The 143,369-nt window shown below is 46.3% G+C and overlaps 1 protein-coding gene across 2 annotated transcripts; it reads left to right on the top strand.

Annotated features, from left to right (window-relative positions):
- The first annotated feature begins 60,620 nt into the window (after positions 1-60,620).
- On the top strand, positions 60,621-132,778 carry AMOTL1 (angiomotin like 1). Of its 2 annotated transcripts, XM_054269873.1 has the most exons (14): positions 60,621-60,668; positions 67,874-68,009; positions 91,104-91,247; positions 93,251-94,136; positions 104,969-105,245; positions 109,264-109,408; positions 110,508-110,597; positions 117,156-117,301; positions 123,102-123,251; positions 126,741-126,931; positions 128,223-128,348; positions 129,599-129,825; positions 130,525-130,791; positions 131,714-132,778. In XM_054269873.1, the coding sequence occupies exons 2-14, from the start codon at positions 67,925-67,927 to the stop codon at positions 131,815-131,817; spliced, it is 2,838 nt and encodes a 945-aa protein (XP_054125848.1). In that variant the 5' UTR covers positions 60,621-60,668; positions 67,874-67,924; the 3' UTR covers positions 131,818-132,778. The 2 variants fall into 2 exon arrangements, with proteins under 2 accessions (XP_054125848.1, XP_054125849.1); XM_054269874.1 differs by lacking the exons at positions 60,621-60,668; positions 67,874-68,009 and adding an exon at positions 80,124-80,188.
- Positions 132,779-143,369: the final 10,591 nt, after the last annotated feature.

Below are 143,369 nucleotides of genomic sequence, written 5' to 3'. Positions count from 1 at the left end.
GCGCGCCGCCGGCTGCCATAGCCGCCTGCTTGGGGCCGGAGACCAACCTGGAGAGACCTGCTGCCAGAAGAAGGGCTGCCCCAGCAGGATGGCATGGTCGTCCTCGAAGGGGAGTCTCCCGCAGACCATGACGTACAGCAGCACGCCCAGGGACCAAACGGTGCCTTCACGGCCGTCGTAGCAGCCAAGGCAGACCCACTCGGGCGGGCTGTAGGCGTGCGTTCCTAGGGGAGACGGGCGGCGCTGTCCAGGCACGGGCCGCTGCCTTCCAGAGCCCAGCGCCAGGCTCCTGGCTGAGGCAGGGGCTGCACCCGCGGCCACAGCTTCCCCCCCGAGGCCACCCCGCGTCCCCCAGCCAGCTGGCCAAAGCCAAGGAACCATTCTGCCAGGCAAAGAAGGCCCGTGGAGCGTCTCGAGCCCTTGCGGGCCTGCCGAGCCGGGAGGCCCGGAGCTGGCTTTTGCCGCCCCCCCCCCACGCTGCCGGCAGGGGCGGCAGCCGGGTCCCGGGGCACGGCGTCTGCCCCGGGCCAAAGGGCAGCTGGCTGAAGGCCGCAGCCCACAGCCCAGGAGGGAGTGGGGCCCTGCAGTGCCTGGCCCCGGGAGCGGGGCCCGGGCCATGGGCTCACCGGCAAACCGCGTGTAGGCCCGCTCCTGGAGGAAGGTGCCGCAACCGAAGTCGATGAGCTTCAGGTCGCCGCTCTCCGGGTCCACGAGGAGGTTCTCCGGCTTGATGTCCCGGTGCAGGACGCCGCAGGCGGTGCAGTGCCGCACGGCCTCCAGCACCTGGACGAAAAGCCAGCGCGCCATCTCCTCGCACAGGAACTCCTGCTCCAGCAGGAGCTGCAGGAGATCCTGCCATGCCTCCGGACGCTCCAGCACCAGCACGAAGCTGTCAGGCAGCTCGAACCAGTCGAGGAGCTGGATGATGTTGTAGCAGCTGGAGCCCACCTTCTCCATCAGCACCACCTCCATGGGCACGCGGGTGCCGTTGGGCTGCGAGGAAGAGAAAATCAGTGCCTTTGGCAGGCCTGATGCTGCCCCGGGGCTGCTGCGCTGCGCCCTGCCTGGGATGCCCCCGTGCCCCCTTGCGCAGCCTTCCCGGTGCTGGGGCTTCCTCCCGCCCAGGGGATGCTTGGGGGGTGCCCCTGCCCGTCCCCGCCGCCGCTGTTTGGCACGGGCGGGCCCGCCATGCTGCGGCTTGCACGCTGAGCCCGCGCCCGCTGCCCCCGCCTCCCGCTGCCAGTCGGCGCCCCGGGATTCTCCCTGCCCTCCCCGGCCCGCTCTGTCCCGCCGGCCCCGCTCCCTCACCAGCTCGTCCCACTGCAGGACGCTCTCCCGGGACACGCGTTTGATGGCCACCTGCAAGGCATGGAGAGAGGAGGGCTGAGCTCCGGCCCTGCCCCTCCCCAGCGCTGCCCCTCGTCCCACGCCCGGCCGTCGCGGCCACTCACCGGGCTCCCGTCGGAGAGGCGGATGCCCGAGAAAACGGTGCTGAAGCCACCGCTGCCCAGCTGCGGGCCCAGCTGGTACAGCTCCCGCAGCTCCTTCCTTTGCCCTGCAAAAGGCCGAGAGCAGCCATCAGCCCTGCGCCCAGGAACGCCCCAGTGCCCGCGAGCGCAGCGGGCCGGGTCCCCGCGGGCCGCGCCGCTCTCACCTGCTCCCTGCTGCGCGCCGGGCAGCGGCCCCTGCTCCGCAGCCGCCGGGCTGGCGAGCGGCAGAGCCGGGCCTGGGCAGCGCGCACAGGCGGCTGCAGGAGCCCCGGGGCAGCGGGGCACGGCGGCACCGTCGCTGGCCCCGGCCTCGTGGGCTGGACTCTGCCATTGACCATGGCCGGGGCTGCAGCCCGAGGCTTCTTCACCCAGGGGGGTGCCAGGAGCAGCTGCAAAGCAAGCAGGGCTTTCTGAAGCCGTGCCATCAGAGACACTGGAAAGAGCCAGCGACCAGGCTGCTCCCAGGGGCCCTGGCCTGGCCTGGCCGTGCCCCTCAAGAGCCCCGGGAGAGCCTCAGACAGCTCTTCAGGAGATCTCACCTGCTATTGTAGAGCCCTTAGTGGCAGTCCTGGAGATGGAGGAGCCTCCTGGTGTATCCAGGCTGGTCTCCACCACCAGGCTCGGGCTTTCTCCAGCTGCCACAAGCGGCACAGCGTCCTGGCAGCTGTGGGATGACCACTGCTGGCTCCAGGACGCTTGCTGCTTGGCCAGCTTCTCCCAAGAAGGCTCCCCTGGATCGGGCTGGGCTCCCATTTGGACTTCTGGGCTTTCCCTGGCCACGTCAGTGGTCAGGAGTGCGCCCGCGTTGTTGAAGCCCGTGCGTCCAAGGGAGCTGGGAGACCTGTCCATGGGCCCTGCATCTTCTGCAGGCTGACAGGTCTCAGCGAGCCTCTGCGAGGGATGGAGGCTGTCAGAGATTGCAGAGGCTCCTGGCAGGATGCAGGGTCTCTGACAGCCTGATGTTCCTGCACGGATGGCTCTCCCCTGCTGTGCCATCCTTGCAGGCCTTGAGGCTCTCCCAGCGATGGAGAATCTTGCTGGGAGCAGCCTCTTGAAGGGATGGAGGCTTCGGGAGGAGCTGGAGGGGCCACAGCAGGGCAGGTGGCCTCGCTTCACCAGCTCCTCCAGTTGTTTCCACAGCGCCTGCCACATCCCCGAGTAGAGCGGCGCACGTGTCCCGCTGGGATCCCAGAGCAGCCGCATCAGCTCCTGCAGCTCCTGGGCCAGAGCCACACAGGGGCCGCAGCTGCAGGGCCTGCCCAGGGGGCTGGCGGGAGCACGTGGCCGCTTGCGCCGAGTCGCCCGAGGCCTGGGGGCCCTGGGAGCCACAGGGGCTCCTCGGTTCCTCCGTGAGCCTCGGGGCCGGACCCCGGGGCGCTCGCTCCTCTTTGCCGTCCGTGCCCTCTGGCTCGGTGGGTGCCGGTGGCCAAGGGCCCACCAGACAGCTCCAGCGGCCAGCAGCAGGACAAGCACAGTCCCCAGGACGACGCCGTCACTCGTGGCTCCAGCACGTCCCATTGCGACTGCACTGGCAGCCGTGGGCGCTGGCCCGGCTTATGCAGAGGCAGCGCGGTGATGTCACAGTGCTGTGGCCGGCACAGCCCGGGGACATCACAGCTCGGGGACATCACAACCCGGGGACATCACAGGCCGGGGACATCACAGCCGGGGGACATCACAGCCCTGCCTCAGAGCAGCGCTCAGCCCCTCTGTGCCCTCAGAGCCCAGCCCGCTCCCAAGGGCAGCAGAACCAGCTCGTGGCTGGAGATGGATGTGGCCAGAGAAAGCTGCTGGCAGGGAGAACGGGAGCTCAGCCTGTGGCAAGGCATCGTTCCCTGGAGCCAGGGGCGCACCTGGAAGGGCACTGGTGCCAGCAGCATCCAGCCCACGGCTCCCGGGACGTTTGTTCCCAGCTGGAAGCCCCCACTACTGCGTGCCTGAGAAGAGAGATCCTCCAGAGACAAAGGGAGTTGACGTTCTTCTGTCTCTGGGGAGCTCTCCTGAACTGACTGTGGAGGGCAGGAAGAGTCTCTTGTTAGCAGTTCACTGACTTCTGCTGTGCCTCTGCTCTAAATAAATCGGGATTTGCAAGGAACGCTCGTTGTGCTCCCACTGCTCTAGCTTGGACTGGCATTCAGTTCCTTTCTTCACAGTAGCTGGCACGTGTTGGGTTTGGATGGAAAGGAATGCTGTGCTCCAAACCGAGGTGCTTTGCTTTCTGCTGAGCAGGGCTTGCCCTCTTCAAGGACTTTGCAGTGTCCCTTGGTACACCAGTGCAATGTTTTCCACTGGGAAGGGAGGGATGAGCTCAAAGACAGAGGCAACAAACGCACCCTAAATTCCTTTGCCATGTCTGTGTCCTTGTTTGGGAGGTGACCATCCATATTCTGGAAGGGAACATTTATTTCAAGGTTATTTCTACAATGGGGTTTTTTCTCCATTGATGTATTTAAAACCACTCTTTTTATCGTGCCCTGCATTTCCGGCCACCCTCATGTCCCGCTGAGCTTTCACAACACCAAATTTCTCCCTGCACTGGTTAGAGGCATCTAACCAGGCATTCTTCTCCTCACCTGGATTCCACAGGGCACAAAGCTTCCTTTTCCATCCCCTTTCCCAGGGAAGATGCCTGTCCAGTCAAGCCAGTCTCATGCCTCACCTGCTTGGCTTCTGACATTTGGGCATCACCTGCTCTGTGCCCTTAGGAGGTGATGTTACCAAAGCGACCAGCACTGATGGACCCCAGCGCCTTCAAAACCATTTTCCCCAGGGACCTTGCTTAGCAGTTCCCTGAGCAGCCTGAAGTCTGCTCTCTTCATGCTTCGAGCTGAGGCTTTGCTGGCCCTTTTCCTCTTGTCAGAGGTTTGAGCCTCCATTCATTTGTGGCAGCTGTGGCCAAGAGGGCCCCCAATCCCCGCTTGGCCCAGGGCACCTGGGGCTCAGACGGCGGCCTGGCTCAAGGGGGGCTGAGCTGGAGAGTCCTGGGCTGTGGGGGCTCCTCCCTTACTGGGAGGAGGCTTCCTGGGGAGGAAGAAGGCTCTGGCATGAGCCACGAGGCCTGGTGCGCATTTGCCTGCTGCCGCCGATGAGAGGGAAAGAAAGAGGAAGAGTTCATCAGGGCTCAACCTGAAATGACATTCTGCTGCTTCTAGTTCTTCACAGAGCTCTGGAGAGGAGACGTCTCTGTCCCTGACACCCGCCGGCCCTTGCAATGCACGCAGAGACAGTGTGTCACTTCAGGAGACACACCAAGAAGCCCGTGTCACTTTCAAAGGGCAGCTGTTGTTTCACTGTTGCATTTCATGGCTGTGTCAAGCCCCTCCTACCCGCACTACAGCCTGTGCTGGCAGACACAAAAGGAGCATGCTGGAGGAAAGGCATGGAAAGCTTGACAAAGGCTGAGGGGAGCACTCAGATCTCCCCTTTTCCCAAGAGGTTTCTTTAGCTGAAGTTGCTGACAAGAACCAGACTTGACTTGCTGCAATGGGTTTGTTGTTGTTGCTTTATTTCTCGGGTCCTCAGTCCTGCGCGGGATTCTGTAAGTGGGTGCAGCAGGGGCTCCAGCAAGGTGTCAAAAGCGCCTGCCCTGCACCCAAGGGTGGCGCAAGATCTCCTCCAGCTGTGGCCTGTAAGCGGGGTGCTTGGTCAAGCACCAGCGGATCAGATGCTGGCATTCTGCGGAGAGAAGGCAGACAGCGCCGGTCACTGGCAGAAGGCTCCTGCCCAGCTGCCCCCGGCGCCCGCTGGGCCCCGGCCGCACTGCGTGTGCTCGGGGCTGCGCCGGCCTCCCGAGCGACCGTGCCCCGCGGGCAGAGAGCGGCACGGCGGGACACGGCGGCCTCCTTCGGCCACGCGGGCCACGCTGACCCCGTGGGCACGGGCCACCTCCTGCGGCCGGCCCTGGGGGCAGATGGACGGCGCGCGGAGCTGGGTGAGGGCCGCGCCGGGCTGCGCGCCGCCGGCTGCCATAGCCGCCTGCTTGGGGCCGGAGACCAACCTGGAGAGACCTGCTGCCAGAAGAAGGGCTGCCCCAGCAGGATAGCATGGTCGTCCTCGAAGGGGAGTCTCCCGCAGACCATGACGTACAGCAGCACGCCCAGGGACCAAACGGTGCCTTCACGGCCGTCGTAGCAGCCAAGGCAGACCCACTCGGGCGGGCTGTAGGCGTGCGTTCCTAGGGGAGACGGGCGGCGCTGTCCAGGCACGGGCCGCTGCCTTCCAGAGCCCAGCGCCAGGCTCCTGGCTGAGGCAGGGGCTGCACCCGCGGCCACAGCTTCCCCCCCGAGGCCACCCCGCGTCCCCCAGCCAGCTGGCCAAAGCCAAGGAACCATTCTGCCAGGCAAAGAAGGCCCGTGGAGCGTCTCGAGCCCTTGCGGGCCTGCCGAGCCGGGAGGCCCGGAGCTGGCTTTTGCCGCCCCCCCCCCCACGCTGCCGGCAGGGGCGGCAGCCGGGTCCCGGGGCACGGCGTCTGCCCCGGGCCAAAGGGCAGCTGGCTGAAGGCCGCAGCCCACAGCCCAGGAGGGAGTGGGGCCCTGCAGTGCCTGGCCCCGGGAGCGGGGCCCGGGCCATGGGCTCACCGGCAAACCGCGTGTAGGCCCGCTCCTGGAGGAAGGTGCCGCAACCGAAGTCGATGAGCTTCAGGTCGCCGCTCTCCGGGTCCACGAGGAGGTTCTCCGGCTTGATGTCCCGGTGCAGGACGCCGCAGGCGGTGCAGTGCCGCACGGCCTCCAGCACCTGGACGAAAAGCCAGCGCGCCATCTCCTCGCACAGGAACTCCTGCTCCAGCAGGAGCTGCAGGAGATCCTGCCATGCCTCCGGACGCTCCAGCACCAGCACGAAGCTGTCAGGCAGCTCGAACCAGTCGAGGAGCTGGATGATGTTGTAGCAGCTGGAGCCCACCTTCTCCATCAGCACCACCTCCATGGGCACGCGGGTGCCGTTGGGCTGCGAGGAAGAGAAAATCAGTGCCTTTGGCAGGCCTGATGCTGCCCCGGGGCTGCTGCGCTGCGCCCTGCCTGGGATGCCCCCGTGCCCCCTTGCGCAGCCTTCCCGGTGCTGGGGCTTCCTCCCGCCCAGGGGATGCTTGGGGGGTGCCCCTGCCCGTCCCCGCCGCCGCTGTTTGGCACGGGCGGGCCCGCCATGCTGCGGCTTGCACGCTGAGCCCGCGCCCGCTGCCCCCGCCTCCCGCTGCCAGTCGGCGCCCCGGGATTCTCCCTGCCCTCCCCGGCCCGCTCTGTCCCGCCGGCCCCGCTCCCTCACCAGCTCGTCCCACTGCAGGACGCTCTCCCGGGACACGCGTTTGATGGCCACCTGCAAGGCATGGAGAGAGGAGGGCTGAGCTCCGGCCCTGCCCCTCCCCAGCGCTGCCCCTCGTCCCACGCCCGGCCGTCGCGGCCACTCACCGGGCTCCCGTCGGAGAGGCGGATGCCCGAGAAAACGGTGCTGAAGCCACCGCTGCCCAGCTGCGGGCCCAGCTGGTACAGCTCCCGCAGCTCCTTCCTTTGCCCTGCAAAAGGCCGAGAGCAGCCATCAGCCCTGCGCCCAGGAACGCCCCAGTGCCCGCGAGCGCAGCGGGCCGGGCCCCCGCGGGCCGCGCCGCTCTCACCTGCTCCCTGCTGCGCGCCGGGCAGCGGCCCCTGCTCCGCAGCCGCCGGGCTGGCGAGCGGCAGAGCCGGGCCTGGGCAGCGCGCACAGGCGGCTGCAGGAGCCCCGGGGCAGCGGGGCACGGCGGCACCGTCGCTGGCCCCGGCCTCGTGGGCTGGACTCTGCCATTGACCATGGCCGGGGCTGCAGCCCGAGGCTTCTTCACCCAGGGGGGTGCCAGGAGCAGCTGCAAAGCAAGCAGGGCTTTCTGAAGCCGTGCCATCAGAGACACTGGAAAGAGCCAGCGACCAGGCTGCTCCCAGGGGCCCTGGCCTGGCCTGGCCGTGCCCCTCAAGAGCCCCGGGAGAGCCTCAGACAGCTCTTCAGGAGATCTCACCTGCTATTGTAGAGCCCTTAGTGGCAGTCCTGGAGATGGAGGAGCCTCCTGGTGTATCCAGGCTGGTCTCCACCACCAGGCTCGGGCTTTCTCCAGCTGCCACAAGCGGCACAGCGTCCTGGCAGCTGTGGGATGACCACTGCTGGCTCCAGGACGCTTGCTGCTTGGCCAGCTTCTCCCAAGAAGGCTCCCCTGGATCGGGCTGGGCTCCCATTTGGACTTCTGGGCTTTCCCTGGCCACGTCAGTGGTCAGGGGTGCGCCCGCGTTGTTGAAGCCCGTGCGTCCAAGGGAGCTGGGAGACCTGTCCATGGGCCCTGCATCTTCTGCAGGCTGACAGGTCTCAGCGAGCCTCTGCGAGGGATGGAGGCTGTCAGAGATTGCAGAGGCTCCTGGCAGGATGCAGGGTCTCTGACAGCCTGATGTTCCTGCACGGATGGCTCTCCCCTGCTGTGCCATCCTTGCAGGCCTTGAGGCTCTCCCAGCGATGGAGAATCTTGCTGGGAGCAGCCTCTTGAAGGGATGGAGGCTTCGGGAGGAGCTGGAGGGGCCACAGCAGGGCAGGTGGCCTCGCTTCACCAGCTCCTCCAGTTGTTTCCACAGCGCCTGCCACATCCCCGAGTAGAGCGGCGCACGTGTCCCGCTGGGATCCCAGAGCAGCCGCATCAGCTCCTGCAGCTCCTGGGCCAGAGCCACGCAGGGGCCGCAGCTGCAGGGCCTGCCCAGGGGGCTGGCGGGAGCACGTGGCCGCTTGCGCCGAGTCGCCCGAGGCCTGGGGGCCCTGGGAGCCACAGGGGCTCCTCGGTTCCTCCGTGAGCCTCGGGGCCGGACCCCGGGGCGCTCGCTCCTCTTTGCCGTCCGTGCCCTCTGGCTCGGTGGGTGCCGGTGGCCAAGGGCCCACCAGACAGCTCCAGCGGCCAGCAGCAGGACAAGCACAGTCCCCAGGACGACGCCGTCACTCGTGGCTCCAGCACGTCCCATCGCGACTGCACTGGCGGCCGCGGGCGCTGGCCCGGCTTATGCAGAGGCAGCGCGGTGATGTCACAGTGCTGTGGCCGGCACAGCCCGGGGACATCACAGCTCGGGGACATCACAACCCGGGGACATCACAGCCGGGGAACATCACAGCCCTGTCTCAGAGCAGCGCTCAGCCCCTCTGTGCCCTCAGAGCCCAGCCCGCTCCCGAGGGCTGCAGAACCGGCTCGTGGCTGTAGCCATGATATTTTGTGAAAAATCCTTCCCTTGGGATTTTTTTATCCTGCGAAACTGAGAGGCGTCAGGAACAAAATGTGAACAATGATTATCTGCTTCTGTGGGATGCAACTGGGGCATCTGTCATTGGTCTCATGTGGCTCTTTCTAATTAATGGCCAATCACAGCCAGCTGGCTCAGACTCTCTGTCCAAGACATAAGCCTTTGTTATTCTTTCTTTTTCTATTCTTAGTTAGCCTTCTGATGAGATCCTTTCTTCTGTTCTTTTAGTTTAGTTTTAATATAATATATACCATAAAATAATAAATCATGCCTTCTCAAAGAGGGAGTCAGATCCTCATCTCTTCCCTCATCCGAAGACCCCTGTGAACGCCGTCACACATGGCCAGAGAAAGCTGCTGGCAGGGAGAACGGGAGCTCAGCCTGTGGCAAGGCATCGTTCCCTGGAGCCAGGGGTGCACCTGGAAGGGCACTGGTGCCAGCAGCATCCAGCCCACGGCTCCCGCGACATTTGTTCCCAGCTGGAAGCCCCCACTACTGCGTGCCTGAGAAGAGAGATCCTCCAGAGACAAAGGGAGTTGACGTTCTTCTGTCTCTGGGGAGCTCTCCTGAACTGGCTGTGGAGGGCAGGAAGAGTCTCTTGTTAGCAGTTCACTGACTTCTGCTGTGCCTCTGCTCTAAATAAATCGGGATTTCCGAGGAGCACTCATCGTGCTCCCACTGCTCTAGCTTGGACTGGGATTCAGTTTCTTTCTTCCCAGTAGCTGGCATGTGTTGGGTTTGGTCTAGGAGAGATCCTGCACCATTCATAATTTTAGGAGGCAGAAGGCCACTCAGGGTCACAGCCCCTGGGTGGGATGCAAGTCCCTGGATACGAACACTGGCCCTTTTCCATTGGAAACAAGACTCACCCCCAGTTTCTTGATGTCAGTTTGCAGGAGCCATTTGGCACTCCCAGGTCTGCCTGAGTTGTACATGTTGGCAGGTTCAGTCTTGGAGAAATCCTGCACCGTTGGGAATTTAAGGATGTGACAGCCCACTCAGGGCCACATGCTCCTGGACATGAATGCCGGCCCTTTTCCCTGTCAAACAAATCTCACCCCCCCAGTGTTTTTATGTCATATCGGAGAAGACCTTTTGCACTCCAAGGACAGCTTGAGTTCTTGGTTGTGGCAGCTTTGGTCTGGGAGAAATCTTGCCCCATGCAACTTTAGGAGGCAAGCACATAGGTAAAAAAAGAGTTCAAGGTCATCTTTAATTGCTTTAATATTTTAAATCCTGACTTAATTTTGACAAGGTTTTAATCTTTCTGAAATTCCCTCAAGGAAGACTTGTATGTGTGTAGTGCTGTTTACAGGAAAGCTGCCAGAGCCATTTGTTTTGTGTGTTAGAAAGAATGTGGTAGGACACATGGTAGGAGAGGAAAGCTCAAAACCCTGGCAGCATGCTGTTGTTGATATTCTTTGATGTATGTTAAACCCAAAACCTGTTTTGTCCCTGTCGCTGTTTGTGGCCAGATTAAAATTACAGGGCTGGGCTCAGAGAGAGAGAAAAAAATATAAGAGTGCACACAGCTGAAAGTAAAAAGCATAGCAACAATGTGTGTTGTGAAGTTTAAGACTGTAGGGGAAAAAGTGATGCCCAGCACTCTTTTTTGTTCTAGGACTTTTTTAATGGTGGCAGCAGTTACTGAACTGAGAGGGAATTTGCATAAACTTCACTGTCCATTTGAAATGCTTAATTGGCACAATAATCAAGGGGCAGTATGAATTCCTCTCCAGTTGTATGTAACATCAACTTATTTCACTTTTGAAGACGCTAGCTACAAAATTTAAAATATCACACAAAAGCCTTGTACACAAAATGGGCAAGAGGAGAAAGCTGTTGCTGGCTTCACCTTTCCCTCACTCCCCTTGAACTGCACCACGCACATTGGTGTTATGTGCTTTTCTTCTCAGTAGCATATTCTATCTTGTAGAAATGATATTTAAAATTTAAACCATGCAGCAAGTGCTCCCACAAACAAGATCCTGGAACAAAATGACATATGTAGGCATCTCCTTCCTTTCCCAGTCCTTAATGTGCTCACATAACACGGCATTATTCACTTTCCTCTCAGGTTTATGTACACCCACATTTCTTCTCTCTCACCAATGCAGGATCTGAAAAGCAACCACCCCCTTTACTGATCCCACTCTAAGGGTGCCAGGACTTGTTGGCTTTTACCTTCCTGATGCCACTGTCCTGGAGTGACTGGTCACAGAGTGAGCCAAGCTACGGCCCACAAGAGGGAGCTTGTCACCTCTTCAGACCTGCAGGAGGGTTTATTGATTAATATTGTTCAATATTCATGCTGGTGAATGCTTTGCCTGTTAAATAAACAGGTTTTTTCCACTCTTCTCCAAGGAAATCTTTTCCCAAATCAGCTGGGGGAAGGGCCACTTGGATTTGCTTTCTAGAGGGACCCCAATTCAGAGGTCTCCTCCAAAATGTGCCCCAAACCAGGACAGCTGCCTTTCAATAGCTCTGCTATATGGCAGGGTGCACTTACCAAAGAAGTAAATGTATCATGGTATTTTTAAACCCCAAAATATTCAGATCCAACGTGGAAAAAGTCTTGTCACTGTTCTCCAACAATGTTCGAGGACGGAAAGATTTCACTGACATTACTTTTATTTTCAAACATGTATTCGAATATGAAGTGGCACACACCTTTACTTCTGTCCTTCTCTCTCTTGTGTGAGAGCAATCCTTGAATATACTGTTGTAAGCCAAAACCTAATTTTCGGCAGGCCTTTGAAAAATTCAGGAAGTTTTTTTCCATGGGATGGAAAGCATGCAATGCCAGTGTTTCAGGTGGAGCTTATAGGCTGCCCAGGGAGCTGATATCAGGAGACTTTCTGTCCTACCACCTTTCATGTGGGGTCTATTTATTTGTGAGATCTTTATTGCTAGCAGTATCTAAATGTTGGTGGTGAGCTCTTGCCAGAGAACATAATTTCCACTCTTTGGGAAGGAAAGCACTTCTCTTTGGTGTTTTTGGTGCAAGGTGCAGTCTGCCAAACAGAGAAAAGCAAAACAGGGCAAGGTAAGGGTAGGCAAGGCAGTGAGAGTCATGGAAGAAAGCAATGCAAGGCAAAGACAGGAAAAAAGAGGCAGGAAAGCCAAGGTGAAGTGTGACTGACTATGGCAAAGCAAGAAGATGGAGTGGTGGGAAGGGCAAGGGAAGGACATGGAGGTGTAAGGAAGGAAATGCAAGGTTCAGATGGGAAAGGCAAGGCAAAGGAAGGGCAGACAAAGCTGAGCAAGGCCAGGGACAAAAGTTGTAAGCAAGTCAAGGCAGGAGATGGGCATGCAAGGCAATGAAGTGCAAGGGAGAGGTAAGAGGCCAAGGCAATTCTAGGGCTGGCTTTGTCAGGAAAGGAAAGATAATAAAAGCTGACAGGGAAAACACCATAAAATTATGTCAAAGGAGGAAAAGGGGTGTTCCTCTGGGAGGGTGACATGGCTGACAGGCAGGCTGAGGTGCCTTCAAATCAACACACGCAGCATGGGCAACAAACAGGAGGAGCTGGAAGCCACTCTGCTGCAAGAAAGCTATCACCTTGCTGCATTGCTGGAACTTGGTGGGATGAACCCCATGACTGGAGTGTCACCACTGATAGCCACAGCCTGCTCAGCAGAAAAGGAGAGGAAGGAGAGGTGGAGGATTGCCCTCTACATCAAGAAGTGGATTCCATGTGAGGAGCTGTCTTTGAAGAACAGCCATGAGCAAGGCAAAGGCCTGCAGGTAACAATCAGTGCCCAAGGCAGCAAAGGAACCTTGTGGTTGGTATCTACTACAGGCTGCCTGATGAAGGGGATCCCATTGACAAATGTTTCTTTCTAAAGCCACAGGAAGCTTTGTGCTCTCAGGCTTTTGTCCTGCTGGAGAGCTTCAACCACTGTGCAGTGGAGATCCTTTCTTGACAGATGACTAGAACAGAGTTTCAGTGACCTTTTCAGTTAAGGCGTGTCATATGCAAAGAAATGTTGCTTTTGGCACCACTGGAAATTAATGTCAGCTGTAGATATGAGAAGCTCACAAGTCTCTTGCTCACTGAATATTCTGAAAGACATCAAGCTGTCTTCAGCAAGATTTAGGACGAGATGTAAAGAGCCACATCTCTTTTCTGGTTCATTTTGTGGCCACAATTTCACTTCTTTTGATTCTTAACATGGATATTCTTAAACCCTACGTTGTCATCATTTGGTCAGCTCATGAGGTTTTTTCTTTTTTAAATTGTATTTTCTCAAGGCAGAGAAATTGCAACTATTTACCTTTGAATAGAGGAGCATACACAGAGTGCCAGGGCGAAAGATTATTCATACCAGCAAGGAAAAGGCAGGCATTGGAGGAGACTGTTGAAGGAGAGGTAAAATCTTCAATGCTAAAACTGAAGACAGAGCACCACTAAGTCAAATAAAAGATTTGTCTATTTGCTTTTAAACTGATACAAGGCAAGAAAAAGTAAATTATTATAACTACTTTAAATCTAGTAAAAAATGTGCCGAGATGTGCATTAAGACAAAGGTGGAAGTTTACAAGTTACAAATGCTTCAAACACTTCTTGCTAGGGATAGCATGGCGTTGCATCAGGCAGTTTACTAGTCCAACTGTTCTTGAAAGATTTGCATCTCAAAAAGATATGGCATATGAATTCTTAAATTTGGCCTATAATGACATACACACAAACAAGCAAAACATTCTCTCTTCTCCTCCCTTTCTCTCTGCTTTCTTGTCATGGAGTGTGTGACTAAGGAGAAACTGAAAGAATCCATGAGTGATAGAGCTTACTCCCATCAATTCTCCCTGATGGAGTGATCAAACTGTAGTGGAAAAAACAGGGCTTTACCCTTTAAAGTGTATTTTATCCTGCTGAGATCAGCACAAATATAGGGGATGAAACTGACTTCCCATAGCTGCCATCCAAGCTAGGAAACTGTAACTCAGTACTACCTGCAAATTTTTTGCCTTGAATCCCCAAAGTAATGATGCTCTCTATCTCCATCCCTTAAACTCCAATTCTGTCAGCTTTTCAGTGCTCAGAAATGGACTCGTTAAGACAGCAATGAGGAAAAAAAGAACAAAATAAACACATTTCATTGTGTAAGTAAGTAGATTTGAGATGGAAATACTAAAAGTTAAGTATATATGGACCCCCACGCACACAGTTCTCTTTTTACAGTTGCACTTAAGGATTGTACTTCAAATATGGTTACACAGCTATCTTCCCCCCCCACACACTGACTGGCCCTTAATATTAGAATCTAATCTGCCACAAAATTACATGAAATAAAACCATCTGAGAAATATAGTTGAGAATGACTGTTGTTTACAAAGAAGGTAATTTATAGTATACAATTACTGATAAGGTAGAACAAGAATTCAAAAACTGGACTGCATTATAAAGCATTTCTTCAAACATCCATTTTGGATTATTGCTGTAAGGTACTAATTGATCTGTTCTAGACTAATTTACAGACATTCATAAAATTGTGAAAAATCCATGCTTTAGAAACCTGGGACATTTCATACCTTTGTGCTAACAGAACATGAAGATGGAAGTGATTGGCAGTTTTCAATGTAGATTAGTAGCATTTACAGTTTTTTTTTCTGGTTTACTAACTGATTCTTCGTATTTTTTCTCCTCCTTTTCAGGTGATTTTTTATCTTCAGGTGTAGTCCATGGAGGGCTATGAAACTTTTGTAGAGGTAAAAAACATGGTGTATAGAATACATATTTGCATAAGCAGAAATAAAAAAAAAGTATGTTAAAATTCCATGGCAATGTCCCTAGAAAAGGGTCCTGGTCTTTATTAAATAAAGCATAATTAACAGCCTTCACAGTGCAAAACCATACAAGTCTGATGCTGCATACAGCTTCATATCACTGCATATTATATACATATATATATATATATATACCAATTATATATGTATTTAATATTTAATTATTTTGGAAATCTCTCCTATTCCTGCTTCCAGGGCTATAGACATCACACTATCAAATTAAGTAATTTGACTACTAATTCATTTGACTACTACTAATACATTTGACTAGCTCTTAAAATATTTAACAGTTTGCAAATTGTTATCAGCCAGAAGACATTTGGAACAGATGAACTGCAATCAGATGCAGTCAAAGTCTGAACTAAGTAGTCTTCTCTTTTGAGACAGAACTTGGTGAAGAATGTGTAAGTATACTTCAAGTAACTGCATTTCACAAGACCTTTTGGTAAAACCCAGCAATTGCTCTGAAAGGGGATACCTGAAAGCTTGTCCCTGTTTCTGCTGGCTTCAAACGAGATGTTGAATCATCACGATTCCCCAAACATATCTTGGCAACCTGTCAACAGAAATGGCAGAGATAACTACTTCATATTTTTTCCAAAAATATTCAGTTTTCCAAAAAAAACTCCAAAATCACCAGGTCTTCTTTTAAGCCTAGTTGATGCAATGGAACAAAGCTTTCATAGCTAAGCTTCTCCCAGCCTCCCATCATCCCTGTCATAGTCTTCAACAATATTGCTGAAGTCTTGTAACAGCCAGTTTAACAGCTTGAAACTAGATACTCATCCAGCTTTTTTACTTCATGCTTAAATCTCATCACCATAGTGAAGTTTACTTCTACAAGTGGTCCTAGGGAACAGAAAATTAACTACAAGTGTGTTTTATGGGTGAAGAAATAGTAACAAACAGTAGAAAATCAGCATTGCAGTTAGAACTTCTCTATTACTATTCTCTTGTCTAAATTCTGGATCTCTAAGGTATAATAATCCCTGAATAGAAATATAAAGTCACTGAGTGGGGAAATTAGATGAGTCTCAAGGTGAAAAATCTTGGTGTTTTAATTGCAGTCATTTTATTCATGGAATAATGTTATATTCTTTGCAAATATGCCTTTTAATATCTGGGAAAAGGGAGTTGCACAGCATAAATAAAATTAATTAAAAAGTAGATTTTTGAACCAGGGAGATCTCCAGATATGAAACCAGAGATTAAGGAGGAAGACAAAACTTGGAGGGGAAGATATGGAGGGACATGGCATGGATACTTAAAAAAACCCAAAAAACAATCTTTCCCTAATTCAAAGTCATCAAAAGACATGGCATACCATCACGGGCAGGGACATGCACCAAAGATTCCTCTATTGGCCTCCATTGAAATTGCAAGATTCCTTTTCATTTCATTTCTTTTCAGGAAGGGAAAGGAATCTAGCGAACCCAAAAAGAAAGGCTTACTAACACTCAGGATAGGAGATAGGATCAAATGAAATGCAATTGAAAAAACCTCAAAAAAACCAGAAAATCTGGATTTTTATTGTCTTCAAAAAATAGGCTGTGAGGAAATGAGCTGCATTGCAAAGGACCAAAACATGCCAAAAGTAAGCTCACAGATGTTGCAAAAGCAGGGGAAAAAGTCAAGGAGGAAGACAAAACTTGGAGGGGAAGATATGAGGCACATGTCATGGAGGCTTAAAAAAAAAAAAAGAAAAAAACCCAAAAAAATCTTTCCCTAAGTCCAAGTCATCAAATGGCATGGCATGCCATCAAGGGCAGGGACATGCATCAAAGATTCCTTGATTGGTCCCCATTGAAATCGCAAGATTCCTTTTCCCTTCCCGAAACAAAAGTAAAAGTAATCTTGCGAATCTGAAAAGAAAGGCTTACAAACACTCTGGAAAGGAGATAGGATCCAATGAAATGCAATTGAAGAAACCAGGAAATCGGGAGTTTTAGTGTCTTCAAAAAATAGGCTGTGAGGAAATGAGCTGCATTGCAAAGGACCAAAACATGCCAAAACAAAGCTCACAGATGTTGCAAAAGCAGGGGAAACAGTCAAGGAGGAAGACAAAACTTGGAGGGGAAGATATGAGGGACATGGCATGGATACTTATTAAAAAAAAAAAAAAAAAGAAAAAATCTTTCCCTTAGTCAAAGCCATCAAATGGCATGGCATGCCATCAAGGCCAGGGACATGCACCAAAGATTCCTCTATTGGTCCCGATTGAAATTGCAAGGTTCCTTTTCCCTTCCCGAAAAGAAATGAAATTTCCTTTCGGGAAGGGCAAAGAAATCTTGCGAATCCGTAAAGCAAGTCTTACAAAGATATGAGGCTTCCCCGAGGGGTTCTCGAGGTGGAGGCAGAAGTGGAGCTGCTACCAGGGATCGCGGTGGTGCCGAGCATCATCCCCTCCGATGCTGAGGGACTGAGGGGTGGAATAGGGGGTTGTGTCAGAAAGGTGAAAGCTTGCTCAGTTTGAGGTGGTTGTTTGGGAAAGTACTGAAGTGTTAAAGTCAAGTATTTTCTGCACCCCACGGAGGTTCTGGAGTGAAATCCTGCCTTCACTCATATGAGTAGTTTTCTTGCCTTTATTTCCATCTGGATAAAAATGTCCTCTTGGCCATCTCCCTGTGGTGTTGTTGCCCTGATTAGCATCTGTGTGTGCCTTTTCCAGATCAATTAACTTTGCTTTCTGATCGTACAGAGATCAAGTGCAAAGACACCAGGTTTTCTTTAAAGCCTCGTTAATATCAGTCTGAGAGCCTTCAGGGATTGGAGCTGGTCTTTTGCCTTCCACCTTGACTAGCCCACTTCACATCAAAGTTCTGTTTTACGTGACTTCCCCATCTCCTGGAAGTTTCATGTGACTTCCCCATCTGGCAACAGAGTCATCCAGCCACAGTGATTGCTGTTTAGCTGCCTGAAACTTACTATGTTTTTCCTGTTTCACCAACAAGTTTGTGTTCGTAGGCAATAGTCTCAATGACTGCACATAAAGACTCTCTGCAGTTCTCATTGTACTTTTGCATACGTTGAAAAAAAATTGCAGATAAAGCTTGGATTTTTTCTGCATAAATGTTTGAGCGTTGAAATTTGCATGTCTTCAGAGTTTTCCAGCTGGCAAGCATGTTAGTGTCTGTGTCTGGTAGGAGTATAATCATATATGGCAGTGTGAATGAATCTCTGGCAGAGACTTTTCTGTCAGCAGTGCTGCTAATTAGTAGCAGCTTTCGGTTTTGTGGATCTTTGTAAATGAAGCTGGAATTACTCATGTTTTAGTGAAGGTATAGTAGACACGTCACAGGGAGTGATGTAAGGGCTGTTTGCAGCTCTTGGGAAGGTAAAACAGCGACTGACATTTGCAGCAATTAAAACTTCATTGCTGGTGCCTGAAGAGCTTTACTTGTACACATTGATGCACATGTTGCGCTGATGTGGTGCTACCTAGATAGTCTAAATGGCTTCAGGTGATCTGGGCACCCACTGCTGTTGTGCGGCTGGCAAGGTGGCAGCAGGGAGGCTCAGTGCTGGCAAATCCTTTCCTGCTCACCAGATACTTCAGCAGTGGGTGGAATAATCTCTAACACTGCTGCACAGTTAATACAACAGGAGACCAGGACCTCAAATAAGGTGTATTGGGAGGGCCAGTCACACTCAGGGCAAAAACTGTAGAATCCGGTTGGTATTTTTAACTGATTCACACTGCTGATATGTACATCAAATTCTTCCCTTGAGCAAAGACTGTAATCTTTGCTTCCTCTTGTGGGGAGAAAGATCACAATAGGGTCTTTCTGAAGACCTTCCGTAAGTGTCTCTGGACAGCTGCAGCAGCCACTATCACCCAGACTTTGGGATGGAAAGAAAGAATTCTTGTGATGAGGGAAACAGTGCAGACTTTGGTCTTAGGTACTTACAAGGGCCTTGCAATTTGGTCATGCAGTCCTACTCCTGCTTGTCACCTGTGGTATGTTATTGTGGCAGCCACATATGGTGGCTGTGAGTGTGCACAGACTCTGACCTGCAAAAAAGGCCCCTAACATCAAATTTTCCTATTACACAGTGACAAAGGTGCTCCTAATTCCTTGCTTAAGCACACCCAAGGGGTTAAAAGAAGGTCTCGACCAAGGGACGGTGACCTCATTGTGTGCTGACAGTCTTCAGCTGTGACTGGCATCAGTGGGGTAAAGTGACCCCACAGTTGTTCTGCCATGCTGAAGCTTCCTATGGTGAAGCCACTGTTTCACCAAGTATCTCACAGGCACTGAGATGCTGTTGAGGTTGGATAATTTCTGAGCCAGCTAACCTGGGTGTATCAACATTGTTGGCATGACCAAGCAATCAATGTGGATCTGTTTTGCTGCAGGTTTATCCACTTTTAACATTGCTCAGACATCCTGACTCAGTTGTCTCTACTGGCACTTGAAGGATGCCTTAGTAGCTGTACTAATCCTAAGGGAGCTGTCTGGACTTGAAACTATCCTTAATGGAATCAGCATGCACTGTGCCGGTATGAAAATACTCGTGCAAGTGAGACTGGCTATACCCCACTTTGTATCTTTAATAAAATCATGCATGGTTTTAGTTTTTTAATAGTTTTTTAACTATTTTGTAACCCTTGTTCCCAGAGATGAAGTCATAAGATCTGTCCATGTGACCCAGGATCTGTTTGGTAGAAACTTGTTCTTCTTTTTATGCTTTGGTTAATTTATAGCTGTTTGTGCTTTAGACTGTAAGGTAAATCTGGGTTTTCCTACAAGCCTGAGTAACTTATGCTTGGACTGATGCTCACTTGATTTTTTATTTTAATTGGATTTTGCTGAGTATTTTATTGCATAACAGCTGTGAGACCAAGTCTGATAGTAGTTCTTATCTCTGACTCTGTTCAAAAACCATTTTTCTTTAACCCTGAACCCTGTTATGTAATTGCAAGTAGTAATTTAGAAAGATCTAGTCTTAATGGATATGATTACCCCTATTTAGAAAAAGAACAAAAACCACCCCTAAAACCTCCAAAACTTTACCACCAACTTTAAGGTGGTACCCAGTTCTGAGAAAGCATATGGGAACATAGCAAGTTCTGTCATGGAGTGATTGGGAACCAAATGGAAGGCCTCACCTTTCCTTTTTTTTCTGTAGTTACTGAGAAGTCTGGTTTTTTAGACTTGGTTCTATTTGCGCTTTTCTTGAAACAATTAAAACTGCAGAAAATGTTAATTCAAAATGTATGGGCACGTGTTAAAATCTTTGGTTTAATATACAGCCTGTTTTCAGCAAGTACAGGCATCAGCACATCAGGTCAAGAGGCTGTTTTGCCACATTCTTGGGAATAGGCTAGTCACTTGTAAGGTACAAAACAAAGTGTGACCTCATGAAGCAAATATCTGAGCCCCAAAGCTGCTTTTCTTTCTCCCAGCTGTACCAGGCAAATATCTTGCTTGCATTGTAGTGACAAGAGGACTGCTTTTGAATTGTTTTGGCTTTATGGTTTGGTGAATTGTTCTTAGAATAAATATATGTTTTACCATCCAGACAGTCCTTTCACATGACCTTTTTTCTCTGAACTTCAGATAAAAGTCCAAAAATCATTACAGCTGATGCTTGCCATGCAAAGCTCAATTAAATTATTCTTTTGTTTGAAGATTCTAAGAGAAGGTGAACTTCACTATTTTTTACCATTTTTTTCCCTTATGAACGCAGTTCCGCAAGTAGTCAAGAAATGGTCTGGAAGATCATGTTACTTGGTGTTGAACAAGGTTGTGATGCAGCAGCTTTGCTTCCACATAAATATGGGTTGCACAGCCTGCTGAAGGCAGCGTCCAGTTGTTGCAGAAATAATCTCTCCAACAGAATTCAAAATTATGTTAATGTTTTATTGACATATTTCCCGTTATTTCAGGGAAAGAATGCACCCAGGATGAAAGCACAGCTGCAGCTATCTTTGCTGTTCAAATGGATGACTATCTAGGAGGAAAGCCTGTGCAGAGTAGAGAAATTCAAGGATTTGAGTCTACGGAGTTTGTGGGTTACTTCAAAGGAGGAATTAAATACAAGGTAAAGAGTCTGTCAAAATACATTCTGAAATTGTATGTAACATTTTTCCCTACATAAAAATAAAGTTTTTCTTTGTAAATGGAGATTTTAAAACTAGTTTATTATTTATTAAAAATAGTTTTGTGGATTTAGATCTGAACCACCCATCTTAAACTGTCGGAATCCAGTGTTTATACAGAATGCAGCAGCTTGTTTGTTAGTGCCTCTTCTGGTATATGAAAACCTTTCCCAATTGTTTTTTCCCAAAATAAAGCTGTCCTAAAATTTCATACCTATGTGTCTAAAAGAGTTCACAGTAGGGACTCTGTGTCTGGGTGGTGTTAAATCTCACAGAAATAATTTGTCTTGCAGGCTAAGTATTTTTGTTCAAATGCAGAACCCAGTTTGCTCAAGAGGTTAGAAATATTAATAGAATGGAAAAGACCAGAACTTCATTTGTTTGAATCTAAAAATGATGCTTTTGTGGCCCTACTGCAGTTTTTTTCTGAAGTAGATAAAACAATCTCCCAATTTTTTTTTTTTTAATTTTAGCTTTTGGAAAGGTGTAGTATCAGTGTCCTTGTGTCACTTCCAGAAGCTGAATAGCTGAAAAGTAACTTTTTTTTTTTTTTTTTTTGCATCAACATCTGTGGAGTTTTTTTAAGAATAAAGTAATATATCTCCTATTTTTAACAATAAAGTAATATACCTCCTGAGACTATCTCCATAGTAGAAGCTCTGGGAGCTGTGGCTCATTCAGCCTTTTCCCCTCCATTGTAAAGGTTTGTGAGTTAACACAGTCAAGCTTTTAACTCTGTATAAGTAAGGTTGGCAGTGATGCACCCTGACTTTTACATTTTAATTTATTTTTTTGTAATTTCAAGAGCCACTCTCTGTTTCAACACAAGGTGTGGGTCTCCCAGAGGAGTGGAGAATGCTGTCTCGCAGAGGCAGACATCCAAGCCAGTTTACAGGATTATGCTTATGTTTACACTCACAGATTGTAAATCAACAGTTTGCTCTCACTTCCCTAGTTTGCTACTCATTGCCAGGTTGACTCTTAAGCTGCAAATATTCCTTTCATAAAATTGCAAGCTGCTGTGGAATTATCCATTCATATACATGTAACCAGGGACTAAAACCACCTGGACCTCTGAGATTCAAGTTTGAAAAACTTCAAAAGGAGCTGCATATATTATCTGCTTTTCCTTAGTCCTTGACTTTTGTCCTAACAATGGGGTTCAATATTATCTCATCTTCTGAAGGAGGCTGGAGAGTGCTGTAAATTCTATGCTTTCACTTTTGCTATTTATCTGAAAACCCTTTGAAGAAGGGTGATATCTGCTCCCTTGGCCAAAGGTTCACGCCTCAGAGTTCAGCAGCAGTGGTGTCTGTCTGATCTGTGGTCAGCGCTCTTAAACAGTACATTACTTTGGCTTGCTTCTCACTACGTAAGCTATTTTTTCCCTCTGCTAGCTCCTCAAGTGTAGCAAAGAAAAAAGTAACTTTGCAGAAATGAAGCTGAAGTAAAGCTGACTGCTTTGTTTTGTTTCATTCAGGCAGGTGGTGTTGCCTCTGGATTTAATAATGTTGTTACTAATGATCTAAGTGCCCAGAGACTGCTGCATATCAAGGGCAGGAGAGTTGTAAGAGCCACAGAAGTCCCCCTGGCTTGGACCAGCTTCAACAAAGGAGATTGTTTCATTATTGACCTGGGAAATGTAAGCATTTTGTAGAGCAAAACACTGAAAGGCAAGAGCTGTATCCCTTCCAAGGTCTGAATCATCTCCTAAAATGCAAAACTGACCTTGGTCACTCATGTGAACTAGCAGAAAGAATCTGCTTTAGAAAATTAGTTTCAGTATCACATCACTTTAAAGGTTTCAAGCTGCCCTAAATGTTTCCTGTAGTGTGCACAGATTATCTGTCAAGAAACAGTTCTCTTTCCTAGAGAGGAAAGGCATTGAGGTGATTCTGCTGGTGTTTGAGCAGCTCAAACCGTTCACTGCTGGTGTTTGAGCAGCTCAAACCATTCACTGTAAGTCCAGTCTGACTTTGGCATTCTTTACCAGATGAATGGGATCAGTGCTAGTTCAGAGCAGAGCACAGATTCAACCATTCTCTTAAGAGCATTTTTTCATAGTCATCAAACTTTGATAGTGACAGTAGACCCTAGAGAAATGGCTGCAAAAGTGATTATAAAACTACTTGAATATTTCAAGAGATCACTTGAGAAGCAATCCGGTGCTTCAAGGCTTTCTGCTGAAAACAAGTAGAGACAGCACAGAATATCGACACATAAGAGAAGATAATTCTGCTTGCTTCAAATGCCTTAAAGTGTAGTGCTGTCACCTCAAAATACATGAGACTTTCTGATTCTACGAGTAGCAGCTGGGATGTAGTCCCACACTAATTGGGTGCAAGTTACCAATTTGAAATTATACTCACGTGTATAAAATGGAAAGCATAGTTTAACTGCAGTTGATTTTATCTGTAGTGTTTCACAAAGAAGTGATCAGCTGCTTCAAGACCTGAGTTCCCCTGACCTATTGAAAAATGGACTCCTCTGAATTCATGATGTGCATTTTCTCTGAAATAAGAAAATTCATGGTTCCTTTTTTCTCTGTCTAGTGTGACAATTGAAGATAATCAACGTAGCTACTTGATACCAATATATCTTTGATTTTTATTATGCTTCACAGCCTTCAGATGGTGATCAGTATCCAAAGTAATCTTTCAATGTCACTTTGCATAGAAGACCCAAATCATCTATTCCCTTTGAGAGTTAACCCATGGGAGATGGAAGGTCTGGAACTAAATTGCTATTGCTAGATAATGCTGCTCTTGCAGTAAGGCTGTAATTGGGCTTGAGTTTTCTGGAGTCAACCTTCCATGGACATGGTGTAGAGCTGGGTGTACTCCATGAATTCAACTTGTTCTGACTCTTATTGTGCTGCAGTTACCCAGATGACCTTGAGTAATTAGTCAGGCCACACTGCAGACATGGCAGTGACACTGATGAAATGCACTATGGATGTGTTTCAATGTTACATGTTTAGCTTGGGGCCCATCCCTTTTGGTGAGAGGAGAATGCTCTCACTAAGCAATTTAAATGTAATATAGAGTTAGAGTCTTTGCCTGATACTGAATGTACATTGGGAGCCTTTTACTTTTTTACAGTGTAACATCACTGGTTTCTGATTCACTGTTTGACAAGACAGAGGTCAAGCAGCAATACAACACTGCAGGAAGAAAGATTAGATGTGAACAATATCTGGATCCTTTTTTTTTTTGCCATTCAGTGGGAAATGTTAGTCAAATCACATGTCTAATACAGTTCTTGGTCTTGTCATGTCAGTTGAGAAAGAGAGATGGGTTTTTCTGGATGTACTGACAAGTTAAGGAAAAGAGTGTTTTAGCATCAAGATATTCATAGTCACATGTTATTACATAGTTATTGCATAAACCAGAGCACGCTTGTGGGAGATGAAAACAGCTGACATAGTTCAGGATGATGATATACAAGTCTAGTGAAGTACCTCTAAATAAAGGAGTGTGGTAGAAAATACAATGTCACAGGAGAAACTTTGCTCAAGTTTTACGTGAGCCCACTGTAAATGAGGGAGGCTTTATGAGTCCTTACAGGAGCTCTTAATTGAATTTAAGGTTCCTTTGAAAAAAGAAAAGTATTTTCACTAAAGTAGATTCCATTACTTAACAATTGAAACAAGTAGGGTTGCTTCTGAGTTTGGGTATTTATTGCAGACCACTTGCAGACTCATTGTCTAATGGGCAGTAATTGCATAAAATAATGAGCTTATGGTCAGTGCTTTTAATATCAAATTATTGTAGTGTGCTAAATGAGATGAATTTCCAAGATGTACTTTCCCCAGTCTCTTAGCTAACCATAACCTGCTGCTCTGCCCATCATGTGCTATGTTTTGTTTGCCCCCCTGGGGAGACACACAAGCAATGGGGGATGTGTTTGTGTCTGCACACAGCAAAGTGTGTACAATCTCGGGGAAGAGGAGGTGCTGTATCAGAGCAATGGGCATTGCCTCTTGGAGCAAACAGCAACAGCGATGGTGGCAGGCACCAACATCCATCCTGGCCAGGCTGCTATGTATTTTGGGTAAAATGAGGTGATTTTCCTTATCTCTGAAGGTGGCATTCCCTATTCTCTTCAAAGGCTAATAGAGAATTAGTTTGCTCTTTCTTGGTATCCAGGGCAGAACCTCTAAACAATGGGCTAAATTGAACAGAAGAAACGTGACCTACCGAGTAAAGAACAACTTTCCTTAAACTTCAGCCCAGCTTCGGAGATAAAAGTGCCCTGAAGGGTAATACACATACCAGCTAATGGAGTTCATTGCAGGCAATGTCCTTTTATAGTGAAGGTGGGCTTCTGGTTAAAAAGCTGCTGCCAATTTTAAATTAAACTGTACTGAGCAAAAAAAAATCACAGGTTCTTTGGTAGCCTACCAGGCTCCAAAGACCATTCCACATGTTTTGAATAAAAATTAGTGTCTTGGATTTTATCTGAGACTTGGAGTGTGTCCTACGACAGAGGGGTGAAAGGAACAGCTAGAATTTAATTCTAGAAGTGGAATTCAGGTCCATGGGGTCACCTTGGGAAAAGTTTGGAGGCCAGCCTGGATTGCAGTTGAGCAGGTTCTCATACCACAGCCTGAGAGCAATTTTCTAGCCTTCTGCTGTTGGGATCCAGTCCTAAAGTAAGATAAGCACTTGTAATTGAGACAAAGCCCACATAGAAAGAGGCCTGGTTGGAAAAATGCCCAGGTACACAGAGAACTCCTGCTTCTCCAGAAGCAGGTCAGGCTACCATAGTGCTTCTGTTTTGTTCTGTACTTGTATTACAAGTGGCAGCTGATTCCCATCACTCAGGTACATGGATATAATTGTCACTTTTGCTTCTGGTTTCTTTCCAGAAAAGAGTTAGGCTGTCTCAGTCCTTGCAGAGGCATTGCCAGGTGACTCTCACCTGAGGCCAGGATTCACCTGAACACTGAGTCCTTTGTTCCACTGCCTTTCCTAGGTCAGACAAGAAGCAAACAATCAGATCACTGTTTACTGGCAACTTGTTTTCCTTAGAACATAGGCAAAGAGAATGAGATCAAAAGGTTTATCACCTGGGACCTTTACTTTGTCAAATTTTCATCTAGTAACAAACATTTTGATATAATTAAAGTGCTACATGGAGATAACCGTACATACATGAGTGCTTGAATAGAATGCGAGTACATGGAGAAATTATCAGAAATATAAATTTTCTTTGGTTCTCTTCTCATTGTTACCAGTGAGGATAGCTGGAGTGTGCATGCTCTTGCAAAAAGAATGGTCTCTGTTAAAAGATACAGCTTCCCTCTGCTGTGTCATTGATAAATGCACTTCACTTGCTTATCAGTTTTCCAGCAGTGCAGTTGTGCAGGGATTTGACTGGGCAGGCAGATAACACTTCCCAGCCTTTTGGAAAAAAGGTAAATCTAGTGGATTGAGACAAAGATAATTTAATAGGACAGAAAAGGAATATAAAATGATGATGATGATGATGATAATAATAATAATAATAATAAAGAATATGCAAAACAAGTGATGCTCACTACAGTTACCCATCACTCATCACTCACTGAATGCTGCCCAGCCAGTCCCTGAGCAGAGACTGGTCTCTCCTGGCCAACTTCCCCAGTTTTATTAGTCAGCACGATGCCATATGGTATGGAATGTCCCACTGGCCAGCTGGGGTCAGCTGTCCTGGCTGTATCCTCTCCCATTTTCTTGTACACCCCCAGCCTCCTCCCACTGGCAGGGCAGAGTGAGCAGCTGGAAAGTCCTTGGCACAGAGTAAGAACTACTTAGCAACAACTAAAGCATCAGTGTGTTATCACCATTATTCTCAACATTATTCTCATCCTAGAACATAGCACTGTACCAGCTACCAGGAAGAAAATTAATTCTATCCCAGCTGAAACCAGGACAAGCTTTGTACTTCTTTAGCTTTGAAGCCCTCTGCTACCTGTGTGCATTAAGACTTATAAAAAGAGTGAAGGATTCCTCTAGGACTGTCTCTGTTTGACCCCTGTTAACAACATAAGGATTGCATGTGTTAAACAAGAAAACATACAGACTTCCTGAAACTTAAAATAAGAAAACAGAAATCATAATTTTACAGCAGCCTTTCATTTATGAGCTCAGCTTGTTCAGTTGTCTTTAAAGCCCAGTAACTGAGATAAGCATGACAGCAGGCTCTGGACGCTACAAGATTCGAGTCAAGATTTTGAGAGGTGAGGAACTGGCTTCCAATGTTAGATTGCAAAATCCACTCCACTAGCACCTGCCAGAGCTGCTCCAGGAGCATGTTCTCTGCTGTAACTCTTCCAAGATGGCTCAGAGATCTCAGATTTCACATATTTCAGATTCAGTAGAAAGCAGCTCAAACTTCATCTCCTGATCTGCATGCCATCAGTACAGGGTGTGGAATCTGGGGTTTCCTGCAGCACAATGATGCTACAAATTCCTTGATCCACCCTGGTGTCCTGTGTGCCTACAGCTGTATCTATAGAACCCTGTAGAGTCACAGGCTGCAGGTAGCAGAGTGCTAAAATTGCCTCTCATAAAGAAGTAAGTGTTCTTCTGGGCACAAGGAGTGGGTGGGATTGGATAAGGGCATTGGGTTCAACAGGTTTTGCAAGTGCAGGAGGTAGAGTGCGACAGGTTGGCATCCTGCAAGTAGTAATTCATGTCTGCATGCAGCTGAGGACAGGCGGAGGGGAGTTTTAAACCACTTTCTTCTTGCTATTGATTTCTCCTCTTTGGGCTTGCTGGTTTGGCTGAAGTGTTGTGTATTGAACTTCTGCTTTTTTGTGCCTCTGTCACGATGCTGCTTTTACACTGTCTTGCTTTTGGAGCCTTAAAGCTTTCAGTGAAGAGTCAGGTAACGCTGGGGTTTGATGGTTTCTCTGCTCATTGCTTCTTTAGTGTCCCATATCTCCAGCTAGAGTGTGGGAGTCTGGGTGGGAGCTGGAATCCATTGCTCACGTGTATTGGCAGGAGGTGACAGCAGAACCAGCTCTGCTCCCCCACTTCTCCCTTCTAAGCAGAAGTCAGATCCAGATAGATAAAGCAAGAATGATATGAATTAGGATGGTGTAAATACATAGAACTGACAGTCCTAATTAATTCTGTCTTTTTACACTGACATTATGAAAATGTCCACTATATATTCCTCTAACTGGGGGGAAAAAATGGGGAAGATTTGTTTTTCTTGTAACTCTTGAAAAACATTACTGTACTGAATATACAATGAGCACTGTGTTTTTTCTGCGCTGCACAAAAATGTGTAAGAAGAATGGTTATTTTTCATCTTTTAGCATCATTTATCCATGCCTCTCTAGCCAGTTATATTTAGAATGAGATGATTCATGGACTGTTGCTGCCCAGTGACTATAAAAGGAGTCTTAAATGACCATCTCAGATGCAGATGTCTTTTGTAACAATTTTTGTTATACTACTCTTCCTTAATTTAGTTTCACAGCTTGGATAGAAAAATCTGTTCATAAACCAGACATTAGGTCTCTTATGCCAAAGCTAAATGCAAAATTAATTGATTTTATATAATAAAATCTGATCTAGAGGTTGTAAAAAAATCGTAGGCAATGAAGTAACCCCCACAAATATCTCCAGAGCAGTGGCTTGCTGAGGGGGGTGCTTTGGCATCTCTTGTGTGCAGTGGGTGGTGTGACTACCATGGCTCTCCCTGCCCATCACCTTTTCAGCAGCAAGCCTTCCCATCCCCAGCAGAAGACACAGTGTTTTCCAAATTCTCTTCTTCTGGTCTGTTTTAGACATGTGTGCTGAGGTAAGCTGGAGTTTCTTGAAGGGTTTGTTTCCCTGCCTGGGCAGGGGTGAGGTGGGCTGGCCAGGGTGCTGTGAGGCAGGGAAGGAGCTCAAAGGGGAACCACGAGGAGCAGGCTCTGGGGTGGTGCTGTGGGCATGGTACAGCATGGATGTGGCCAGTTGTTGTTTGTGGTTTCACAGATGGATTACCAGTGTCTGCAGACGTGCTGAACCAGCGACTGCTCGGGTCCTGCAGTCTGAGGAAGGAGCTTCCACCTGGTCTGGCCACAGGGGAGCATCAAACCTGCCTCCAGAATGGGAATGTGCAACCAGCTGCCCTGCTGTACCTAAGCAAATGAATGGGAAACAAAATAAGAAGCTCATTAGGGCAGGTGTGGTGGTTGGACCGGAAATGAGATTTCTGGGATGCTGTAGTCACTACCATCAGGCCACCAATGGATGCTCAGATTTTAAGACTGGCATTTGATACGACCACTGAGGATTAGATCCGCCTCTGAGAAAACACAGGGGTTAAAAACCAGAGCTGCGCCCCTGCCAAGCTCTCTTGGGACTTTGAGGGAAAGAGGTCGGGTCTCCCTCCCCCATCCAGTTGCTGCTGCTGGGCGGGGGAGGGGCAGCCATGTGGTAGGCCTGGGCCTGCACAGAGATGGGAGGTGAGGAGGCCCTTGAGGATGGAAGGGTGGAGGAGAGCACCAAGAGACATCGGGCAGCCAGCCCCCCACCCAGAGAAGAGAGAGAGCCAGTGTCTGAATTTGATAGCGGCCGGCCCAGGAGGAGAAGGGGGGAGTGCGAGGGCAGAGTGGGAGTTCCAGAGGTCTGGGACAGGCTGAGACTGAAATTTTTAACCCTTTTCCTGCTTGAGTGATACCTTGCAAATGCTGATCCTCCTGAAGCTGAATGAGAAGAGAGATAAGAGATGAGATAAGAAGGAATAGACCACGAGGGAAGTGGAGAAGACTCTTGAGTGGGGGGAGAGATGATGGAGTGGCCTTTTGGCTGGACTTTTCTTGTGTGGCCATAGACTGAACCATTTTTTTTTCCTGTGACACAGAGACTGCATTTAGGGGAAGGCAGTGCCTCAGAACCGGGAGGGTTCAGTGTGGGTACCCCTCGGCCCCAGGGGGTGCAAAAATTAGGGGGGACAGATGTCCCAAAGCAGAGACTATGCCTTTTTGGAAGGAGACAAGGCATCCTTGAAAGACAACCCTAGAAGCAGCTCTGGTCCATGCACAGTGGTGAGAGCACTGGTCATGGGAGGAAGGTGTCACGATGGCAAAGGACTTTCTGGGCGGTGCTGAGTGACATGGAAGCACACGAGGTTTCAGCGTGTTTCCAGGGGAAGCCTATGGTGCAAGAAGGACTCCTCTCCTCTTAATGAACTGAAGATTGAGTATTCTAAAGGGTGGTGCCAGACTGAGAGTTGGTGATTTGGAGGAATGTATTGCATTGGGAAATTTGGTGGGGGAGGAGGAGGAAAATGCTTTCGTAAGGTTTTCATTTTTTTTTCCCTTATAGTTTTTTTTTCCTCTTTTCTTGTAGTTTAGTTAATAAAGTTTTCTTTATTTCTAAACAGGAGCCTGCTTTGCTTATTCCTCGTCACATCTCACAGCAAACACCAGGGAGAGGGTATTCTCATGGGGGCACTGGCATTGTGCCAGGCCTAAACCATGACAGCAGGGAACATCTCTCTTTTTCTTTCATTCTCAGCCTTATTTCCTCTATTGTCATAGTAGATATAATAATGCTGTTGTTAAATATCTAACTAGATTGCTGAAACATAGCATTTTTTGACCAAAGGTATTGGTATCTATGAGCTTTAGGCAAAGAGTACCATAAATAAATTAATTTCAATGTTTTTGAAATTTTGCTTTTTGTTTTGTAAAATAATTTACCTTTGTTTATAAAATAGTTTCTTTTTGTTTATTATGCCAAAAAACTTTGCAGTGTTTTGCAAAGTAATCTGTCTTTTGCATTTTTGAAAAGAGAATGACTATATTTTAATGCCATACTAGTCATTAAACTCATTTGGACAAGTTTAGTAGAATTAATTTTGCATTCTGTTGCTGAGTACTTTGCTGGGCAAATAAAAAACAATTAACTACAACAAGCCTTCAAACTTGCTATTCATTTTGCAAACCTAGGAGAAACAGAAGACAGCAATGCTAGCTGTATCTAAACATCATCAGTCCTACTGGACCCATTAAAAGGAATAGTTTCAGGTTTTTCTCCATATTTCCATTTCCCCCATGCACTTTTTCCATGCTGCAAGAGGGAGGAGTTTCCCAATGGTAGAGAGAGGGGGAGGAAGGCTCACTGTAAGGTTCAGGTTTGAGCAATAAGTACTGGGAAGACAGTGTCAGATGGCAGAGGTCATAAACCAGGTAAAATAAAGATTTTTTTATTACCCTTCCCTGCATTTGTGGGATGGGGTTTGGATAGTGGCTGAGCACTGGAAGGAGGTAACTTTGCTGCTTTTGCTGTCAGTTACTCATAAGTGACTCAATCAGCTCTTGAAAACAAAAGCACTCTTGTGCAGAGTTCTCATCTCAGGTTATGGGTAGTCATTACCTCTGAGAGGGTGCTCAGAACATGTGTAGGAGTTTCTCTCTGCCAAGAGAGTATTTTGAAGTGTCTGGTTTTTGACAACCCAATTTTCTTTCCACGCTTCAACTCCTTCCTGACAAGACAGTTGTATGGAACATTTGTAATTTTTCTGGTTCAAGGATTTTAGTAAGTCTAGCGAGAGCAAAATCTTGTTTAATAAGTAGCAGAGAAAGCTTTCTATTTTTTTCTGAGCAAACAGTATTTGTATTTTTAAAATACAGATATTAAATACAAATTTAAATATATATATTTTAATTTACATTTACAGCTGCTTGTCATCTTGGCTGTCTGCTAGCCCTGCTCAGAATCAGAGTGAAACACCAGGATTCCTCAGACACACAGCATCAAGGTGATGGATCCCCTGTGTGTTACCCACCTTTCCCTGGCAAGCGCCAAGCACATCCCAAGTTTATCAGGCACCCTGATATGTTTGCCCATTAGCAGCCTCTCTGCTCCTCAAAAGCAGATGCTCGCTGTGCTTTCTTCACTATGGACATCCTTCTGTTTGTCTCTTGTAATGGGATTTAAATCTGCTCAAATTATATGGTAATCTTTAGAAAGGCTCTTGGTTGGCTTTTTTCGCACTGGCATGGTGCAGTCACCTGAAGGACATTTTGGGTTAGACCTTTGCAGGGAGATACTGCTCCAGATCACAGTGGGGTGCAATGGGATGCTGTAAGGGAGCTAGGCAGGCTGTGCTCTGTGCTGACTTTCCAGCAGGAGCTGTTTGGATGGGGTGGCCCCTCTGCGCCTCTCCTAATCCCTCCTGAAGGGATTAGGGCGTTGTGCTTCCTGAGGGCCATCAGTAGATGTAATCTGCTGCTAGTGAGAGTTTTGGGGATGCTGCTGCAATGCAAAGCAGGATTTTTACTCGAGGACGCTGCTCTGCTGCAGCAAACCCATTGTGCTGGAAGCTGCGAGAGTTCCATAGTGGTGTGTGCTTGTTACAATGCCTGTCAGTGGGAATCTGGGCTCTGTGCTGAGCTCTTCAGCTCAGCCTCATTTCTCTGTTATATTCTCACAACATTGAAAATAAGTGTTTTACAGACATCTGCCTTCTCTGAGTTTGCTTTCTTGTTTCCACAGTCCTTCAGAAGACCCCTGAATGTTAACTCAGTGTCAATTTACATATTTAATTGTGGGTTTACAGTTAATTTTTTATTCTTTTCTCTTATTTTTACTGTCTTCATAATTTCCATAAAGTAGTACAAATTGATAGTGGAAAAATAATTTTTTTATTCTCATCTCAAGCTTCTTACATTTTCTTGTGTTTCATAGGGAAGATACTGTTATCATGAACCAACAAGAGCTAAGGTATTTCTACCAACAATGTCCTAAAACAATTTTTTTTCATTTAAAACTGATTTCTGTAATGGAACTGAAGGGAAAGCAGACACAAGCCTCTATAGAGTAAGATTTGCCAAGGAGGCTGCAATTGTATTAATACTACATAATGATAGACTCAAAACTGCCTTCAGAGTGCCTGCTACTTGCTTGGTTTTACAGCCTGAAAGGATTTCATAGGAAAGCAGGAACACCTGGTGGTGCTGTCACAAAACCTAGAAGCTTTTAATCCTGCTGAGGCAGATAAATAGGCATGAAATTTTGCATGTGTGTATGACAAGAGAAAAAAAAATAATTATTACTTACTTGCTTTCTGAGCACCTTAAATGTTACACTTTCTGGGCCTGAGTGCCCCTTCCAACAAAAACCATTTTATAATCGTACCTTTTTCAGAAAAAGTAGGACCCACAGTGCCCATGCATCTAAAACTGAGGACTTTGCCTGCAAGAGCACTCAATAATGTCTGGGATGAATGGAAAGAACAGGGAGATGCACTGTACTCCTTGCTGCTAATTTTGATGTGAACAGAAGCTGAATGTTTTATTTTCAAAGTCACATTTGATTTGGCTTTTTCTTATTGTAGCAAATTCATGGGTTTACTGGCTTTTTAAAAATAATGTTTGTTTCAATCATGTTTAGCCAGTTTAATCCCTCATAAAGCATTTGATTTTGAAAAGCACATACTTAGGTTTATATATAACCAGTACTTATTGGAGGCAACAAGCAGGGAAAATAAAGGCTAGAGTAGCACAACAGGTGGTGAAACGAAATGAAAACTGACAACAAAGAATGTGACATCGTGCAGGTATAATGGGGTTTAAGAGCTGTGTGACAAATGAGGTCTATGGAAAATACCGCCAGCTGGGGGTGTATGTACAAACCACAAATGGGATGGGGCTGCTGGGGAATGTGCCTTGAGCTGTTTTATTTTTCAGCATCAGTCTCATTACATGGTTATGACAATGGGAAGACGCCACCAGCTCACATCCCAGGCAGCAGACTAAGAACTTAATGTTATAACTTACTTTATAAGTTTTTTGACCAATCACACAAAGCAAAAGCACATTGACAGTAGTTCTATCCAATCACCATAAGCACACGTACCTTTGGTTAAAACAATACTTGCTTATTTAGAATACAATACCTGCTTGTAAGCCTTAAAACACAATGCACAGAGCTCCATTATTAGGCTTCAAACTTCCTAATATCTTGCTAGATAAACTTTTCTGTAGCTTAGAGAGTTATTCTAGACAAGCATTAATACACAGACCATTGTTTTATTTGTCCTTGCTTTTCTACCTTTTAAATGATTTTTCTGCTGACCTGTCTTATGGCTGCTGCTTAGCTCGAATCACAGTTCTGCTGCCTCTGAGGCCTGCTTTTTGCAGCTTTCCCAAAACCCTCTGATTTTGCAGATTCCCACAGAAAAGGCAGGGAAAGTGGGGCTTTGGGGCTGGAACAGTGCTTTTTTATTCAAAAGCAGTGCCCTTCTCAGCTCGCCCTAGGCAGGCAGCTGCCTCTGCAGGAGCTGAGCTGAGGCTCAGTCCCTAGATGGGGTTAGAGCGCTATGATTCTCAGCCACCTCCTGCTGCTCCATCTGCATCCCGAAGGGACCAGCTGACAAAACAGGCAGTGTGCTAAGAGGGTCTTCGGAGAGGTCACGTCATGTTGGCAGCTGCCACCCAATATAATCAGCCAATATTGGGTTGCTGTTCTCAAGCAATTGTGTGAAATACAACCAGATCCTTTGAAAACTAAAGCTTGCTTATTTGATAGCTGTTTCTCAATTATGTTAACGTGCCCTTAAGTTCCTGTCTTTTATATCAAATAAAATGCTTCTGCAGAAACAGAGGCTTGTCTGATGCTGCAGATTGTGTGCCAGTTTTGTTTGAGTGAACAAGCTTTCACAGATGACAAATCTTAGAAGAGCAGGGAGTAAGTTCACAAACTTAATTTGCACCATAAATATTCTATTTCTGTGCGCCTCCACAGTCTGGAACTGCCCATCAAGTGTTCCTTATAATAACACACCTGGGCTTTCAAAACATGGGGAGAAAAGCCTGCTACTGGAGAAAGGACAGCTATGTGCTTGTACCAGTGATAAAGAACAATAAAGATGATCTTTGATTTAATGTAGGGGGTTTCTATTCAGTGTTACACAGTTTGTATCTGAGGTGTATGCTTCCAGAATAGAAGTTCCTTGGCTGCAGGGACTGCTTGAGCTGCTGCTCTGTGGGGAATGACACTGGATTGCCTCTTTATTGAGGTGCAGGAGCTCTCAGGAATGACAGCTCCTTGTCTGCTGCTGGAGGAGGCTGTGAAGAGACCCTGTGCTCATTGTGGAAGTGTGGAGAGGCAAATGGGTGGCATCAGTAGGTGCTGTGCTGGCATCTCTCTGCTTTGCTGGTGCTCATTTCCCAGCACGTTTCACAGGTTCAGCTCCTGCTAGAGCCAGCCTTACTTGGGGTAACTGCTTGGGACCACAGAATTGCCAAGTGGTATGGATTGGTTGAAGATCATCTAGTTCTAACCTCCCCCTATGATGGGGAGGGACACCTTCCACTGGACCAGATTGCTCAAATCCCCATCCAGTCTGGCCTTGAAGACTTCCAGGAATGGGACATCCACAACTTCTCTGAGCAGCCTGTGCCAGTGCCTCACTCCCCTCATGGTAAAGAAATTCTTTCTATTATGTGATCCAAACATGCACTGTCAGTTTAAAGCCATTCTGCCCTGTCCTATCATTTCACAACCTTGCAAAAAGTCTCTCTGCAGCTCTTCTGTAAGCCCCCTTATGGTACTGAGAGGTGCTGTAATGTCTCATCAGAGCCTTCTCTTCTCCCCAGTGAGAAGTTGGAGTGAACAACCCCAGCTCTTCCAGCCTGTACTTATAGCAGAGGTGTGTCACTGTCATATTTTCTGAAAAATCTCTTCGCCAGGATCTTTTTCCCTGGGAAGCTGAGAAGCTTCAGAGAATTATCTGCTTGCTTCTCCTGTGTTTTGCTGCTTTGGAATGTGGTATGGAGATTGTTTATCCGACATGTGAATTGTTTTTACCTAATGACCAATCACTGTCCAGCTGTGTTGGGATGCTGGCTGCAGTCACAAGTTTTCGCTATCATTCTTTGTAACCTTCTGTCTGTATCCTTTCTCTATTTTTTAGTATAGTTTTAGTATAGCATTCTTACATGGAATCTAAGTACATAAAATAATAAATTAGCCTTCTAAGAACATGGAGTCAGATTCTCAATTCCTCCTTCATCCTGGAGACCCCAGGAATACCACAGAGGTGTTCTCTCCTCTGCACTCACTTTGGCACATACATGTTTGAACAAGGCATGTATGTCTGCAAACAAACATTTTCTAGGGTCACAGTGGCCAATGTGTCTGCTGCCACCTGACGAAGCTGCTGTTGAGCATGCTACAGCATGCAGGTATTATTGCAGCATCCTTTATTTTTCCTTAATTACTTCTTTTTGGAAGTAATTGAACTAGTTATCCCAAAAATCCAGATTTTACAAAAAAAAACCAAAAACAAACAAACCTAAAAACAAAAAAAACCACCCCAAACAACCCAATCACAAACCAGGTTTTCTGAGAATTGTATTTGGTAGATGTGGTATCACACTGGTCACTGGTCCTCATCTTGGAAGATGAGCAGCAGACTGGTATGTGCAAATTTAGGGCTCACTGGATGTGTTCACTGCACATGGTTTTGTTCAGATGAGAAGTGCCTGAGTGTAGGGTGGCATTCCTGGGGCAAGGCAGCAACACTCAAATTTGAGGCACAGCTGGGACTACTGCCTTTTGTTTACTCAGGCACCAGTTTGTTTTGCACTTGAAGAAAATGCAGCCTGACTTCTCGCCCTTAGGGAGGAGAGTCAGAGGAGGAAGGGAGTGTTAAGAGTGCAGAGATCAGAAAACTTAGAGCAGTTATTTTGGATACTGGTAACAGCATGACTGCAAGGGAGAGGGCCTACGTGCTGCCCTGCAATCTGCTCTGAAGGCTTGCTGGGCTGTGATTGGTTTTAGAGTGGCTGATTGAAAGCTGTATAAGGCACATTTGTGCACAGGACAGTCATTTCTCTGTTTTTTAGGACAGATGTGAAGACGCTGAGGAGGGAGCAGGATGGAAGGTGGTAGGTGCAGGGTCAGCAGCTACAGGGACACTCTGTCTTGCTGCACCCTTAATGAAGTGCATTTCCTTTTTTCCCCCCCAGAAAAGGGCAAGAGTGAGCATGCTGCATTTTCTCCCTGGTCTGGAAGCATTGTCACCACAGAGGTCTCCCCTCCAGTGCTTTCAGCTTGTTTGGTCCTGACAGGATTCGGTCTGGAGCTGTCACCAGTTTGTTCAGCAGAGTCCATTAGGGCAGATATCTTCAGCTCTGCTACATGGATCTTATTTTCCAGCTGTCATCTTGTATGAAAATGAAATTTCTGTGGTAACCAGATCAGTCAGAATTGATAAATTCTTCCCACTTCATGAGAAAACCTGTGGAAAAACAGTGGAAAAACCTTTCCATAGAGAGGTGTGTGGAAGCAGAGCCCTGCCTCACCTCCTCCATGTCTCCTGGGAAGGGGACCCATGTCTCCATGGGTTCTGTGAAATTTACATCAAGACTTAATTATAATAAATAATAAATACAAAGGCATCTGTGTGTGTGGGGTCTTTCAGCCAGATTATGTAGCTGACACAAGGGAATACTGTAAAACTAATTAGTTCTTTCTGTTCACCAATAGATCATAAGTTAATTCCATCTCATTTTCTAATTGTTCATTTGAGGGAAAATTAGGCCCACATTAAAATGTTTTTTGATCTTCAAAAGTAAGTAGGTGGTTTAGATATACAATTAGACAATTATTTAGACAATATTGTACTTTTTATCAGTGTATTAGTAGCAGAAAAAGTTTGCCCCTATGTTGTTGACACATCAGGAGGAAAACTGTCTTTCTTTTACTGTTTTTCTCCCCCATATTAATTATTTCAAAAAGGTTTGTCAGCACTGTAGAAGTCAACCACCAGTATAATTGGGTCCCACACTTTGATTTGAAGTGACCCCTCACTATGAGTATTGGCCTCATTATTGAAATCTGCCCATTTGGTTTGACTTCTGTGCATGACATGTCAGGGGCCAACTCCAGTACTGGCAAGATTCCTGCCTCAGTTACAGACGTAAACCAAATAATTTCCTTCAGAGCCTGTATCAGGAGTTCTACAGGGTGCAGGAAGTAGCATGAGGCATTATAACAATTGTAATGTAGAAAATGTAATAATACATTAGCAGCCCATCAAAATCAGTTTATCACTAAGTTGCTCCAAATTTGAATATGTTATTTCACAGTTCACATCACTCCTAGTGATGGATGCTGGTGAAGACCCCACCAGTGCAGAAGGCTGGGTAATGGGCTTGGTGACCCACCCTAATTCCAGCATTGTGAGGTAAGGTTTTGATAACACTGCTGCTATTATTGCTGTGTCTGCTTTCCTTATTAGGGAAGGCTGAGGTTTAATTTCTCCTTGGACTGCCTCACACAGATCAGATCATCACTGAACTCGAAGATGGCAAAATAACCATAACACTTGCAGCTAACCATAACAACCTGATGACTTGCAAACTTCCATAACACTTGCAGCTGACCCGAACTTCAGGAAACAAGTAAAAGAAGAGGGAGTATAACCTGCAGATGCCAAAATTACCTCCAGGCACAGCTGAATTCTTGCAGAACAGCAGGAGGTAGTGACTCATCTGGTCAGCCTGATTATACAGCATGGGGCTTTGGTCCTGCCCAAAGGTGGGATGGAGCCAAGGGTTTTGGGATGGAGCCAAGAGCACCTCCAGAGCTGGCAGGGAGGACATAGAGAATCTTAATTCAGCCTCTGCATGGTGGTGAAAGGCAAGAGGATGAGAGGCAATGGGCAAAAGATAAAATATGAGAGGTTTGGATGGGCATAAAGAGAAATCATTTCTCTATGAGCACACCCACCCCACCAACCAGAAAGGCTCTGCAGCCTCCTTTCTTGGAGGCTGTCAAGACCCACATGAAGTACTGAGCCTCTGAGGCAAATCTTGGAGTTGACCTCCCAAGGTCCCTGATTTTTTCTCTCAAATTATGGAAAAGCCCAGTGCTACCAAGGGAGATGTGGGCAGACATTTATATGTGCAGGAAAACATCCAGTAGATGAGCTAATGCACCTTCTCATTTGGCAGTCTTGTGGTGTCATCTAGCACTGGGACAGTTTAGGGGTGAGTCACAGATTTAATGAAGCATTGGGAAAAGTGCCTTTGTTGTGAGACTCTTAATGAGCTCATCTACTTAGCTTAATGAAGTGAGGATTGAGAGTCAGTTTTGATCCCTGTAACTGTTTATTTGAGGGACAAATTGGATTGTGGAGTTTGCAATGCATCAGATAAAGTCACAGCAAAAGCCAATGGCTGAAATCAAATTTAGATGCATTCAGGAGAGAGGTCACTAATAGTCACTAATAAATCTTTTTAATAAGATTTCTAATTTCTGGAAAAAAATGTTGCCGTGGATTATGATCAGTCCTCTGCTGTATTTAAATCAAATACATTTATTTGACAGATATGATCCACCTTAAAGGAGGGTGCATTCAGGTGAGTCCCTTGCCCACCCTGGTGCCAGCTGTTGTAGCTGAATGGGTGACCCTGAGCAGTGGTGCTGCCCTCATTCCCTGGTCTAGTACAGCCCAGGGAAGGCACACCGAGCTGCATTCAAGAGCCTGGCACAAAACCACAGCTTTGTTTCCAATGATCTATTTCATTACTTGGACAGGTATTCAGCAAAATACTTAGTCTTGTTGTAAATACTTCCATCCTCAAGAAGCAGCTTAAATTACACTTAGTTCCTATGTCTTGGTCATATGGACAGTCTACTACACTTTTTGCAACTGTCAGATACAGACAATGATTCACTAAAATGCAGCATTTCATTACTCATTTCTCTGCAATTCACAAAATGTGAAGCACTTTTGATGAAAGCCACATACAAACATTATGGTGTTGCAACTAATTGACAGTCAGGGGCTTAACCTTTATTTCAAATAATGCAAAATTTGTGTAAGCTCACAAAGTAGAAAATACACATCCTTTGTCCCCAGCATGTTTAGCTAGCACTTGAGATGTACTCCACTCTAGAGCAGTTTTCATCAAGAGGTTTAAATACATTTAAGTGCTAAATCACTGACTGTCCAGCATTTTTATGAGGAAAAAAGGATGAAGTAATGGTTTGATTATAAGAGTATATGTTGAGGACCAACAGTGCGTTGAGCATAATTCCTCATGGTAACACTGGTCTTTTCAGCTCTAGGCACGATTTTTCAGGGGTTGTTTTTAGAAAAATGTATTTGTGTTTTAATCTGCCTAGTGAGATGGTCCTCTTGCAATCCACCAATTCTTACAATCCAGCTATTGGAATGAATCTTGCATTGGTGCAGAATTTATTGCCCCACCATGGCCTGCATCAACTACTAGAACACATTCCTGTGTAAATCATTCTAGATTGATTCTAAACTGATTATTCTTTGTGTGCTTCACCTGTACAGTAAGTAATACAGTGGATTTTGCCCCTGAACTTTGTTTCACTTTCACAAATTTATATTAAAATTCTTGTGCTGATACCTTTGGCAGTGACTGAGTGGTTGTAAATCTTTGTTACTTTGGTCAGAGCATGGTGCTAGTAATGCCAAGGTCGTGGGTTAAATCCCTGTATGGCCCATTCTCTTCAGAGTGGGACTTGAGGGCCCTTGTGGGTCCCTTTCAACTCAGAGTGTTCTGTGGTTCTGTGAATATAGTCAGTTGTCTGTCAGAGTGCTGCCAGCTGAGGTGTGAATGGGTACTGAGAAGCACAGATGGATAAGCAGAATCACAAGAAATGACTCATCGGGAAGTGATGGGATGCAGAGATACAGCCCTAACCAGGAATCAGACATCCCAGGCCACCCAGGACATCTAATGAACTGAGAGCATGCCATCATCTTCAATGATGAGAATGTCTTAAATAGCATGTGTAAGAGTGGATAAATTCACATACCTTACACACCCATTCTGTTTTTTATCCTGACAGTAAAATAAGCCAGAGATGGCCATAGGCGTTGAAGTTGCCCTGCTGCTAAACATCACCATGGGATACGTGAGATTTCTTGGGGTTTTTTTCACACCCTAGGACCCTGAGCAGGTTCAACACTTACCTGCTCTGTGAGAGTTTGGGGTTTTTTCCCAAAAAACATGTGTACAAATATTTTAAAATCTTAATGTTTCTTATCTCTCTAAGGAAATCAGATGTAGAGAGACACTGCCTGGTTTTATATCACCACATGTCTTTCCTCTTCCATGCCCAGCAAATATCTGCATTTACAGTGAAGATGTGTGGTTGCTGTAGGGTACACTGCTCGACAGTGAAGAAGGCCAGGCAGCTCCTGGAAGGAAACCAGACCTTACAAGGACTGAGCCCATCCTCAGTGGTGATCAGCACATCAGGGAGCTTAGGCCAGGGCAGGATCCTGGAACTCAGCTGCTTCAAGTGCATTTGAGATTAACTTGAGCTTAAATTCACTTATAATTAGAAAATATATATATGTGAGTGCCTGGATATGTGGCCTTTGATTTCTCTGTTGTTTCAAGACCCAAATTTTCACAGCTGTAGTCTAGGACAAATGCATACCTTGGTTCCTTGCATGCACCCTGAATGCAAAGGACACATTTACCCTGCTGAGCAAATGTTTGGCATCTGCATAGGGTCCAGAGTATAGAGAGCCAGGCTAAGGGGCAATACGTGGCTCAGAGGGTATCTGCCTTCACTCCTTCTGAGAAAATATTAAATTCCAAACCAGACCATGAACCTGAACTGAATGAAGCTGTATATGGCTATTTGGCTATTTTTAGCATTTCTTCATCTAATAAAACTTGCCTTCCCTATATTATTTTACAGAAATTCTCATATTTTTAAAACTACAGATATAAATTAAAGTTCCAGTCTGAACTTGCTGACAGTTGTTAGTTGCATTGTAAAGGGTGCATAACAATCCATATTAACTTTTTTTTATTGCTTTAGGATATCACAGCTCATTAAAAATAGAACAAATTGCATATAGAACAATTTTACACATGTAATCTTAGGTTTTAAAGGTAATTCCTAATACATGTTCCTCCTGGAAGAGAAAAATAAAACTGCAGAATTTCTCTTTAACTGATTCACATAAATCTAATTCCACAGTTTCTCACAGCAGTTCTGCATTGCTGCCAGTGCAATTTTAGAGTGAAGTGTAATAATAACCTTAATGGCCAAGAAACTGTATTAAATAGGTATTGTAACAGGCAATATATTGTGAAATCATGCAAGGAAGAAACATGCATTTGAGTATTTCATAATACCCAAATGCTCCTCCACCTCCTGCAGCACAGGTTCTGTGGGCACAAGCAGTGCTGAAAGCTGCTGAAGCTCCTTGCAGGTGTCCAAGGGTGTGGCATTTGCTGGGTCCCCAGGACGAAGAAGGAATTGAGAATCTGACTCCATGTTCTTAGAAAGCTAATTTATTATGATATGATATGATATATGATATGATATGATATGATATGATATGATATACTAAAACTATACTAAAGAATAGAAAAAGGATACAGACAGAAGGTTACAAAGAGTGATAATGAAAACTTGTGACTGCTTCCAGAGCCCTGACACAGCTGGGCCATGATTGGTCATTAAGTCAAAACAATTCACATGAAACCAATCAAACAACCACCAGTTGGATAAACAATCTCCAACCACATTCTAAAGCAGCAAAACACAGGAGAAGCAAGCAGATAATTATTATTCTCATTTTCCTCTGAGGCTTCTCAGCTTCCCAGGAGAAGGAACCTGGGCAAAGGGATTTTTCCAGAAAATATGACAGTGACACAGGTGTCCAACGGGACCCTTGGGAGAGCTGAGCAAGACACAGCTTTCTCCATGAGGTTCCTGGTGAATCACCTGGGGTATGGGACAGGCTGCCCTGTCCAGGCTGGCAGTGGGCATGGGGAAGGGAGACATTGCCAGGCACTGCAAAGTCTTCCCAGAAAGTCTGCAACTGCTGAAAAACTGTGGAATGTGCCTCTGCTCTGAGCCTGTTCTTAGTGTCCCTGTGAAGGGCTGCTGGCTGTGAAGAGCATCACTGGTAGTTGCAGGAAAGAATCTAAAATATCTAATCTAATCTAAGAAAATCTAAGTAGTTTCTCTTTCTCTGCTAATGTTCAGGGGAGAGGGCCTTGGAGAGGGCTGGCTGGGAGCATGGCTGTGGAGCCTGGGCCATTTGGGACCATTCCTTCCAGAACAAGACAGAGCCTGTAAACACAAAAAATTTAAATGCTTTTGCTTATCTACACAGAGCACACACTCTGTGTACTGTGGTGAAGGAAAAAAACCCCACAAATATTTAGAAGTTTGGTCTCACTTGTCTTGAAAGATGGCTAAATGTAGAAGGCATCCCAGCAGGCATCCCACCGTGGTGCCTCAGTGTGCATCAGAGCTGACATCCCACCAGGCACCACCCCAGTGGCACTGCAGGCATCACTGCAGGCATCCCACTGGTCCATGCCAGCAGGAGGAGAGCAGGCAGACCAGCAGACATCTCTGCACAGCATCTCATCAACACATTGCAGCAGGAACCACACACAGGGTGGTGCTTTGCTGCCAGCCCTGCTTTTCAGCCCAATGGATGAGGAAGGCAGGGGTGTTCTGTGGGCAGACAGAGGCACTGCAGGTGACTGACCACCACAGGCTAGCCCAGGTTGGGTTAGGAAGGGCTCAGGAATGCAGAAACAGCAGCCTCAGAGAGCATTCAGCAATTGCTGGTGGAAAGAGGAATCCTGAAGGTGTCATGCCGACTCCTCAGCTGAATTTTAAGGAGCTTTTAGACATGTTTAGTCCAAAAATAGTACAAACCAGCCTTCCTTCCACCAGCTATATCTATATCATGTCCAAAAATACAGTTTTCAATGTGAAATTGAGCCTCTGGCTGAACATGCAGAATGTGACCTTGGGTGGTCTATGGCACCAGTGACGGGGAGAGCAATTCCATAGCAGCCCTGTGTACAGGGAAAAAATAAAAGGAAGAAGCACTGGTGCAGATAAGAAATGATCATTTACTTTCTCAAACACTTTTTTCACAGGCTCTGGTTGGCCTGTGAGCACCCCATGCCCACGAACAGGGAGACAGAGCAGCCACGGGGAGCCAAGCCTGGAGCTGCCTGACTGGCTTCTCTGCCCAGTGAAGTGAATAACATCATACTGTAAAAATGATTTTCTGAAATCTCATTGGAATCTCAAGGCTGCTAGTAAAGTCTTGTTCCACATCTCTCACTTCCCTTCTCATTAGTGAGGGAAAAACCTCTGGGTTTACATTTAAAATGAGGAATAATATGTTCTCTAAATTACGACAGCTGAGGACTTTGTGTGCCCAGGGTAGCAGAGCATCAGGAATGATGACATTTAAATACACATTCTTGTGTCCAGGGGCAAACCCCCCACTAGTGCCCTGAGAAGTGGGGCATAAATAGACCACATCTTACTCTGCAGGCACATACATTTGACTTCTGGGTTTCTTTTCAAGGTCACTTTTCCATTTACAGCATTTATTTACGGTCTGCTTACATGAAGTTTCAAACAGTTCTTAAGAAATAAAGTTTCATTGCATCATAGGAATGTTTTTGATGCATAAGAACATTGGATTACAAAAATATATTATGTTGAAGCTTTTGCTGAACTCATTCTGTTTTTAATCTGAATACCAACATAAGGAAACAGGCCCTGGCACAGGTACTTTGGAAAATGAGCCCTGATTCAATATGCAGTGTAGGAACAGATGAACACATAAAACCCACTGACACGTGGGCTGGAAATGGAGGAGGTGCTCCAGGTCTTGCTCTGGTCTCAGTCTGTGAAACTCAAATGTTTTTTCTATTCTTGCTGTGCCCCCACCAGTGACTTGAAGGAGGGCTGTGCTCAGCAGGCCTGCCGTGCAGTTTTGGCTCCCAAAACACATGGCTAGCAAAGACAAACTCAGACTAAGCCTTCTCTGAAAGGAGTTTGCATATTTTCCATCCAGCCTTGATGGGCACAACTGTCTGTCCAAACTGTTTCCCCATCTGAAGCACGGCCTTTGGCCATACAAATGTGGCACTGAAGAATGCTCCTACTGTGGTTTAGATTTTCTGTACTATCAGCATTGATGTTCAGGTGATGAATCCAAGGGGATGAAAAGATGATGTCACACATTTCAAATGGAAGTATTTTGTGTATTTCCTGCTTACATTTCAAATATTAGGAAGGTAACAAGTTAGTAATTTAATTTAGAGGTGGTTTGGCAATACTGGCATCCACATTTGCCCACCTCTGCTGTTCCCTGTGTTTGTCAATCTCTCTGTGTTTTGTCCACATGCTGGTCCAAGGTCTTTCCCCAGTTACTTTCCTTCCACAAGGTGGAAGGTTATAGAATACCTGAGCCATATATGACTATGAGTTTAAATACTGGCACAAGAACAGCTGATACACTCTTAAACAGTAAGAAAACTTTCTGGAAATTATTTTCAAGGAGAGAAGGGGAAGGGATTGCATGAGTTTACTGAGAACTGTCAAGGCCAAGGGTTACCTGTCCTTAGTGATACATCAGTAAAAGATCTCTCAAAATCCAAATTTAATTAAGTCCTTGCTATCTTGCCATACGCAGTTTGATCAGACTTTCTTTAAATCAGTGGTGCTATTTAACACGTACAAGTATATTACGCTTCCTGCCAAGGCAGTACGTGCACTTGTGTGCTTCCTTTTAAGATTCTTTTCAAGTAAGTCCAATAATTTCAAAATAGGAGTGGGAGTTTCAACACCATAAAAGTGGTTTTGACTCAATGTTTTTATTCCTTGATAACATTGCAGCCAAGTAATTTGTGGGTCAAGGAAAACTATGGGAACTTCATGCAGCAGTATCCAATACTTTACATTTTTATTGAAATAGCTTAATTTTTCAGCAAACAGCTAACTAGCAGAGGTGGTGAGGACCAGGAAATGAACATCACCTTGCAATATCTCACCTTGCATTTTATCCATGACCTGATCCAGACTTTGTCCTGGCAGTCCCAGGACAAGAGCTGGGTCTAGAAGGATCTGATTCTGGGGAACCCTATTCCTGCCTGGATCAAGCCCTTGAGCCCTTTGGCTATTGAAGCTGCTTATGGGCATGGGAACAGCAGCCACTCTGCTTCTCACATCAGGTTTACGCCTGCACTAAACTGGCTAATAACAGAAAAATTTCAGAAGTCTTTTAGTTAACCATAGGCAATAAAAAAAGCCAAAAAAAGAATGTGAGAATGGTTTTATTCAGGACAGGTTTGAATCCAGCATCTAATTTAGCTGATATGCTTTGAATTATATATAGGTTTAGCATTTACTTTTCAGAAGTTTAAGGGTTCTTAAAAGGTCATATTTCATTTTGTATTAGAACACAGTGTGTTGGCTTTCTGCACATATGAGCGCTTAGGGTAAAATGCTTTTTATTTCCAAAAGCAGCAAGTGTGCAGACACTTAATAAAAATATAATTTCTTCATGCCCATATCTAGTCAGTAGGAATTTTTCCTCTATCACACAGCAAAATAGAGAAATTCAGGGTGATTTCTTCAGGTTTCTATCTCAGATCTTCCAGAAAGTGATGAATATTATAGTAATACAAAATTGCTCTTCACATTCAGCATCATTCCCAGATGATTTGTCTTTCAAACTCATCATAGAATCACAGAATCACTAGGTTGGAAGAGACCTTCAAGATCATTGAGTTCAACCCATGCCCTAGCACCTCAATTAAACCATGGCACTGAGTGCCACATCCAATCTTCTTTTAAACACATCCAGAGATGGTGAGTCCACCACCTCCCTGGGCAAACTATTTCAATATTTTATCCCTCTTTCAATAAAAAACTTTTTCCTAATATCCAATCCATATTTCTCTTGACGCAGCTTGAGGCTGTGTCCTCTCATTCTGTCAGTTGCTGCCTGGAGAAAGAGACCAACCCCACCAGGCTACAGCCCCTTTCAGGGAGTTGTAGAGAGTGATAAGGTCACCCCTGAGTCTCCTTTTCTCCAGGCTAAACACCCCCAGCTCCCTCAGTTGTTCCTCACAGGGTTTGTGTTCCCAGCCCCTCTCCAGCCTCGTTGCCTCCTCTGGATGTGCTCGGGTGTCTCAAGGTCCTTCCCAAACTGAGGGCCCAGAGCTGGACACAGCACTCAAGGTGTGCCCTCACCAGTGCCGAGTACAGGGGAAGGATGAAGGGATGACCTCCCTGCTCCTGCTGGCCACACTGTTCCTGACACAGGCCAGGATGCCCTTGGCCTTCTTGGCCCCCAGGGCACACTGCTGGCTCATGTTCAGCTGGCTGTCACCAGTGCCCCCAGGTCCCTTTCTGCCTGGGCACTGTCCAGCCACACCATCCCCAGCCTATAACACTGGAGGGGGTTATTGTGGTCAAAATGCAGGACTCGGCACTTGGATTTATTAAACTTCTTCCCGTTGGACTCTGCCCATCCATTCAGCCATTCCAGGTCTGCAGAGCCCTCCTACCTTCCAAAAGATTGACACACGCTCCCAGCTTAGTGTTGTCTGCAAATTTACTGATGAGAGACTCAATACCTTCATCTATGTCATCAACAAAAATATTGAACAGAACTGGGCCCAGCACAGACCCCTGAGGGACACCACTGGTGAGTGAATCATGCCAATCTCAGCTGCCTGCTTTGTTTTTATGTGTTCTGGGAAATCAAAGCAGAAACCAATTTTGCTTTAGCAATTGTAACTTCAACCAGACAAGATACAAAGCATGTGTGAGCCTTCCTCCCTCCCTTCTCTTAGAAGCACGTCTGAAGTTAATGGTGTAACTGCTGTGATATAAATAACAGAATAAAACAGAAGAGAACAAGGCCCATGGTATTTACTCTAAACATTACAAGAGTTTGGTCTTTGGAGGCCTGTTTTTGACTCTGTTAAACTGAGCGTGGACCCAGCTATGTCATGCCAAATGTCCAGTGCTAAACTGAAAGGTGTATTTGCTTAAACATGCAGCATTACACTGGTTTAATTAAAGTAGCACCACCCTAGGTGTGCACACCACTGACAAAAGTGGCTGTCATAGAATTTGTGAGTCAAAAATAAAACTTTGCCAATCTGACCTGTTTTGGTTCAAGTGGCCAAGGACATCTGCCTTCTGGTTGCAGATGCAGAGGGCTGAGGTCAAACCAGGGAATTCACCCATGTTGTTCCTCCAGAGGAGGTAATCTTTTACAGATGAGCTACAGAACTACAGCTCCAGTGTTTGAAGCAACCCTCTATGAAGCTCCACAGTGAAGTAATGTGTCAGGGAAAACTGGTATGGTCCCTGCAGTCACAGAGCTATAAAGCAAAAATAACTTTGAAGCAGAGAAAGTGTGAATTGTCTTTGAACTGAAGCCACTGGCATAGTGCAAAAACAAGAATTGGAGAACAGAGAAAGATAAGAAAATGCATGTGTGTGAGAGACACAGAAACAGAGACACATCCATGCTATGGAAAGAAATTGCGTTTTCAACCTAATCCATCACCATGAGCTCACTTCTTACGTGGGCAGATACCGATAGGAGAAAGGGGAATGGCTTTAAACTGACTGAGAGCAGGTTTAGATTAAATGTAAGGAAGAAATTTTTTATGCTGTGTTTGGTGGGGCACTGGCACAGGTTGCCCAGAGAAACTGAGGATTGCTCATCTCTGGAAGTGTTCAAGGCCAGGTTGGATGGGGACCTGAGAAGAAATCTGGTCTAGTGGAAGGTGTCCCTGCCCATGGTTGGTAGGTTGTAACTAGATGGTATTTAAAGTTTCTTTAAATCCAAAATATTCTGTCATTCTATGCTTTGGTGACTTTGGGTTTGTTAAAATTATCTGCCAATTGCAGCCCAGAGAATAGTCACAATGTCCTGCTTGTTTCCCTAGAGTTTTGTGGATGACTCACTGTGATATTTTTGTTTAACAGCAGGCAGAGGAACATTTTTCTATCACACCAATCTGTAGGGAAGCGTTTCTCTCTGGAGCTGGCTGTTGCTTTGTGCAGATGCAGCTCCATGTGCGGCATCCCTCTGCCATGCTCACTGACGCTTCAGTCTGCCTGAGCATGCCAGCAGCAAAAACAGATGAGAAAGTGCCCAAAGGGAAACCACAGAGCATCTAAAAATGCCAGGAGAAAGCACAGTTTGCAGAACACCATCTCTTCCTGAGCAAACCTTCCTAGCCCATCAGCCTCACCTGGCAGGCACAGCAGGGAGGTGTACCTGCCTAATTTAGCTTTGCAGCTCTGCCACTGGGCACTGCCATGCAAATCTGCCTGAAGTTTAAGACATCATAAGACTTTAAAAGATCGCAGACTTTAAACACAAGAAACACAAGCCAAGGTGCCCCAGCTCCAGCTTTCTTTGGGTACAGGGACTGCAGGTAGCGGCCTCCTTCTCCCAGCTCTGGCTCATCTGCTGGTGTCAGTGAGTTGAGAGAGGGATGCAGCTTTTGAGGGTGAATCAAACCATGCCAAGTCAGGAATTTTGTGTCATTCACTTTATCCTGAAAGTAGGGTCCTCCATTCTTCTGGGATGAATTTTAGAGCTTTAAACAGGTAAACCTAATGCCATCTGTGTACCCTTTCCAGGTTACAAAATTTTTTCCTGGTTAGAAAAATTTGAAAGTAGTCTGCTGTTGTAAATCCTTTTTTGGGGGGAAGAAATCATTTTGGTCCCTGCTTTAGGACATTCAGAAATAATATATTCAAGTCTAAAGTACTTGCTTTAGGCTCTGTTTTTAATCAGTGGAGGAGAATGGGCACCTCTGGTGGGATAGTCATCTGTTTTGGGAGAGCTGGTGGGCTGTTGGCTGAATCATCCTTAGGAAATGCTCATGCCTTCTGATCAGGCAGGTCACTGTTCACAAAAACTGCTTGAAAATAAGAAAAAAAGTCTTTTTGGGAATATGAAGACTGTTTTATGAGCTAGAAATGCAGGGGATTGCTAGCAGGGGGAGTCTGGGGCTTGGTAGTTGCACTGCTGAAAGCACTGGACACAAGAGCAGGGGAAGTGAGCCCTAAGCTGACTTACACACGTGCCAGACACATAAAATCCCATAAGCTCTCTGATCTGGGATAAAATAAGGAGTGTGACTCCCAGAGAAGTCCCTGAGGATGGGACTTCAAACACTGTTTGATCAGGGTATTCATGCAGCAGTGGACATTGGATCACAGGGCTGACACCTGAGCCAAGGTGTTTATTATGAGCCAGCAGTCTAACCCTGGACCAGGGGAAAGAGAGAATGAGACAATGAGAAAGGTTCTGTCTATCCCTACACACAGAGAGAAATCAAATGAACTGACATGGAAGGAGCTGCTGAAGCTCACTTTATGCTCCAGCACACAGGTTAGAAGGAGAAAGAGCTCGATACGGTTGCACAAGACAAACAAATTTTCTTCACTGAAACATCATATTGCCAGTTACTACAGGCTGAGGTTGTGCTTGTGCACTCAGAGTTAGGAATTCATCTTGGTAAAAACAACAAAGCAGTTTTATCTGAAATAGGTATTTCTGTCTCAGAAGTTCATTATAATCCAGAATAATAATTCAGTTTTGTGCCCAGGTACTGTGTAGGTGAAGCTGGTGGGAGATTTTTGTTGCTCTATCAATCAATAAGTACATTTTTGTTAGCTACAGGCTAGCCCATGTGTAGGTAAAACCAGCACATATTCTACTTTTATGGGTCATGTGGTGTTGACTTGGCCACAGTTTTCTTAGCTTTTCATTATTAAATTGCATAAAAAAATCCATATTTAGCAATTGGAAATGACAGAGTGCTGCACACTGAGCAACAGGAACTGTTATCATTAAAGATGTAGATTCTTTGATGTCTTGGCTTCTTGCTGGATGAAGGGTTTTTCTGGATGAAGGATTTTGGTTTTGCTTTTGTATCACTTCACACAATATTAGTGCAAAAGCACTTCAGCTTCAGATATTCTTGTGACATCTCTTAAACATTAGTAATTGTAATAATTTGTCATAATGCTCTGTAATTTCATAATGAAAGAAGTAAAATCAAAGGATATTCATTTCTCTTAACAGAAAAAACATGTTATTACACTTTTGAAAGGAAGAACATACTTTTTAGATGCAGAATACACATAGATGCAGCTAATTACACAACCAATTTTCTTGCAAAGTTATGTTTCATTGGTTTCCAAGTAGTCTCTTTAATTTTGATAGACCTACATGCTAGAATAGAATTAAGCAGATGAATGTTTACATGTCAGAGCCTTAGGGCATACCAGCCAAAATGTATAAAACAGCTTAGTGCTGTATATACTGGTTGCAATTGCTCTTTCAAAAATAGATTCCTGGGTTAGAAAAGGGAATGGGACCAAACTATTTAAACTAGAAGAGAACATAGGTTTTAGAACAAATGGATATAAACTGCCCATGAATGTATTTAGACTGGAAATGAGAAGAATGTCCTTAACCATCAGAAGATGAAAACATCCTTCTGAGAGTAAAAATGGATATAGAAGATAAAACTAGCTGTGAGATCTACCTCAGCTGGTTCAGCACAATCTCCTGATGTGATTCCTTGTGGCAGACAGCTGTGGACTATGATGGCACAGCAGCTCTGCTCTGGCATTATCTGGTTCTAGTATAATGTAATGAGTACCTTTTATGTTAATAACCACCATGGCTCTTCACAAGGTGTGCTTGGATCTACACTAACCACCATCGAGTTCATTATGTTCAAAGGTTTGGACATGAAAGCTGTGAGGTAGAATCAGGTGTCCTTTGGCAGAGGTAATTGCCCTGGTGGAAATGGCTGGTGAGCTCAGGGGCTGCAGGGGGAGGCGGGAAGATGAAGGTGCTTGTAACATGTCCCTGAGCAGCATCAAAGAGAGCACATTAATCAAAGTGGGAACAACAAAGGGCAGAGGGATGACTGATCTGAGAACAACGCCGTGTCTTTCTTGTTAGCTGGAGAGTCAAATTGCAGCAGATGTCCTCAGTGGTCACAGACTTTGAAGGCCTAATGATGCGCAATGAAAGTGGTTGTGAAACCCATAAATTAATGTCTGGATGCACAAGAGCAATGTTGGAAAGAAAATGAAAGTGATGGGACCTGATCCTTGAAGATGTCAGGTGTTTGTATCCCAAGAGTGAAACTTCTGGACTTTTCTCTGAAAAGTATTTGAATTTTGCAACTATTTGAGAAGAATTAGTAGAAACACATAACCTCTGATGCATTGGGCCTAGTATTCCAGTGTACAGTGCTGATAGGGGCCTGTTTGCTCTCTGCTGTGGAGGAAATACCCTGGACTTGAACCTTCCACCTCCCATAAGCAGGGCACAGTTTTACAGGCTGAAGCTATGGGGATGATTTTCCTTGAGACAGAGAAATTTGGAAATACTCTCAGCAGCCCTCCCACATATCCAATAAATCTGATTAAGATCTGAAAAAGGTTTCACTACAGTAACAGTAAACCCTGCAGATTATATTGGCATATTCTTAGGCAGCATTAATGCCAAAACCAGGAGGCTGGATTTGAGGGCCATCAGCCTGCTTGGCTCCACTGCCTTTTGCAATTAGCACAGGCTAGTGATAAGTACTGAGAAAGCTGTTAAGGGTTCTCTTGTTTCTCACAGGCTGCCTTGGAATCAGGTGCTTCCTTGGCTGCAGTTTCACTGTCTGCTGGGTGGCTGCAGAGCTTCTCCTTCAGGAAAACAAACAGACGTTCTTTCCTCACACCCAAAATAGTACCATCTCCATTGCTCAGGTGCCACAAGAGTGCAAGCAAAGCAGGGCAGCTGCTGGTGCAAGATGGTACGCTCAGAAACAGAGAGCTGCTGCTTCTGGTCATGCTGAATTGGGTGTCTCACAACGTCCACGCAGAAGGATGTGAAAATTCAGAGCTATTATTGCAATAGTTTTCTGGGATGTGCTTCACACAGAGGTTAGAGAGGCCTTTGCAAGAATCAAGAGAAAAGTAGAGTGTCTATGGAAGACACCACAAACTGCAGAAGCCATCTTCTGGCAGGACTGAGGTTGCCAAAACCAACCTGAATTGTAATTATGCAGCTACAGCTTCTATCCAGCCCTACAAACATCAGACAGACTTGGCGTTCAGAAACTCCTCTTGGGTTTTAGAGTTTCCTCTGCATCTTTTGGGAGAGGCTGCCCCTCTTTTGACTTTTCCCCATTCCTTTTCTTTGGAGGTCCTCTTCTCTTGTGGCTGCTCTAGTTAGTGAGAGCTGCAGAATCCTCTGGGGCAAGGATTCCCAGCTGCACGAGGTGTTGGGGGAGTCCACGGGCTGGGACTTGCCCAACTTTACCTCCCCTGCCATATCCCCACCATGTGAGGACACCTCTGTCACTCCACAACCTTCCACCCTGACCAGCAGAGCAAGGAGCAGCAGCTCCATGAGGTTGTGGCATTTCAGGAGGGATCCCTTTGTCCATGTCCTGGGCAAGCCTGAGGAGGATGGCTGCTTTTGTGCTGCAGCAGAGCTGAGTGCACATTGGTGGGGGGTTATTTTTGAATGGATGATTCAGTGAGGCTGGCATGGAAACTCCTGGCTCCATCCCCTGCCCTGTGCATGGGTGGCAGGTGGCTGCAGGATGCAACCTTGTCAGCCTGGCTGTAACTTCCCTCCAGAGCATTTTAGGACTGTGCTAATTCCCTAAATTTAACCAGTGATGTCAAAGGATCATGTTAGCTCCCTGCAGGGAGTCCTGTGCCCACACACACTGATGTAAACCAGGAATACTCCACCACCACATAGATTTGAATCCTGTCCCAAGCAGTGGCACCCAATGCCCAGTTCTGTAACAGAGACCCCTAAACCTTCTCTGTGCAGGTGGGTCAGCCACACAGCTGGGGGGAAGGAGACTCTGCAGCTGGGAAAACTCACAACAGGAAAGCTGGATATAGCTGGCACTGCAAGGAGAGACCTCTCAAGGTAAGCTGGAAATGGAGCACTGTTATTTCTTGGTGCAGGCAGAGGGATGGCTGTGTTTGGTTTGGCTGCCGACCTGACAAATTGGAAGAGGAAAGGAAACACACTCGGGTGTGGATCCAAATCAATATTACTTTCTGTTGTTGGTTTTGTCAGTAAAACGGCAAAGTAAAGAAGATAAGGTTCTGTTCAAAACAAAATGTTGGATGGTGCTGGAGATACCTGTCTGACTTTGGGTGGTGGCTAAAGGAAAACAGGGGAAACAAAGGGCTCGTTTCACAAAAATCCTGGATAGGTGGCAGCTCCCCACCACCTTCCCATCCACTTCACTCCTTCCCTTCCTGAACCCAAGAGGCAGTGGAGCAGCACTCCACCAGTGTTCAGGATATGGACAAGCTCCCACTCAGCTCCTCCCTGAGAAGTGAAGCCCAGAAAGATTTTGTTAGGAAAAAGTGTCTGTTTTCAGTCAGAATTAGGCAGCCACAGAATTCCTCATCCCATGGCCTGGTGCAAATCTCTCTCTCCATTTGTCTACTTTTTTCAGAGGAGTGCAATGCTTGCAGCTGGGCAGATGTTTAGCACAAGGCCTTTCCCCCACCAGTTCAGAAGAACTGGTGATCAGGATGAGATGTGAGGAACGGGAGTTTTGCCATGCAGATGTTTTGGTGGGGCATGGTTGTTTGTGAGGATGGACTCATTCAGTGCTAGCAGGGAAAAGCAGTCCCAGCCATATGTGATGTTTTGCTGCCCGGACAGGACACAGGCAGCCAAGTTAGCACAGAACATTCATCACCTCTGCATTTCAGTCTGGCTGCAGGCTGTTAAATGCCCCCTGGGTTCCGGAGCCCTTCTCATCCCCCAGAGCTGAGCTGCAGAGGGTGCAGATAGTGGGATCTTGGCTTGGGACAGGCAGCATCACAGGAAACGTGTGGAGAACTTACCCTGGGAGTTAAACAGGCTGAGCTAAGGCTGGGAGGAAACACTTCTTGAGCTTTATATAGCTTCCCTCCCGCCCCTCCCCTCCCCCCAGATTAACAGGAGGATCAAATCTCATCTATATATTGTTTGATTTATTAGTTTTGTTGGAAGAAGACTCAGAGCCCAAGACCATAACCAAGGGGCTAAGGATGTAGGAAGCTCAGGTCAGAGACCTGCATTGAAAGAGGCCAGCTGAGGTCCCACCACTGTCCTGCCCTGACCGCTGATTGCTGCTGCCTCCCAGGTGGTTTTTCCACACAAGGACTGAAAGTTCCAACCTAAGAAACTTTTCCTGGCAGAAGTTTTGTTGAAAGTGATACGTTCCTCAAATGAGGGGAGAAAAAGAAAAAAAAAGGATTAGTTTATATTTTCCAGGGAAATATTGATTTCTCTGGCAATTGGGAGGCAGAGGAGTGAGCACAGGGGCCACAGAAGCTGCTGCTGATCCTCAAGAGTCCAAGTGTTGAGGGGACAAGAAACTTCCACAGGTAGGGAGCACCCCTGAGGGCTCTGTGCATCCTGGCCACTGCAGACACAAATGACAGCCCTTTGGAAAACTGCAGAGACTGGTGGGCAAGCTCCAGTGCCTGGGGAAAAAAACAGCAATGGAAAACCCACTGGCACAGCCCAAGGCACAGACAGCCAAGAACGGGCTGTTACAGCTTGCTCATGGGGGAAAAGAGGGAGATTTGGTCTCCTTTGGGCCCCATCCATGGAACACATGCAATGTTTCATCCGTCATGAAAAAATCTTGAAGGAAAAGCCTAAATCTTGGTGTCGCAGGTGATCCATTCTTACATTCAATGTGGTTCAGTGTCCCCACAGGGGAGGAGAAGATGGGTTTGCAAGGGACTGTGTCTGTTTTTGTGGAGAGACACGACTGAGATATGGAGGCACTCAAAGACTGCCACAATTTTTTGGGGGAAGCCTAAATGTAGTGGCTTACTGGGAGGAAAGAAAAGGGAAAGTGCAGCCTCTGTCATACCATCTTTTTGGGAAGAGACATGGAATTGCTCCATACCATAGAAGAAGGTGCCCACAATTTGCTCAGACCTACAACAAATGCTTTCAGCATAAGAACAGAAAAAGGCCTGAGAGCAGTTGCTTTCTTTGGGGGAAAGGGAGTCAGGCAAAAATTAATGTATTTAATGGACTTGAAAGCTTATTCTTTGTTTATTCACGGTAGGAAAAAAACTCCTAAGCAACCCTTAAAAGAGTTCATGGCCACAATACTTCTGATTAGAGAATCATAATGGCCAATGTGCATAGGACTGACTGTTACAATGAAGTGCGTGGTAAAGCCACAGGAAGGTTTTTTAGCTCATTTGCACCATCACAAACGCATCAGTATTAGTGGAGGTATCTTCTTGGCTATTAGGAAGTGTAGGGCAGTTGTTTGGTACCATATAGTAAAAAAAAGAGCTATCACCATCCATTTACTTTGCTGCAAATGGGAGGTCTGCTCCATCATTTCTTGAAGTCAGGGAAAATATTACTGATTGGATTGGGTTTCTCTTTACCCCACACCTGGAGCTGTTTCCATTTGAGAAGTGCTACCACCAATGTTGGATTGCTGATGAATTTTTCAGTAATGTGCATATGAAAGTAATACCACCTCAAGGGATGATTAAATCACCAGGTGTCTCAGTCTGCAGGATGCAGCTGGACACATCCTGTCAGACGCTGCTCTTCCATAATTGACCTGAGCAGACACTTTTTTAATGGCTGTTCCTCACCGATAGCTCATGCTGGCTGCATGGCATCAGCGTTCGTCAGAGTCTCTCGTGAATCAGCAAACCAGGGGGTGGATAATTGTTACTTTGGTTCCTTGCTGAGAGTTTAAATAACATGCACAAATTGAAACCCCCTTATTGATACAAAATAAAAATCTAACAAATACTTAGGAGCATTAAAAGGAGTTACTGAGAGGAAAGGAGATGATGTGCTTCAAATTTCAGCTGGAACAAATGCCGCTGCAATGCTGATGTTTTTCTAGTGGAATCAGATTTTTTTTCTTAAGTAGCAAATAGACCTGGCTGGAAAACAGCATTTCTCTTTACTGAGATATTAAGAAGTTTCAGCTTTTGGGTTTGCTCTGATGCAGAACATCGGGTCCTCTCTAGTTTTTCATGAGAACTAAAAAGAATGAAGCAGGGGCTTGGTGACAGGGACTCATTGGAAAGTCTGCAGAAAGCAACTGTTGGCTGCACTTCTGTGGTCCCAGTGGCAAGACTTTAGGTGTCTGTGTTATGGCTGACCCCAGAGATCATCACACCTTCATAAATTGGCACCAGACTGTTGGGTGTAAGGAGACATTCTAACACGCAACAGGAATTTGCTATTGATTCCTCCCGTAGTCACTGACATCACCACCACCTTACTCTTTTCTGCTCTTGTCTGATCCTGAGGAAAGTAATTCAGTGAGAGGCTGGTTGGATTCCCTCTGTGTTTTTCTTTTCAGAGTTCTGATTTTGTTCAGCACAGAAAGATTGTCCCAAAAGCAAGTTTCTCTAAAGAGGGAGCTGTAAATATTTTGTGTCTAAGTCAGTCCTCTGGAAAATATTACTAAAAAAGTGTTTCCTACCTGCCAGTAGAGATCCTGCCTGAGCCTCAATTGCATTGAAGGATGTATGTGAATACTTGAGCAAAGAAGTTTCCTCAGCCTGTCCCATCCTTCACCAGGGAGAAAATGATGGTGATTATGGCTGTGCTGTCTGTCAAGGTCTCAGTGCAACAGAACTCATCCTCTCTGAATCACTGAATAGCCCAGGCACTGCTGCCCATGTCTGCCATGCACCACAAGTAACCGGAGACTCCCCACTGCCTGCACCTGCCCTGGGACTTATCTCCTTCCTACCACCAGTCCCACTTTCCTCCTCTCCCTGGAAAAGGCAACCCAGCATGTCTGTGAATAAGACAGCATTACAGGCATGGCATGATCTAGGTGTGGGGACTGAGACAAACCAGCCCTCAGCCAGGAAACTCCACTGCTTCTCATGAGTGGCTGTGCAGGACTCCACCAGTGTTCATGATGTGGACAATCTCCCGCCAACCTCACTCATGCCTGAGCTGCCCTGCGAGGTGAGGGCCAGAAAGGCGTTCCTAGGAAAGAATGTCTGTCTTCAGACAATTTTCCAACAACAGTGGGATGACATCTCTCATCCTGTTGACTGGTATGATCTTCTGTCTCTATTTCCTCCACTCTTTTGGGGGAATGCAGTGTTTACAACTGGGCAGATGTGTAGCAGACGACAGGCCCCATTGTGAAGACTTCCAGCAGTTCAGAAGAACTGGTGAGCAGGACAAGGAGCAAGGGAGGGAGTTTTTAATGGGCACACAGGGTCATGGCTCAGGTGATGTGGTTGGAGAAAGGGCAGGAAGCTGGTGATATCCAGCACCTTCCTGTGTCCTCAGTACAGGGCAGGAAGAGAGGAAAGAGTGGGTTCACCCAAACCTTTCTGCAGCGGATGCACTGCAGTGCAATGACTGCTCATCTCTGCCTCGCCCAGACTCACCTGGGAGCTTGGCTTGGGCTGAAACCATCCCCTCCACTTGAGTGGAGGCAGATGGGTGCCTCTGGCTGTAAATCTCCTGGGAAGCTCATGACTCACGGCACAAGAGCGGCGGGGCACCGTGAATTACGCAGCACTGGCTTCTCACCCTGCTGAGGGTGGTTTTGGCTCCCCAGGATGTTTGTGCAGCAGTGGATGAGCCTGTGCCACAGTGGGGCGACCACAGCCCTGCACAGACATGCTGGGAGGAAGGTAAGGGCATGCCCCAAGTCAGCAGGCCTGGAAAAGCCATCAGGACTTGCTATCCCTGCAATTACAAGCCTACTATGTAGTATTTTTTTTTAAAGAAGCTTAACCCAAAGATTCCATCACACAAATGGTTATTAGTTGACTTCTATACTTCTATCCAACCTGTGATTTCTCTAAGTTTCTCTCACTACAGAGTTGAAGTCTGGTGGCATCCCCATCTTCCAGGATGGATTCTGGTGCATCAGCATATCAGGGGTGTGGTATTTTCAGGGGCCCCTGTGGCAGGAAGGAAATGATGAATCTGACTCCATGTCCTTAGAAGGCAAATTTATTCTTTTATTATATATATTATATTGAAGAATGCTATACTAAAGACTAGGTAAAGGATACTTACAGAAGGCTTAACAAGATACTAATGAAAAACCTGTGACTCTCGCTAGAGTCCCAACACAGCGGGACCACGATTTGTCGTTAAGTAAAAACAATTCACATGTTGGATAAACAATCTCCAAACAACATTCCAAAGCAGCAAAACACAGGAGAAGCAAATAAGATAGTACTGTTTTCTTTTTTTCTCTGAGGCTTCTCAGCTTTCCTCGAGAAGAATCCTGTGCAAGGGGATTTTTCCAAAAAATATGACAGTGACACAGGGGCTTGGTGGGAGAGCTTAGACACTGCTGGTTCTGCTCTTGCTGCTCTACAGTTGTGGTGAGTGAGCTTGGGTGTGAGGAGGGCCTTGGGACATACCAGCACAGCCAGGGTTCTCTCAGCTCCTCCCCTGTGCATACGTGGCGGCACAGCCAGAATCTTTCACTGCTACAGACAATGACTGCAAGACAGCCAACACCAGTTGGCACCATGCTGGCAGTCACCAAAATGTCTCTTGGTAAGAGCTTCAATGCTCTTTCCTTTGCAGCCAGAGCTATGCCATTGGAGAAAGAATGGGAGTGTAAGGTATCTGAGAGTCTTTTTTCCCTGGCTGACATCTGCTGCTCCTGGACCTGCTGGCTTCCTGAATACACAGACAAAAACCCACCTCGTGCCTGGCAGCATCCCAACCTGCTTGCACTGCAGGAAGGTGCCAAGCACAGCCAAATAGTGACAGATGTCTTAGGCAATGCTGGCCAATGGAATGGGGTGATAAAGCCAAGCCTCAGAGTAGGCTTGAATGCTGCACAGCACATTTCTCTTTGTCATCCAGTACACAGGGGTGCTTGAAGCCCTCCTGGCCCTGGGAATGGGGGCTGTTTGCCTCCCAGGTGTGAGGTTTTCTGTCTAATCTGGTACCTGGAAGCACTTAACAACCAAACTCAAAATTTTATATAATCTCCTGAATACCATAAGCTGCCAAGAGACATGGTGACGATCTTTCAGGAGAAACCAAGATCTGTTCACATCTGCTGCAGTTGTGTGGGCTGCCTATGCTCAACTGAGCTTTTGGATGTCATGTAGGATTTGGAGCTTCACTTCTGGGATGTCCTTGTTGGAAATCATACAGGAAAATTGGTCATTCTAGAAAAAGATTGCAGAGTGTGAGCATCTGCTGGAGCCATTCTCGCCATGGTTAGACCATATTTTTCCAGGCAAGAAGGTAGGGTATTTTCCTTCACTCTCTGCTCTTCATTGTCACCCTTGTCTCCTCCCATCTGCTTGGAACAAGTGGCTTCTCTGGAAAGTTAACTTACAAGGTAACATTCTCTCGTGTTATTTATTCCTCTTCTGAGACTGCCTGAGGTGGCATTTGATCATGGCAGATATCCCTTTCCAGGTATCACTTTCCCCAGGTGCTTCTGACTCAAGGGAAAACCCAGGAAGACATCCACCTTCCTTATCAAGATGTAACTAGCCCAGACACCGCTGCATCACACCACTTCTTCATTCCGTGTCACTGATGACTCAGCCTTCATTAGCAGCAGTCATCAGCGACTATTTCACCCTACATTTCCTCCTGGCCAGAGGCCATCCCATAACCTGTGCAACCCAATGAGCTTCAGGTTGTCTCTTACAGTGCTGTGGTTGCTTTTGAGGCTGGGCTGCTCCTTCTGCTTGGTACTTCCCACGTGTGGTGCCACAAACTGCTGAGGAAGGTGGCAAGCAGACAGCCCAGCATCTCTGCTAACTTTGGCATTCTGGATGCGGGAATTAGCAAAGCCTCTTTGAGAAGATCTCCTTGCAGGGCTGCTTCTGACTGTTGAGGGATTTAGACAGCCAGGTGGGGTTTTTTTTCCCTTCTGCTGGGTTTCTATGGGTTACTTTCCCATAGATAATTGCGTGACTCAGGAAGACAGACACATACCTGGCATTCTTGTGGGAACCATAATGCGAGAAGTGGTGTAGAGCATTTCGAAGCTCTTTGAACACACAAAAGCAGCTGAATTCCCCCGACTTACCTCCCCAAACTAAAGCAAGTCCAGGCAATGGCTACATAGTTTTTGTGGAGCTCTTACCCAACAGAGGACAAACATTTCCCAGGAAAGCTTTGGTCTTGCACCACCTAGGCACAGAGGCTTTTTGTCGCCAGAGAAATCACAGGTGTTTTTTCAGGTAAGATTTTCCATTTCTATGTTACCCTTTTTTTAAGATGTTGCCTGAACTGAGACTGGAACAGGAACATTTTCTCCTATGACTGCAAAAAAAAGAAAAAAAAAAAAGGCAGTAGTGTGTTTTCTGAGAGGTCAGGGAAACAGCACAGAGAAATTATCATCTCTTAAGTAGATAAGTGATTGTTATGGCTAAAATATCCTGGCAGCTGATTGCCTGTGAAGATAACTGGCAGAGCTGAGGTGTGGTGGCATTTGGTGCTGCTAGTTTAATACAGACAGCTCTGCAACAGACACAAAAAGAGACAAAAGCTTTGCTTCAAGGAGTTGCAATTCAATTTTCTGACTTTGGAAGGAAACAACAGAAGAAAGAGAAATTTTATTCCACATGGTGACTTGGAGGACCTTACAGATCATAAATTAACCCCAAATCTATAATGATATTCACATCCAGCGTCTCCTGCACTGTGTCACCAGGGCAGGGGTCCTGGAGCACTGCAAAGTGGATCCTGATGTCCTGCCATACCTGTGAGATGGCTGGGACAGGTTTGTGAGCAGCTCCTTTGATCCATTTTGGGGGGTACCCTTGCTCAAGAGTGAGAGTAGGAGTTTGAGTGAAACCAAGGGTATTATTCTCAAAGGTTTCTAAGATTTTCTCTGGTTATCTCTGTAGATGGTTGTCCTTAGTTAGAGGTGAGCTAATTAAATGAAGTAATGACATGTAAAGAGGAATTTATTTATTGTTTTGCATCCTACCTTTACATCTAAAGGGATGTAGAGGATAGATAGGAGCTTCTAGTGCCAGTTATCTTCACAGGCAATTAGCTTCCAGGATATTTTAGCTATAACAATCACTTCGAGTGCCCATCCCTATTAGTGCCTGAAACTACGCACCTGTCCCCTGAGACCAGACTGGGATAGATCCTCCAAAAGGGTTTTGTCCTACAGAAAGCTTATCAAAAATGCCTTAGGGTTCCTGAGAAATGCTGAGATCCTGACCCTGACCCCCTTCCCTCTCTGATAATCTTTGCAGCCCTGAGTTGAGTCAGGGGGATGGTGGCTGTGTTTTAGGGAAGGTTCCCTTTGGAGGAGATGGTGTGTTTCCTGCTTTGTGAATGTTTTTGTTTGTCAGGGTAAGGGAGCAATACAACTTGCAGCTTGCCCTGACATGTGCCTGCTGTGTGTAAACCTGCAGCTTTTATAAAAAGGGCTTCTGTCTTGAGAACTGTAGAGTGTTCAAGTGCTTCTTGGCTCTGGGCTTCTCCTTTAGCTGTCGTAAGATCAGATTAATGATGTATTAGTTTGAGATAACTGCTATGAGATCATGTAATTAGCTTGTGATCATGCTCCGTGCCAGTTGGCTGAAACTCGACGCTTTTTAAAAAAACCTCTTTCAGACCAGCTACAAAAAGAGCTTTTTGATTGATGACATTAACAAATAGCTCATTAGTCACCTTTTGGGCTAATTAAAGGAGAGCACATCCAAGGCAGTAAAGAACAGCTGTGGGTGATTAAAGGCAGCCGTCAGGCTGAGCTCTGGGGTACACTGGAAGTACTTTATCACCTTGTGCCTTTCACTGTGCCCACGCTGCTCCAGGTTAAACAAATTTGTAATGTCCCCCTCAAAGTCCTGATCCTGCCCTGCTCGGCTCTGTAAGGCTCAGTCAGACCTTCCCATTCCCATTCACATTGCCATTGGGCAGATGGACTTCAGCAGGAGAGCAGTGCCCTCACAGAGCAGCGATCCCAGCCCAAGAGCAGCTGCAGCTTGCCCAAGTGATGAGACTTCCCCTTGGCACTGCCCTCACATTCTGAGTACATGGCCTTTTTAGCACAGAAGTTGTCAAAAGTTACTCAGTTTTCAATCTGAGCAAAACTGTGGGTTAGGGGATACTTTAACTTCTCTGGACTCATTGGGATTGGGAAGGGTCTGGGCTATTGTGTAGGCACCATGAGGCCCCTTTGGTGAGCATAGGTAGGGAGGTTCCCAGAGCATGCCTGATGAAAAGAAGGCTATCCCTGCAATATTGCAGGGCTCTGGGAAACATCACAGGTAGAAGGATCTGTCTCACAGCATTTAATCCCGTCTGTGATTGCTGGAAGGCTGCTGCCTGACACCTTCTCCCACAGCCTGGCCAAGCTCTCTTCCTCATCTCCAGCTGGACCAAGCTCTTTTCTTTACTCCCTGCTTCTTTTCTCAGCCTCAGTTCTGCCTTGGCTGCAAATATCATCTCTTTGGTGTGGGAATATCGATCCCAAACCCCAAAAGTTGCCTGGAAGCATGTGTTAGGGTCAGTGCCCTCTCTTTGCTGGAGAACACACTAGCAGTGCCCAGCCACCCCCACAGGGTTTGCAGCATGAAGAGAAATGGATTTTTCTCCCTTGTCCCAGCCTCTCTCTCCACAGGGATACTGAACCCCACTCTCCTTGGTGCTCCCTGCTGCCCCATCTAGCAGACCTCCCATGACTTGTGACCACCTCAGCTGCTCTGTGGCCTTTCTCTGCCTGCAATCCCTGCCCAAGCTCACTCTTACACCAGGCTGCTACAAGCTGGTGGTGGCTCTGCAGTCACCAGCCCTGGCCTGGCCACCAAGCAATGGTTTGGTGTGGCTTGGGGCTGCTCTGATCCCAGGAACCAGTTGTGTGCACCCCACACTGCCTGGTTCCCCCAGGACAGATGCTATCCAGAAAGGATCACACGTGAACTCTCCTTAGGTGCTACAAGGTGTTGGAAAGGTTGGTCATCTAAATCAAGAAATCATTAAATGCCAAGGGCTCCAGTGTGCTGTTCTGAGGGCTCAGAGCAGCAAGGTGGTGTGTGAGTATCACCAGCCCTAAGTGATCACCAGCCCTGGTGTGATCTAGCTGCATCAGATTGAATTGAGTGTCTCTTGACACTGTGCCCTTGCTTGTTCCTCGTGGAGAAGAGGAGAAGTAGCTGAGTCTGTGTCTTCTGGAAGAGCCACTGAATTTTACTCCCAATCAAGTAAAATTGGTTGCAGTTAGTGCTCGAAAGCTGAACCATATGTGAGGAGACATGATAGTTCAGAGAAATGTGAGATCCTTTGCACAGCATCTGCATCTCCACTGAGCAGCACCTGAGCCACGTGGCTGGAGCCAGTTTTAAGGGCAGTGTTTGGGCAAACACTTCCAGCCTATACTTGTCCAGCAGATCAAGCCCCTGCATGCTGTAGCATTTAGGGTTTGATGCTTTAATCTCTTTTCTGTCTGAGTTAATTTTAGGTCATTAACTTTTATTTTCCTGCTGTTCTGGTCATGTGAATTCTACAGTTTATGGTACTAAAAAAAAATAAATCCCCATGCAGATGCTGAGTGCTCTGAGAGGCTGTGTGGCAGATTGTCTTGAACTGGAAGTGCTCCAGAAGAGGAGCTTAACTGGGGCTTGTGCTCCAGTGGCCCCAGATTAGAGGGATTGTAAAACATCGGTGAAATGGTCATTCCAATATGATGCTATTTTTTCCTGCTGTTTGGATGAAATTTGCAGGTTAGATTGAAACTGGACAGTCCTTGTGGTCTGCATTGCTGTTTTTGGTACAGTAAAAGCTGCAGAATGAAACAAGTCTTAATGTATTTAGCCCCTATTTATTTTTTTAATATTGTATCAGGATATAGGAGGAATGTGGCTCTTTTCTCACCTTGTTTTTCCTCAGAGGAATGGTGGAAGCTATAGGTGTGTCAAATGAGCACCCCTTGCCCTAGGTGAAGACTGCACACAGAACCTGAGAGCAGGCCCTTTGGAAAATCTTACATTTGATTTGTCTTCTTGAAGGATGGAGTTAATGGGTGTTGGTTTTTGATTGTAGCAAGGCTGAGCCCTTCAAGCAGCTGGAGCTGTGATCCCAGCCCTGGTGAGATCCCAGCCCAAGCAGTGGGCTTCTCCAGCTCTGTATTTTAGCAAGCATGAATGTAAATGCAGCTAGTGGGCCTTGTCCTGTGTTTCCACCCATCCCTTTCCCTCCCATCCCATCCTGTTGGGCAGCCACAGCAGACAGTGGGCACAATGTGTGCTCTGTGGTGAGACAGGCACCGCAAACCCATCTCTGATGCTGGTGCTCAACACTTGACACCAGTAGCATCTGCTGGCATCAGGTTCTGCTGTGAAGGGAGGAGATGGATGCCGCAAAGCTACACCAAGGACTGAGGTTTATGATCTTCTGGGTGTTTGTCACTGCTGGTGTTATTGACCCAAATACATTTTGACCTTTGCTTTCTCTAATGTTGGTTAGACACTACATGTCAGTGAAGTCAGAAGGTTTCACTTCTGCAATTAATCTTCTGTGTAATGAGGGCTCAGGACTTGTGTCTGTAAGATTTCATGTCTATATGATTTTGAACAGAATGGGGCAGCCAGCAAAGAGCTGAGGGTCCTTCTTTCAGAGAAACAAGGAAATATGGAAAAGCCATTTTATCTCCTATGCTACGTTGATAAATTGCCCTTTTGTTCTTTCTCTCTTATACTTTTATTGAACTTGAAGACAAACCCCTCCCTTGGCAGGTAGAAAGAAGAAATTGCCAGCAGTACATATTGAAGTGATGCCTTTCAGTAGTGTAGCTGTACAAATAATAGGTTTTTCATTTCAGTGGCTGAAGGGAAAAATTGAAAATACTTTTCGGTTTGGATCACCCCCTAAAGGAGAATGTTTCTTTTCTTCTTTGATTTCTTTTCATAAGCATAGCATGAGACATTCTGGTTTGAGATTATTTACTGCTTTTCATGACTTAAAAAAAAATAAGAAAAAAAAGAAAAAGCAAACTAGGTCACTTTCAATCCAAAACCAGCACTTGAAAGAACAAGAGAAAAAAAAATCAGTTTTTAAAATGTCAAGATGGAGCCTTGCTGCTCTTCTCAGGACTCTTTTTCTTCTCTTTCAGCTTAAACTAATTACTTAGTCCACCCAAATTTGCCTGAAGTCTCAGCACCTCTTAATTGCAATTCAGGTGAATTTGCTACATCAAAAAACTCCAACCCGGCTCTGCCTGTGCATGCAATGACCTGTCCTGCTCGCTGCTCACCAAACACATACAGACAAGTATTTCATTCTAGTCAATTAAGGTGTTGAGCAAGAGGATGTGTGAAATGATTTCTTGCAGGTCTGGCCAGTCGAGGAAGCAGCAGCACATTCCTGGTTCATGCTGGTGAGAGCTGGCAGTGGGCTGAGGCAGGGGCTTGGGCTGTGCCATGCTGGGAGCCGCTGGGAGCCAGGTGCCCCAGCGTGGGGCTCTGCCCCTTCCTGCAGCCCCCGTCAGTAGGTGGTGCTGAGTGCTTGACAAGTGCAGTGGGATGGCTCAGCCATGCTCGGCTTCCCTGTGGAGGCAGGGCCTTGTCCATCATTTCCTAAGGAGATGGTGCTGGTGTGATGGTGTCCCTCCACCGCTATCTGCCTATTTCTCCCAGGAGTGTCCTGAATTAGGGTCCTGGCAGCATTAATTACAAAATATTCATACAAATAAGGGCAAAGGAAATCAGAGGCCAAGTAGTGACGACCAGTTGCCAGTGTGGTGGGTCTCATGGGACTCATCTCAGTATGAAATCAACTCGGTTGCTGCCATTTGGGGTCTGGGTTAGCTTCAGACAGTGCTAGGTAAAATCTTTGTCACCTCCTTTTCAGCATTTTCCAACAGAAGCAAAAACTTGTTGTTATATCACAACACTGTTGTATGCTTCCTTAATAAATTAGAGGTTGCTGATACTACAAGGACTCTGTTCCCTACCAAATCCATGTAATCCTGAAAGCCTAGGGATGCATTGAATGCCTGTATGTGCTATCCCACCAGGGATCATAGAACCGTAGGATCACAGATTGCTTGGTTTCGAAGGGACCTTAAAGACCATCTAGTTCCAACACCCCTGCTGTGGGCACTACCCACCAGACCAGGTTGCTCAAAGCCCCATCCAGTCTGGTCTTGAGGACTTCCAGCTGGGCAGCCTGTTCCAATGCCTCACCACCCTCACAGTAAAGAATTTCTTCCTAATATCTAATCTAATTTTTTTAATAAGCTACCTTTAGGTACTGGAACATGTTACATGGTCTTCTTGGAGCTTTCTCGTCAGGCTGAGCATCCCCAGCTTTCTCAGCTTGTCTCACAGGAGAGATGCTCCAGTCCTCTGGTTATCTTCAGGGCTCTCCTTTTGACTGACTCCAACAGGTCCATGTCCTTCTTGTGCTGGTTCTCCAGAGCTGGACACAACACTGCAGGTGGGATCTCAGCAGAGCAGAACAGAGCAGAACAGAGGGGCAGAATCCCCTCCCTGGCCCTGCTGCCCACGCTGCTTTGGATGTAGCCCAGGATGAGGTTGGCTTTCTGGGCTGGGAGCACACACCGTTGGCTCATGTCCAGCTGTCCATCCATGAGAACCTCAAGTCCTCTGCAGGGATGCTCTCCATGAGTTATTCTCGGAGTCTTTGCTCACATCTGGGATTGCCCAGATGCACAGGTCCAAGGAGTCAAGGGATGGAAAATGTCTCCATGAGGATTCCCAGGTGCAACAAACCTGTGGGTTGCACTGAACAACTGATAGTCAGGAAAATAATTTAATGTCTATACCAGATAAGAACTTTTTAGGGTGGAGCACTCCTGTGTTAACCGCTCCATAATCCCCATCCTTCCCTGGTGGCTCAAAGCCACTGCTCTGGGGCTGGGCAGCTGTGAGAGCCAAGTGCCCAGTGGTAGATTGCCTTGGAATGTATATCTGACTGAGACTTCCAACCTGCAACTCCTGTCCATGGAGGAGCTGGGATGTGGGAACAAGGGCCAGCAAGCCTGCCTGCCCACTCCCCTCACTTGCCAGGACCTGATGGCTAGGCCTGTAAAGCCAAGACACACACCCCTGATGGATGTCCTCGTGAAACATCATCTCACTCAGAGGTAAAACACCATCCCTGCAAGTATCATGATGGATTAGGAGTTTCTAAGTGTAGGTCAGGCTGCTAACAGAAGTTTAGGAGATCCGAGTGTTGGTGGCCTTTTGATGCAGTGGGGAGGCTTGATAAGTTGAGTAGAGTCAGCAGCTCCTTGGTCCAAGAGTTCCCTGTGCGCCATGTGGGTTTTTCCTCAATTTTTAAAAATTATTTTCTTTTTTTCCTGAAATATTGACAAGATTTTCCTCTGCTGAGGTGAGCTTCTCTGCAGCTGGCTATGGTCTAGCAACATGACAGATGCTCAGAGTATCTTTTGGTTATTCCCCAGAGAGAGCAGCAGGAGGCATTGCAAGCAGATCTTTGATGCTGCGGATCAGAGATGGACCCTGGTGAAAACTGGAAGCTGGATGAAACAAACTGGTTGTCTCATGGTGGGATCCACCCCTTTTCCAATGTGAAAGGAGGTAGGATATGATTGCTGGCTCTTAATCCACCCAGTGAAAGTGCTGAGAGACTTCCCAATGTGCTGCTGCCATTCACCGTGCTTGCAGTGCTCCCAGGGGTTTTATTGGGCTATGTCCAGAGGCAGGCAGTACTTGGTATGAAGGTGGGAAAGGTCAGATCCAAACTGTCACACTGACACAGCCACTTGGCCTGCAGCTTGTTTTCCTGCTTTGGAGTGGACTTTAAAAAAATATAAGAAAAATAACAAAAGGCCTCAACACCCATCTTTTGGCCAGTTAATGTTCCACTTGTGCTAGATATAACCACCCTCACTCTCCACAAGTAGGACTCTGCAGATGACCATGGTTGGGAAGGAGTAAGGGGAGAATTGATAAAATATTCTCTTCAATCATATTTGTGTGGGACAATTTAGTTTGGCTGCAGGGATACAGGCTGTCCTGGCAATGACTAGGGAGCTGCCCTAACTGGAGCTCCCTGTGCAAGGGCTGTTCAAGCTAGACACAAGATGTCCCATCTCAAGGCTGGGGTTCATTGCTCTCTAGAAATTCCCTGTTTCAGGAAAGCATTTGGTGCAGATGCAATGAGAGTAGCCAGCAATCCTATTTCCTCTATCAATTCATCTCTACCTAATTCCCAGTCAGCTGCTCTTACTTGCTTTTTAATCCCCATTTGAACATTTGGCAGGAGCAGCCACAAGTGCTCCTTGCTTAGCCCCAGGTCATCTTTTTTACCAGAGGTCCCTGTCCCCTGGGCCAGCAGAAGCTGTCCCCCCCTGGGCAAAGTTCCCTCTTTGTCTGGGATGTGCTGTGCCCCAGACTAAAACCAAAATAAACCCACAGCCTTCCAGATGGCAGCACCTTGGGAACGGAAACACTTTGCTTTGGTAAAGCACTCCCTTATCTCCATCTGTTTCCCTTGGCTTCCCACTGATAGCACAGATGCTGGGGGAAGGGAGAGGGACTAACCAAGATGTGGCATCGCCTCCTTTTCTGTGAGAGCTGAATTACATAAGTAGCTTTATGCTTTTGAACCCATAAATAGATTTATGCTTTTGAGCCCTGGGTTCAACATCCCCAGCAAAGCACCACTGGGCAACATCCTTATGATAGAACATCTGCTGCTTCTGCAGGTACCCAGCCCAGGGTGGCCCCAGGGCAACAGCACAGGAAAGCTTGCTGCAGTCCACTCTTCTTCCCCATTAGAGCAATGTCTGCTTCTATTGTTTCTTAAAAGACTTTGCTATGTGCATGGTCTGTGTTATAGTTTATAACTGTATTGGTTAAATGCCTGTAGGCTTCAGGATTGCACTGTGCTTGTGTCTGTAAAGCAGAGGATAGCAGGGTCACTGCCATCAGGGGTTCATAGAAACCCAAACCAGTTGAACAATTGAATGTGGCTATACATTGGCTTTTGGTTTTGTATGCAGCCCATGCTATCCTAAACTCCTGGCTCACAACCTTTTCTAAATATTTGGCCTAAGAGTATTTTATAACAAGGGGCAAGATCACTTTGAAAGGGCACAGGTATGGGATTGCTGTGGGGTACCATGCACCTGCCCTTCTCAAATATCCTCCTGGAACCCCTAGGAATACAGGGATCCACAGACTCCAGATCAAAAGATTTTTAAGTCGAGCCCATTCATTGAAAAAAATGCCATGAATCATAAAGGAAAAAAAAAAAAAAACCACCACAAAACCCCCACCACCCTCCACAATTTAATTTTTTTTTAAATTTTCATTGGGTTTTTCAATTTAACAGCATTTTTGACATTGCAAGGAATATTTGAAAATAGCAAAATCCCCATGAACTACAAGGCACAAATGGAATTCAATGCTTGGTCACATGCTCCTGTGTGGTTGTAGATTTTACTGGTAGTGAGGGATCTGTGTGTGTTGTGCTCTGCAGCTGGGAGCAGACAAGATTGGGTGGGCTCATTTATGGAATGCAAAGTAAACCCCTACAAGTTGTTGGTGAGAGATGGCACCAACTCAGGGATTTCCAGAGCCTGTGGTCTCACCTGTCACAGGCACTGGGTCACTGCAGTGCTGCTGTCAGGTAACTCATAGGTTTGGTCAGCCTCTGAATAATTCTTGCCCCTGCTGGTTAAACCTTCTCCAGCTGCTGTTGTTGGAGGAGACTGTAGCATGCAGGAAAGCTTTGCTGCAGGCAGGGTGCTCCTGGTCATACCCTGAGCACTGGCTGAATGGAAGAAAGGGAGTGAAGAGCTGTGGTATGGACAAACAGGGGAGCACTACTGGGGATCCCAGGGAGGGTACAGATGGAGCAGTGGAGCTTCTGCTCCTCAGGCCTCATCCTGACTAGTCTCTGTCTTGAGCTGGTTCTGAGGTTTTTCAGTAATATCTGAATTAAAAGAAAACCCCCAACACGCACATGAAAGCTGTCAGGGTGAACTGGAAGCAAGCTAGCAGGGGCTTATCTGCAGTGTGATTAAAACAGCGTTGTCACCCCATCTGTTCTCATCTACCTCCCCAGCTGACTTCCCTAGCATTTGTTCTTCTTCCCTCAGACAATGAGCTCTCCGAAGGTGCCCCAGCCCTCTTTGCTCTGGATCAGCTGGGTAAGTCCATGCACGACACATTTTCCTCTGCCTGTTTTTTTTTTTTTTTAATGTTGAGTAATTAGGAGATGACTTAAATAACAGGGCATCTGCTAAATGCATTAAAATCTATCAGCACCAGTGCTTCCTTTCTGTGCTGTTTTTGAATGCCATCCATCAGAGGGATGGACTAACTTGACACTAGATGTGTTTGATAGCTTTTTGTGTTAAATTGATGTAGGGTTTTTTCCCTGTGGGAGAAAAGCTGTTGCCTTTCTGGTGCAACAGCTAGGCATAGGATGCTATTGTTTCTTGGCTGAGAGTTTGAGGCTTAGCAAGTGGCTGGTACTGGAGTTCCTGTGACTTTCTGGCACCTTGCAAAATGATGAGGAATTTTTCTTCACCTGGGAGGCAGAAGTAGATGTGCAAAGCAAGAGAGAAGAGTAAGACAGTCAGAGAGAAAATAATCTCCAATAAGCAATGGCAGCTGAAGGCATCAGAGGCTGAATCCATGGGGAAACCTTATCTGGCAGTGATCTCCCCTTAATCCCATGGCCAAGGCCAAAAGAGGTGTGATTCTCAGGATGAGTTAGAGGTGTTCTAGATAAGGTGTGGTGAAGACTGGAGCTGCAGGATGGGAAACTTCTGAAGGAGGGCTTCTGGCCACCCAGCACTGGAGGTCTGATATCATGGAAAGGGAAAAAACTCAGAATCACAAAATGGGTAAAGCGGGAAGGGACCACAGTAGGGTCACCTGGTCCAACCTCCCTGCTCAAGTGCCATCAATTGCCCAGCTGAATCCAGATAGTTCTAAAATATCTCCAGTGAGGGAGAACCCCCAATCTCTCTGGGCAGTCTGTTCCAGTGCTTGGTCACCCACACCCTCATATTTGGGTGGAACATCCTGTGCATCAGTTTCTGCCTGTTGCGGCTTGTCCTAATGCTTGGCTCCACTGAGAAGGGCCTGGCTTCATCCTCTTGACACCTCCCTTCAGATACTCACAGATATTGATAAGGCCACCTCAATCATCTCTTCAGGAGGCTGAGCAGGCCCTCAGCCAATTGTTGTAAGAGAGATGCTCCAGTCCCTGAATCATCTTTGTAGCCCTCTGCTGTATCTGCTCCAGGATCTCCCCATCTCTCTGGTGCTGAGGAGCTCAGAACTGACCAGCTCCCAACCCCTCCTGAGAAAAGCATGCTGGAAAGAAGCATGCTGTGCAATGAGATACACTGGGAGATATGCCAGCCTCAGGACTAGGTACCCTGCCTTGCTCTTTGACATGGTGGGACTGCTACAGCACACTGCAATGTGCATCACCTTGGCATGACCAGGCACTGGCCCTTCCTCAAAAGGAAAAGGTACCCTTTTCTTCATTTTCAGGGCAAGAAATTCTCCACACTTAGAGATATTCAAAAGCTGTCTAGACAGGGACCTGGGAAATGGGCTGTAGGGAGCCCTGCTTGAGCAGGGGATTGGACCATATGAACTCCAAATGTCCCTACTAAACTCAACCTTTCTGTGAATCTGTGACTGCCCTGCTGCTCTTGAAACCCAGCTTGACCCCAGTAAAGGTGATCCACATGCATCCACTGGGTACTCACCATGTATGGCACTGGTGGAAACTTGGGATAAGAGGGTAAAACTGCAGGAGTCCAGAGAGCAGTTTTTAATCAAGTATAACTATCTCCAATTTATATTTTAGCTGCTAGGAGACAGGTTCTTGAAAAAAATTCCTAGAAATACAAAAATGCTTAGAAACTGTATGTCTCACTGGCTCTAGAATGGGTGGCACATCGAGTGGTTGTCCTCACTGGGAGTGAGGATCACATTTTAAAGCAGTTCGTGTGAGTTCTCTCCACTTGGTGTCAGGATAGAGACTGGTCTGACATGCATTCACCCAGAGGAGTGTCTTAACAGGGAATGGGCATAAAGCCAAGGGCCTTCCTTTGACTGCCTCATTCATTACCTGATTGTGGTTAAAATATGTCAAATAACTTTAAAATGCATTTTCTGGGACAGAACTTACACCAGCTCCTTTTATCCTCTTGGTGTTCCTTCTCTTATTCCTTGAAGAGAGTCCTTCCTCAATGGCATGTGCCCACTTCTAACTTTGGCAAACCCTCTAGATCTTAGTATTTAGTGACAAAGAAAAAAGCTCCCTTTCCCAAATAAAAAGTTGTGGTCGATTTTAGGAGGAACTGCTCAGACACCACTTTCCTCTGCCCAAATGTTTAGACATCCCTCAGTCTGGAAAAGATTATCCAAACCAGTGCTTACATCACCTTACAATTCCACTCTGCTTTCCAAACATAGCGCAAGACATGATTACTCTATCCAAGGTAGACTAGACAGACAAAAGTTATGAGATAGCAGAACAAGTAATGGAAATACAATTTCTTCTCTTGCCTTGCTCCCAGCTGGTGAGTTTTCAGCTCGTCAGTCCCCTGGCCTAAGTCAGGCCCAGCTGTCTGGTTTGCAGCACCAGGTAAGGCAGGCAGTAGGACCAGGCACAGGTTGGAGAGGTGGAGGACAAGGCCATCCCAGTAGCACCTTGGATTTATGCTGTGAAGTGATTGTTAACCAAAGAATACCAGGTCAAAAATACAAAGCCCTGGTCAAACCAGCCACCTGAACAGCAGGAGTTATTAGTAGAGGAGCAGCAGATAAAGGAGTATTATAATAAGAACATGCTGTGACAAAACATCAATATTGTAATAAAGCATCATCAGGATAAAAGTCACAGAAAGGCAGGTCTGAGCAGAACCTCAGGAAGACAGATACACCTCACTTCTGCCTGGGGGCAGGGATGGTGGCTCCTGTTCACGCATCACCCTGTGTGCAGGACCAACTCACCCTAGCAGCCTTCCCAGGCAACTCACCCCAGTGCTCTGCTGCCCTGGAGGGGTTTCCTCAGTGTCTAATTAGATTTCTGTAATTTAAGCCAAAGGCAGGCATAAGCAGGAAAAAGGCCTTTCAGGGGGTCAGATTGGGAGTTTCTTGCCCACTCTGCAGGGGCTGAAGGGGGCATCCAATGGAAGATCAGTGGAGTCTATGCCTTTTTTCCTGCTCACCATGTCTTCCTTGACCTCTAGTCCTGTGTCCAGCTTTCTGTCAGCTTGCCCCAACTTGCTGTCCACTGCAAATGTAAAAAGCTGCCCTTGGATTTTGCATTATTTATGAAAATGCTGTTTGGGACAGATTCATGAGAGGTTTTTTGCATCGCGTCATACCGTGAGTAACTAATCTCTAAGAAAAATTTTGAGCAGACATACTTCCATCTTTTCATATTTCATTGTAACCTGGGTGTTCCTATCTTGTGTATAATGACACCACATGACACAGTACCCGAAGTCACACTTATACACCAACACACACAGCATCTGCACCTTCTCCCTCGTTCATCTACCAGGTTTATCACCTCATTGCAGCAGGTCAGAGGAGTCTGACAGCTCTGTTCTTGCTGAATCTATGCTGGATGTTTCTCATACTCTCCTCTTCTACATGTTTGCAAAAATTGTGGTGATTCCAAAGCTTCCAATGATGGAACTGACAATGAATGGGAAATCCCTTCCTAGCTCTTCTTTCTCTCCTTGTCTTAAAGATTTGTGCTCTGCTTTGCCATGCCTGACCATTGAAAACCTCTCTGTGGTCTGCTGCTGTGTGAATCAGTGGCTCACCTGTACTTTGTGCATTTCTGACGTTCCTTGGACAAGTACCCAGTAAGGGAGGCAAAAGTGACGGAGGGAGAGAGCAGCTTCCATGAAAGCAGGCTCTGAGTAAACTACAGCTGAATTAGGTGGAAAAGAGATGCTTGAAGGAAGGTACCATAGCAGTACAAGAATTATGAATGGCATAGAAATAAATAAGTGCAAGAGAGACATGGGCATAGTGGATATAGTCCAGCAAAGAGCAAAAAGAGTGATGAAGGGACTGTGGCACTTCTCCTGTGAGCAAAGGCTGAGAGAGCTGGGTCTCATTAATGTGTAAAAATACCCATAGGAATTTTGTAAAGAAGTTGTAATCAGACTCTTTTCAGTGGTGCCCAGTGCCAGGACCAGGGGCAATGGGCACAAACAGAAACAGAGGAGGTTCCCTCTGAATATCAGGAAACAGTTTTTTTCTGTGACAGTGACCAAGCACTGGCACATATTTCTCAGGGAGGTTGTGGACTTTCCATCCTTGGAGTTATTCCAAAGCCATCTCGACATGGTCCTGAGAAACAGGCTCTAGGTGGTCCTGCCTGAAGAGGGTGGTTAGAGCAGATGACCTGCAGAGCCCCTTGTTACCTCATCCAGTCTGAGATTCTGTGAAAGAGGGAAAGGCTTAAAACAGCCCAAAGGAAGTATGTCTTCACTCAGCACACAATTCCATTGTGTAGCTTGCTGCCACAGAATGTCCAGGGTGCCAAAAGTATGAATGGGCTCAAAAAGTGATGAGAAAACGTCATGGGAGAAAGGTCTATGAAGGGCTCTCAAACTTGATGATGCAGCTAAACCTTCTGGCTCACAAAGGGAAACGGGATCATGTACTAGAGGAAACAGCAGTTGTAATTGTCTATGTATTTTCTTTGCAGTCATCTACTGGAGAGGACACAAGGAGCTCTTAAACTTTGCAATAATCCAATGTGGTCCTCCTTGTCTTAGGTCAACAGTGACTAACCAGAAGAAAGAAAAAACAAACCACCCTTTCCTTTCTTCATCTCCTCTCCCACAGCTTTAGCTGCTGGATTTCAGCAGATATGAATCAGATGGTCACTGTTGTGTTCCTTTTGTTCTGTAAATGATTAAAACAGAACATTTCACACTTTCTTTGTGGCCCAGCAGAGAAATGCTATATTTTTGCCTTGGCAAATCCTGAGGTGGAATTTCTGGCTATGGAGAAAGTGAGATCAGGGAGAGAAAAACTATCCCAACAGAGGAACATATGCAGACTACTTTTCTGTCTCTCCCGTGCTTGGCATATCTTCTCCCCATTTTCCATTTCCTCATCTTTCCTCTCTTTTCCACCTCCTTCCCGCCCCACTGGCATTTTTTCTGCTTGCTGCTTAAAGATGATTTAATTGAATATCAGAAAAAAAGGAAGCAGACAGAATAAAAAATGCGAGGTGAAAGCCCCCAGCACAGAAAGCCCCGGGCACAGTAATGAGAATGTGATGAAATGGAAAAATAACATGGGAGTGGGGGGTATGAACCTTACTCTGCCAAAACTGAGATGAATATGTACAGGAGATGCAATATATCAGTGGAAACCCCTAGGACCTGCGCCTCACATTCCCTGACAGCTGACCAGAGGGGGAATTAGCTGGCTGTGCTATTTATAAGTGCACCCTGGGCATGGTCAGCTGCTGGAGGAGGTTCCCCACAACAGCAGCTTGCAGGAAACACTGCTTTGGTGATACTGTCTGCCTGGGGAATAAACATGCCCAGAAATGAAATCCCGTTGGATATAAAAGGGAAGGAAAGAAAAAGCCCTGGTCCCTGCCCTGTTTCTTCCCACTGCTTCATAACCATCCAGCTGTTTTTTCTTTCTTGTCCTGACCTCATCCCATACTGGAGCAAATCCAGGGAGCGAGTGCTCTGCTTAGCTGTCTTCTGCCAGAAACCAAAGAGGTCAAGTTATTAGAGAAAAATGAAAGCTCTTTGGCAGAACTGGAAAAACAGATGTGCAGAGATATTTCTGTTGCCTGCAAATACAATGCTGCCTATGAAATGTGTATCACAGGCAATCTGATAAATGTGCGCAGTTGTTGTGGTAGAAATCTTAACAGTGGCTAATTATTTAGCAGGATGGGTTCCTTTGGGGCTCCAGGTTTACTGGAGCTGAGTTTAATGGCTGCCAGGTTACAAGATTACTTGAAAACTTCCTGCAGATGTGACTTAGAAAGTGGTGCTCCAATGCTACAAGAGAATCTGCCTTTGCCTAACAGCTAGAAGTCTCTGCAGGGCAGGCAAGGCCTGTAGCTATCAAGAAGAGAGAGGGTATTCTCCACCTGAGATATGGCAAGAACATATTTTATGTCAAAGGCTTTGTGGCTTTTATTTACTAAATTTGCCTGGGTGGAAGTTTCTATGCAATGTATTCATATTTCTTGATTCAGCTCTTGCTGTGGTCTCCTCGTTGCAGGGCAGCCATTTGTGCCATCCTCAGAGAGGGGCTGGACCCCTCAGTCTGCCCATCAGCCACTGTTAAAAGCAGCAGAGGCAGCAAGAAGTGGAATTGTGTGCGGGCATTTGGGGTTGCCGCAGTGTCAGGCGGAGCAGGACAATTATTTGTTTGCTTGCAGCATTTGGAATCTGTGGGATTACACGCATGGATGGCTGCAAATGTAACAAGCATCAATGCCCGTGTGCGCCCAGGGTTTGGGATGGCTGCATCCCTGCTGCAGGGCCTCAGGGGTCCAGCCCCAGGTCTGTCAGTAGCAATTGCTCACAGCTCCCCAGCCAGCAGGTGTTTGGGATGCAGCAGGGATGCTGAGTGACACAGGGGGCTGCTAAGGACCAAGCTGTGGTGGCACCTGGAAATGCTTCTCCCTTCCCATGTAGCTCACCAAAATGCTTGGGATATCCATGAGAGGTGTTTGTTTTCCCTAGCAGGATATAATGGAGATGTGGATAATGCAGGTCTCCTGAGTCCATGGCTCCCAGGGAGAAGCAGGAGGGAGGCAGTGAAAAGAGATGCTACTGTCATATCCTGAAAAGAGATATCACTGTCATATATCTGCTGACCTTACAACTGGAGTTCTGGTGGCACTTGTTCCTGGTTGAGCAGGTTAGAACTAAAAGGAGTGAAAACCAAATTTCTTTCCTGCCCTAAATTCCTTAGAATGACATAAAACAAACAAACAAACACGCAAATAAATATTAAAATATTTGAGCTATTCCCAAATTGACTGAATTGTTTATTTATAAAATATATAAATGAACAAATTACTAAGTATATGTGAAATTTATTAAAATATTTGAGCTGCAAAGGAGAGAAGCTTGGGTGGCAGTTGCCTTGCCCTCCTGAGCAGACACAGCTCCCCAGAGGTTATCAGATGTATCAAACCACAAGAGGTTAGAGAACTCCCTCTCCAATCTGCCTTTGTGGCCACTTACCAGTTTATTGAATCAAAATGGAATTGAACAGGAAAAAGGATTTTGAAAATCATGTGGAAATACACACCAGAAAACTAATAACATGAGAGAAAATTGAAACCATACTTTTACTTCAGCAGAAAAAAAGGAGTTCTTTCCTTGGGAATATAGCATCTTGGTTCACCAGGTCCCTGCAAGTCTATTGAAAGACAAGCTGGCAGATAATTTTTTTTCTTGATATATTTGTTCTTCTAGCACCAAAATCACCACTGATCACTTTCATTAGGTGAAAGGAGAGCACAAACCCTGGGGCCAGAATGAGAAACAAAAATAAGCCCTTGAAGAGGTTGGATCTGCTTGGCCAAGGGCAGTAGAGTCAGATTGTGTCCAGGCCCCCATGACACAGACTGGGAAGCAGAATAACCAAAATAATGTGTCCCATTTTGCCCAACCAAATGATCCAGTTGGAACATGAAAAAATGTAGTGCTTGAATTGGCACTTTGAACTGGACTCAGTGGGCTCACTGGACAGCAGTGCCCTTATCCCACTTCATCTGCCACAGTGAACAGGCCCTTAACAAGCAAGGCAAAATTTCACCTTCATTTTACAACTGAGCTGGTTCATGCTTCACCTGTGCTTATAAGCAAAGCTAACTTCTCTGTGGGAGGTAGAAAAATCTGAAAAATCCAAGGCAAGGTCTTCTTGGGGATTGAGGTGTCTAACCATTGTCAAGGCTCTCCATGACTTTGCAGAGGATTTAGGCAGTCAAAAACCTGAATTTGGGCTTAATCTTCTTCCACACACTCAGGACATCTGCAGATGACAAAGGAACAGAAAATCTATCTCCAATCCAAGTCTGGTACCCTAAGCCTATAGTTTTTCTCCTGAAGTGGTCAATGATGTGATGGTTCCCCTTGTCCCCACCTCAAAAAGCAGCATATTTGCAATTCCCCTGTTTGAGCACAACCCCAGCCTGTATTAGGTGACTTCATGGAGACAGGTAAAAGATGTTTCAGTTTCAAAGCTTCAGAGAGACATTGCAGCACCTGACTGGCACCTCATCTTGCACACAGGCATGGAGGGAAGGGCACCTCTGAGGATGCCCAGCTTACATGGCAATCATTCTGGGGTAACTTCTGTTATGGGAGATCTTCAGATGCAGGAAATGCTCAGATGCAAGAACTGAGGAACCTGATTTCACCACTGAATATTTTATCCTTCTTTGCCTGTTCCCATATCCTATAGCTTCCCTCTGTCTTGCATCTGAACAAAACTCAAACTCTGAGCAAAGCTGGGTTTTACGATGCAAAAAGCAATGTCTCAGGCTGCTGTGAACCTCCAGCACTCTCCCGGTGCCTGGAGCTGCTGGAAGTCCTCTCTGCATCCATCCAGTCCTGTGACCATGGCACTGGGCCAGTTCCTCTCTTGCTGTGCCCCTTTATGGGGCTGTGGTGACAGTGAGTGGTTCCTTCTTCAGCCTGTTGCTGCATTTCTTCCTACCTGTCTTTACCCATTTGGCACAGTATTGAAGAGGAAGAAGTCACCTATCAGTCCCTGGGAGAAAGAAGTACAAATACAACAGACAATCCTGGCATCACTGGGCAGCTTGCTGGGCTGAAAGAGGTTGAAGCACTGAGATGGGGAAACCCAAGCAGTGTCCTGGCAGTGCCACTCATTCCAAAAGATGCCTACCCTATGGGGCAGTGCTGGGAATAGTGTGTGTTAGGACTGCCGAACCTAGTCTGTGCCCACATCATGGCTGCAGGGATGGGAATGAAGTGGTGTGCAAACACCAGAGCAGCTCTTCTGCCATGTCTCCTCTGTAAAACCCTTGGCAGGAGGGCTGGAGTGGTCTGGGGAGATGGAGCAGTGGGTCACTTCAGCCCTATTGAACGCTCATCCCGTGGAGCTGGTGTGCCAAACCACAAAGACATGTGATGGAGCAGGTGGGCAGCAGGGCAAGGAGCTGTGCTCAGGAACGTGGCCCTGAGTCTAGGAACTAAATGATATTCCCGGTCAATGCCCGACAGCCATCCACTCCTCCATGCTCAAGGAGAAGCTAGAGCTCTGGGACACGAGGAGGATGCCCAGAGTTAATTCAGGGCTTGGGACTCGGCGTAACCCCCACCACCTGTCCCGCAAGGGACCAGGGAGTCTGTGGCGGTCTCTAGGTCGGGATTTAGATGCCGAGCATCCCCAGACATGAGGCGGGGCAGCCGTGCTGCCACACAGTCTCACCCCGGGCGTACCCTGGTGCCTTCAGTGGCTCCGGATGGGGCTGCGAGCGCCCAACTTGGGGTGCGAGGCTCCCCCGAACGTGCCTCCCCCCTCCATCCCCGACAGGAGGGGCGAGAGGGGCGGGCAGCGGCCGCCCCACGCCGGGAGGTGCCTGGCCCGTCCCCGCCCCGCCCCGCCGGCTGCCCCCGCCCCGGCTGTGCCCGCCCCGGCCCGGCCCTGGCGGCCGGCGGAGCGCGCCCGGCGGCGGCGGGGAGCGGCGCGGATGGCAGCCGTGCTGCCGGGGACGGCGGGGCGCGGAGCCGGAGGTAATGGCGGGGGAGGGAGACGGTGTCTGTGTGTCCCCGCTCGGCTGCGTGTCCGTGCGTACATGTTCGCGCACACGTGTGTCTCTCTGTCTGTCTGTCTGTGCACGGGGGGTGCGGGTGCCCGTGCCCACGTGTGTGCGGGGGATCGCGCCGGGGTGTGCGGGGGTGCCGCGGCGCGGTGCCCGTTCTCATGCCCACCCGCGAGTGCTGCCGTGCCCCGCCGCCCTCCCGGCAGGATGCGGGAAGGCCTGGGCAGCCTTCCGCCGGCTCCCGGAGCCAGCGCGCCCCGCCGCTGCCCCGGGCTGCCCCGCGGGCGGTGCGGGAGCGGGGCCGGGGCCGTGCTGAGCCGCCCGTCGCCCCGGCAGACCCGAGCCGCCGCCCGCCGGGCGCCGCTGCTCCCGCTCCTTCGCTCCCTGAGTCCTCCCCGGGAATTTTCCCCGCTCCGGGAGGGCAGAGCAGCGCGGGGCGCGCCCCGAAACAGCCCCGGTGGGAGCGGGGTGTCCGCAGTTTATTGTGACGGGGGAACGCGCCGGGGTCCGCCGCCCCACCGCTCCCGGGAAGAGCGAAGCGCCGGCCGGGAGCGCGGGGAATGTTTCCAGCGGCGCTCGGCGCGGCCGCTGCCGTTTCCGCAGCAGCGAGCGCGGCGTCTCCGCGGTCCCCAGCGCCGGGCTGTCACTCGGAGCCGCCCCGGAGCACCCACCGGGACACCGGCCCCGTCCCGCCTCGTCTCGTCCCGCGGCAGCGCCGGCCGCAGGGGACACGCAGGAGGGGCCTCCCACGCCAGGAGAGCGCTTTCTCACGTTGTTGTTGCAGGACGATGGTGAGAGGGAACTTTTTTATATTTAACCTTCCTATCCATGCAGGGAACAAAGATAAACTCCGGTTAGAAAAAAAAACAAAAGTCAGCATTGAAAGGAAAAAAAAAAACCAAAACCCACGACGTGAATTTAAACCCGAATCCTTCTGCCAGGTTTTGTGATTCATAGCTTTAAGTACAGGAAGGTCGCTGCTTGGGCTTTTTCCTCTCTCGATGGAAAGAGTTTTTTTCCTCTTTCCTGGTGCTGTGCGAGCATCCCGGGAGCTGTGGGCAGCTGCCGCCAGAGAAAAGAATCTGGTGGCTGGGGGTCTGCAAGGCCCTTCTTGTGCATCCACTGAATTCAGGTTATGCCTTTTTATGTATAGAAATAAGCCTAAAAGCTTCCTGAGAGAAGAGTGGCAGTGAACATGATTGCTGTGAATTTTCCTGAGCACAGCTAGCTGGCAGCGCCATTCCTGCTAACAGGTGTGCATGTATATAGCTATATATATAGATACTAAATATATATCTAAATAGATGTAGATGTATGTTTATGTATTTTTATATATTTACATAGCTATAGACATATATGGCTGTATATATTGTATATAAATAAAAACAGACCATGTGTATATATTTACTTTTATGCATATATATGTGTATATATATGCAGTCATTTCTAATGGCCGGAAAAGCTTTTCCAAGGATTGTATAAGTATCTTATCAAGAAATGTCCAAGTGGTGAGGGCAGGGAACATTGGGTTGGCAAGAGCCTGTAGTAAAACCCTCTCTGAAGCTGTGCTGAGTGCATGGTGCGGCCCTGCATGGAGGGTCTGTGTCCTGCCCAGCCTTCCTCATCCCCAGCCACGACTGAGTGGAGGCTTTAGGTTTTAGGTTGTTAAATAGGGGAGGTATGTACCCCACAGTGCTGCTGGGCTTCCTAGTTTCCCCAGGCTGTGTGGGGCCATTTGGACCTCCCCAATCACCTGCATGTCCGTTCTCATTTGTCCTGATGTCCATTGCTCCCCTTTTCTCCCTGTCAATGTTTGGCAGGGGAAACTTTGCTTTCCCTCTTATTTTGGAAAGCACTCAGCTGTTGGAGGAGGGCAGCTCCAATCCGAAGAGGCATGTGTGGCCTCTCCTAAGTCCAGATATCTGCAGGATTGGTGACAGGCTTGAGGACAGTTTCCAAGTCCTGGCCTCCCACGGCGATCTGGACCATGCCCTCTGCACATCAGTGCCTGGATGGAGGGATGGATGCACGGATACAGCTCTGGTGCTCCTTGCAAGAGCTCCTCTGTGAGGAAACACCAGCACAGAGCCAAAGGCTTTGCATTTCTCCTGCAAAGACACACCTAAGGGGGTTGGAAGGAATCCCAGCAGCAGCCTGGGGAGGGTCAGGCGCAACCAGACTCTTCTGGTTTCAGGATTATGTGCAGATGTTACTGCTGACCATTGCAGCTTTCCTTCAGGAAAGAGTCCACGATGCCTTTTTTCTCACTGATAGGCATGTAACTTGCTTTAAAGGCCAGGTCTGGTATAAATGTTATTTGGTGCTGAGGCAGGAGTGTGTGCCCTGTGCAGCCTTCTTGTCCTGGAAACCATTAGGAGGACAGCTGCATAGTTGGATTTTCACACACAAACTATCTGCTAATGTAATAGTCCCAGTGGAAAGTTTAGTGCTCGGGAATATTTTGTGGATTTGAGAAAAATCCCAGGAGGATTTTTGGCTTCATATAGCAATTGCTTTCTGGCAGCTTTGGGATAGATGTAATCTGGTCCCCATTTGTGTCCTGAATTTTTAAATGGAATGGCCTGCCTTCCACTCAGGGCAGAAATAGAAATAGATGGAAGTAGAAAATAATAGCAACAAGAACAACATTACCTTTAAAAAAAAATTCTTAGGGCAAGTTTTCTGTCCAAATGCTACATTTAGGAAATGTATGTGTCCATTTTTGGTCATTTAGTGACTTTTTGAGTAGATGAGATGCTACTGTGGGTGTAAATTTCAGGTAGATCTGTAGAAGCCAGTGAAACTGCTCCAGGTTTGGATTGGTGCATGCGAGAGCAGAGTTTGGTCACACACCATGGTGTGTCCCATTAGCAGCAGGAAGTCCTGCAGCATTTGCTGGCTTCCAGTGGCCTTGTCCAGGTCAGGTGTGTCCCACATTGTGTGGCTGTGGTTTTCCTGATGCATGTCTGTCCCACATCTTGTAGTTGTAGCGTGTCATTTGTGTGCAAACCAGGCAGTGGAAACCAGCATGTGTCAAGGCAGCACCAGCCGAGGAGAGGGGTGATCTACAGGGACATGGCATGTCTCGAGGACACATAGCATGGGGTTAAATAATTGAGCAGCACTTGGGATTATCTGCTCTGACCATGCTGGTTAATATAAATATAAACAATATATAAATATAAACATGCTTTAGACAACAATAACTCCAGTGATCAAGTCTCAGGCTGGAAAATAATGACATTGTTAATTTCATTTAATGAATGATTTAAGGATTTTAAATGCTTTTAGTGAAATTCCCCCCTGTGACGGCTACCTGGGACAGACAGAAGGTTCCTGCTAGTGACATGTCCCATTCCCTGGGATGTGTCCTGCTTGTGACCAGCAACATTTTGAAGCTGGCTTTGGTAATGATGGCTCCGCACCAGTGGCTGTTGCTGTGATTTTCCCTGTTCTAAATCTGAGCTGAGCCATCTCGGAGCGAGAACTACAGGCAATTATCTTGTTAGCACTTCTACGTGTAATACCTTTATTAAATTCCTGCATTTTAAAAGTGGCTGAATATAAATTGCATGTAATGTTTTAATAATGGAAGGATCATAATTGTAATATATATTCTGGTGGGAAGAAGGTTTAATTTCTTTTTGCTTTAAGTTATGACACTTAAGAATTGTGCAAAGACTCTGCTTAGTGTAGGGTTATCTTAGTGAAGAACGAGCAGTTCTCCACACAGATCTAGTGAAGAACTGTAGATCCCTAGGATGGTTTATTGCTTGTGTTAAAAAATGGAAACACTCTAGAAATCCATACGATAGAGTTCAATGCCCGCCTTTTCAGTTAGAGAGTACTGTACAGCCTTTGTACTATTTTTGTTCTGTCCTTATCCCAGGCTCCTTTGTACACTGCAAGCTTGTGGGAATGACTCAGGGAGAAAGCTATTTAACCTAAAGGACACCACTGGCAAAAAAAACCAACGTAGATGGATAAAGAGCAATGTCTGTGACTGTGAGTGGGAACCAACAGGAATATTTGTGTGTGTCTGAGGAAGAGAGATCCCAAAACCTACTCCAAATGGGATGAAAAAAAATCCTCTTCTTCGGGATGCTGTTTATTCAGTTCAGGAAGGGAATTTTATAACTTAGTTGCTTGAAGTAACAAGGAACTACGACTGAATGATCCACAGACCTAGGTCCTATTTCACTTCTGGTTAATTAATGGAAGGGCTTAAATATCAGAGTGACACGGATCATGCCAGTGCTTTTCTGTAATGTGATCATTTTTAAAGGCAGTAACTACAGCAAAATTTATCATGGCTTAAACTCCTGCTCTACAAGTGTCTTGTCTGTAAGTTGTAGCTGATTGATGATTTTGCTTTTTCTCCCAGTGGGAAAAGATTTCCTTGCCTAAGAATTTATGTGATGCATTTTTATCTTGGAGGGTTTTTTATTGCTTGGAAATCAGAATTTAAAGTGTAGTGAAAATGTCTGCAGACAGTTGCTGGGCTGACAAGTTGTGTGGCTGTAGCAGAAGTGTTGTCTCACTTGCAAGCTCCATGTCAGCCTTTGTATTTCATTCTTTTACTGGGAGTTTCTTCCCCTACTTTCAGCTCTGAATAATACTTATCCTTTCATCTCAGGGCAGCAATGCTGACATGAGCTGTCATTGTGCCACTGGCACTTTGATCAAAGCAAGAGTTTCAATTATTGATTCAATTCTTAGAATAAATTTGGGCTGGATGTATTTGTAGACTCAATGTTATAGCTGCAAAGGCAAATGTGTCACTTATAATATGGAGAGACCTTAAAATGCACATATTTTTGCAAAGCCGAACACAGCTTCCTAAGGAATATGCATCTTTTCCTCCATCAGCCCAGGTAATGTTTGGCACCTGGAGGTATGATGAGAATACTCTGCCTGGATCCTGCCTCTCTTCTGGGGTGTGCCTGGGTCAGGGGGGAAAAACCAGCATGTTATTCTAGCATTATAAAACCTGTTAGCATCTCAGATGAAAGAGTGGTGATGGGCACTGTTTGCCCCTACATGCCACACACCTGATTTCCATCGGGAAGGCGGGGAAGTGCGGGCATCCGAGGGGATCTCCCGGGGATGCAGGCTTGGCTCCACTCTTGCCTGTATCCATCTGATCTCATGCCAGGTTGGGGAACTGCTTTCCAAGCACATTTGCTTTGCTTCTCTCATAGGCTTTATTCTCCCCTGCTTTGGTTTTTGCTGAAGGGAAGCATATATGAAAATAAGCATGTGAGGCTGAAGTTTCATGGAGAATGTTCATCCTTGTAGGCAGTTAAATTTGGACGTGTTAGCACAATTCTTTGGGAGAGACGGGGTTTGGCTGACTTCATTGCCTAGTCCCATTAGTCTTGCTCGTGCTTTCTTGGACAATGCACTTTCTGGAGAGTGAAATGACAGTACCAAGGATGGGTGACTCTAGAAACTCTTCTTGAGCAGGGGAATAGCACAACGTGGATCCTGGAAGTGATACTGGGATGAGGATCTCTTTCCCCAGAGCGGTGAGTTGCGGAGGTGTAGCTTGGTCTGATAATCCTGCCAGGCACAGGGGTGCAGCTTCTCTCGCTTTCATGTGGGAAATGAGAGGTGCTGCTCACTCACATCTGGTGTGCATTATGCACGTTGGATTTTTGTCCTGCAAGATATTGCTCTGCTCCTGTGGAAGTGATACTAGTGATGCTTGTTCAGTCCTCGCAGGGCTCAGGAGCCCTGGCCGCGGATGTGAGGTTCCCAGGCAGAATTATGGGGTGTGAGAATGAGTCAGGCACCCCAGAAGTGACCTAGAAAACTTGTGCATTGACTGGGGAGCTGCTGATGGAAAACAATCACCAGTGGCTGCCTGAGTCCCTGCACTTCCTTGGAGCTGTGGCTGCAAAAGAATCCCAGTGCGGTTGGAGGTACCAAAAGCATCCCTTGTGACATTGTTAGGAGTCCAATTTTTACACTTAAACCAATAAGTGAGACATGCGAGTTATTTTTTTCTGTGTCAAAGGAAACTCAAATCTTCCTCCCAGCTTTGGGAGAGTGGCATGGCTGTATGGTTGGGCTAGTGCTTAGGGGAGAAAGTAGGGTTCATGGGCCAGGATGCTCATGGAGGGGTGTCCATCCTGGAGAGCGTGTTCCTGTGACCCACTGTGGGGACTGATTGGTGCACCCTGGGCAATTCATGGCACATCCTTTGTGCTGCCCCCTAGGCCATGGAGTGCTTTACTGTTCTTTTGTTATTTCCCTTAAATAATTCTCTTCCTTTTTTGACCTGAAGTTTTTATGCAGCAGCAGGGCAGAGAAAATATTTTAAATGTCGAATAAGGTATTTATCCTCCTTTTTGGCACAGCTGTGATACAGAAGGACAGATGTGGGCTTGATGTAATTTTTCTCCTGTAATTTCTGGACTTCCCTTACATACTATGGGGGGGTTATAGGAGAGTGTAAAGCCTCCTTACTTTTTAATTTCAGGTGATTACTTTGGACCATATTTGAAACACCTCAGTCTCTTTTGAACCACTCGGTCAGTAGAGTACAGATTGAAAGAGAAATTTTTGAAGGTCAGCTCTGTGGTTTTGTTTGGCTGGGTGGCTTTTGGGTGGTAGAAGAGGAGTCATACATGCCAGCAGCATGGGCTGTGCTGTGGGCAGCCACATTATGTTACCTGGGTGGCCAGTGGGTGTGATGCAGAAACTCATTACCTGGGCTCTGCCTTGAGATGTTGCCTCTCAATAACAGCAAGCTGTGTTTTCACAACTGGCATCTTCCGGTGTTTTGCTGAAGATGAGAGTAGTAGTACAGTTTGGCTGTAAGAAAACCATCTTCTCTGACTGTTTTTGTAAATTTGTTTCTTGGGGATGCTGTTACTGCTTTAAAAACATGGCTTTCCTCTCATGTCCCAGCAATGAGCTTCCTATGTGGTTTGCTTTAGATCCTTTTCAAAACCAGACTGAAGCCACATCAGAAACAGGAAATATTTAAGTGTTGCTCCACTGTCTCTGGGTCCTGGCTGACTGTCTGGTGTTAATCTTAGCAACTGATTCATTTGAATAGTTCTGAATCTTCAAATGAATTGCACTGCTGTGCAGTAACCTCCAGGATAATACATCTGCTTCTGTACAGTGGAATGCATGCTTATCTCAAAGTAAAGGAAAAACAAATGAATTGGTGTCAGGCAGTCCCTTAGATGTAGGAGAGTTGGTAGAGATGCAGAAATGAAGGCCTGGAGCAGCTGCCCAATTTAGCAAGGACTGAACTGGGCCAGAAATATGCCCATGTGTTATAGAGATGGCTGTAAGAGACACTAGATACATGGCAATTGAAGGCATGATGTCTGTGGACTGGACTGCATCCTGGCATTCTGGGCTGAGGGGGCTGGCCTGGCTTTGGGAGGGCGAGAGCAGAGGGCACAGCACAGCTGGCAGCTGCCTGCAGGCACCTACAGGCATGATGAGGTCAGTTCTTCTTGGCAGTGGCTGCCACAAAACATGGGGCAGCAGCTGTGGTTTGTGGCTTGTTTGGGCTAGATATGGGTAAAGAGCCATTCCCCAGGGACGCGCCCCTGGCAGGGTGATGATCTTCATTCTAGGTTGCTCTCAACTGGCTTCTTAAATCCTGGCTGCTGGGCACCACTGCTCTGGCACTTGGAATCAGTTATAGGGATGAAAATTGCTCTTCTGGTGACCATTGTAGAGGAATGAGGAGGTCTGGGAAAAGGAGCAAGTCCCTGACCATTGGATGGGTGCCTTGCACCATGTCAGAGCTGGATGTAATAAAGCCTTTCCCTTCAGAGAGGAGAGTTGGGGTTTGGAAGGCTCCAGTGACAGCAAGGGAGAAAGAAAAAGGGCTTGTGCCTTGCTCCAAATGGCTTGTGAGGTTCCACTAAGCTTTCAAGTGGTGCCTTATTGTCCATGATCTGGATTGTGGCTGTATGCCAAGCACTGATCTATTGGCATCTGTTTTCTGTGTTACACGGAAACTGGTTTTCTGTGTCAGTTACAGCTGACATTTTATTAAAACCTACTGTGAATGAACATAAAATATTGTTACATCATTTTTAACATCATAAAACATCATTACATCATTTTATGATGATAAAACATCAACATGGGTACAGCACAGTCCAGTAGTTTCTGCCTGGATTGGGGCTACTTGATTTTGACTGTGATATAATAGAGATCAGAAACTGAGCACTTTGGCAGATGCCAGTCCTGATTTTAGTAGAATATTGCTCTGCCACAACAACCAGGGACAAGTGGTTAGGTGAGAATTTCTGCTCCTGTTAAAGAAAAAAACATGTCTTTGTTCTCCATCTTGTAAGATTTGAAACCATGACCCAAGGGTTCCTACAGACTCGAAATGCAGAAGGCGAGGCTGCAATTTTACTAATAATTTATTTCTTTTGAATTCTCTTTGGTGAGTGGTGGGGCCAAGCCAGTATCTGCTGGCTGCCCATGTTGCCTGTAGTGCTTGAAGCTGCTTGTCTTCTTCCTCGGGTGTGCAGGTTTCCTTTGCTTCACCCCAATCTACTTTTTATTCATAGAACAAGCTCGGGTTTGAAGTGCGCTGGTTGCATCCAGGATTCCAAATTCCAAAGCAGGACTGTGTGTGTGGAGGAGCAACAAAGGGTGTCTTTAATCCTATTCTCTACCAGAAAAGGCCAATAATTTTGGAAATTAGTGTACTTGAGATTTTTCTTGAGTCTGTGTCAGCATCAGCACAATTTACAGACCAGTCTCCTATGCTTGTTTTCACGTACATATATGGCTTAGATCTACTCAAGCAAGCAATCTTTCCCCTCTTGCTTTCTAAATATAGATATCTGCCATACACATTCATGCATAATATGAATGGTAAAGTGATGAATTCATTAACATTTTTCAGAAATGCCTATTTCCTCTCCTCTTGGCACAGAAGAAAATAGTGTCTTCGTGCCTGTAGAAATGACAGGCTGGATCCTACCCCCGCTTGTCATCCCCCTGCTGCCTTGCTCCATGCAGTTGCATGGGGCTAGTGATGACCTGTGTGATATATGCAGGGAGCATGCAGTTAGCTGAGCACAAACCAAGCAGTTAGGATTAATAAATCCAGATCATTCATGGATGGCTGTTTTTCCTGCAGAGTGAGATGCTGTGGATCCCTGTTCCTGTGGGCTTCCTGCCCCACAGGGATGGCCAGATGCACCACTGGTGCCACTTTGAGCACTCTGCCGCCTGCTCAAGCAAGTCCTTGGCAAGTGGCTGGGGTTAGAGATTGATGACCATTCCCATTCCTTAGCCTAAAACCTGTGACAACGAGTGGGGTGAGTGGAGAGTGAGCCTGCTGTGTGCCTGTTGTGCCAGGGTACTTGCAGCCAGAAGATGCTCATTTCCAAAGTTTGAATCTCAAGAAGCCTCTCTTTACAAAATTAGTAAATTCTCAGAAAAATGAGAAAGTAAAAATCACAAAAGCATAGAACAGACCAGGTTGGAAGGGACCTCACAGATCATCTGGTCTAACCTTCTGAGGGAAGGAGACAATGTAGATGAGATTATCTAGGACAGTGTCTAATCGCATACTGAAAACCTCCAGTGATGGGGCGTCTGCCACCTCCCTGGGGAGGTTGTCCAGTGAGTGATTGTTTTCACTGTAAAAAGTTTCATCCTTATGTCAAGATAAAACATCTCTTACTGCACTTGTGCTTGCTGCCCCTTCTCACTGTAGCTCTTTGTGAAAAGAGACCCTTTTTCCTCTCTGTAGCCCCCCTTTAAAAGCTGCAAGACTGTACTGAGAGGTCCCTCACAGCCTTCTCTTCTCTGGGGAAAAAGGAGCAAACTCCTTCAGCCTTTCCTCTCAGAACAAGCTCTACAGCCCACTGATGATTTTTGCAGCCCTCCTTAGGACCCTGTACAGTCTGTGTCTTCCTTGAATTGTAGGATTATGCCAATGCCACTTGTGGCTTGAAATATAGGGTCAAGCCAATGTCATTCCTGGCCTAACACTGCTGTGATGTGTTTTGTATCAGTTTGTTAGAACAAGAACCCCTGAAAACAGATTTAGGATGAGCCTTGTTTGCCAAGTTGCAAGCCGAAAAGGCCTTAGTGCTATGTAAGTGCTGCTCGGCAGAGACTAAAACATCCCTGTGTTATCAACAATGTTTCCAGCACAAATCCAAAGCATAGCCCCGCAGTAGCTACTGAGAAGAAAATTAACTCTGTCCTAGCCAAAACCAGTGCAGTGCAGCCATCAGTGTCTGTGGGATGCTGGGGCATGCAGCTCCTGTGCAGTTGGTCTGCAGCACAAATTCCCATGGCCTCCAGCTACATCCGCTCCATACTGTATTAAGAACATCTGGACAAAGTGATTTATAAACTCTCTCCCTTGATAGCACTGGTTGTATTTTCTGTCTCAGCAATTTTCTGTATTGCTGGACTATTACTCATGAGCAGATTTTGTGGTAAGACCTTTCCCAGACTATAGTCCTATTTAATGCGTGGCCGTGTCCTCACCTTTCCTTCTTTTTACACACTCCCTTGTTCAGTTTTACTATGACTCTGTTGATTTCATGTCCTGGGGCTATGCCTTGATTTGTGAGCCTGTGACTTTTCACTGTTTGCTCCTACAAACCTTTCTTTTTACCTGGACTGAGCACCTTGTAGGCCAGGCTGGGTCAATGCATCAAACAGCACTGATGACTCTGTGTTTTGCCTCTTGTTCCCCAGAGCTAATTTGTTATTTGGGAAGTGCAGACTGAAGAATTGGTTTCCTCACTGGCCTCAGAAGGGCTTCTCAGCACCCAGCCATGCTCAAGAAAGTTTTTTGGACTACTTTCATGGCTTCACATTTTGTCATTCATGCGGTTTCTTTACTGGCATTCTGCTCTTCTTTCTTACAGGCTCCACATCTGTTTGTTACAAGCCTACCAGCCCAGTCCAGGTACTGGAAGACTCTGGCTTTCTCTACCAGGATCAGTTGTTTGCTGGCAGGCATGAAGTGTCCCCGCTAACGGCTGAAGTGATCAGTGCCAAAGAAAAAGCTGGTAAGTGCACGACCACGCTTCTGTATGAACACACTGCATTTACTTCCAGGTTTTTCCCAAAGTATAAATTGAGCATTAAACCATTTACAAGTAATATTTAGAGAGTTGAAGGCCAGTTTCTCATTCTTGGTAGAGTCAAAGTTACCTTTGACTAGTGTATTGTGACCCACCATCACTTATCACCTGTATTTGTGGAGGATGCATCATTTCCACTTGTCCTTCAGGACATGGTTGCTTTTCAGTGCACAGCTGGACCAGTTTCTATGGCTCTTTTGCTGATTGAGCAAGACCATAGGCACTGTGGAAAGCTCACTGTGGTCAATCTTTCTGGACTTCAATTATAGGCAATTTAAAGTACACCTCTCAGATAAAGGGATGGTAACATGACTAGCACAGAAGTGGAAATCCTGATGTATTATAAAAAACTGCCTTGACTGTGTGATCTTGGCTTTATCCCCTTTCCTCAGGCTTTTCTCAGGCATTGTCTAACAACCTAGACAGTAAGATTTCTGGTGTGTTAGGGAGACATTATAGCTTGTCTGTGAAAATGTCCAGTGTGATGAGGCTTCTGTGTGCTGTGATAACATGAACAAAGCAGCAAGACTTTGCTGTAACTGCAGGGACATTTAAAGCAGCTGGATACTTGACTGTTGAGCAGACAGGTAGATGGAGATGCACTGTGTGTCTGTGCATCTTCCTGCCTCAAACACTATCCCCAGGAGCTGACAGACCCTCTGAGTCTTTTAGAAGCATTTGTCTGAGCTCAGACAGTGTTCAGATAGACATCTTACAGCACTTTTGGGATGGAAGGAGGGCGCCGGGAGGGAGAGATTCCAGAAGTCTCAGCCATGGTTAAATCATAGAATATGCTGAGTTGAAAGGGACCCATTGGGATCATCAAATCCAACTCTTGGCCCTACACAGGACACCCCAAGAATCACACCATGTGCCTGAGAGCTTTGTCCAAATACTTCTAGATGCTTAGCTCCAGGCAAGCTCCACTGCATATGTAGCGCAAACATGGTGCCATTGACTCTGAATGACTTCAGTAGCCTGTGTTAGGGTTGTGTAGCTAATTTGTCTGTGCTTTTTTTTTTTTAAATGCTGGCATTGCATCTATAACCATAAGGCCTTCCTTGCAAAATTGCAACAATTATTATTGACTCCCTTAGAAATAGTGTTTTCATCCAGAAGGGAAATTGCCATTTTAGAGGAAGAGCCAGAGCACAGATTATTCTCTGACCTTTAGGACCATTTCATTTTCAGTTCCATTTCACAGTTTTTCTGTGACACATCTTATATTTTATTTTGTCATGGCACACAGTTCTCTTACACCTTTGGCCATCAAAAATACAGCAGTTAGTGTTACCCTGCAGGCTGCCTCTGTAAGTTGTACAAGTCATCTCCAGGGAGAGGTCAAACACTGAAAGAGGCTTCCTAGAGAGGTGGTGAATGCCCCAAGCCTGTCAGTGTTTAAAGAGGTATTTGGACAAGGCCTTAATAAAATGCTTTATCTTATTGTGGGCATTGAATTGACCAAGCAGTGGGATGAGATAACCATTGTAGGATCCGATCCTATCCTATCCTATCCTATCCTATCCTATCCTATCCTATCCTATCCATGTTAGAAAATACCAAATTTCCCTGTGACATGGAATGTCCCTTGTTGACTTAGAGGGAGGTTCAGAGCTGTGGGCACTGGACGCATGGAATATTATGGAGGGAAAGGCCAGGGAGGGGACTGGAATGTGTTCCTAGGGGTCACTGCCAAACAGAATTAAGGTGTAGGGGTGGAGGATGAGCAGGGAGCAGTGCTCTGCCTCCTTTGTTGGCTTCCAGCCACATCCCCTGTACTGCCAGGGGAATCCTGGCAGAACACTGTCCATGGGGGTGCATCCTGGGCACGGGGTCACCGTTGTGGGATGTAGGAAGAGAAGAAACAGCAGGGGGAATTAGAGCTCCTGGACAGCAGAGCTAATGGGTGCCTTTCTCTCCCTGCCCAGCCGAGGAGACGCTCTGCACCCTGCACCCGCCCAGCTTCCGCCGTGTGCCAGAGGCGGAGATGCGAGGGGCGGAGGAGGTGGCAGCCGGCACCGTCCTGCAGCGCCTGATCCAGGAGCGGCTGAGGTATGGCAACCCCAGCGAGAACATGAACCTGCTGGCCATCCAGCACCAGGCGACGGGCAGCGCCGGCCCCTCCAACAGCACTGCCAGCACTCTCTCTTCCGCAGAAAACCTTGCTCCCGAAGACCTGCCAATGGTCCAGCCGTCAGGGCGGCAGGAACCACAGGGGCAGGAGCACCAGGGGGACGGTGCTGCCATGGAGAAGCAGCCTCGGGCCCCGCAGCCCCCGCACAGCACCGAGGAGCTCCCCACCTACGAGGAGGCCAAGGCTCAATCCCAGTTTTTCCGTGGCCAGCCCGCACCACCAGCCACCGCCGCCACACCGGGTTTTTATGGCTCCTCCAGCCAAAAGTCCAGGACGGAGGGGAGGCCTACGGTGAACCGGGCCAACAGCGGGCAGGCGCATAAGGATGAGGCGCTGAAGGAGCTGAAGCAGGGCCACGTCCGCTCGCTGAGCGAGAGGATCATGCAGCTCTCTCTGGAGAGGAACGGGGCCAAGCAGCACCCCCCAGCCCCAGGAGGTGGGAAGGGTTTCAAGGCAGCCCCACAACCCAGCAAGGCCGCGGACCCACGGGGCCCGCCTCCCGAGTACCCTTACAAAGGCAAGGCAGCAGCCCCAGGCAGCAAGGCGCAGGAGCATGGGCTCTTCTACGGTGAGCAATCGTCACAAGATGTCCTCAAGGCCGCCTACGCCGCCCCCCAGCCCGCCCGGGCAGAGATGGCCCTCGTGCGCTACCAGCCGCCCCCAGAGTACGGGCTCAGCAGGTAATGGCCATTGGGGAGCCTGCAGGATCACTTGGTCCTGCCCGGGTGTCTGTGGGGCTTGGGTCTTGTGGAGACACGGGCCAGAGTGAGCTGTAGCTCCAGGACACGGTGGGGACATAACATCCTGTGGCTGGGATGGCAGGCCCGGCTGGTGGAGGCACCTGCATCTCCCAGAGGACTCTATAAAGCTCATGTTCCACTATGTGCTACTTCCATCTCCCCACAGTACTCACGTGGGGCTTTCACGGTACTGAGCCCCTCATGCCAGGCCTCCCTATGAGCACAGGTTTATTCCAAGCGCATTAAAAATAATCCAATGCTTGCTGGCTGTGCACTGAGCCCTGCCAGTGGTGCAGGTCCTGCCTTCAGAGATGAGATGGTGTGTTAAGGGCTCTTTTTCCTGTTGTACTTCAATGCAAGTGTTTGTCTGTGTCATCCCTGTCTCTTTGACCTCTCAGACAGTTATTTTGTTGGGTTTGGAAGTCTGACATTGTTTGGTGTGAATGTGAGCAGTTTCCATGTTGCATGCTGCCTCATTGGGTCTTTACTGATCTGAGAATCCACAGAGGTTTTGTTGGCATCACTTTAAGTTGCACAGTTATTTTACCACAGCACAAAGACAAAGAGGTGCAACCGACCTGGCTCTTTCTGTCCAAAATGTGTAAGGCATGAAATGCAGGAGGGAGTGCTCTGCTTTTCCATGTTTGCAGCAAAGATGGGTTTTGTGTTGAGACAGGTAGAGACTCAAAGTGTAGTTTCAGTGGCAGAGGCAAGGTGGCTGTGACAAGCGGCGGGCCTGCACTGAATCCTTCTAGAGATACATGTATGGCCATTGTGCAAAGTTTATGCAACTTTTTCAGAGTAAGATGGTATTTTTAAGACCTCAGCAAAAATGCCTGTTTGTGCAAAGAAAGACCTATGGAGATGTGAGGACAACTGAGGCCATGCTTTCCTGCAGTTGTTTGTGATGCTAACAAGCATCTCCAGCACCAAGCAGATTCATCCCCATAGAAAAGGAGCTGGTTTGGGTATTTTTATCACTCTTGGAAAATGCTGGTTCAATAGCCACAGAGTGTTCTGAGTCTGTGCAAGTGAGTGGAGCTGGGTGTTGCATGCACTGCTTCAGCTAACTGGGAACATCAGTGGAGTCAAGTAGAAAACCCTTGGGGGCCACTTCCAAAGCTTTTCCCAGTTGCCTGATCAGCAAGGTTAATGCTGAGAAACCTCCTTGATTCAGTGCAGATTTCCATGCCAGTCCTCAGCAGAGTCTGGATCGCCCCAGCAGCTGTGGGGAGAAATCCACTGGCTCATGATGGTGGTCACTGCTCATTCCTGGCAAGGCAGCACCGTTCACCCCCAAATCACACTGCAGAGAGGATGTCTACTACCCCTGTGTGCTTTCTTTGCATGGTGCTGGAGAAATCTCCCTCTTGTCAGGTCCTGGGGCACCAGGGGAAGGGATGTTCTGTGCAGCAGAGGACTGGCAGTGTGACAGAGCAGAGCAGAGCCAAGTTTTGCACACTTACTAAAAAAATCTTCAGTGGTATCTTTCTTGCAACTCAGCAAGGGCCTTAATACTTGTCAGTCTGCTATCCCTGGCTATGCCAGCAAACTTTCAGATGTAGGTTAGGGGGTTGGCGTGGCTGGGCTTGTTTCACCAAATCAGGGTTTGCTCTAAGGTGTATGGTGTTGAGCTTTATGTAAGGCAGTTCTGGATCCTTATGTACAGGTGGTCATTTTCAGGTCCTTCTTGGCTTCCTTCATATGCTGCCTGGATTTTGGGGAGGTTTTCTGTCAGTGAATGGGGGAATATCTGACTATTTTCAGATGTCAGACAGTGAGCCTCTGGGTCTCAGCAAAGTGGTGGTCTTCATCCTCATCTCAGGCTTCTCTGTATTTTTTAACACAAGGATGTCAACTTTTCACTTTCCTTCGGCACACTGAAATATTCATTACCTTTTCTCAGTTATTATGAACTACTGTCACTAAAAACCAGGAAATAAACTCACTTAGTTTATTCTGTGCTTATCCCAGTTTATAACTGGTCCCAGGTCCTGTATGGTCCTGTCACCCAGGAAGATTTGGTTGACAAAAGCATTTTGGAGGTGACTTTAGTCCCTGTATGTTTATTCATCACTTGTCATTTCTCTATCTCAGCAGCTGTGCTCCAATGCATCCTTGCATGCATCTTGGGATGCATGACAGGATGGGCTTGCCCATGTCTGCGCTGCTTAAAATGCAATTTCATAAAGTGGTCTCTATGCCAAGTATTTCAGTCTTTGGAGAGGACAAAGGCTGGTTACCTGTTCAGGAATGTCAGTCAGCCCTGTCTTTACTAGAGGATTTGCCTGGGCAGCAGTCACTGTCTGAGCCCTCCTGGAGGAGTTGAGTGCAGGGGGAGTGCTGTGTTACACTCCTGGGTTGTTCCCAAGCATAAACCTTCCTGTGAACCCTGCACCTGATCACTGCTTCTCCCCTTACCTGGGCTCTGGGGATGCTCACTGCCAGGCATCTGGCTGGGATGTTGGACTGTGACAGAAGAGGCTGAGATAGGGGATGCCTGGTTTCATAAGGTTAATTAACAGTAGGGGTAGGGTTTGGAGAGGCTGGTTTTTTTGTTACAGGAACAAGTGAGGTAAGGAATTTGAGCTTTCATCTCATCAGGAGTGTCTGGGAAAGAAGCTGATGGAAACAGAACTTTGCTTATGGTCAGATGGGAATCTCATGAACCCAAGCATCTCCTTCCCTGTCTTGGTCATACGAGTTCCCCAGTCCATCCATCAGTGCAGGTTCATCCTCTGGACAGTGACCATGTGAGTGTCTTCTGTGTTCCACAAAATAGGAGAAACACAGAGAGCATTGATCCAGATAAAGCACTCACTCAGATAAAGCATTGATCCAGATAAAGGTACCAGGGATGGAAAAGACTTAAAGGGCCACTGAACCCCCACTTCCCCACTGTCCTTCTTTGACAAGGGAAATGTGGCTGGAAATGGACTAATGCTGGCCAGGAGCTGTTGAAGGATTATGGAGTAACTGTAGCTGCTGCTTAATTTCTTTTTTTGGTTTGACTTTTTTTTTGCACATGACTGGTTTTAAAGGAGACATTGCCTTTATAATCATTGGGGTGAAATCTTGAAATTTATTGTAAATTTCAAGATTATTACTTGGTGTTGTACTGAAGAAATCCTAGAGTAATATGATGTTGTAGTCTCAGCATTTTTATAAATTAGATTTAGTGACTTCTGTTTTATGGACATCACAGTTGCAGACCAGAATTTGAACCTTGAATCTTAAAGGACAAAACAACTAGAAGGCAAATAAAAATGAACCAGTATTTTTTACTTTTAAAATGTCAGTATTTTTAAGCCAGTTGCTTGATGCTTGGGGCCCTGACTCACAACTTCTGAATGCTTTAAGTTAGCCAAGTATAATAATCTTTAGAAAAGGTTTCCTTTCCTAGATGTGCAGCCATTATTGAATGGTGTCTTTGCTAACTTTTCTTAGGTGTAGGTTCAGAAAGTCACAGCTTGTTAGGTAAAAGGGCTTGGAACTAATCTAATTTAGTTTTTTGCACGATTCCATGAATTAATTCCAGTTTGTGAAACATTCAGTCCTGGTGAGTATAACAATCTCCATCTGGAGAATCCATCACGGATTTTATAGCCTTGTTCCACTAGCTAATTGCCATCTCTGGCAGAGATCTCCATTTTAGTTTCAGCCTGTGTTTTCTAGTTACCAGGGATTTTGCAAAATCTTTGTCAAATACAGTGAAGAGACCTGTGCTATCATTCCTTTAATACATTTAACAGATGGAGCCCAGAGCCCTGTACTTGTTTCACTATTGTCAAAATTCCTTTTTTTCACTGTGGAAAACCAACCTGAACACTGGTTCAGTACCAGCTGGACCAGAGACTAATCAGGTGTAGTAACACCTCTGATTTGACTCGTGTTCCTTGTTTACATAGCTCATTAACACTTGCAGTTGGCACCCTGGGATCTCCCCATACAGCTTGTTACCCAGTCAGGCATGTGAGAGTTGTCACAGCCCAGGACAGTATTTTCCACCCTTTCACTTTAGCTTGCTGTATTTATTCCTGGATGGATGAAGTTGGACCAGCTCAAGTCGATATTGTATCTCCCTGTCGTGCTTAAACTGTGATCCAGATCACTCAGTGCAATGAATCCTCTTCATTGATCCCAGTGGCTCTTGTCAGATCCTGGTGTCTTATATTCAGAATGATTTCTTTATCTGCACTATTAATAAAAAGTGTGTATAATGCAAATGAAGCCTTGAACTGGAAACTCTGCCTCTTACTGAGGGGAATTAATTTTTGGTACGTGCAGAAGACAATCGTGCAGGCACCTTTTCATTCTGATTTAATCCATGCATTTTCAAAATCAGCATGCAGAATCAATGAAAAGAATAAATCTGGGCTGTTCTTAAATACATCCCATTTTTTATGTGCCTCATAAAATTCCACCCTGCCAGGATGTAGAAGTCTATAATTAATTGCCGAAATAGTCTGCTGCTTCTCCAGTATTTGTGTATTTATTCCCCCACACATACTACTGCTGTTTTCAGACAACCTGTTGATAGTTACCGATTCAGCCATGTCTGTGGCTGCTGTCAGGACACAAGGAGCTCGTTTTCTTCCCTGAGACAGCCCAGGCGGGCGGGTTTGCTGGCACTGTGGACAAGCTGAAGGATGTTCACCCAAACTGACTTGTCCTGGCTTTTCTCTGGCAAGGATAGCCCAAGCATGAGCGTGGGTTGGAGGCTACACTTCCATCTGACAGCCTGCAGAAGAGCTTTGCTTTGTATCCTTTCCTTCTGGTCTAATATGCCTTACATTAAAATAAATGAAAGTGAAATTAGGCAATTTCCACAGCTTGGATGATGCCCTGTCATTTCTCCTTACCCTTTTCTATTATTATCCCAGCTCTAGAAGTGGTTCCTCTAGAAGTGCAGAGGTTCAGGAAGGCATCTTTTCTTTATGCTGAGAATCTGTTCTGAGTGTGGATCTGTTCTGAGTGTGCATCTCTGTGAGGAAACACAGTATCCTGTCCCTCTCTACTATCAAGGGTGTGTTTGATACAGATGTCTTTTTAGATTATCATTTTGCCCTGAGAATCTTCACATAATTGTGCCAAAGAAGCTGGGCCAAGTCTTTCCAGAACTAACAAATATCACCAACAAAACAGTGAATTCAAGAGATGTGAGTCCAAGTCTGCAGAGTGTTTTTTGAAACAAACACTGCAACTATTGCTGATTACATCTATGAGGGTCATGTCTGGGCTTTGGCAAATGTTCTCCCGTTTCTTTCTGTGTCACCATTTAGTGATGGATCTATAATTGTGTTTCCTTGCACCATGACCATCAGACTGGCTTTCCTGACTTTGCCATGTGTGGGATCTCAGCCTCTCAGGACTGAGGTGCAGAGTGACCGAGACCACCCTTGGGGGGCTCGGGAGTCCTGGAATGTTGCCAGAAATGTCTGGTGGCTGGACTTTGATCCTACACAGGAGATGACATCAGTATGAGGATAGGAGGATTTCACTGGGGTGAATGGTGAAGGGATAAGTTAATTGGAGTGTGAGACACAGGGTTTAAGATTTCTGTACAGGGGGGTCTAAAGAAGTAAGATGGAGGAATTGGGGTGTGCCCCTCTCCTTCTTCTTCTTCTTCTTGGCCTCCATCTTCTGTGGTGATGTTGGCACTTGGGGATTGGTCCTTACTAAAAGTGCACTGGTTAATAAGGATAGAAGGTATTGGGGAAAAATGATAAATATTGTATACGTAACTCCAAGTATAAAGATAGGTGACCGCCCCAGGGGCTCAGAGTGTGCCCATGGCTGACAGCTGAGCAGAACTCTGTCAGGCCAAGAGAAAATCTTTTAGATAAACAATTAATAAACACCGAGACCGAGAAAAGATCTGAAGTCCCTTCTCGTCCTTTGAAGCGCGGGCTGCCCAAGGCCACCCCGGGCCTTTCCAGACCATCTAAACAGCCGAGAATCCGACAGCCATGATCCTGTTTTTTTCCTTCATGGTCATAATACTGTTTCTTCCATGTTATTCTCAGTGAGACAGAATAGTGTTTGAAGTCTACTTTGTGACTGCTGAAATCATAATGAAATCAGGTAGACACCTGGTCTGAGGTTAGTATCCTGGCTGAAGGCTCCCAGTCAATGGGCAGGAATAAGCACATTTCACACACTTTTTTTACTCTCATTGTAAGGTAAAAGCCTGAGGCAACTTCAAAGAACTGCACCCTAGAAACGCCTTATTCTCATCGCTGACTCATCCAGAGCATCCACAGAAGATGCCTGAAGTTGTGAGATGAAGTTCCTTGGGAGAGTCTTTGAAGGATGAAATAGGCCAGTCTGCCCTAGAAGCAAAGGAAGGCACAGCATTCAGAGAAAGATGAGCTAAATAGGTTAGAGGAGGGCATTTTAATTATGAATGTAAATGCCACGGTGTGTTGGAAACAAAGTCCTTCCTCTACTGGCCCCTTTCCATCCCTGAAGAGAGGAGAGCTTCACTGTACCTGTAGCTAGCTGAGGTGGAATTTCCTTTCCAGAACATTTACAGGCATTTTCATTTACTAATACTGCACTGCTGTATCCAACAACAACTCTGTTGTATTTATGATTTCCTGGTCATCAACAGCAAGTGGACTTTATCATTAATTTTCCTTTCCAGGTTTTTTATTTCTACATAAAGTTACAAATTCTCCCCAAATTTCTCTGTCTTGGTAATTCTTACTCCCAGGTGGTCCAGTATAAGAGGACTATTAAGACGTTGCCTAAATTTGGGGGCTTGGGCAGCCCCAACATCTTGAGGAATTTCTTATGAAAGTGAGGTCCATTGTCAAGTATTTTGCTGAAGACATTGTATTGCAAGCTATAGATAGTAAGCTATTACGCATGCTGTATCTCTGAAAAGAAAGAGAGTGCTTGGTGACCCCTGCACAGCAGCCCTTGAAAAAACCTCATGCCCTGCTGGTGCTCTTAATTGAAAAAGCTGTTTTCCTTAATTTTTTTCTCTTTTCCCTTCTTTACAATACATTGCAGAAGCTTATGGGGGCCCTACATCTACAATAATGCCAACAGAAAATATGTTTTTAATAGAAATGTAGCTGAAATATTGCAGAGATAGCTAAAACTCATAATGTTCCACTGCTGCATGCTTTTAAGAAGGATGACTGTTAACTAGAATATTTGGCTGAAAGATTTTAACCTGCTCTAATGCAGAGTAAGAGCAACATTTAGAATACAGTAAAAGCATTGTGAGAATGTCATTCTTTACTAAGCCCAAAGGACCTCAGGATAATCCTGATTGCTGCGTTTCTTTGGAGCTTTACATGAGAATTTGGATAGGAGCTAAGCTGCTCTTATAACATTCCTATTTTTGCAAATGCTGATTTGTTAATGTGAATTGCTGTGTTTATTTTATTACGTATGTACTCAGAGATTTTGCAGTTGGCTAAGTCAGAACTAAATTAGGACAGATTAAACAAGTAAAAAGAAAGTTAGAAACATTAATTTTATTGAATAGCTGTGCTTCAAGAGATATAAAGTCAGTTGTACCTGTTCAGTTTCTGAGCTGGAAAACACTGGAGAATCTCTCCTGTGACCATGGCTGCTGAGACTCTGGTGGCTGGCAGCTGCTACAGGGTGTAAATCTTTAGTAGCTCAGAAAATCATTTGCAGTTCAAGAAAATAGAGATCTCGGTGGTCTTTCCTTCCTCTGTAGTGTAAAGCTAGACAGACTAAAGTGACAAGAAAAGATGAAATTGATGAAAGGCTAAGATTTCCCGAAAGTACAGTGTCAAAAGTTCATGCAAGGGTCTAAAGGGTGTATCTATGGACAAAGATTGCTGTGCTTCATAATGAAAAAGAAAGATTGCTGTATCTCCACTGGTTTAGATTCAGAGATCAATTTAATTCTATTGCTCTACGCTATTCCCATGAAGAAGTGAGAAAATCTGTATCTGCAGCAAATCTTCCAAATTTTCTGCTAAGTGTCTTTGTAGGAGTGTAACTGTATCCACACAGTTGGGTTTTTACTTTCACAAAACCAGTGGTGCCTTTTCTTTTGGTAAAGACAAACAAGCTCACATTTAACTGAATTAATTGCTGTGGTAAAATATGTGAGCACAAACTGGCTGTCAGCAGCACTGATGAGGTGTTGCATGCTTGTCTGAGTTCACATTCACTTGTGGAGCATCTTTTGCACTGGGAGTGACATCCCTCACTCATGATGTTATTTATTGTTCAGATTTTTGAGCAAAAGATTATTCAAGTCCCACAATAGGCATCGGGTCCCTTGCCAGGTTTGCACACTGGAGCACCAGAAGGAAAAGGGGACTGTGGGGATGGTGTGAGAACTATGCCCATGATCAGAGGGCTGGAGCACCTCTTCTGTGAAGACAGACTGAGAGTTGGATTTGTTCAGCCTGGAGAAGAGAAGGCTCCAGAGAGATCTTACTGCAGCCTTCTAAAACCTAATGAGGACTTATAAGAAAGCTGGAGCAGGACAGTTCTACCAAGGCCTGTAGAGATGGGATAAAAGGAGATAGCTTTGAACTGGAAGAGGGTAGATTTAGATTAGACATAAGGAAGCAAGTTTTTATGCTGAGGGTGGTGAGGCACTGCAAGAGGTTGCCCAGAGAAGTTCTGGATGCTCTGTCATGGGAAGTGTTCAAGGCCCGGTTGGTTGGAACCCCGAGAAGCCTTATGTAGTGGAAGGTGCCTGAGCCTGTGGCAGGGTGGTTGGACTAGATGGCTTTTAAAGATCATTTCCAACCCAAGCCATACTGTGATTCTATTCATTCCTGTGTGTTTTGTTGTGAAGTGTCATACAGCACCTCCATACAGCACCTCCCTGGCTTCCTGTCTTTTATCCTCTTTCAGTAGACATCTAGCTTCTTAGTTATTAGCCTGCACCTCTGCCAGAGAACTTATATGCCTGGGACTGAGAGCAAACCCTTCTGCCCTGGGAGCTGCCAGGGAAAATGGCCCCTTTCCTGTGCTCATGAGCCACCTCCGTGGATGTTTAATTTACAGGAGAGACACAGCCTTAGAGCATGTCTGTGCTAGGCAGGTCAAAGCCATCTCAATGTCAGACTGAGCTCAGCACAGCTTTCCTCACTGCTGGCTGCATGAAGCTCTGCTGGGATCTTCTTCCCAGGGATGCTGGTCTGTACTTCTGTTAGCAGTGTACTTGTGTTCAGTGTTTCCTCCATTTCTGTACCTTTCTGTGCCAGAGTGGATGCATTGGACAAAGCTGGGGTGAGAGTGTGGGACTGTGTGTGTGCTGTGTCTGAGGGCCTGCAGATTTGCTTTCACTAGTTTGGACAGAAGATTAAGGCTGAATTGCTGGCTTTCTTTGCTGCCGTGTGGCTTGGCAGGGACAAGTTTGTTAGAGCAGTGCTGTTCATTTTCTAGGGCAGGATTTTAAAATTGCCTTCACTTTTCAGCTTTGTTCTGCTGCAGTCAAACAAAGTGGTGGGTTATTGTCAGTAGAATTAGGCCAACACTGAAGGCTTTTGAAAATCCTATTTTGAGAAGCTGTGTAGGTGCTGAAGACAACAGTAACCATAATTACTATGTACTTATATAGCACAAAATTGACTGTCTAAGAAAAAGCATTCATGGTTCTTTGAGGGCCAGTGGGGTAAATATGTGCATTCATTATGTTTTGTGCTTGTGTAGAGTACAGAAATAAAGGTAATGGTATCCACAGCAAGCCTAATAGCTTGTGGTTACATTAAAATACAAATCCAGAAGGTGCTTGATTGCAGACTGCAGGTGGGGTCCAGCAGCCAACATTTTTTCCAGCCAAACTGGGCCTGAGGTACCACGTGGTCTAGGGTGAGTCTCTTTAACAAGATCAGTGTAGAAATTTCAGAACTTTGGCACCAGGGCTGAGAAGTGGCTCAGCCTGTGCACAGTGCGATTTTGCCTGGGACTGCTTCCCATGGCCGAGGCTTTGAGGGCTCCCTGTGCAGTGGAGGGAGGGATGGAGATGGGTTGGGTGAGGGACTCTGATCCCAGCTGGCTGTCAGCTCCAGCCTTACCCTCACTGCTGAGACATCCTTCTGGATTATCTTCCAGCCACTGCAAATTATGATTTGGGTGTATTAAAGAGCTGCCTGCTGACAGCAAGCCTAGCTCACGAGCAGATCCACTACCAGCTCACTGCTTATTTTTCCCTGATATGAGTCTGGTGAGTGATAGATGCCCTTAATGGGGGAGTGACACAATGAGGTCTCCCACTGGAAGATAGCTTTCATGGCTCACTGTGATTGAATGGGGCTGCCTCCAGCAGTTCTGCAGCAGCACTTCCTCTTCTACTTGCTATAGCCACTCAGGGATGCTGTTTTGCTCACATCACTTCCTCTTGCCTCCCAACTCAGCTGATCTACTGGTCTTGCTCTGGGCAGGGAGTGGTGTTCGAAGGGTGAGTAATGCATCCTTTGTGTTTTCTTCAAGCCTGCCAGCTTATGCTTCTCAGCCATGGTGTTGGTGGGAAGGGGAGGCAGGAAGAGGCTGGTGGCTGCTGAAGTATTAGCTGCACACCTAGGCAAAAATGCTGGTTTTGAGTCGGTGCTTCCTTTATGCGCTCATACCAGACGTGTACGTCACTGTCAAGAGCAGGCAAGAAGGCAATTTACCCAGTCTCTGCTGCTATTGTTGGCATTTAGGAGTCGTGACTTTCCAGTTAGAACACTATTAATAAACCATGCAGTCACTAGGTGAAAGCTCCCATAAGCATTTCGAGGGCGTGCGGCTCTGACACTTCCCCCATGTGTGTTTTCCCACAGCCGACAATGCCCGCCACCCTTCCCGCCGCCGCCGGCCCAGCAGCACAGCCCCATGTCCTCGCAGGCCACCGCTGGCCCTCTGCTCCCAGGCTCCTTGCCCCCGCTGCCGGCCCCCGTGGCTGCCCAGACCCCGACACTGCCGGGCCAGCAGCTGACACCCGACGCCTTTGCCATCGTGGAGCGGGCGCAGCAGATGGTGGAGATGCTCTCCGAGGAGAACCACGTGCTGCGGCAGGAGCTGGAGGGCTACTACGAGAAGGCAGACAAGCTGCAGAAGGTAGGTGTAGAGATTGGGATGGTTATCCCTGGCCAGGATAACATCTTGGTGCTTCTGCCTTTGGACACTGTTCTTCATAGTTGCATCACTGTAGTGGGGATGCACCACTGGCCATTTCTAAGTACTGCCTCTCCGTGGTGGTCTCACAGTAGAGCCTTGTGGGCTCTACTGTCTTTAGGATGAAACAGAGCAGTCCACCAGATATCTCTCAACTGGGTATTTTCCCCTTCCATCTTCCATGCTGGCCTCACTGGAGCTTTCCCTGGAAGTCTCCCATGGGCAGTATGTTCCTGGTGCAGCAGGGTCCTGCACCACCTGCACAGGGGTTAGAGATGCAGGTGAGAACCATGTGAAGAGCATGTTCTTATTTGTCCCAGGCAGTATCGTCCACCACAACAAGCTCGTGTGGTGCTCCACACTCTTTGGAAGTGTAACAGCCACCAGTGGGGTTGTCCATTGTTATGAAATTGATGAACTGGGTTGCGTTAGAGGCTTTCAGTTACTCCTTGAGTTTCTAAGAACTGATGTTAGACATCCATTTGAACATGTTGGTTCTAAAAGCACTGTCCCCTTATCTGAAAGAACCATTTAATAAAGATTTTGCTTGAAACCCATTTTTCTAAGAGATCCTGCATGCTCTTTTCTGTAAAAATGCAGGTTTTTCCAGTGGAGAAAGGTGATGTCTTGCACACTGCCTGGGGTGAGAAGATGAAGAGTTGTATCTAATGAAGTAGAAGTTGCTTAAAACTGAGGCTCACTGACAGCAAATCAGAGATGCTCCCCAGATCTGCTGGCTTTGGGTCCTAAGAGCTCAGACCAAATAACTTACTTAGGACCCTGTACTACTATTTCATTTATGTCTTCCCACCATTTATACACAAATGAGCTTAGACTGCAAGTCTTTTCTCTCTGAATTTAGGAGTCTATATGGGAGCTCATTTTTTTTTTGTATGCTGTGTGGATCAGGGAGACGCCCTTCAGAGAAGAAGAAGCAGCTCTCAGAGACCATGTCCCATCTTAGGGAGAGGCTTCTCCTTAGCTTTGGGAGAAATTTGTGACAATCTGTTCAAACAGATTAGGAAAAAGGCCAAGTGTTTTGTGGCTGCTGTGCTTTCTGCCTCCTCTGCAACAAGATGAGTTCAGTTTATTCCCAGAATTTCCTAAACTTAGTTTAAAAAATTTCGCAGCAACATTAAGTATTCATGAAGAAATCTGCAAAAACTTTATTGCTGACTTCCTGTGGCCTTTGTGGGCAAAAAGAAATATTCCAGCTATTAATTTTACAAAAGCTGCATTGTTCAGTAAAAGGTATTTAAGTGTAATGCCCTATAAATATTCTAGTTTCTTTCACCCTCAGAAATGGTTCTCTCTTTATCTTGGATGCCCTGCAAGTCTATTGCATCAGACACCAACAGAAAGGTATTCAAGCATGGGCTGAAGTCTTACTTCAGTCAATAAAGTGTGAACTTGAGTCCCATTGACTTTGGGGGAATATAAGCGGAGTATTAAAGTGAAACACAAACTCAAGTGCATTCTTTCTTCAGGAAACCAAATCTCTAACACATGATATCCCTCCCATGCTGCTTTTGCCGTGTTTGAACACAAGGTCAGGGCAGGTCTTCCTCAGTTCCCACAAACATTGCCTCTGAAAATGTGATTGAGGTAAATTATGTACTTTGGATGTGAAAACTCTTTCCTCTTGTTGCAAGTAGAAAGGTCAGGAATGAGTACTTCTTCTTTGTGGATAACAATTTTATTCTAGGTAGGACGACCTTCCCACCACTTTTATTCATTACAGAATAGGGGAAGAAGTTGGAGAAAGTCAGCCTGACTTGTAGGACTCCCTGGGCATTTGCACAAACAGCTCATTTCTGAGGGTTGTCACATTCTCAGTTGTGTGTGAACAGACATTTTTCTAGAGACGTACAAGGTGCTGATATGAGTCCCTCTGCTGTTTGATGAGTTGCCTTTTTTTCTTACCTAAAAAAAAATTGGAAGAGGAATTGTGTGCATTTCATTTTGAGCTTTTTGGATTATTTTCTCTTTTCTGAGTAGTGTTACCTGCTGAAGTTTAATTGCTAGGCTGGGCTGGCTCTTCCCCATGCCACATGTGTGGGTTGTTTGAGTGGGTTGGCTCCAGGAGCTACCAGGCAGAGAAAAGGCTAAATTGGTTTTTTTTCCTCCATGGAAGAAGGAGAAGGAAATCCCAGAGCTGTTGAGAGACGCCAACATAATTTATGGCTGTTCTTCTGCTCTCCTTTAATTTTGTGCTGATGGAGCACTTGCTACAGGAAGTTTTTACCTCCAGGGCTGCAGGCGGTGTGGTGATGTGTTTTGGGAAATACCAGCATGTAGAGGGCCAAGCAGAGCCCTTGTGGTAACCAGCTGCATTGGGCCAGGCTGTTAGGCTGTGGAAAGCCACTTTTGTGCTGGCAAATCTACTCTACTGTGGTAGGGACTGTCTGGAGAAAGCATCTTCTCCTGCAGATAGTGGCTCACCAACTCCCTGAACAATTCAGAGAGAACCAAATTAAAGCATCTTGCTAAGGACATTGTTCATATGCCTCTAAAGCACTGAAAGGCTGGAGGCATGGACAATCTCTCTAGGGAAACCTGTTCCAGGGTTTGACCACCCACTCAGTAAAGAAAGTCTTTCTCGTGACTAGTCTGAATCTCCCCACTTGTTTCAGCTTTTGTGCTTGTGAACAAGCTGGAAGCAGAAATTGGGGAAGGTAATCAGGTTTCCCCTTCATGGCTCTGCCAGGCTTTCCTTGGTGCATGGTTTGGAGGTGCTGCCTGCCCACGGGCTGTATCTCCACAGAGTGGTCCAGGCTGCTGGAGCCTCACTGTGGGTTCCTACACACCCAGAGAGGGGTGACAGCTCCAGTGTCTCTGGAGCTCTCATTCTGCAAGTGCTGCAGCTGGAAAATCATGCCTGAAGCTTACTGAGAGGAACCTAGCTCTTCAGCAAGTGGAGGTGAGCTTGCACCCTGGCTTCAAAAATCATGAATCTGTCCCACCCATGACTCAAGAGGCCAAAAAAGCACCAGATTTAGAAAGGTACGTGGGAGGCCATGTGTGTCTTTTGGTTTTCCAGTCTGTGCACATTATCAAGCCTTTCTCCATAAACACAAGGGCCAGGCATGCAGGAACAGATTCCCACATCAGCATTGATCATCTCTGCAGCAATAATTCAACCAAAGCTGCATCACTTAACATGATATTATGTTATTAAAAGAGTTGGATGGATTGAGCTGAACAGCAAAACTCTACTCAGGACTATTCTTCTGTCAGTCTTCTGGGCTCAGGTCTTAAAATGCAAGTTCGCCATTAAGGGATTCCTCTGCATACCTTGCCTGCAGTTTGCCAGATTTCAAGAAGGTGAAGTTAAGAAGATTAAAAACCCAAAACAATTGGTTCTGTTTGTTACAGAGAGTTTCTCATGTATAAAGCAGTCTTCAGTCAAGGATGGAAAGCAATGGATCACAGTAGTTTAAAAGTGACCGGAGGCCAGAGCTGAGTCTAAAATACTTTTAGTGACATTCAGAACTCAGAGATAAAATCTGGATCAGGGACCTGTTGAACAATAAATGTTGCCTCCTACACCCTTTCTAGGAGAGAATACAGCCCACACAAGTATACCATTTCTTGTTTTTTCTCGTCTTGGGTGGCATTAAAGCAGTCACCTCGGTCATAGACGAAAGGCAACCAAGCAGTTCCATCAAGTCTAGCCCACCTCAAGCTTTTTTGGGAGCTGCCAGTGGGGTGTCCTGGGGTGTTGTGACATGATGAGCTGCCCCACAGGGTGTTTATGGGGGTCCCCAGTGCAGGAGCCACCAGCATTGCTGGGCCTTTGTGCCGTTGTCTGCCAGGGAGATCGGTCATTGCAGAGTTGGTGGCTGGCGTGACACTGGACATGAACATTGCCCGACCCCTTGTGTTATTGGAATGTGCTGGGCAAACACTGGAACGGGACACATTCCTGCAGGGCTTTAACAGGAACTCTCTCTCCTTTCAGTTTGAGATTGAGATTCAGAGGATTTCAGAAGCTTATGAAGGTTTGGTGAAGACCACCACTAAGAGGGAGTCCCTGGACAAAGCGATGAGAAACAAACTTGAAGGAGAAATTAGGAGACTTCATGACTTCAACAGGGATCTCCGTGGTACGTTACAGTTGCTTGTGGTTTTTTTCCCCCTTTGGATGACATGGTGTTTCACTAACAAGCTCCAGAGCAGCAGGCTTTAGAGGAGTGGCTTCACACAATATTTCAATACACATCATGAGAAATAAGGCCTTCCTCATTGGCATTAGACAAAACTGCTGTCACCCTCCTGGTGGCAAAAATACCTTCTGGCAAAGTGTAAGAATTGACTCCAGATGATGCCTTTGTGTTTAACACTTGAAAACATGGATTTGACAGCGAGGCAACCAGTCACAGTATCCTGTTGTCTCAAACTGAGACACCTGTCCACTCCTAAAGAGCTAAAGAGCAAATTGTAATGTAGAACAGTGCTGTGTTACCCATAAATCTCCAAGATCAATGCCTTCACAGGTCGGTAGCCCAGTATCAAAGGTTATCTCTTTTTTAAAAAACTTAAATTTGAGGGTGTATCCTTTTGAGAAAGCAAATGGAGGATATGTTGGGTAACTATTGCCCATCCAGGTTGCCTATGGGGACTACTTGGGTACTCACTGCTCCTGCAGTGAGGTGCCTTTTTCAAGCTGACTTATGTTTTTTGCAATGATGTAAGTGGGACACATTGTCTTTTTGAAGGGGGAAAGTTTCTGAAGGCAGGACTTTTCCAGGGAAAGCTATCCGTGGCTGCAGAAAATGCCTTCTTTCCCAGGGCATCCTCAAGGAGTGGTGTCACTGGGCTGGGGGCTCCTGTTCCCCAGGATGTCTTGCTGCACCAGGGGCAGCTCTTCACTGGAGGAAAGCAGCCATCTCCTTACACAGTTGGGTAATTCAGATTGCAAATGCCTTGTGCATTTTGAGTAGTGTGAGACATGATTGCCTGGGCATGTCAGCTGTGAATGGCAGAGACTTTCTTCCAGTTTCTGTGAATCTGAATAACACAGCTTCATGGAAGAGGTCAAAGGCCTCATCTTTTATGTATGTGTCAGCCTCCATTTTAATATCCTCCTTCAGAGAGTCTATTTATACTTAGACAGCAGAGTGCTGGCATGCATCTTATTTTCTTGGTTGGCCTACAATTTTATATACATATATTTATACTTGAAGTATTTCCTGTTTTTCGCAGAACGACTGGAGACAGCCAATAGGCAGCTGGCCAGCCGAGACTTCGATGGGCACGAGGATAAGGCAACAGAGGGCCTTTATGCCACTCAGAGTGAGTACTGTGCTGATCTGTTTGGAAGATGCAGATATATATATATATGCATATATACATGCACACATGTATACATAGTGGAGTGGAGGTGAATACTTTGCTATTAATTGTTATTCTGCTCGTGGCTTGGTTTTACTCAGCTAATTCATCACGCAATCTTGTTTAAGCTGCAGACTGGATTGTTTGGGGTAGGGTTTTTTCTCTCTGAGCACCAGAACCAAGCAGTGGGAGTTAATGGTAACACAACTTAGCTTATTTTTGATAAATATTTATCTGAAATTGTGAAGTGTTGCTTGCAGAGATAATCTCTAAAGATGCATGCTTTTTAGAGAAGCCAGATTCTTCTCTTGGCTGGGAGAAGCTCAGAATGAGCTCTGCTGACTAGTTATCAGTGCCATGGTTTGACTAACAGCAGAAAGAGCAGAGCTCAGCCATGCTTTTTACCAAGGACTGAAGTGACAAAGATTTGTCAAAGTGACAAAGAAGCAAGAGCTTCTCTTGCTATGGAAGCATCTGTTCCCAGTCTCCCATAATGACTGGCCATAGTGCTGCTGATTTCCTTGCCATGCACTGATGTGTGTGTGACTATCCAACCTGAGCAGCGGGATGCTGTGTGGCAGTGTGTGGCTTCTTTTGTATCTTAAGCATCTTCAGTCACCTGGAAGCTGTGCAGTATCTTGTGAGCTGAAATCCCAGTGAAGCTCATTGCTATGTACAGCTCATCCTTCTGTTTTATCGCATCGAGAGCTTCCTTGAAAGATGAGCTGCAACTGCAGTGGAGAACCATCCACCTCCATTGCAGAGTTTATTACTATTCAACATGTCTCACCACCAGCCCTGCAATGTCCAGCAGCTGCTCCAAATGCTGGAGAGCCTTCTCCTGGCTCCCACCAGCAGAGCTGGTGCACGTGCACAAACCAGAAGAGAATCTAGGGATCTTTTCCATGACACATTAGCTTTGCCATATTAGCAAATGGCATAAAGGTGTGCAGATACTGCTGCAAATGCAATGGGATGATCTCTTAAGTAAATGGCATTGCTGTATAAATCTTGTCATCCTCGGGAGGAGTTCAGATGGGATAAGCTGCTCAGTAGAAATTGGAGACCGGGATCTGCTCTCTTCATGTAGAGACAACCTGGCAGTGTTGCCATATGCTGTTAGCTACAAGGAAGAGTTAAATCCCCAGGATGGACTCGGTTTGAGTTCTTTTCCAGTACATAAACATGCTCTGTGCTTCTGCTGGTAAATATCTAGCAGTGCAACTTTGTGCTGTGCACTCAGCATATTGCTGCCATCAATTCACAGCTTACAAACAAATATAGCTTTTTGGATCCTGTCACATAAGAAGGTCTGGATGCTTGGAGTGTCTCCTGGCTAGGCCAGCGAGCTAAATGTTACTAAAGCAATGCAGAGTGCTTCCAAGAATAGAAAAATGGGCACATGTAAAGCAGGTCCTCTTCAGTCATGTTCTTTGGGCTGCTGGGACATGCACAGTGCTGACCTCGATGTCAGGGTGTCTGCCTAACAAACACCCCTCTCAGAGTCCATAAAAGGTTCTGCTTGGAAATCCTCTTTTGCTGACTGCATTTATACCCTGATGTTCATGTGTGTCTGAGTCTTCCACTGGGGCAGACTGTGGCTGGCGTTCAGCTGCACCTGATTGCTGACCTGGGGGTTTTTGCAAGCACAGTTTTTATCTTCCTCATGTCTTTCAATAGGATGCACAGGCAAAAAACTGAGAAGAAGGAAACTGAGTTTTAGCTGCTTTAAATACACTGAGATTGAAATTGTCATTTTAGAAGAAGAGAAGAAGGTTTGTTGTGAAGGTGATGTTTTGGTTTTATTCCGAAGAGTGGCAGGTTATTAAGTAAATGCAGGTTAGTAAATGCAAATCTAAATTTTCATTAGGAAAGCAAAAGCAGATTTCTAGTCCCTATGTTTATGGAAGACAGATGAGAAACATGACCCAAGTTATATAGGAAGGCTCCAACATCCACAGTTTCCTAAAAGTTGTCATTTTTAAGTCACTCTGGTGACGAGCTGAAGAAAGATAAGATTATTGAGGCTGGTAATACTGCATAGCATTTTTTTTATGGTAAAACTCCAGTATTGAGAAAGACTCCCAGAAAAAGAAATCTGGCAAGGAAGGATGTTCAAGGATCATTTCTCAGTTCCTCACAGAGCTTTCCATTAGCAGTGCAACAGTGCAGAGCAGTCATGTGCTCTGAGATGGAGACTACAGGTGACAAAAAAATCTTATTCTTTGCAATTATGATCGACAAAGCCAGGCCACGTGCCTCTAAGAATTGAGTGCTAGGCAGGGCTGGAAAATACTCACACCATATTAGTTAGAAGATAATTATGTGATGTTTTTTCAAGGAAAAGGGTTTTTTTAAGGAAAGCTGTGAAGCAGTGACTGATGGAGGCATATAGGCCCATACAGGCAAGAGAAGAGACACTTAGGAGGAGGCTGAGAGATGCTGTGGAAAGGAAGAAGCAGGATGATTGAGGATGGTTTCAAGGACATGGGGCTGAGAGAAAGCTTACAATGCAGCTTATTATCCTCATATCTTGGGAAAAATATATTTTGATGGAGTGTGAGAATTCTGTGTGTTTTTTTGGGATTTCTGAACTGTGGGAGCACTGTTTTTCCAGGTGTCTGAGACGAATTGTGCCCATCCACATGGCTCCACATCTGTTAGTGGGATACATGGACAGTTTTAGCAGTGTGTTGATAAAGCCTTACACTTTGTGGGAGTGTTCAGTTCATGTGCCATGAACTTGTGCATATATCTCTGTCCCAAATATCCCAGGCAAAGAAATGTTCCCATTTCCAGACCGGAAATAATCAGGAAATAATCTGCATTGCTGCTCCAGGCCTCCTTTGGCCCAGCTTTATCAGCATCAAACCACAGCTGCAGAGGACTGAGTGAGGCTTGGGCAGATGGACAGATGGACAGTAGCTCTGCTGCCCTTCTGCAGGGAAATGTCTGGCAACCTGGGCCTATTTGATGTGTAGAGAATTTATTAAAGCTGTGGAAAACCTTCTCGTGTTTGGCTGCTTGGTGTAAATACAAATTCATTTATTTTGCTTATTATTATGGGGTGGATACCAGCTGCTGAAAGCTCTTTGGAGCTGGCAACAAGGTCCTGTCCTCCTTTCAGATTCCTTCTGACAGTCTGGGGAGGCTGTTGGAGCATGAGGGCCCATCCTGCTCTTGATCCCCTGTCTCACAGCCATGGCTGTTTGGGAAGGTTGGGCCGCTGGAGTTGGCTGGGATACAGCTTGATCTAGGTGAGCAGGAGAGGTGACTCTTGTGCCCCATCCTGGTACATCAGCTGGTCCAAGGGTGACTGGCAGCAGCTGCCATGGTGTACACCTGTGACCAGAATGGCAGATGACAGAGCTCCTCCACACACTTGCCATGTCAGGAGCTGCAAGAGTGACAAGAGACTAAAGAAGTCCCTCAGGTTTCGCTGAGGAAAGGCATGGTCACTGGAAGGCATCTGTGGAATTGACAGCTGTGAGTGAAGAGCCACCACTGGGAAATGAAAACCTGCATAAGAGAAATTATTGGAAGTGCTGCAAGGGATGTGCTATGGGAACCACTCTTGTTCGCAGGAAATCTCCTGCAGCCAAATTAGTCTCCAGCTGCTGTAACTTGATATATTTTCTTCTGCCAGCAGTGGTCATTTTGTAGTAGCAAGGACTGTCTTTAAAATATGTCCGTGTTGCCACTCTGCAGCATCAGAGCAAGGCAAAAATCAGCTTGGGATGTATTGAGATGGTCAAATAAGTTGATACTCAGATGTAATGTGTGCTAAGGTGGGAGTCACATCTGAGTTACACTGAGTCTGTGTCATCTTGTGCCTGTATCTTTTTGTCTAAAGTTTCCATTTCAAAGCAGATTCAAGACTTGTCTACTTTTGATGCACTTGCCCAGCCTGACAAGTCAGAAAGCCTGTTTGAGAAGTACTGAAGCAGCCTCCTTGCTTCATCCCCTTTCCTCTACCCAGCTGGAATACAAGTGTAATATCCACAGTGTGTGGAGGTACAACAGTCAGAGTGAGTCTGTAGAAAGCTGTGAGATTACAACTGTGAGCTGCAACAGTGAAGTCTTTTGGGAGCTGTTCTGTAATGGGGTATGGCAGTGACCCAGCAGAACACAGAAATAGTTATTAATTAGAGATCTTTAGTTAAAAAGGTGTATGTAAGGGTAGTGCAGTAAAACAGTGTTTTAAGACTTTAAGGATACTTTGTTTGCACTTGAAGAGAATTTAAGATACGTTCAACTAAGTCCTTCATCACTAAAAATTAATGCAAGTAAAGAACTTATAAAATGTACATCTAGAATTTTACAGGATGAAGCTGACATGGAGAAATGTTGAGAGCTGTTCAGGAAATTTTTCTTGCCAGCTTTCTAGTGGTGATTATTTTGTGTATTTGTGTATAATTAGTCCTCTTGGCAGGATAGAAAGCACAATGCAATGGGGTAGGCTGAGGACTTCAACTTCCATGAATGGAAATTGAAAATTAGGATCCCAAGCACTGTTTTGCTAAGTTATCCCCATGTGTAACGTGAAACACGGGTTTCAAATCCAGAGCAGAGCATGTGTGGTCCCAGCATGAGGTGGTGGAGTGGAGGGCTGAAATAGCATTCATCTTCCAGCTTCCTCACCCTCTAATGACATTAGCTCCCTGATAATTTGCCCAGATTTACACTTTTCTACAATAGATACTAATGTTCCTTCTGGCTAATCTGATTGAAGTAAATATTTTCCCATTGAAGGAAGAGGTCTGCACCTCTAACATAAAATCCCATGCCAACAAGGGAAGAGGAAGGCCACCATAATCCCAAGATGGCTCATAGTGGCAGTCAGTGGTGAAGTGTCCACAGCACTCACTGGGCTTTGCCTGTGGGCTTTGCAGTGACCAGCATGATGGTATTGGCACCAGCAGTTTTTATGAGGTGCTGAGTTCCTCCTGGTGGTATAAATGAGAGGACAGGTCGGTGGGTTTGGGCTCACCTCGTCCACTTTTGCCTTGTACACATGGCTCAGCTTGTGTCCGTCTCACCTCGCTGCAGGCACCTGCTGATGGTGTGTGAATTAAACCTGTTCTCATCCCACCTCACACTAAGGAAGAATGTGGCTCTGCTGGGGGTAGTTCATATCTAAAATGGAATGGCTTTGGCCATGAGAAGTTTTCTGACCCTGCTTGGGGGAAGGTGGAAGATTGGGCTTCCAGCTTGAGTGGCCACATTTGGGTGGCATGGGCTGGATGTTTGGGGCAGGTTTCCCATGTTTCAGTGTTTTTGAAACAACTTTTCACTTCAGTTAAAAAATAATAAATTATGTAATGCTATGTTTTAAAAAATCAAAAATGAAAACAACATTTAATTGATGCCAAATAAATTTTTGGAGGAAGTTTTCCTTCCTGGAGGCCTTCCAAGTATCTATTTTTGTTGTAATTCAGAACAAAGGCCAGATTTTGAAATTTCAGATGTGACTGAAAGAAACCTCGATCCCCTGCTCACTCCACTCATTAACTGTTTGTGTTCTAACATCAGGCAACCAGTGATTGGCCTGTGACACTTGTGCTCCCAGAAATGGCTTCTCAGCACTGTCAGGGCAGAAGCAGATGGAGCCAAGCATTTCCCCAGGCAGTTTGCCAGCAAAGTCAATGGTGGGCCTGCAATTTGTTGCTGGAGACAAAGATGTGAGCAGAGCAGACTGAATTTAGCCGGTTGTTTATTTTTTTAATGTTGTTTTAAATCTTACCCAAAAAAGGGATGATTTTTCAGCACGGAGGTTATCTACATAGTCTCACTCGTAATGCTTAATAGAAGGAGAGCACTAGCCACTGGATCCTTAAGTCCTGCAGGTCTGGAAGGTCACCCAGAGCCTCATAGGCCTGAAATGGCTCCCACAGCCTCCCTTTTCTTTGCATGGGCAGAGGAAGCCTGTACAGAGGCCTCCTGTCATATTCTTTGTTCCTGTTTTCCCCCCTTTCCATTTTCAGGCCGTCCAGCACAGATTTGTGTTTACTATTTGGCTTCTTCAAATTTTCTGTGTGTCATGATCTCCATCTTTGCAAATGGCTCGAGGCACAGCACAGCCCACATCCATGGGGCTGAGGCTTCTTGCCCAGCACAGAAGGCAGCAGAATTGAAGCTGGCAACTATCAGCAGCTCTTGATGCAGGGTGTTGTGTAAAAAAGGGGTACCTGGTGCAAGCCAGAGTGTTTCTGGGGGATATGCTAGCAGTTCAGCAGAATGGAAAGCTCTGAGGTAGTGCTGGGGGCCACAAGCTCTGCTGGTACAGATGCAGCCCAAGCTGCCACTGGTCTCTGCTGCTGGTGTAAGGCTGGGCACTGAGGGGCTGAGCCCTGCCAGTAGGAGCTCCTTGCCCACTGTGTCTCAGCACTGTGTTGTAAAGGCCCTGCTCGCTGCTGCTTTTCATAATTTCTGTTCTTCTAGGGAGGTGGCAGCTTTCCTCTAGTGTGTGGTCTGTGAGCTGTCCTCATGGCGTGGCTCTTGTTCTTGTCTTTCTTTCAGACAAAGAGAACTTGAAGGAGAAGGAAAAGTTGGAGATGGAGCTGGCAGCTTTGCGTTCAGCCAATGAGGACCAGCGGAGGCACATTGAAATCCTTGACCAGGCCCTAAACAATGCACAAGCCAAGGTTATCAAGCTGGAAGAGGAGGTGAGGCATGGACAATATTTCTGTGCTCTGAGGATGCGCATGGCTCATGGTTAGACCTTTCTCTATCCAAGTCCTGATTCTCTTCTACCCACAGGGTGCTAGGTCTTCCTGTTTCCCTTGCACTTGCCCTTTTATAGAGAAAATGTGTAGTTACACAATACTGAGCCAAACAAGCAAGCAAAGGAGACCATAGTTGTGTCTAGAGCAAAGCCTTCAACATGGAGGGAGATTAAATTCAGCTAGCTGGTGGCTGAGGTAATGGTAGTATTTAACAGAAAAATTGAATAAAAAACTGACTACTCACTGGCCTGGGACTGTGATAGAGACATGTGGTGTTAGTGCATCCCATTTCTCACCAAAGAATATCAGGAAGCTTTTGAGATGCACACAGCAGTGCAGGACTTGGTGACTTCACATCTTAAAATATCTGGCTGATCTGGCTGGAAGCAGACTGACTGACCAGGATTTAGAGCTGCAGGATTTATTTGAGATCTGAAGAGAACCTATCATACTGTGAGACCCAAGAAGTGCAAAAATCCCAATAAGTAATCATAAAAGCCTGGTAGTGAAAATAGGTATTCAGAGAGGAAGCGAAATCCCAGGCACAGGCATTCTTTAAACTGACAGAGCAATACCTAGCAGTTGGAAGCTGAAACTGGACAAATTCATAGTGGAAATAATGTTCAATTTTGTCTATACCTAAGGGTGACAATATCAGTTCTCCATTACTGGTGAAGAAAGTCTCAATTTATTGTATTCCTTAAGGACCTTCAAATCAGGAAGTATGGATCCAGTAACTGGTTGAAAGTCTATGAGTGCTAGCAGATCGCGTAAAACTGTCAAAACAGGCCCTTTTGATCTTTCAGACCCCTAAAATCTCTGTCCCTGTGACCAACAGAGGGAGAATGTTTTATGGGGAGTAAAAGGAACCTGATCTTTACTACCTAAGTGGCAGGTCATCAGTGACAGGAAGGCTGTTGATGACCCTCTGCCCTAGCAGATTAGGTAGAGGTTCAGACTCTGGCACAGACTGTTGGCAGGATCTTGGGCAGCTCTGCTCCCCTTCAGAGCCTCATTTTCCACCTGCTCCCTCCCCAGGGCTGGCGAGGGGAGCCGGGATGCAAGTGGTCTTGTGGGGAGCAGAGAAAGCCTTTCTCAAATGCTTGCAATTAACTTAAGTGCCATTCATTGTCTTGGAAATACGAAGGGAGAATTGACCTCTGTGGTTTTTGAGTGTTTTTTATTGACAGTAAAATGACAATTACAGACTCCCTGTCAGGCTAAACCAATGGTTACTTAGAGTCTGGAAGATTTAAAGTGCTATATGTGAGTGCTGAAGACATTGCTGGTTTGTACCTGACCAAAATGGCCCATTCTGACTCCCTGTTTAGAAACATTTTAAAAACTCGATTTCCTTGGATGGATGCACTCAGCAGCAAGAAGAGGATCACATTAAGTTTAACTGCTCCTTTGTTAGTTAGGCTAAAGCCTGCTCACCATCTGGGTGTATTTGAGGCAGTCCCTTTGGGGTAGCTGCAGGAGCCAGCATATCTTTAATCTGTACATAATTCACTTGACACTCTTTGTCTGAAAGGCAACCTGAGGTTTTCTATTTGCATTTCATTACAAAGGGCTGAATAAAGGAATGGTTTAGATGGCAATGCCTGCTTCTACACTCATGGCATCATGCAGGGGATGGGAAGAAATAGTGGTTAGCTTGTGTCTGGTCCACAGGCTGTCAGTGTGGTACTGGCGGGTAATACTGACTTGCTGAGTAGAGACCAGTGAAGGCAGAAGCATTTATCCAGTGGTCTCCAGGCAGGTGGTTCAAGAACCTACCTTGTGCCTGCTCTGTTGTAGTAAATATGTTTGCACCTTAGGGCTCTAAGAGTTTGGCAGTAGTCAGGTTTTAGTCTAGCCATTCAACAGAAATGTGCCTCTGCTGGATCCTGGATTGTGGACTGGTTGAGCTGAGCAGAAGTTAGCTCTAGGGAGCTCCTGACCTGCCTAGGGCATGGTAGGAGTTATGGAGGTGGTATGGTACATTCCTGCCTGGGGTACTGTAGGTGTTACAGAGGTGGTAATCTCCTGCCCTGGGCATGGAAGTCTCAAAGGTGACATATGAAAGTGATGCCTTGGTATTTGCCAGACTATATCAGAGTCCTTAGCCTGACAAACCCATGTTGATCTGGTACCTTTTAACTTCTTTTTTCATTCTAGGGGCAGTTCAAATGAATTTTAGCCCAGCTGTATATTTTAATTGTTCAAGGCAGTGTCAGGCAGCTTGGGTGAAGTGCAGGTAATCTGAGGCTGCCAGCACATGCCCAAACTCCAGCACTCACTTTCCCTTTTGTCCTGTTTTCATGGCTGAATCTGAGCACCTTCTCAACAGTCTCCAATGTTTCTGGATCTTACTTAAACACATGCAGAAGATAAGCTGTACTCTTAAACCTTCATTTTAAGCCAGGGATTTTTACTATAATTTGGAATATATTGAGGAAAACACAAATTCAGTCAAATCAAAATGACTGTAATTATTGTTAACAGAGCTCTAGCTCATACACTGCTTTGTAAATCTGCCCAGATTTGTTCTACCACCAGCATGTAATTAACAGCATTTTAAATCAAGCCTTGAGATATAAGCAGTAGCGAGTAAGTTGAATTAACATAAGCTAGTCTTCTGTATAAATCTGCATTATCCTTGAGTGCCTGCTTGTAGAAGGATTTAATTCAAAATGTGTAGGTGGTATTATTACCACATGTCATTTAGCAGACTGCTACGGGAATCATGTGTCTGTTCCATGCTTTGAATAGAAAACTGAATAATTGGAGAGGGCTCAGAAAGCAGCTGTACAATTTATTTGGGGTCCAGAAGCTGTTCTTTGCTGGGAAGAGTTTAAGTGAAAAGCTGTCTGAGCTTCAGACTGTGCACATGAACATGAATCACTGAATGGTTATGATTAGAAGGGACAGCAGTGGGTCTTCTGGTCCAACCTCCCTGCTCAAGCAGTGTCATCCTAGAGCACATGGCACAGGATTGTGTCCAGATGGTTCTTGATTATCTGCAGTGAGGGAGGCTCCACAACCTCTCTGGGCAATCTGTTCCAGTGCTCGGACACCCACATAGTAAAGAACCCTCAGGTCCTTCTCTGCAGAGCTGTTTCCAGCAGGTCAGCTCCCATCCTGTACTGGAGTATGGGCTTATTTCTCCCCAGGTGCAGGGCTCTGCATTTTCCCCTGTGGAATTTCAGAAGGTTCCTCTGTGCCCATCTCTCCAGCCTGTTGAGGTCCTTCTGGAGGGGTGCACAGCCCTCTGGGCTATCAGCATCTCCTTCCAGCTTTGTCTCTGCAGGCAGCTTGCTGAGGAGGCACCTGCGCCTTCACTCAAGTCATTGATTCATAGGTTTACAAAGCTGGGCCCAGTATTGTACCTTGGGGGACACTACTAGTGACAAGCCTGCAACCAGACCCTGTGCCACCTGGGATCTGCTCCTCAGCCAGTTCTTAATCCTCCTCACCGTCCACTCATCCATGGTTCCTGAGTTTACCCATTAGGATGTTGTGAGAGACAGTATGGTGAGCCCTGCTGAAATCGAAGTAGACAAAATCCACTGCTCTCCCTTTATCCATCCAGGGATGGATGAAGAAGGGTTGCTCTAGAGAGATTAAACATTTCTATTTAACATAAGAGGAAATAATGAGATGCAGTGTTTGGAGGCTGAAGCTGAACAAATCCGGCTGAAAATAAAGAGTTAAGAGTAATGAACACTGAAACAATCTACTTAGAGTGATAGTGGGTTCTCCATCTCTTACAGTCTTTCATTCAAATCTCATATCTGTAGAATTCAATTGTTCAAACTGGAGTTACATGTCTAGCACAGATAGTTTTCCAAGACCCACTCATCTTTACTCAGATTTATTTGCTTGGATGATCTTCTTTTAGCCTTAGCTGTTCTTCATCTTTATTTTCTAATTCCCAGGACAAGGGCAGTGTTCAGGCAAGTTTGCTGATCTGGTGAAGAAGTGAATTGTTTAATTAAATGCTTCTTGCTCTGGTAGATCACAGTTTGGAAACAGAACAAGAAGTAATTTGCTTAAATTGCATAAGAGAAAGCCAGATTAGACATTAGGGTAAAAGTTTTCTGGCAGTAAAGGAAAATAAGCTGTGAAGTGGTTTGCAGGGATAGGTCGTGTAATTCCTACCCCTGGGTGATTTTGTAAACAGCTTATAGAGATATGTGCCAGGTTTTATGTGCAGTTGATCCTACCATGCAGCAGGAGGATGGATTGGTACCTCTCCAGTTGCCATCCAGTTTTGGGGTTTTTTGGAGTCTGTGTGTCTGTGAGGTGTTGGAGCTTAGCGTCACATGTCTCTGATTTTAGCCATCCTTCCCTTATGGATCCATGCTTCACTGGCAACCCAAATTAATTTGAATTACAAGATTTTATACTTTGTGTTTTAAATGCATTGGTGGTTTTTTTGGTTTTTTTTTTTGAATCTACATGCAGACTAGAAAAGTCAGAATTGGTTTGAGAACCTCCCTATAAACTTATGAATGTTTATGAGAACTGTCTTGTTGCCTATCTCATGCAAAATTGTTTTTGAAGGCAGTGGTGGGCACGTGAGCATTGCCTCAGCCACAAGGGCAGAGGTGTGTGAGTGTGAACCCTGGGGCCTAGAGGGCTGCTCCAAAGCCAAATTGTGGCTGCTGTGATACAGATGGACCCTGCAGCATTTGGCAGGACTTGGGGAGCAGATGAGGTCTGCTGCCAGAGACCCTGGGGGAGCTCCCTAACCCTCTCTATCCATGCTGGTGTGGCTGGAGGTGACACAAACACCTTCCTACTGCCAAAATAGCACTTTCAGCAAGAAGTCTCTGCTATGTGGGTCTTGCCAAGTAGTGAGCTCCTAAGAAATGCAGTCTTCATGCTGCTGCCAGAGACTAGTGGGGTTTATAATCTCATTAATTTTCAGGGAAAGCCCAGGGAGCTGTAAGTATTACCCTAGATTGCAGCAGGGCTAAGGAGGTCACTCTGCCAGTTGTTGGTGCCAGGCATTAGGGAGGTTTGTTTAGACCAAGCTATGCTTTTGCTGTAAGCAAGTCTGTATTTCACTTCACCTGTGACATGGATGGATTTAGGGTGACAGAAGAGGAATTTGTACCCCTTTTGGGGTATGCTGCTTGAGCAATCTCTGGCTGTAAAACCCTGCATTGCAAAATCCTTGTGCCATGTTTAGCCCTTCAGTAATTGCATTATAGATGTAAAGAGGGCCTGGCTTTAGCTGCCAAGGACATCCCATCTACAGATCACCATGGACAGGATGGAGTAGGTGGGAGTGCTTCTGGCTACTGGCACTCCACTTGTTCCACCTGTGCTGAGCAAATATGCAGGAGTGAAGAAAGAACCCCTCTGTTTGGGTGCAGGCAGTGTGCTGAGTGTCAGCAGTCAATAAAACCCATGGGGATTCCTCTTAACTGGATTTGTCCTGAGTATTTGCCCAAAGAGTGTCCACCAACATCACAGCTCTTGCCTAGAAATGGCCTGGGGGGTTTTCATGGTTAGCAGATCCCCAGTGGGTGGAAGATTTGGGGCAGCATTCCTTCCAAAAAGGGTAGCTGTGTCCCAGCAATGCCTGCTGTGCACATTCCCTGCCCATCAAAGACACCATCCTTTCCCTCTTGGAAGCAAATGACCCAAGCCATGCTCAAGCTCAGTGTGTGCCTGAAGTGCTCAGGGGTCCCAGTGGCCTGGGGTGGGGTACAGTGCCCTGCAGCCTGCTGAGCCCTGTGCCCCACAGCTGCGCAGGAAGCAGGCCTACGTGGAGAAGGTGGAGAAGCTGCAGCAGGCGCTGACACAGCTGCAGGCAGCCTGTGAGAAGAGGGAGCAGATGGAGCGGCGGCTGCGCACACGCCTGGAGAGAGAGCTGGACTCGCTGAGGATGCAGCAGGTGAGCACAGGGTGATATGGGAAGGACCCCAGCACGGGGCCTTTGGTGTTGATTTGAACAGAGGTGGTCGCTTGCAGCCTTGCCAGGTGACACCTTGTCTTTATATTGGGATTGTTGGGCTTTCCTCCTAAACCATTCCTTTGGATAGGGTCGTTGGTCACTGGAAGTGTTAAAGGTAATGTTGGATGGGGCTTTGAACTCATGAAGTTTTCCCTGCCCATGGCAGGAGGGATGGATTTAGATGATCTTTGAAGGTCCTTTGCAACCCAAATCACTCTATGATTCTTATTCCTGATCTTCAGCAGAGGATGGGGCCGTTCTGCTGTGGGGCTCTGGATACAGTTGAACCCTGCCTGCTGCTGGGCTGAGATGTCCTGGTTCCCTTGCCCAAGGGCAGGCAGGGGAAAATGTCCTTCCATGTCTCTAGCAATGGTAGATTGTGCAAAAACCAGCTCCACAGGTTTTTGTGGAGCTGGTTTTTGCACAAACCAGAAGGAGGAGAGGAAAGGTGCAGTACGTGTGAGATTCACCCCAAAAATTTTAGCTGATGTTTCATTGAAAAGGCCAAGTGGGGTGATGTGGGATTTGGTAGGACCAAGATCTAGGCCCATATTTGTTCTGTGCAATACTTGATGTGTGTGGTTCACAGAAACTTCAACCATGACAGATCTGGAGCCAAGTGATATCATCTTCAGACAATAAATTATTTATATATCAGTCCAGTCCAGAATGGGCTAGGAGTATACCTTTGAATTTCTGTGTGTGTTCCCTTGTTTTTCAGCAGCCTTGTGTCCTTAGAGGGGTATTGCTATGTTTGTATTTTATGCACAGTTACTCCTTTGTTATAACACCTTCATCCCTAAGTCACAAAGTCATTCATCTTGAAAAGAAAAAAAAAAAAAGAGGAGGTTGCAGGGAGAATTTCCAGGATGCAGCCCACACCAAATGACAAATACATGGGCATTGGCCCTGGAGCAGAGTGAGCAGATATGCTAAATGTATCAGACTACAGCTTGGGGAAAAAGCAGCAACATAAGCAAAGCATGATGCTCTTGGAACTCTTGAAACTCTTGAAGCACTCACCCGTATCTGTCATCGCACGCATCTGCTACTATAACCTTTCCTTATTTATAAGCCATTAGTGGACACCAAAGCAGCTGTTACACAGAGCTTGTGCTGCCAGAAAGCAGAGGGCTGATCCTGCTGGCAGGATGCCACTGGGAAATAGCTCTACGGTCAGGGTCAGTGTCAGGAGTTTGCAGAGTCATGAAGCAGCCAGACCTGAGAGCATCCCCTTCCTTCTGGCAGCCCCAGGGCAGGGCAGGTTCCCCAGCACCCTGCCCAAGGTTTCACTCGGCTGCTGCTCCCTGCAGACCCTTCTCATTCATCTCTACTCTTTCTTGCTGCCATAGAAGTGTTTTAAGTCTTTCTTGCCCAGTCCACCACAGGCTTGATGTTCAAGTTTTCTCAGTTCCCCTTCAGCCAGCTCTCTTCCAGTTTAACAAGGGAATTGTGTAGAATATAACATGCTAATGCCATTTGAGAAAAGAACATCTGAGAAAAATACAATTTAAATTCAAGTGAATGTAAAACTAGAACCAAGGCTGGGACAGATTGATGTATTAAGTAACAGGTATGGACTGTTGCTGAAATCCTTGTCTTGCAAGTTCAGGCTATGTCTGTTCATTTTGGCAGAAAATTCTTCTGTAATTTACAGATTGTTTATTTTTAAATTATTTTGGCGCCGTAATTAGCAATTGGTTGTTGGGTTGGCATAATTTTCAAATGCCTGCACCCATTTCATCTAGTCAGTTTTAAGAGGAAAGATGCTCTTAACTTCTTGTCTTACCTATAAGCTTTGGGGGAAAATTTGGGGTATTTTTACTATTTTTATCTATACTATTTGTTTATGAGCCACATTGTTGCAAAGACTCACTTTACTTCAAAATACTTCCGTTTTTTGCTTCAGAGCTGTCTTCTTTGAGTAATCAAAGTTATAGCTACTGAAACATTTTCTCATTGCAGAGAAAAAAAGGTGATTTTCTTTTCTCATTTTTTTACCAGAGTGAGCAGAAGGGACTCTGACACAAAGAGACAGTGAGCCAGAATTTCTTCTGTCCCTGGCTTGCTGGTAGCTGAGTCCAAATGGCAAATCTTCCTTATCACTGGCACACTAATTGGGACCAATAAACAAACCCTTCCAGTCAGCATTGCAGGCTCAGTGTGCAGGGCTGGCAGATGTTTTGACTCAGAAGATGACAAGCTGCTGTGATGTTCCAGAATACCATTTGTAGATCAGGATCACACTTCCAAAATAATGTCTTCCTGACAGAGGTTTGACTGTATTTTTGCAGGAGCAGAGTCACAGTCATTGATTCCAAGGGCCACTCCATACTGCATTTCCAGAAAGCATCTTCCAAACATGTTGTTACTGCACCAGAGGCAAAGGCTGCGGCCCTTTCCTGGTATCTCTAGTTTCAATGGTACAGCTTTTGCAGTGGAACTTCAAGGTGCAGCATGAATGAGAAGTCAGTGCTCCCGAGACATGGTTTCCTCTTCAGCACAATATCATTCACCATGGAGTATAACAAATCTCTTGCATTTATGAAAAATTAATTTATTTCTACTGAGTTCTCCCAGAGCTTCATGCCTCTCCCCTCATTGTGCACTCATCCCTCTGCTGAGCCAAGGACTGGATCTCCCTCTGCCTGCCTGTCAGCAGTGAGAGGAGCTCAGGGTAGCTACCCATGCTGCTTAGGTGGCTTAAATTAAAGTGCTGTAACTGGGTGGAATAAATCCTGCCTGGACAAGCACTTTTCTTGCAGCATAGATGGAAACAGTTATGCACCCATTGCTGCTTGTCAGCATCCCATGGGAGCCACCCCACAGGTGCCTGGGAATCTTCTGCCCCTCTAGTTAGAAAGTTAGCTGTCACACCATGGAAAGCATCCCCTGAGGGCACAAGAGAACTAATGTGCCAGAAGGGACAAGCTTAAATGCGTGGCTGGGATAATTTCCCAGCTGCTGTTTTAAACAGGGTACATGTAACTAGGTCACAAGGTGCTTTTTTTCAGCTTTAATATATAAACCCTCTGGTAATAACTGCCTGTCCATACTTAACACTGCCCAGCCATGGGCATGAAGTCCCAGCAAGAAGAGTATTTTTTAAAGCTTCATTGCTTCTTTTCCTACCATTTTTTTTCCTACTTTTCCCTTGGCTTGGGTTATCCCAGGAAATCTCTGCACATCCAGGGTAGCAGCCAAATCCCTGCTTCTGTCAGCATGGTCTGGGGAAGTGTGTGCTAGGGCTGCACATATGGTCAATGTGCCTGTTCTCCTGCAAGCTAAGGGATTTAGCCTGGGATTTTCACCTGCCCCTGTCAAAAGACATGGGAATGTGTCTTTCTATGTGCCAGAAAACTGAGGAAAAAAGGGTCAGCATGCCATGCTTGGCAGGGCATGAATATCTGTCACTGTTTCCACTGGCAGAGGCAGGGCAGCTACCAGGCAAGCAGCCTTCCAGAGCATAATGCCCCGGCCCTGATGGAGCTGGTGCGGGAGAAGGAGGAGAGGATCCTGGCCTTGGAAGCTGACATGACCAAGTGGGAGCAGAAGTACCTGGAGGAGAGTACGATCCGGCACTTTGCCATGAACGCTGCAGCCACAGCTGCCACAGAGAGGTAAGATGGCCTTGCTGCCAGCAGGCAGCTCTGTTCACAGGGACAGCATGGCAAAATAGTACAGAATGGGTGTTCTCTTGACGGTGGATATTGCTTGCCTTGCCCTGCTGAGTCACACTGCCAGGGTTAATGCACTTCTCCTGAGTGTCACGCCTGTGAGACAGAATAGTTGCTTGAGACAGAATTTATCCTTCTGACTGGGTCCAAAGGCTTATCAAATCTAGGCATCAAATTGAAGCAATGCCCTCTGGGAGTCTCAAGGTGCCAAATTACACAGCACAGGTAAGGCAGCTCCTCCCAGTACCCCAGCAGAGTGAGCAGGGACGTGGTATATGGCTGCACCCATCCCATGGCCTGCAACAAGATTGTTTAACCTAGTTTCAAAAACCTGTAGTAAGGGAAATTTTATTGCCTAAATAACCCTTTTCACCACTTCATTAATCTTCAAACTAAAATGTTTTTCCTGATAGCTAAGCTAAACTTCTTCACTGCAAATTACCTCCATTGATTCTTGTCCTTCCCAGGCATACAGGATGAACAACTGACCACTGTTGATGTTTAAATGGCCTTGTAAATATTGGAAGACAGATATTCCCTGTATTTTCCCTGGTCTGAACTAGCTTCCTCCCCTCGGCCATTCCTAACATGCCCTAGTGTAAACCTTTTCCCATTCACATTGTTTGTGTCTGGATATGTCTCCAGTTTGTCTGTGTCAAAGTGTGGTGGCCAAAAGCACAAAAGGCAGTGACACTTCCCAGTGATCAGGAGGATGGGATAGTTAACTTCTCAACCCAGTTTCTTAGGAACCAAATCCCCAGGAAACATCCTAAAGTGAGTTTTCCCTTTGAAAGGTGTTCAAATGTGTGACTCAGGATGGACTTTCCTTTCACACTCCAGTCTAGGCAGCAATTACTGCGCTGTTTTTCAACTTCCAAAGTGTAGAGCTTTGTTGCTGGTTCATGATGTAGTCTTGTTGACTTGGAATCTGGTGCATGAGTCCCTCTGTCTGACCCTCTCCTTCTGGGTGGCTGTTATCCCTGTGTGGGTCATGATTCCAGCATGCTCTCTGTTCCTTTAACCCAGTTAAATGAATGGCATGAATGACCCAGCCCAAGCCAAGAGTAGCCTGCTACAGGATACCCGATGCCAGGTATCCATCTGCTTGATGGACAGCATTCCTGGCTTGCTCTTTGAGCATGGGTTTGGGGTTGTCTTTGCAAGTTTCAATGTCACTTGCAAAAGCCAGCCTCAGCCTCAGGAGCCTGACTGACCGTGGTGAACCCTTTGCCAGGGATGCCTCGGCCCCGAGCCACTCGCACAACAGCAGCTACGGCGAGGCGGCGCTGGAGGTGCGGGGCTGGCAGGAGGAGGAGGAGATCGTGCAAGCCAACCGCCGCTGCCAGGACATGGAGTACACGTAAGGGATAGGCCTTGCCATTCCTGCTTCTTGTGGGGTTGGGGCTGGGCTCAGATAAACCAGGATGCCCTTCTGTTCCTTCCTACATGCCTGGAAAGGATGGGCTTGGCTTCACTTTGACTTTAGTTTTGCTCTTCAGCATTCAAACGGGGATTAAAGAATTGTTGTCATAACTTCCTCCCTACCTTCCTGTTAAGCCTTCTGTGGCAAACCCAACATTTTTACAAAGCAGAGGCTGTTCCACTATTAAAAGTAGTCTGGCATACAAGGACATAAATTTGCAGACACTTTTATAAAAAAGGTGTATTTGTTGCTGTGGAAAATACCAGTGATTGTTTTTACTGGGTTTGGGTTTTGTTTTTCACTCACAGATGCAAGCTAATCCTGCTTCCGAGGAAGTAGAGGAGTTTTGTCTCTGCTTTCATAAATATAGATTAGCATCTTTGTTTAAATTGCTCATTAAACATGTGATGATGAAAACGAATGCTTTCACCGCTTCACAAAATGCACCTGCATTGCATTATATATTGTACAGCACAGTCAGGCTAGTAATTTGACTGTCAAAGTGTACAAATTTTTGCAAAACATAGTTTTGTAGTTGTTCAGTATGGTGTGGTTGTTGTTCAGTATGTTCAGTGGTGCTAATCATTTCTGGAGAAGAGTTCAGGTAATCCCATTTTTTTTAGTGATTTGAGAGTCTTTAGGGTCTAAAGGGTATGAGAGAAGTAGTGAGCTTTGCTCAGCTCTGAACACCATGTGCTGGTTGTTTTTGCAGCAGTGAGGGAGAAGGAAGAGCCCAGACCACCTCTTAGAGAAACCAAAAGGAGCTCACTTCAACAGGTCTTTTTACTCCAGCTGACAACAGACCTGAATCCTGGGGTTAACTCAGTCTGCCAAAGCATAGTTTCCAGATTTGGCCCCAATGCATTACAGGGGTGAAAATTGCCTATGTGTTTGTATTGTGCAGCCTGGTCAGGATACTGCCCACTGCTCCTGCTGGGTTAGTAAAACCATAGCATAGATGGGCTCACTTAACCTTGCAGAAAAGTTTTGGCTTAATAGTTAGAAATGCTATTTGAAGTGCCTGGTTATCCTTGGAGGAACTGCTGGGAGCTGTCTTGCCCAAGTATCCAAAAGCAGACAGGACAGAGCAGCAGGGCATCTGCCTGGGCACCTCCCTCCAGGTGTGGAGACCTACCCATATGAATGTTTTTTCCATTCCTGTAAGCAGAGCATTCATATTTTGGCAGAATAAAAAATCTCCACGCCAAAATAATTGAGAAGGATGCCATGATCAAGGTCCTTCAGCAGCGGTCGCGGAAGGACCCTGGAAAAGCTGACAGCGCCAGCCTGCGGCCGGCTCGCTCCGTGCCCTCCATCGCCGCCGCTGCTGGCGCGCACTCGCGCCAGACCTCGCTCACCAGCAACCAGATAGCTGAGGAGAGGAAGGAGGAAAAGCTCTGGAAGGGAAGCATAGGTGAGTTCAGCTTTTGCTTAAGCTTTGGTTCATCCATCACTTCATCCTAGTCCTTCTGCTTGAGCTTAGCCAAAGTGCCTTAGCACACATTGCCCTGACAGATCATATCCAGAGCACTTTCCATGGGCAGAATATGTCCTTGTGCTTAAGTAAAAAACCATTCTTTAACCTTGCATCGTACCTTAATTACATTTTAAATCATATTAAATCAGTCTAATGATAGAAAGCCATAGTTGAGGGAAGACCTCCCACATACGAGCACATAATGTTTGCAACTTTATGGGAGTAAATAACAAATTTGGGCTAGAAATAAAGCCTGGATAAAATTAATCAAGAGGGTGAGGATCCCTTTGGATAGAACAGCATGATGTGATGTGGCAGATAAATGGGAAAATCAGTGCAGGACTGCCTGTTGTTTGGGACCACATAGGATGGGGTTGTGGAGGTGTGCAAGGCAGTGTCAGGAGTAAGTGCCACTGGGATGGGTGTGCAGGAGGGGAGGCAGAGAGGGGAAGCTGCTTTCAAAAAGCTGTTTTGTAGGAAAGTACCATGTGGATGCCAGAAAAAGCAGCATCAAGGGGAGAAGCTAAGCTGAACTAAATGACTGGAGCCATACCCAGCATCTTGTAGCTCCAGGGTGGGATGGGGGACAGCACGTGCATTTGAGCCAGGATGTGACTGACCTCTCTGTGTTTTCAGGGCTGCTCTTGGGAAAGGAGCACCACGACCACCCATCAGGCCCCTCTCTGCCTCCTCCTCTGCCCTCCTTGTCCTGCATGCCCGTCCCAGTGCCAGCAGCCCACGCCAAGACGGGCAGCAAGGACAGCAGCACCCAGACGGACAAAACCACAGAGCTCTTCTGGCCCGCCACCGCCTCCTTCCCCGGCCGGGGACGCCTGGGTGCCACCTCTTCACACAGCCCAGCCCCACGGCCCCTGGGGACACGAGTGGCCGGCGAGAAACTGGGTGAGCTCTGCCAGATCCCTGCCAGTGCAAAATGTCAGCACCCCCGGGGCTATCAGCAATCCCCAGAGACACATCAGTATTAATGGGGCAAGGTGTGGGGATGTGATGCTGCCACAGTGTGTAAGGTGTGGTGGAGGTTTCTTCAGGGAAAATAAAACTGTAGAGAGAGAACTTTCTAAGGCTGCCCAGGATGGCTTTGGAGAGTTTTGTGCTCAGCAGCTTCTGTAAAGCTCTGTTCGTCTGTGGTAGGGTAGATATTTATGCTGCTAGATATAAAATTTAGAATTTCACACCTTGAAAACTCACCCCACCTGCTCAAAATCTTCTCTTTTTTTTCAACTGAAACCATGGTTGGTTAAACCACCATTTTCTCCCTAATTTTTAAAGAAAAGCTGGGGGCAATAGTAAGGAGAAAGTGGAGATCTTTTTTTTAGGAGGGGTGAAGAAGTACAATTTTAGTTATTTTTGAAAGGTGGAAACTGCTGGTTTGCAGCCCTAGCAAAGGAGATATTTATTTTATGAATGTTATTTTGAAAGAGCCTGTTTCTTACACATTCATCTCCTCTCAAAAGCAAGTTTTCCCTCTAAAAACATGCATACATATATTATTAAAAGGGCTGACTATCACAGACCTATATGGTCTTTAGCATCCCTTCCAACCCAGACCATTCTATGCTTTTAGCTAAAGAGGTTCTTTGGTGTGTATCTCTTAAATACCACCTTGAGGTCTGTGCACACCGACATACCTGCTGTCATTGTGTGGGGAATTCAGCATCACACATTCTTAGTGTCCTGAACAAATATGGCTTTCAGTATGTAGGGTGTACAGGTCATACATGCCCCACCCTCAAGGAATGGGTTAATTTGCTTTGAACAACTTGAATTTGGACTGAAGACCAACTTTCCCTTCTTTCCATTGCAGAGAACTCCAGCCACGGGAAGCTGCCTGACAGCAAAGGCAGAGTGAGCAGCCTGCTCCACAAGCCTGAGTTTCCAGATACAGACATGATGGAAGTCCTCATCTGAGCAGAGGACAGCATCTCTGCGGTTTTGTGTGTGTACAGCCAGGCCCAAGATGGTCCTCGGTGTGCCAACCTTGAAAACTAACCCTGAGAGTCTGAAAAAAGACAAAGTTTATTCCCAAATTGAAGCTAGAGTCTGACACGTTGAGACTTTTCACCAGGCGAGAAGTCAAGAGCACTGAAGAGGAGTGATGAAATGAACGTCTGACATTTTCTGAACAGAAAGGGTCATTGAAAATGGAAAGTGGTGTGAGAAAGGGAGTGTTGAGGAAAAAGGAAGCTGTTTTCTGGCATAAAGAGAAAGTAGTGAAGTTACAGACTGGTTGCACGCTGCTGCTCTGTTTTCCTGCCTCAGCAACCAGGACAGGGAGTGAAATCCTGTCTCTTTGGAGGCCAGAGAAAGTTTCTGAATAATCCAGGAAAAACTTGCATCTTCCTCCATATCAATGCATTTCTGAAACATTTCAGTCTCAAAAAATTCACTTCTTAATTTTTGTGAATAATTGGTCTGTAGATGTACATGGCAGGTTCTTGTAAGTATTTGTTTGAAGTGGCATTGGCGTGGCTTTCCTGGGCAGGCAGGTCAGGTGCCTCTTTCCTGGCCGGACAAGTGTTTCTCTTGGAGCCAAATTTACAGTACAAATATTCATGTCTTGCAACCTCAGAGCTTGCTGAGACTTCTTTTTTTGATAGGAGCAGTTGTTGGCTGGAATTCTCCTGGTGGATGAATGCAGAAGGGGGAGGGGGGACCCTGCTGAAGCAAACCCTGTTGTAACCATAGGAAAGTTTCAGGAGGGAAAGTTGGGGGAGGATCCCAGCAGCTCCCTAAAGGGCTGTGAGTTACAGAGTTCCTTCAGAGGGGAGCTGCATGGGTTTGTTTTTAGAGGAGTTAAGCTGGGTTGCCATGTGAGATCAGAAGATACCTCTTTCTGGGCACTGGTTCATCGTGTTTGAAGAGCCAGTGTATTTGTGGTAAGAACTTTCAATTCTTATAGCCAAATCCTAGCTTCTTTGAGCATACAAACCTGCTGTTCAAGCTGATGTGGGACTTAGACATTAAGGAGTGCAGGAGCAGGCGGGGAAGGGTTTAACTGCAAAGCAGTACGTGAGCATCATGTGTTTTCTGTGCTGAGCTGCGGTTTCTTTTCACCTTATTTTACCCAGGGTGGAACATTTCTTATTTTCAGCCTTGTCCCTGAATTCAGTAGGAGGCAGCCAGCTCACCCACTGTGTTACTCGTGGCTTCGTGCATTGCACATGCCGATGGGGAAATTTTCCTCCGTGAGGCATTTCTGTATTGGCTTTGCAGTTCCTGCTTGTGGTGCACTTTAAGGAGAGCTTAACTTTGGGAAAAGGAGCAATGGGATCTAATGTGAAGCTGCCCAGAGTGGAAAAGTGATGGGTGCTAGAAGTAATTGTGCACTCAGGGCTGGCTCGAGGTCACCTCTTCCCGTAGGCGACAAATCAGAGCCCTTGACTGTTGAGAACACCAGGCATTTTAAACTCTGCTTTTGCCAAAAACTGAAGCCCTTGTGAACTCAAAGCCTTCACAGGCCAGAGCCTTGTGCTCTGTACTGCCTGGCTGATATGTTTTGTTTTTAAAAAGAAAAAAATTGCTATGTTAAAGCTATGCACTTATTTTTGCGTGTACCTAGAATTAGACGTATGTTGTTGTCACCCTCTTTCTGAGTTTCGCACTTGTTAAACAAGGTAGTGGTAGGTAGGTTGTGCAGGAAGCAAACTGTGTGTTTCAAGTATTAGCAGCTTTGCATTGTGAAATCAAAGGTGTAAAACCCTTGGAAGATGTTATGCAGCTTAACATATGCCTTGTAAGATAATTTTTTCCCCTCTAAAGTTAATTTAAATGTTGTAATTGTTTGCATAAAAGCCGGGACCGCGTGTGACATCACCACTGACCCACTTCGTGGCTCTTCCTCAAGCATCTGGGTAGGAATGGAGCAAGAGGAAGACAAATCAAGGGAATACAAGTAAAATGTTGGTGAATTTTTAATGGCATCACTTTTTATCCAAGAAATAAGGATACCCAGGTGCTTGGAAGTCCCTAAGCATTTTGTTACCAGCTGTAATATTTATTTTGCTGAAACTCTTCAGTAAAGTGTGTGCGGGCAGACAGTGAGGCATCCAGGAGAAACAGTGCTGGATCAGCATGGATCAGCTCTCAGTTATGTTTGGTAGTGGTTCAGCTCGAGTTGTCCAAGTCAGCTAGAGTACAGCACTCCTCCTTGGGGAGAGCACAGTCTCTCCAGGTGCTGCTATCCAAAGCTGCCTTTACACTTGATGCTGCCCCAGATATAGGAAACTCTTAGAGACAGTGTGTGTGCAACACCTCAGATAAACCAAATTCTCACCAACTCTGTTGAACTCAAGAGATGTTAGTTTTCCTGGAGGGAAGGTCTGGAGGAGTGGTGTGTCTCCCTCCAGCCCAAGCACTCACAGGACTTGGATGGAGTACTACTGCCATATGTCAGCCCTGCTGAGCAGAGCGGCCCAGCTCCATTTGTGCTGGCCTTCCCAGCTCTTTGAACTGTTTTGTGTTTTTGGGAAACTGTGCTGTAGCCATTCCAGGTGATGTCAGTGGTAACTAGTTGTAAAATACTGTCATTTTTTATTGCTGTTGGTTGTATAGAGAAATTTGTGTACAGTGTTTTACAGCTGGAGGGTGATTTGTACATAGGGGGGGAAATGAAGGATGTTATGTGTCACCCCCAGCAAATGTTGATATTGTCGGTCAGCCAAAGATTTCTTATTCTTTGCTGTTTAAATTTGTGCCTTACTATTGTAGATAATAAATGTATAAACGTGTTTATTTTCTCACTTTTCCAGTGTGAATACATTCAGTCCTCCAGAAGAAAGAACTTAAAAAAAATTCTTGAGTCTTTGCAAACAATGTGTTAGGACTAAGAGGGGATACCTCAGGGACTTTTAAGGTTGCATCTTCTCCATTTTTCACAGGTGTTAATGAAAGGCCCCACAGCAGGTGACACCAGTAGGTGTATGTGGGCATGAAATCTGTGGGTCTCCAAGGCAGAGGATCAAACTGGGAGCTTACCCAAGCAAGAAGAGCATGATTTTAGAGATGATCAAGAAGAGAGATGATTTTAGTGAATTGTCTTCACTGGAAGGAAATGAGAGGGGAAACTTAATGAGATACTTTGATGAGATACTAATATTTTTTAGGCCTATGTTCCTGCTAAGCGTAGAACTCGCACTGATTTTTTTTTAATTTTATTTTTTCTTGAGGGTCTGAGGCTTCTTTATTTGACAGATGTTGGATCAGTGTGTGAGGTACCTAAATATTTTTTATATATAGATGTTCTTGAATTATATACTGTGCTCAGTAAGGAATAAAGATCAGATCCCATTTCATGCTGTAGTGCTGGCAAGGGGAATGCTCCAGCCTGGTGGAAATATTGTTCCTATGTTTGTTTATGTAACTGAAATAAATGGGGGGAAGGGAGCAAAAGTGAGCCAAGTGTCTGGCTCTGAGTTAGGGAGGTTTGCTCAGCAGGCTCTCACATGCTCTTGAAAGTGTCTGTTAAAAAATTCCTGAATCAGGTCCCAGGGAGCTGCAGGCATGAAAGGCATGAATGCCACTGGGGGCCTCTCTCTTCTATGAGTTCTCTGCCTGTCCCAACCTTCTCTCCCCAGATCTTGCACACATTGAAAAGAAACAACCTGTCCTGAGCAGGAGTGTGTCAGCAAAGATCCAGGGGGGTTGCAGAAGCATGAGGAGAAGTTTGCTTGACCCAGATCCCAGCACCCTGTGTTCGTCATGCAAGCACAGGTCAGCCTGACCCATCTGATCGCTCCATCTTCAAGATATGGCAGCTGGCAGTATTTTTTGTGCCAAGAACAAAAGTTTGGTGATTGCTGAGATTGTGGCTTTTTGACTTCCTTCAAGTCAAGATTTGAGAGTTAAATTTGGCATGTATCTTGTTTTTCAAGATACATGCCAAAAACATGGAAGAAAAGGAAACTAACAGAGGCCAAATCATTATAAGGATGGGAAAAGCCTCCTGGCCAGCTGTGTTCAGGTACAACAAGGAGGGGGCTTATTTCACTTTTGGGTTGTGTCTTCACTAGAGATGGTCTTGCCAAAAACCAGAATGTCACTGTAAGACTGCCTGCAGGTTAAATATTTTGCATATTAATGTCAGGAATAAACATGCAAAGAAGCAAACTTCCAGAGTCAGTTTGATTAAACATTAAAGTCCATTATTCCAAAAGTAAGTAACAGACCTGCATTGTGTAAAGAAAGAGCTCAGAAGAGCTAAAAATATTAGCAAGATTGCCATTTAGAAGCATTCAAAAATCTAGTCCCATCCAAAATGACAGGACCTTTTCAGGATTTGCTTGGATTCCGTGCACTGTGCAGCTGTGTCATCTCTTCTGTGCTGGTTTGTTACCATTTTCAGGGCTTTTCTCCTCCTAAAGTTTGAGAGGGGCAAATGTACAAACAGCAGCGAGGTGCATTCTTGGGAAAAAGCTGTGATTTCACACATCTTTAAATACCTTCTGGGTCTGGACCTAAAGTACATTGCAGTGAAACATGAAAAGTTCAGATCTCACTCCCTGGCAGGAAGGATGCTGCCAGGATCCTGCTTGTCATCAGGATCCCCAGTCTGGGGTCTGGATGCAATCCAACAAACCGGGCTGGTCTTGAGCACCCCACTGCATTCCTGGACCACTGTGGGTCAGGTAAGTCAGCCTGAAGGCAGTAACCCCCTCTCAGCAAACCAAACAAGTGGGGAAAGCAGGGCACAGTGCACAGTGCAGTCCACCTGAGGGAGGGGTAAACACACGAGCAGCTGCCGTCGTGCCGCTGTGATTAATGTTCATCCAGGCCTTAAGCCGCGGCCTCGCAGCCTCGTAAAACCAAACACGAGTGCCCAGCATTCCTGAGCTATAAAAGGCCCAGGAATTCATTGACTTGAGGTATGAAGACCACAAGCTATTTTCTTTCATACCGACCACTTCAGCTTTAGATGAACAAAGTATCAGTGTGCATATTTTCCAGAGTAACCCTGCATGGCCCTGCTGCAGTCCAGAACCCAGTCCTGTGCCTGTGCCCTCCAGTGTGACACAAAGCAGGGCAGCAACTAAGAGATAAGCCCCAGGTCTGTGTTGGCCCCCATCCTGTGAGAGGCTGAAGACTGCAGCAAAGTTTAGTGCTAAAAGGGAACATTTTTCCCCCAGTACCACATGATGAGGCAGCGATGGAGCTTTTGGCAAGCTGAACATTGGAGGATGGCAGTGCTACAACCTTTGAGGAAGTCATACTCACACCTGACCTCTGACCATTGTGGTGGCTTCTCCAGCTGCTTGGTGGTCTCTGACTCCTTGTTCATGGCTCCCCTGGTGCCTGTGTGCCCTGTGTCTGTGGACAGCCCGTGACCCTCCAGGCATGTGAAGCTTCCTCCAGAACAGCTGGGCTCAGAATGAGAAGAGGGGACCGTGATGGCAGCTGACATCCCTCTGCTGCTCCCTGCTTTGGGCCTTGAGCAGCCCAGGTAGGGAAATCCTGCTGGGAGGAATCTCCAGGAGGGAGAAAGGTATTGTAAGGTGTGAAGAGATGGAGGCCCTCTTGCTTGGCCAGTTACTTGGAGCATTTTTAAGATGACCCTTTCTGGTAGGCTTGCTGTTAAAACTGCAATGCAATTTGGTGTGCAAAAAAATTGCTGCTTGGTGTAAATCCCATCTGAATTCATAGAAGGAACCTTAAAGAGCACGTGTAGTTCCAACACCCCTGCCCTGGGCAGTGAGACCTTCTGTGAGACCAAGTTGCTCAAAGCCCCATCCAATCTGGCCTTGAAGGTTTCCAGGGATAGGGCATCCACAACTTCTCTGGGCAGCCTGTGCCACTATCTCACCACCTTCACAGTGCAGACTTTCTTCCTTATGTCCACTCTAAACTCTTCTTCTGTAAAACCATTACCCCTTGTCCCATCACTACATGCCCTTGTAAAAGCAAAGCTCCCTTTCTGGCTTTCTTGTAGCATCCCTCTTGTAGCTCTGGCTTTCACCCTCTCAGGGCACATCCTACCCTGCTCTGCTACACCCTCACTCTGCTGCCTCCCACATCTTTTTCCAGCTCAACCCTGCCAGAAACAGGCAGTGAAAGCCCAGGCACTCAGGTTCTCATGTGCCACCAGTTTTACTGTTCAGTTTTAAGACTGAACAGCTTAAGAGGTATGAGCTACCCTCATCTAGGTGCTTGTACAGTGCCTTGCACAGTGGGGCCGTGTGTGGTAGCCCCAAATCATACTCTCAAGCTGTAAATAAGGATATTTGTTGAAGATTATTATTATGCCAGCTCTGTGCACCTCTGCTTTTAAAATGAAATCACTGTACGCATTCCTCAAGCCTAAATCTGGCACACAGGTCAGAGCCCTTTCAGTTAAGGTGTTAAATAATGCCTTATCCCCACCACGGGGCTTTTTTTAGATGGCTGAGCCTTTCTTTTCAGATGCCATGAGTGCCTTATCGTGTTACCCAGATGGCTGTGTGCGCTGGCTCCTCTGCCTGCAGGGCTCTGAAGCCTCACCCGACCCCGAACAGGACTGCAGCACCAGCCTACATTATCCCTGTCCCCATCCACCCCTCCTGAGCCATTCTCCGGAGCCATGGGCCAACTCCTGGGCAAAGCCAGCTGGCACAAGGCGCCTGCGTGGGAACCGCTCCCTCTGCTGGCTCATCCCGCCTGCTCTTACCTGGCACTGAAACTGGGAGGGCTCTGGGATGGGGGTTTTGGTCTGCAGGGTGAGTCCAGCACGTGATGATGATGTTAATACCAGTAGTATAATAGTTACAGCAATTATAGTAGCAGCAGTAGTAGATGGAGAGAGAGAGCAAGAGGGATAAAACTAAGCCAGACCAGGAGGAACCTGATCTTGCTGAAGATGTCCACTGTCATTGCATGGGGGTTGGACTAGATGGCCTTCAAAAATCCATTGCAATCCAAACCATCCTATGATAAAGCTATAAATAAAAAATAAGAATAGGAATCAGAAAAACAAAATAAGAAAAACAGGAAGGGGAATAAGCACAATAAAAAATTTGGTTCATTATAGGGAACAATAAAATTAAGAAGAGAAGAAGGAGAACAAGGAGAAAAATAAATCTGGTCACCTATAGTGGCAGAAGAAAGTTTGAATACAAAGAATTTGAGTCTAGAGTGACCTAGACTTTCATGTTAAGGGAAATTTTTCTGTTATCACCCAGTGACCCTGGCTGTGACCAGGCCTGTTCAAATGTGGAACTTTCCAGGTAAAAAAGCTTGACCTAAGCACAGGGCTTTGAGCTTCCAGCAAGAAAATGGGATTGTGTGATCGTGGGAATTGGGTCTGCATTTGAACACTAATTTATTACACAGCCCCTGGGTGTGACAGTTCTCTGTGCATCATCCAGTTGAACTGTTCGGACCCAAACCAGCTACCACAGACCAGGTTCATTTCAGTTTTAGAGGAATTTCATACACCCCTTTAGAGCAAACATTTCCTAGCACTCCACAGCCTGCGCCCCACCCATGTCAGCTTTCTCCTTGGATCCTTCACCAGCAGCAAGATTTTTCCCATGTGAAAAACATGCTTGAAGTTGTGCTTGAAGTAGAAGAGACTCTTCTCTCAACCCTGTCCCTAACCCTCGGCCTAAGCTTAAGCCCAAGCCTAACCCTAATGGCAGCTTGGCACTGAGGCAGAGGTTCTCATTGCCACAGGTGTAGAGATTAAGAAGTGTTGAGCTGGCAATGTGGCAATGTAGCACCCTGCCCTGATGCCTTGCACTGCCTTTCCGAGTGCCAGTGTCCCTGGAGCTGCAGGCTCTGCAGCAATCTGAACCCTAACCCAAGCCCTAATGGCAGCTTATTGCTGCTGCTGAGATCCACAGCACCATGGCTGGATTCAAATAGTGTACAGTGAGCAGTATGGGCACCCTGCTGTGACAAAAACCCTTCATTTCATGAAAGTAAACAAAATCTCAAGATTTCAATGAAAATTCTTTCATTATTTTAGCTTCATTTTGATGCACTTCCTTTCTTCCAATCCCATTCCATTGTTTTCACTTAATTCCTTCATGAAAATTCTTTATTTATTGAAATTATTTATTTGAAATGTCAAGATTTTATTTCATGAAATAAGTGAAATGAGGAATCAAGAAATGACATGAAATGAAAAGATAGCAAAGGAAATAAAATGCCACAAAATGAAATTGAAAAAAATGGGTTCTGGCCTACTGAATGCTGGATGAAAAAACCTCAAAAAGACCAAACCCTGGACTCACTCCCCCATTTCCAGAAGCTGGTTTTGCTGAAGACCCCGTGCTTGTCCCACTGTGTCCTTCATGCTCCCACTCCACTGTCCCCAGAGCATCTCCACTCTGTTTCTGCTGCATTGGCCAAGAAAACTTGTGGGGAATTTTCAGCTTCCTGACAAATCTCTTTTCTTAGGAAGAGCAGCTTCTGGGTTTGTCCATAATGATGCCATTCAGCACCAAAGCACCACTCCTATGCCCAGCTTGCCACCTTGGGTTTGGAGATGATTTCCCAGACACTCAGCTATTCACTGTCCCTGCAGCTGCCAGGGGCAGCTAATCCTATCAGACTCCCTGCACTTGGCAGGAAAATACATAGCTGACTCTTAGGATGTCCAGGATATTAAAAAAACTCTTTGGTTTATTGACATTTTCACTCTAGAGATTGTATTTCACTAAAAAAAAAAAAAAAAAAAAAAAAAAAGAAAGGAGAAAAAAAAAGAATTCCAGGTATTTAGAAACATATTTAGAAACATCTTGGTCTTGCTCTCCCGTTTACAACAGCAAGGACCAAGACTAACTCCACCACAGGCAGCAGTAAAACACTGGGATAAAACCAGAGCCATGCCAGTCACAGGACTGACATCTCAGAGCATTGGTTTTTTGAGCATTCTAGGACAGAAATTAGAGCTTTAAAATCTTCCAGCTCCCTTTCAGATGGCTTTCAACTGACCACAATCTCAGATGTTGCTCAGCATTTCCCGCAGACACCGTGTCCCTTGGAAAGCCTGGCTAAAAGAGAGGCCCCTGAACTGGCTCTCTAAGGATCAGCTGTCTGTGGTGACTCTGGAACTCGTTCTTTGGGGCAGCTGAAACAAGTGCTGCTGAGCCCTGGAGAGCACACAAAGAGTCCACCTGGGCCCACTTCGTGAGCTATCACCTCTTTGCCCAAAGCACATTGCAGGAGCGGGAAGAGCTCCTTTCTGTCCTTGTTACTCTGCTCACCTTTCCTGCTTACCCATCACACTCCTCCTGATCTATTCCCTATAGCTTTCAAGATCTATTCCCTTTACTAAATTTCACAATTTTATTATATTTTTCCTGCATCTGCCAGTTCTGCACTGTGTTTCCCTCCAGCTGCGTGCAGTCCAGACACCCTCCAGGTCTTCTGTGAAATCCCTCCTCACATTCCCTTGTTCCAAGGCAGTTTGTGGCATCTCTCCATTTTCTTGCAACACACTTACTCCAGTTCTCAGATTTGATACTCTTGGCAAGGAGTAATTACTGGGGGGAAAAAAGGGATGAGATTAAGTAACAAATCCACTCCAAACCAACAACTGCTGAAGAGGAGCCAGCAAGGCTACAGCAGTAAGGAATGGAGAAACTTTATCCGTGCATGCTCCCATTTGCAATCAGCAATTGCCAGTAGCTTTCTATTAAAAGGAAGAGTAAAATTAAAAATATTTCTGATACATATCACTGCTAATTGATGAAAAATGTGACTTTGAAAATGTGGAATTTCATTAAAATTTTCATGCCAAAGGCATTCTCCCTCTGGTTCCAAACATGCTGTCATGCTCTGCAGCTACAGCTGAGCTAAGAGACATCCCAGCAGCCAAAGGAATGTCCCAAGCTCCATCCTCCTGCAGGAGTCTGACCTGGCAAGTGAGAACTTCCCCAAGTGACCAATGCTGAGCTCTTCTCCTGCTATCCCCTGCCTTGAGCAGCATTAACTCAGAGCTTCTGCATCTCTCCTATGCTCTAAGGAGGGTCCTTGTCTTGCTCCAAGTGGTTGAGCACCACAAGGGTAAAACTACACCCACTTCCACCAGGATCAGAGCTGGGATTCCAGTACCCTGCTCTCTCCTCAGATCCAGGCTTGGGACTAGAAGAGTTTACATGCCTGGGCCACTCCTGTAAATTCACAAAAGCTGAAGCAGAGCCAAAACCTGAACCCTGCTTCCCTCCCATCTCAGAGCAGGGCTAAAGTCATTGCCTCATCCCTTGCTCATGCCCAACTCCATGAATATAACAAGTTCTGCAACACAAGTCCATCAAGAGCAATAAAATCCAGGCCACCATCTTGGCTGCAAAGAGACTCCAGAGCTCTGGTTACAATTCCCTGCTCTAAAGCCCACATAATACCATCTGGCTTTTATTCTATATTGGAACAAATGGTAGAAGGGTATATTACATAAAGAAGGAGTTTTATTTCCTTTTTTTTAAAGTTATTTGGCCCCAGAATTTTCTAAAATTATTCATTCTCTCAACTGAAAAGAGGATGCATTGAAAGAGAGAATATACATTTTTAAAAGTATGCAAAAATTAAAATATGAGGTGGGCATAAAACAGATAGAGATTTCAACATCTACGAATAATTTCTATAGTTCTCAGAAAACATGGTTTATTGTTGTTACCATCAGCTTACCTATGTTCCAAATGAAATGAATTCAGCACTCAAAGTTTCAAACTGCAAAGAAGTTCCAATGAAGTCTTACCTTCTAAAATAAATCATAATGCTGCACTATCCAAAACAAGTGTAGCAGTGAGAAATGTGATGAATCCATCTATTGCTAGGAGGAGTAATTGGGGAAGTTGGTTTAACACAGTCCTTTTAGGGGTGCAAGTGACAGTTCTCATCACCAGAAGAAAGAAACCCAATTTCTTGCCAAAGAAACCAAACTTATTCCCAAAACACTCCAATTTTTTCCACTCTTTCTTTGGTGTTGACAACCTTTGTTGCTGCCTGGTTTCACCACCAATCCCAACCACCCATGTGCCACCAACTTCAACTGGGCAGCCCCCATAAAGACCAGCCACAAGGGACCCCATCTGAAAGTAAGCAGACTAACTGGCAGATATATCCTCTACCCTCATCCATCTCAAATTCACAGCTTGTTCTCCCAGTGCAGGAAAAAAAAATAATCATTTTTCACTGGAGAAAGCCCAACTGCTTGAAATCCCATCCACTAAACTCAGAAAAAACAGAAATAGCCCAATTTCTTAACAGGAGTATTTCTGAGACAAGACCTGGTTGGAGTGGCAGATTTGTAAGTAATGTAGCCACCAAAGGGAGAAGAGCTCAATACTCAGCATCCACATACAGCTTTTTGGGGGACTGAACACCCTGTTTTCATTCTGCCCTTCACCCTGAGTGCTGAGCTGTCGGATTTTGGTGCTGTCTAGATGGTCTGAGAAAAGCCCAAAGATGGCCTTGGGCCCCCGGGGTTCGAAAGGACGAGAGGAAGCTTCAGATTTGTTCTCGGTCTCGGTGTTTATTAAATGCTT

The sequence above is a fragment of the Melozone crissalis genome, unplaced genomic scaffold (genome assembly GCF_028551555.1).
Source record: "Melozone crissalis strain CALT ecotype California unplaced genomic scaffold, PUWL_Pcris_2 ptg000008l_1, whole genome shotgun sequence".
Classification (NCBI taxonomy): Eukaryota; Metazoa; Chordata; class Aves; order Passeriformes; family Passerellidae; genus Melozone; species Melozone crissalis.
Note: the sequence above shows the minus strand (reverse complement) of the source record. Positions and strands in the feature narration are given on the sequence as shown.

Coding starts and splice junctions, on each gene's coding strand:
- AMOTL1 (XM_054269873.1), top strand. CDS start 67,925: ATGGACCCTGGTGAAAACTGGAAGCTGGATGAAACAAACTGGTTGTCT. Junction 126,932..128,222: donor GCCACAGCTGCCACAGAGAG/GTAAGATGGCCT, acceptor ACCCTTTGCCAG/GGATGCCTCGGCCCCGAGCC. Junction 128,349..129,598: donor TGCCAGGACATGGAGTACAC/GTAAGGGATAGG, acceptor ATATTTTGGCAG/AATAAAAAATCTCCACGCCA.